This window comes from Saccopteryx bilineata, chromosome 2 (assembly GCF_036850765.1).
Source record: "Saccopteryx bilineata isolate mSacBil1 chromosome 2, mSacBil1_pri_phased_curated, whole genome shotgun sequence".
Lineage (NCBI taxonomy): Eukaryota > Metazoa > Chordata > Mammalia > Chiroptera > Emballonuridae > Saccopteryx > Saccopteryx bilineata.
In genome coordinates this window covers 357,700,002-357,841,812 of record NC_089491.1, presented here as the reverse complement: position 1 = coordinate 357,841,812, position 141,811 = coordinate 357,700,002, and the positions used below count along the sequence as shown (strand labels likewise).

The window sequence follows — 141,811 nt, the reverse complement described above, 5'->3', positions numbered from 1 at the left end:
TGTTATAGATGTGAGCTCTGAGCAACTTTGCTTGTGTGAATGCACAGATAGGAATAGAAGATTTTTAAGGAATAGAGTTCCTTAATTCTATAAACTTTCCCCAAGTTGCACCAAATTTATCAAAAATCACATAATGACCTATCATAGAAAATTGTTTTTGGCCCTGGCTGGTTGGCTCAGTGGTAGAGCATCAGCCTGGCGTGTCGAAGTCTTGGGTTAGATTCCCAGTCAGGGCACACAGGAGAAGCAACCATTTGCTTTTTCACCCTTCCCCTCCCATTCTCTCTCTCTCTCTCTCTCTCTCTCTCTCTCTCTCTCTCTCTCCCTCTTAAAGTCATGGTTCAAAATGAGTTGGTCCTGCAAGCGCTGAGGATGGCTCCACAGCCTCCAACCCAGACGTTAAAAAAAAATAGTGCAGCAGAACAATGGCTCCAGATGGCAGAGCATGGCCAAGTAGTGGGCTTGAGGGGCGGATCCCTGTCAGGGAACATGTGGGAGTCTGTTCTTGCCTTCTCTGCTCTCACTTAATAAAATAAAAAAAAGAAAAGAAAAAGAAAACTGTTTTTGTTGTCGTATCTGTTGACAGCTTGATTGGGTTCTCACTCAATATTGTTAACAGCAAAAAATTAGAAATCACCTGACTCAGGAAAACATTTCTTGCTGAAACATTTTTGGTTATTTTCCTGTTCATCTTTCCAGAAGTGTGCAAAAATGCCTACATTAGGATTTTCAAATAATAATATCTTTTTCATGTAAAGGAATTATTTAAGACTCAATATACTCAGAAAGATTTGGGAAAATGAAAATATTGTTAATTTCAATACATCTTATGATTTCAGTACAAATAGAAAATTATTTTCTGTTATTGTGTCCATTAATTACATTTGTGTCAAAACACTGGAGGTACAAATTTAGCTCAGTTGGCTTATGGGAAACATCCTCTATATAATAACTTAATTAGCAAAGAGATCTTTAAAATTTTTTTAATTTTTTGGGATAATATTCGTATATGTACCCTTCTGTTCATTGCATCATTATTCACAATAGCCAGGACATGGAAATCACATAAATATCCTCTGATGGATGATTGGATAAGGATGATGTATAGATTTTTTACAATAGGATACTACTCAGCTATAATAAGATGAAATACTGCTATTGTGACAACATAGATGAATCTTGAGAGTATTCATCCATGTTGTCACAACTGTGCTAAATGAAATAAGTCAGAGGTATGATATCACTCATATGTGGAGTATAAAACAAAAAGCAAGAAATGAACAAACGAGCCAAGTCAGTCTTTATTGTCAAGTATAACATCCAAATCAGATTTATTTTCTGTTTGAAAAAGTCTGCTTTCAATTTTCCAATTTGAATAGCTATATTAACTTGCAATTCCTGTAACAACCATCTCGCTTCTGAATTTGTAAAATTCAAGTACATGAGCTCATATAACTCACATAAGTTGACCCTGTTGCCACACACATGACTTTTAAAAGATATAAATATAATTCTCTGAACTTTTTTTTTTCTGAAGCTGGAAACGGGGAGAGACCATCAGACAAGACTCCCGCATGCACCCGACTGGGATCCACCCAGCACGCCCACCAGGGGGCGACACTCTGCCCACCAGGGGGCGATGCTCTGCCCCTCCTGGGCGTCGCTCTGTTGTGACCAGAGCCACTCTAGTGCCTGGGGCAGAGGCCAAAAAGCCATCCCCAGCCCCCCCGGGCCATCTTTGCTCCAATGGAACCTTGGCTGTGGGAGAGGAAGAGAGAGACAGAGAGGAGGAGAGGAGGAGGGGTGGAGAAGCAGATGGATGCTTCTCCTGTGTGCCCTGGCCGGGAATAGAACCCGGAACTTCTGCACGCCAGGCCGATGCTCTACCACTGAGCCAACCGGCCAGGGCCTAATTCTCTGAACTTAATAATACTTATTATGCGTGGTAGTGTTAGGTAGGACAAGGGTCTCAGGGTCTGGGAAGTTCTAAATGTTATTTCTTGCTAAATGTTTAAAATATAGCCCAGTATTTTGTAAATGCAGCTGTAAACAGGATGAGCTGACATGAACTCAACTCCATGAAAGTAGCCAACTGCAGAGAAGAAATCAACATGCACTTGCTCAAATATGTATAGTATATACAAGCAATGGCTAAGCCTCCCTTTAGGGAGGCAGAACTCTAGATGTGAATCCCCTGGATCCTTTACTTGCTGTGAGTAAAGAATAAATAAATAAAACTACTTTGCCACTACTATGTCTTGTTTTTTGACTGGAGCGCTCCCAAGTGGCAAACACCTTGGGCTCCGTAAGAGTAAGTCATATTATTTGTGTACAATTATTGATTTCCTCCCCATCTTTGCAATCTGTCCTTGTGGGCAGAGTACATTTCCCTACCCCATTGACTTTGGACTTGACCATGGGACTTGCTTTGACTAGCAGAAGGTGAGAGATGTGAAGCAGGCTGTATCTGAGCCGAAGCTTTAAAGTTGCCTCAAGGTCCCAGCAGTCCTCTTGCTCCTGCTTTCCAGAAGGAGAACATTGGTGCCTGAAGGCGTCTTCTTTCCCATCAGGCTCTTGGAATACAAGAACATGTGAAGCAGATCCAAAAGACCTGAATGAGAAGAGTGTGGAGCTGCCCACAGTCTACCCACAGCCAGGAGCAGAGTTGCAAAACCACAGACTCCCAGTGGACTTGCAGCTGGGAGTAAATATTTATTGTTGCAAGCCTAACTTAGTGAAAGCTGACCAGTACTCTCTTTGAATGACAACATCCAATACTATGAACAAATCAAGCCCTGATTTTTTAGCAGCCAAAGCTTGTTTATAAATAAAACAATGTTACCAAGTTAAAGTGTAGAAACAAGTAACACCAGTCTTGTGACCAGTGGTCAGAGCAAACCTTTCCATAGAAATACTGATGCCTCCTGCCCAAATATGCACAAAGAGACTAAAAGTCTAAGAAATCTATTCTCGGCCCTGGCTGGTTGGCTCAGTGGTAGAGCGTTAGCCCAGTGTGTGGATGTCTGGGTTCAATTTCTGGTCAGGGCATACAAGAAAAGCGACCTTCTGCTTCTCTATCCCTCCCCCTCCTCTCTTTCTCTTCTCCTCCCACAGCCATGGCTTGATTGGTTGGAGCACATCGGCCCCAGGTGCAGAGGATGGCTCCATGGAGCCTCCATGTCAGGCACTAAAAATAGCTCGGTTGTGAGCAGGGCCCCAGATGGGCAGAGCATCAGCTCCAGACTGGGGTTGCTGGGTGGATCCTGGTTGGGGCGCATGTTGAAGTCTGTCTCTCTATCTCCCCTCCTCTCACTTGGAAAAGAAGAAGAAAAATCTGTTCTCAGCTGCATTCTTAGTCATGCCTTATGCATGTCACAATTTCATCAGTAATACCATTTTCTTTGCTATGATATCAGCCATAAAAAATAAACCAGGCGGGACTGGATTCATCAGTCTAAAGTATATATTTTATTTACTGCAATTTAAAAAAATGTTTTAAATTTTAGTATAGTCTGATTTATAAGGAGTTGCAAAAAAATAGTAGAGAATTCCCATATGCCCATTCTCCAAATAGCTCCAATACAGCATTTCTTATAACCATAGGGAATTATTAAAAACTGGAAATTGACATTTATACAATATACCAAATCAACTACAGACTTTATTTGGATTTAATTAATAAGTTTTTCATGCACAATTTGTGTGTATATGTATATCTATAATTCTATGAAATGTTATCATGCAATATACATATATATAATATGTATTATATATACATTAGTGAATCTCTCACCACAATTAGGGTGTAAAATTGCTTATCACTTTTTTTTAAAGGAGTGAGAGAGAGAAAGGGAGGGAGAGAGACAGACAGGGACAGACAGACAGGAAGGGAGAGAGATGAGAAGCATCAACTTGTAGTTGTGGCTCCTTAGTTATTCATTGATTGCTTTCTCAGATGTGCCTTGACTGGAGGACTCCAGCCGAACCAGTGACCCCTTGCTCAAGCCAGAGACCTTGGACTCAAGTCAGCAACCTTGGGCTTCAAGCCAGCAACCATGGGGTCATGTCTATGATCTCAGCTCAAGCCAGCGACCCTGTGCTCAAGTTGGTAAGCTCAGCGTGCAAGCCAGCGACCTCAGTGTTTTGGATGTGGGTCCTCAGCTCTATCCACTGTGCTGCTGCCTGGTCAGACTCAATCACTTTGTTATAGTCACATCCTCTCCTAACTCCAAACCTCGGCAGCGATCACTCTGTTCTGCCTCTTTCTAATTTTTCACTTGCAAAATGTTACAGAAATGAAATAATGCCATAAGAAACCATTTCAGATTTTTTTTCTCACTCAGTATAATGTCCATGAGATCCATCCAAGTATGTTCTTTTTTTACTGCTGAGTATTTTTCCATTGTCTATCTACTTACCTGTTGAAGGACATGTGAATTGTTTCTAGCCTGGGGTTAGTATAAATAAAATTGCTATGAACATTTACATACAGGTTTTAGTGAACATAATAAGTTTTTATTTCTATAAGGTAAATATCCAGGAGTATGAAGATGGGTTTTAATGGTAAATGTTAAGTTTAAGTTTATAAGAAACTGTCAAACTGATTTTCAGAGTGTCTGTATTACTTTGAATCCCCACCAGCAATGTATGAGAGAGCCAGTTGCAACTCCTCAGTATTGGTCAGTGTTTTTCATTTTAGCCATTTTAGCAGGTGTGCATATATATTGCAATTTATGGTAAAGTTTGCTGAACAATGTCTTCCCCCTTTTCATTCCCTCTTCGGAATGCCATGGTGTTTGCTACAAAATAGATCTAATCGAAAAAATGTACTTGACATTCTACATCTAGTCAGCATCAACAGTGTATCAGCTATGAATATTTTTAAGAGTAATCTATGATTTCTTAGTTTTTGCATTATTTTGTATAAGTTTTCCAAAGTTAACTGATGAACATATGAAAATGTTAAGCTTACTTAACATTGTTATTAATATTCTCAGCTTTTTTCATAAAAAACTAATGGGTGTGGCCCTGGCCGGTTGGCTCAGTAGTAGAGCGTCGGCCTGGCATGCAGAAGTCCCAGGTTCTATTCCCGGCCAGGGCACACAAGAGAAGCAGCCATCTGCTTCTCCACCCTTCCCCCTCTCCTTCCTCTCTGTCTCTCACTTCCCCTCCTGCAGCTGAGGCTCCATTGGAGCAAAGTTGGCCCGGGCGCTGAGGATGGCTCCTTGGCCTCTGCCCCAGGCACTAGAGTGGCTCTGGTCGCAACGGAGCGAAGCCCCGGAGGGGCAGAGCATCGCCCCCTGGTGGGCAGAGCGTCACCCCTGGTGGGCGTACCAGGTGGATCCCGGTCGGGCGCATGCGGGAGTCTGTCTGACTGTCTCTCCCCATTTCCAGCTTCCGAAAAAAAAAACAAAAAAACCCCAAAAAACTAATGGATGTAAGCAATCTTGAGAAAGAAGAACAAAGCTAGGGGTATTATGTTCCTTGATTTCAAACATATTACAAATCTATAGTAATCAAAACAGTATGGTATTATCATAAAAACAGACACAGACCAATGGAACAGAATAGAGAGTCCAGAAATAAACCCATGCATTGTGGTTAGTTAATAAAAAGAAGAAAGAACATACAATGAGGGGAGGGAGAAAGAATAGTCTCTTCAATAAGTGGTGTTGGGAAAACTGAACAGCCACATGCAGAAGAATGAAATTGGACTACTATCTTACACCATACACAAAAATTAACTCAAAATGGATTAAAGCAGCGATTTTCAACTGGTGTGCTGTGGCAGGCACATAGATATGCCAAGAGAATTTTTAAAACATGCAATACCTGACTGTTTAGTTAGAGACACTGACTTCTTTTCCTTTAGATTGTCAATAGCTAACACAACAATAGCTCTCTGGTGTGAATGAATCAAAATTATACTTATTTTTTGTCAGATTGGCAAAAAAATATATTTTTTGGTGTGCCACAGAATTTTAGTAATTAAGTTATGTGTGTCATGAGATGAAAAAGGTTGAAAATCTCTGGATTAAAGACTTGAACATAAGACCCAAAACCATAAAAGTTCAGAAGAAAACATAGGTGGTAAGCTCCCTGACACTGACTGATCTTGGCAATGATTTTTTTTGGCTCTGACTCCAAAGGCAAGGGCAACAACAGCAAAAATAAACAAAATGGGACTACATCAAACTAAAAGTTTCTGAACAGCAAAGGAAAACATCAAGTGAAAAGGCAACCAACTGAATGGGAGAAGATATTTGCAAATCATTTATCTGATAAATTAATATCCACAATATAAAAAGAACTCATATAACTCAATAACAATAACAATAAAATTCCTCAAACAATCCAGTTTAAAAATGGGCAGACGATCTGAATAGACATTTTTTTTTGTTTGTTTGGGTTTTTTTTTTGTATTTTTCTAAAGCTGGAAACGGGGAGAGACAGTCAGACAGACTCCCGCATGCGCCCGACCGGGATCCACCCGGCACGCCCACCAGGGGCGAAGCTCTGCCCCTCCAGGGGGTCGCACTGCCGCAACCAGAGCCACTCTAGCGCCTGGGCAGAGGCCAAGGAGCCATCCCCAGCGCCCGGGCCATCTTTGCTCCAATGGAGCCTCAGCTGAGGAAGGGGAAGAGAGAGACAGAGAGGAAGGAGGGGTGGGGGGGGGGGGAGAAGCAAATGGGCGCTTCTCCTATGTGCCCTGGCCGGGAATTGAACCCAGGTCCCCCGCACGCCAGGCTGACGCTTTACCGCTGAGCCAACCGGCCAGGGCCTGAATAGACATTTAAAAAAAAAAGGCAATATAGATGGCCAACAGGCACATGAAAAGATGCTCAACATCATTAACCATCTGGCAAACGCAAATCAAAACCACAATTGAGACTTTTCCTGGACTTCTCCTTGTGACAGCTCCTAACAGACTGAACTGGGGGTTGGGTTGCATTTTTCAGGGATTTGGCATGGTGTTGGGGCCAACTTGGACTTGGTGAACATGTTAAGGACACTACTCTTTTATGGATTCTTGCTGTATTGGCCAAGAGTTTGCTTAAAGGCTTTAATCACTGTAAAAAAAAAAAATAGAAGACTGGATAAAGAAGATGTGGCACATATACACCATGGTATATTACTCAGCCATAAGAAATGATGACATCGGATCATTTACAGCAAAATGGTGTGATCTTGATAACATTATACGGAGTGAAATAAGTAAATCAGAAAAAACCAAGAACTGCAGGATTCCATACATTGGTGGGACATAAAAACGAGACAAAGAGTCATAGACAAGAGTGTGGTGGTTATGGGGGGGAGGGGCGGGGGGAGGGAAGGAGGGAAAGGGGGAGGGCGAGGGGGAGGGGCACAAAGAAAACTAGATAGAAGGTGACGGAGAACAATCTGACTTTGGGTGATGGGTATGCAACAGAATTGAATGACAAGATAACCTGGACATGTTTTCTTTGAATATATGTACCCTGATTTATTGATGTCATCTCATTAAAATTAATAAAAATTAAAACAAAAACAAAAAACAAACAAACAAACAAAAAACCACAATTGAGATACCTCGGCTCTGGACGGTTGGCTCAGTGATAGAGTGTCGGCCTAACATGTAGACATCCTGGGTTTGATTTCTAGTCAGGGCACACAGAAGAAGCAACCACCTGCTTCTCCACTGCTCCTCCCCCTCCCCCATCTCTCTCTCTCTTTTCTCCTCCCAGAGCTGTGTCTCCAATGGTTTGAGCAAAGTTGGTCCTGGGCACTGAGGATGGCTCCATGGCCTCCGCCTCAGGTACAAAATAGCTCAGTTGCCTAGCAACAGAACTGTGGCCCAGCTGGGCAGAGCATTGCCTGGTAGGGGCTTGCTAGGTGGATCCCAGTCAGGGTGCATGTGGGAGTCTATCTCTGCCTCCCCACCTCTCACTTAAAAAAAAAAAAAGAGATATCATTTCACAACCGTCAGAGTGACTATTATCACAAAACAAGAAAAAAGAAGTGTTAGAAAAAATGTCAGAAAAGGGTACGTTTGTGCACTGTTGGTAGAAATATGTAAAAATTGGTGCAGCCACTAGCTTTCTCAGAAAACTAAAAATAAAACTACAGTATTATATAAACCAGCAATTTCACTTTTATGTATTTATCTGAAGAAAATGAAAACACTAATTTATTTATTTATGGCTAAAAATCTTTTTTATTTTAAATTTTTTTGTATTTTTCTTTTTTAAATTTTTATTAGTTTTACTAGGGTGACATCAATAAATCAGGGTACATATGTTCAAAGAAAACATGTCCAGTTTATCTTGTCGATCAGTTCTGTTGCATACCCATCACCCAAAGTCAGATTGTCCTCTGTCACCTTCTATCTAGTTTTCTTTGTGCCCCTCTCCCTCCCCTTCCCCTTTCCCTCCCCCCACAACCACCACACTCTTGTAAATGTCTCTTAGTCTCGTTTTTATGTCCCACCTACGTATGCAATAATGCAATTCTTGTTTTTTTCTGATTTACTTATTTCACTCCGTATAATGTTATCAAGATCCCACCATTTTGCTGTAAATGATCCGATGTCATCATTTTTTATGGCTGAATAGTATACACTATGGAGTGTATATGTGCCACATCTTCTTTTTTTTTTTTTTTTTTGTATTTTTCTGAAGCTGGAAACGGGGAGAGATAGACAGACTCCCGCATGCGCCCGACCGGGATCCACCCGGCACACCTACCAGGGGCGATGCTTTGCCCACCAGGGGGCGATGCTCTGCCCCTCTGGGGGGCTGCGACCAGAGCCACTCTAGCGCCTGGGGCAGAGGCCAAGGAGCCATCCCCAGCGCCCGGGCCATCTTTGCTCCAATGGAGCCTTGGCTGCGGGAGAGGAAGGAGGGGGTGGGGGTGGAGAAGCAAATGGGCGCTTCTCCTGTGTGCCCTGGTCGGGAATCGAACCCGGGTCCCCCACACGCCAGGCCGACGCTCTACCGCTGAGCAAACCGGCCAGGGCTGTGCCACATCTTCTTTATCCAGTCTTCTATTGAAGGGCTTTTTGGTTGTTTCCATGTCTTAGCCATTGTGAACAATGCTGCAATGAACATGGGGCTGCATGTGTCTTTATGTATCAATGAAAAACACTAATTTAAATACACACACACACACACATACATACGCGCGCCTGCACACACACCTTTAGGTTCGTTGCAGCGTTATTTACAATAGGTAAGATATGGAAACAACCTAAGTGTCCATCAATGGATAAATGGATAAAGAACGAAATCTTGTCATTTGGGACAACATGGATGGACCTTGAGGGTATTATGCTAAGTGAAATAAGTCACACCTTCTAGAAGAAGACAAGTACTATATGATCTCACTTACATGTGGAATAGAGAAAAGAGAACTCATAGATAATGACAATAGATTAATGGTTGCTAGAGACAGGAGTGGGAACATGAGTGAAATGGGTGAAGGGGGTCAAAGTTACCTCCAATAATAAAATAAATAAATCAAGAGGATATAATATGCAGCATGGTGATTATTGTAAATAATTCTAAATTGTATATTTGAAAGTTGTTAAGAGAGTTGATTGTATAAATTCTCATCACAAGAAAAAAATTTTGTAACTCTGTATAGCAATGGATGCTAACTAAACTTACTGCTGATCATTTTGCAACATACACAAATATGGAATCACTATATTGTGCACTGGAAATCAATATAATGTTATATGCTGATTATATCTCAATAGAAATTAATGGGTGTATTTTTAGAAGCTAAATTTTATAAATTGATGCTTTTGTTTAATGAATGGTTTTGTAAATCAATGACTTTGCTAGAGAAATGGCATATGAAACTCAGCATGGCATCAAAATTTAAAGGTTTGTTTTAAATTCTGATTTGGTCATACTTGGATTTTGTGACACTAAAAAAGTTTCCTATAGTTGTTTTATGTTTGGAGTCTGTTTTGCTGAAAAATAGCATCTGCCACTTTACTGTATCCACGAAAATTCTCATCTCTATTTTTTCTGACACCCTCATTTTCTATTGATTAGAAATGCATCTGTAGGAGAGCAAATTTTCAAAAATTTAAATTGTACACAACGCTAATGAATTCTGACCAGAAAGTAACAACTGCCTATTGAAGCTGAGATCAAATTGATAAAACACACCTAATTTGAAAATTTTATACTACCCACCCTGTGGTGATGCAGTGGTTAAAACATCGACCTGGAATGCTGAGGTCACCAGTTCAAAACCCAGACTTGCCCACTCAAGGCACATATGGGAAGCAACTACTATGAGTTGATACTTCCTGCTCCTACCCCTTTTTTTCTTTCTGTCCTCTCTCTAAAATCAATAAATAAAATCTTTGAAAAAATCTTATACCAAAACTAGACTTTTACTACTTCAAGTTTTAAGATAAAAATTCTATTAAATTATTCATATGGGGTTAAAAATTACATCACACAATTATATTACATCATTATAACTAATTATTGCAAAATAATTTTGATTTTATGTATGGCCCTATATTTAGTTAAAGAATTATTTATTTTTAAGTTCAAGAAATGCATTCTAGTGTTTGGGTTCATATTCTTTAAAATTTTATTTCTTGATTTTAGAGAGTGGAAGGGAGAGAGAGAAAGAGACAAAAACATCAATCTATTTTTGTATGTGCCCTGACCGGGGATCCAACTGGCAACCTTTGCTTCTCAGGATGATTCTCCAACCAACAGAGCTATCCAGCCAAGCAATAAAATATAGAACACATCCTGATGATATGTTACTAAAAGCAGCCATGTCAAGATAAAATGATTGATACCTAATTAATCCACTTTATGATAAGTTAATGCAAGATATAAATCGACATACTCTTTTTCATTATTCCATGTTATCATCCAAAATTAAAAGCAATCCCCTTAAGATCAGGAACAAGGCAGGGGTGCCCCCTTTCACCACTCTTATTCGACATAGTTCTGGAAGTCCTAGCCACAGCAATCAGACAAGAAAAAGAAATATGTACTATGTGGCTAAAATGATAAGTTATTTGTGAAGTAGGAGTATGGCAAAAGCCAAAAATTTCTTTGGCAAACAAACTTGCACTCACAAATTGAACTTTCAGCTATTGAGAATAATTAAACGACTCATGAATTTAAAAAGCAGAAGTAAATTTATTAATTTAAAAATGTCTCCACTGCTAAAAACTAATTGGTCTAACAGCTGCCAGTAGGCAGTCTCTCTCTTGTATATCAAGTTTCCATGTAAGCATGGGTCTATTTCTAGGCTCTTTATTCTATACTACTGATTTATTTTTCTATCCTCATCCCAATATTTAATAATTACATTAGTTACTATAACTTTGTGAATCTTGAGTTCTAATAAGCAATCTCCCCCCACTTCTCTAGAAATGTCTTAACTATTTCTGGCTCCTCCCAAAAGTTAGAAATTTAGATTTAGCTTGTATAATAAAAAATTATTTGGGGACTTTTTTTTTTTTTTTTTACAGAGGCAGAGATAGACAGGGACAGACAGACAGGAACGGAGAGAAATGAGAAGCATCAATCATCAGTTTCTCGTTGCGCGTTGCGACTTCTTAGTTGTTCATTGATTGCTTTCTCACATGTGCCTTGACCGCGGGCCTTCAGCAGATCGAGTAACCCCCTGCTGGAGCCAGCCACCTTGGGTCTAAGCTGGTGAGCTCTTTGCTCAAACCAGATGAGCCCGCGCTCAAGCTGGCAACCTCGGGGTCTCGAACCTGGGTCCTTCCGCATCCCAGTCCGACGCTCTATCCACTGCGCCACCACCTGGTCAGGCTATTTGGGGACTTTAATTGGAAATGAAATGAATTTATAGATTAATTTGAGAGGAATAAAAATCTTTCCAATGTTTAGTCTTCCTATCCATGAACATAACACAATCTCTCCATTTATTTAGATTTTTGTTGTTGTTGTGCTTCAGTCTCCAGTATTCCTAAATTACTTTGATAGTTTATTTTTTATTTTTGTATTTTTCTGAAGTTAGAAGTGGGAAGACAGACTCCCACATGTGCCTGGCCAGGAACCACCCAGCACGCCCACCAGGGGTCAATGCTCTGCCCATCTGGGGCGTTGCTCCATTGCGGCCAGAGCCATTCTAGTGCCTGAAGTGGTGGCCATAGAGCCATCCTCAGCTCCCAGGCCAACTTTACTCCAATGGAGCTTGGGCTGCAGGAGAGGAAGAGAGAGACAGAGAGGAAGGAGAGGGGGAGGGGTGGAGAAGCAGATGGGCGCTTCTCCTATGTGCCCTGACCAAGAATCGAACACAGGACTTCCACACGCTGGGCCAACACTCTACCACTGAGCCAACCGTCCAGGGCACTTTGATAGTTTTTTCTCAACAGTATTAATACTTTCTTATTCATTGGTGATTTTGACAAGCTTTCACTGCTGCCTGGCAAATTTTCACTTAGCCTTGATCTCAGTTCAAACGCCATCTCCTGGGTGAAGGCTTCCTCCATTTCTCCTGCCACTCAGAGTATTTTGCATGTAACTGCAAAAGGAAATATTTACTGACTGCTTACTATATGCCAGAATATTGTGTTAAGCACTCTCCGAACATTAACTCATATAATCTACAAAGCAATCTTTTGAAATCCAAGTGGGTGTTATTACCTCCATTTATGGAAAAATAAACCTAGGAAGGGCAACTTGTCTAAAGCACAGAGCCAGGATGAGATAGGGCCCGGATACGGAGACCACGCCCTAACTACGTTATACGCCCTAATACGTTACACTCCCTTTCAAGCAGTGTGTTATTGTACTGAAACGGTTGACATGCATTCATTCATGCATCCTAGAGAAAATGTTTTGAGGGCACACACTGGATCAGGTACTGTGAAAGGTGCTGGTGGAACATATGTTGTTGAATAAAACATTAAATAAAAATTACACCAAGAAATATATAGGCACAAACAGTGCTAAGTGCCCTGGAATGGGGGTGGGGGGAAACCCAGGGTTAGATGAGAGAATTACAAAGGGACAGGGCATAAGGCTGGCAGATGCAGGAAGGGTCTTGGAGAATATGTGTTCTTAGGTAGAGGTCACAGGAAGAGAGAATCAGGAACGTGATTTAGGTGGGATATATTGATTTTAGGGCCTGGGCCCCAAACAGGCTGGAAAAGGTTGAAAATATAGAGAACTCGGACTCCCGCATCATGGCTAAATTGAAGACAGAGGGTGGTAATTAACCAAGGAGTAAGCTATGATTGAACCTCAAGGAAGGTAGGACTCTCCAAAAGAAAGCTTCAGAATGAGATAAGCAGACGGAAGAGGAGAAGGAAGGACAGAAGACAGTGATAGAAGAGGTGGCGGTGTCTGCATCCTTGTATCTCCAGCACCCAAATAGGGCTTAGTCCAGAATAGACCTTCAGTACTGGTTGGCAGGTGGTTAGATGAATGAGCGACTCTTTCAGTGTCGTCCTGGTTAAGTCCTTTCCTTGCTGGACCCATTTCCCTTCGTAAAATGGCAGTAGCAACTTTGGTCAGGAGGGCAGCGGCGGCTGTTGGGGCTCAGTCCTCCGCCCAACGGGAGCGCGCATCATTCTGATGCCCACCAAACTCATTGCGCACCTCGGCGGGCTGCGCGGGTGTCCGCCGAAAGGCCGAAGGCGCTCAGGCTGTGGAAGACAGCGGACTCGCCTCGGCGATCGCCGGAAAGTGCCGGGATGCGCGGAGTGGGAGAGGGCGCGCGCCGGGGAAGAGGTCCGGTTGACCCCCGGAGCAGCAAGAACGCGTCGGGGAAGCTATGGGAGACGCGGTGAGGGGAGCCCTGCGGTGTTGGGAGGCCCGCGGTGCGGAGGGCGCAGGGCGCCGTCATCCCCTCTGCTAGAGACACCTCGGAGAGGTGGGCGCGAGCGGTGGAAGGAGTGAGGTGAGAAGGAGCGGGAGATCGGGAAGAGAGGTCTGAGACACACCAAGGCATGTGGACATTTTCACCTGGGACCCCTGCAGGGCCCGGGAAGGGCAGGTGTGGACGCAGAAAGGGGGCTGCACGCCCAAGCTGGCAGAACGAAGGACCGATCACATCGCCTTTGGCAGTCCCGGGGCGCGCCTCCGTCCAGGGCAGCGCCGGCAAGGCTGGGAGAGCGCCCCGGCCCGGGCCGCTCCTGGAGGGCGGGTCCGCTGCGCTGGAGTCCGCAGGAGCCTCCTGCCGCCGCCGGGTGGCAGAGCTGGGGGCAGGCGGGCCCCACCGACCCGCGGGGTGGCCCCGCCCCGGGGCCTCGCGGAGGCCCCACGGTGGAGGGCGGAGTTGCCGCCGCCCCCCTCCATCCCCGGGGACTGTGGCCCCTTCTTAAGCCCGCGGAGGCTCTGCTGCCCCTCACTCGCATCTCCCGCCCGTCACCCTCCAGCACCATGGCTTCGGCACTGAGCTATGTCTGCAAGTTCAAGTCCTTCGTGATCTTGTTCGTCACCCCGATACTGCTGCTTCCACTCATCATTCTGATGCCTGCCAAGGTCAGTTGCATCTCCCGGCAGCCCTGCGGACTCCAGGCGCCCGGTCCCAGCAGCGGGCTCCGAACGCGGGGCACTGAGTTGGAGCGCATGGATTCCCCGGGCAGGCACTGCTCCCCTGGGTCTCTCGAACTTGGGAGCTCTGGGTGCCAGATGGGAGGTGTGCTGTAAAAAGAATTCTGAGGGGCACAACAATTGTGGGGTTTACAGGTCCCAGGACACAAGAACCGTCCCAACAAGCACAGAAACCTAGAATTTATCACAGATCTTGGCCACACAGCCCATCTACGGGCTTAGCCAGGGGCGCAGAATCACCCAGAGTGCATGACCTCAATCCCCCCTTATACCCCCCACCATCCACTCCCAATGCCAAAGGTGCTGATAGGGAGCCTGGGCGCTTGTCATTCCCACCTTCTCTCTCCTCTTCCCTTAGCGAATGGAGACTTCCCAGCTGTAGGTGGCTTCCAAGCTCAGTCAAGGTCCTATGTGGATACTGAGTACTGTCTTTGCCAGTCTCTGGCTTCTCCTTTGAGCCTCAGTGTCTCTATCTATGGAACACATTCCTTTCCACCTCTGAACCCCTAGAAGCCATAGCTGAGCAAAAATCCTCCCCGCTGAAAGGCAGGTGAGGGTTGGTCTGCTTTGCTTGTCTGCCGTGGCTGTGGCAGGGGCAGGAGGCGGACATGTTCCCAGAGCTCACCACGACTTGGGTGGCACGACCAAGGGTTGCAGAGGAGCTGTGTCCCATGCCCTGGACTCCTGGTGCTCTGGGAGGGAGGCAGTGAATGAATGGCCTTGGCCACAGGCTGAGGGCGGTGCTGGGAGCCCTGGCCCGCGCTGCTGGGCTGTGCTCAGCCTGTCTGGCGGAGGCCCAAGTCCTTTGAAGCCATTTGTGGCTGCTGGCTGCTCCTTCCTCATTCCCTCTTTTAGCCCTTTCACTCTCAGCCCAGGAAGGAAACCCCCGGCTCCCTGTCCTTCCCAGGCAGGGTTGGGAAACAGAGGAGTTCTTGAGGGGATACCCTGGGGGGCGATCCTGGGGGACTGGAGGGCTGTACTGGGCTATCAGGAAGACACCTCTGCAAGAGAACCAGACTTCCTCCGTACACTCTTCCTCGGGATTTTAGAGAAGCCCCTTCGTTTTCTGGGCTTTGGTGTTCTTGTGTATACAATGGGGAAAGGTGGTTTAGTTCTGACACGTTCTGGCTTTGGGTGCCTAAAGGGATCGTGCTGATTCCTAGGATGGGGGTGGGGAGGCTGAAAGGAGCCCTTGAGAGGGCTGAGCACAGGTCCTGGATAGGTCGTGGACAGCAGGTCCAACTGTGATAGCTCTTCAGTTGCCATACCAACCGTGAGCAGCCATATTTCCCCCGTAGAAAGAGATTTATTTGGGCCTGTTACCATCCATGGGAGGGAGCCAGGCAGCAGAGCTGTGATTTTAGATCTTTAATGCTGGAGTGGGGATGGGACATAGCGTTCCCTGGAATAATTATACATCTTGGCTGACCTTCCTGTTCTAGGAGAGTGTGACTGAGACCCACTCCCAGCTACGCGCACACGCACACACACACACACACTCACACACACTCACACACACGGGCCTGAACTGAGACCCCCAACTCAGAGTGTGTATGAATGTCATTAATGTCATTAACCTGCCTTGGGAGTGAGGATCAGTGAGGGAAGAAGAGACATCTGTGAAAGTTTTTCCAAAGGCTGCCTTCACATGCTCTCCCGCTCAGTGGGACAGGTGACTGGGAGTCTGGACTCCTGTCTTGGTGTTTTCTCCCTTGTGCCTCTGTTTTAGTTATCATTGAAGAGCTCCCTGCCCCTGGCCCTCACAGCCACACCATTGTGCAAGGAGACCTGGAGATACTGGCACAGAACAGAGCTGCTGGGAAGCCAGTGAGAACTTGGCAGCCTGGTGGGCACGCCACCCCCTGGCCGGTGCCCAGCTTCTCTCCTGCAAGCTTCCTTCTTTTTCCCCTCCACCTGCTTCCTGCCTGGTTTCATCTCTGCTCTACTTTTCCTGCCTTTTCTCTGGGTCCTTTTATTATTATTATTATTATTATTTTTTTAAGCTTGTAAAGTATAAAGTAAAAATGAAAATAGCCTTAAACCCCATAACTTACTAATATTTTGATGGCTGTTTTTCTAGAAATCAATCTCTTTTCTCTCTCTCTCTCTCTACACACACACACACAGAACTTGTTCTTTTACCTACATTTTTTTTATTAAGCAATATGTCACAGGCAGTCCTATTTGTTAATAATTATACATGGTTATAGTGAGTTGTGCATTTAACATGTATTTATTGAGCCTCACTGTGCGAGACACTGTGTTGGGTGCTGACTTTTAAGTCCCAGTGTCCACATTTCTCTTGGTTTTAAGTGCTTTTCCAGATACATTCCAGCTGCGGGGAGGTGCTCTGAACTTACACACAGGGGAGCCGGGCTCCTGTCCCCAGGTGGAATCCCATCTTCCTCTCCATGGTAACCACCCCTTCCTCAGACTGGTCTATCTTCGCCATCCTATGCTGCTCTCTCTACTGACCCTGTGGGAACATTCTAGATGAGGAAGGTCAAGTTGGCTTCAGGGATGGGGTATCTCTTGGGCCTCTTGATAGTGGTGTGGAGGTAAGAGGCCAGAGCCTTGTGTCTTTTCTGTTGGTTATATTTGGTGCCTCCAGGAATTGTGCTGTGAAAATTGGTTACACGTGCCACCTGCTGCTTCTAAGTTTAGAAAATAAAATCCACCGAGCACTTTCTGTGCACCACATAATCAAAAACGAGTACTCCTAATTCCTCAATTTACAGGTCAGGACATGAAACAAGCAGGGAGAGTGGCCAGGATTCGGAGTGAGATGAGTGTTTTATCAGTGGCATTGTTGAGTGACTGCTGGAAGCCAGACAATGGCAGACAGTGGAGGCCTGGTGTCAGAGCCAGTGCTTCTAACCACACCGCTGTCCTGCTTTGAGTCTTCAATCAGCATTGATACCTGCAACCTCCCAAGCAGGGGGCATGTAGCAAAGCCTGGAGACATTTTTGTTGTCACAACTGGAGAGAGTGTTACTAGCATCTAGTGCATGGAGGCCAAGGACACTGCTAAACATTTTATAATGCACGAAACACTCACTTCTCAAAGAATCATCCCGCCCCTGGCCAGCAGGCTCAGCAGTAGAGTGTCGGCCCGATGTGTGGAAGTCCCGGGTTCAATTCCTGGTCAGGGCACACAGAAGAAGTCACCATCTGCTTCCCCACGCCCCCTCTCTTCTCCTCCTACAGCCATGGCTTGAATGAGCAAGTTGGCCCTGGGCACTGAGGATGGCTCCATGGCCTTGCCTCAGGTGCTAAAACAGCTTGGTTGCTGAGCAACAAAACAGTGGCACCAGATGGGAAGAACATCAGCCCCAGACGGGGGTTTGCTGAATAGATCCCGGTAGGGGCGCATGTGGGAGTCTGTCTTTCCACCTCCCTGCCTCTCACTTGATTAAAAAAAAAGAATCATGCAGCCAAAATGTCCATATGGAAAGGCCAAAAAATCTTGCTTTAGACAGGAGGGAAGTGTTCTGAAGTTCTCATGGGATGCTGAAGAAAAAGTTATTTTTATGAGGATAACACAATCCAGACCAAGAATGTCTAAGTCTTCATGCACTATCTCCTGCACGTGGTAGTGCTCTCTGGGGTGGTGGTGAACAGTGAGAGTGAACAGGTGTGTCTTTTTGGCATTGCTGTCGCAGCTCATGCTCTGCTAGTCCAGTCCTCTAATAGGGGGGCCGGGTTCCCCTGTTAGAAGATGCTGAGCATCTCCTGAGTGTCAGACCTGTGCTGGGTGCTGAGGACAGAGTGCATCCACGAACACTGGCTCTGCCCTCAAGCTGCTCACTCCTGGGTGGTGATGGGGAGACAGTTGAGAAAACCAACAATGGCAATGCCATGTGCGAATTGCTGGCACTGGTGGAGAAGACAGAGGCAGGACCCAGACCCAGACCGGGGGTGAGGGCGAGGCACCCGAGGAGAACTGCTGAGCTGAGTGAGCACTCGCTGTGCCACGGGGCTGGGCTGTGTGAGAGAGCTGGCTCCGTTAACGGCCCGCGCTCTGGGGCAGCTGGAACTCGAGGTGTGATGGGCAAGGAGATGGGGCTGGAGGGGCCTGCAGGCCTTGCTCTATCACAGAGGGTGTCCTAGGTCATGCTAAAGCATTAAGGGTTTGTCCTGATGGTAAGAGAAGGCTTTTAAATAGGGGTGAAATGATCAGATTGGCAAAAGAGAAAGAGGGAGCCACAGGGTGGAGTGGTACAAGTAGGAAGGTCGAGTAGAAGATAGTTGCAGCCATCCAGGCAGGAGGAAATACGGCCTGAACAGGGGCAGTGTCCATGGGGTGAAGGTAGGAGGCGAGGCCGGAGAACAGGGGACTAAAAGCTGTGTAGGTCCTGGTGGTGGACAGAATTGGCTGGTTTGGAATGAGGGTGAGGGCAGAGTCTAGGTGGTCGAAAAGGATAATAATAAAAGTGCCGATGCAGTATTAAACAACCTAGGGTAGTAGGTATTATCACTCACATTTAATCCGTGGTGGTGGTGAGACCGAGGGCGGCAGCGGCAGGCCGAGGCCTCAGGGCTGTCTCTTCAGTTTGTCAGGTGTGCCTACGTCATCATCCTCATGGCCGTTTACTGGTGCACAGAAGTCATTCCTCTGGCTGTCACCTCCCTCATGCCCGCCTTGCTTTTCCCACTCTTCAGGATTCTGGACTCCAAGCAGGTGAGCAGACCCCGGGAATCCTGGTGGCTTCCTGCTTCTCCCACAGGCTCCTTCTCCAAGCCCCGCTTTGAGCTGCCTGAGCCCTGGGGGACCAGATCAGTCCATTACGGATTCTTTCGGGCCGGGGAACAGACCACTTGACCTTCCATCCACATCAAACTGTCCCTGAAGTCGGCATCTGGTCTGCTTGCCTGTCTCTGGGGACTTGGGTGGCCCTGGGCCCAAGCATTGTGTGGCCAGGAGGCAACCCTGATGGGATCTCTGTGCTACCACCTTTCAGGTGTGTGTCCAGTACATGAAGGACACCAATATGCTGTTCCTGGGTGGCCTTATCGTGGCTGTGGCCGTGGAGCGCTGGAACCTACACAAGAGGATCGCCCTGCGCACGCTCCTCTGGGTGGGGGCCAAGCCCGCACAGTAATTACGCTTCCTCTTTCTTGCCACGGGGCTCCCTGTGGGCCCCCGGGCTGAGGAGGAGCTGTAGCACAGACCAGATCGCGCACAGGCGAGGGCTGCCCGTGGGCTTACCCGGGCTGGGCAGGCAGGTGGACATGTGACCCATGTGATCATCTTAGCTGGGGACTCCAGACGCATGGGTTATGGTAGGGTTCCGTGGTGAGCAGCAGTGGGTAAGGGTTCTCTGAATCCAGAGGAGACGGGTCAGCAAAGGTCCCCGCATATTCAGAGGACTTCCTGGAAGGGGGGATGCTGAGTTAGTTCCACAGGGAACAAGGTGAGTGGAGGTTGGATCAAGCCATGCCTGATCGATTCCCATTTGTGGGGAAAGCAGGCCAGACAGAGGTGGCTACACCACCCCACTCAGGAGGAAACAGGTTATCCTTCCAAAGCGGGCACATCTCTTCCCTCTGTAAAGAAGCTTCTTGGCCCTGGCCAGTTGGCTCAGTGGTAGAGCGTCGGCCTAGCGTGCGGAGGACCCGGGTTCGATTCCCGGCCAGGGCACACAGGAGAAGCGCCCATTTGCTTCTCCACCCCTCCGCCGCGCCTTCCTCTCTGTCTCTCTCTTCCCCTCCCGCAGCCGAGGCTCCATTGGAGCAAAGATGGCCCGGGCGCTGGGGATGGCTCTGTGGCCTCTGCCTCAGGCACTAGAGTGGCTCTGGTCGTAACATGGCGACGCCCAGGATGGGCAAAGCATCGCCCCCTGGTGGGCAGAGCATTGCCCCTGGTGGGCGTGCTGGGTGGATCCCAGTCGGGCACATGCGGGAGTCTGTCTGACTGTCTCTCCCTGTTTCCAGCTTCAGAAAAATGCAAAAAAAATAAATAAATAAAAAAAAAATGCAAAAAAAAAAAAAAAAAGAAGAAGCTTCTTACCTCACATTCCCCCACACCACTTAGAACCTCAGCTTCTCCCCTCTCTCCAAGATCTCCCCCACCTGTCACAGGCAATTTCCAACCAACCCATAGAGTTGATATAATCAGAATCACCTGGGTACATTGAGCATCTGCAATGTTCCAGGCCTGACACTGGGGACTTATTTATCACCTCATTTAACTTTCACCACAACTCTGAGAGTTAGGTATTCTTATCATCCACGTTCTACAGACTAGGAATTTGAGACAGAGAGGTTATAGGCTGTCTGATGAGGCTTGCCTCCTTTTGTGGAGAAGTAAGCACACACCTTTCTTTTGAGGAAACGTGCTCCCTAAAGGAAGGTGTGCCCCATCTCAGTCCTGGGAAGGCAGCGTCACTGGTTAGTTCACAGCAAATGCCCCCTGAGACGTCCATGTGTCCAGGACTGTGCTGGGCCTGGTCCACCCCCCAGGAGAGGATGCCTCACTCTCTTGACACCGCAGGCTCCCCTGAGCAGAAGGCTTTGTGACTTTGATCTCTTTTACCCTTCATGGCATCGATCCCTTCCAGCGATTGGTTTGCAGGGTCAAATCAAAAGCCATTGCATTTTCTAGAAATGCGAGACCTCAGCGGCCTCCGAATTCTTGCTCTCAGGATCCTTTTTGAGTGGCTAGCTTTTCTCCATCAGCAGGTAGACTTCATTCTGAGAGTGCTGAAGAACTTTTGTTCCCAAACGCAGGAAGTTCACACATGCCTCTTCGTTCCTTCCTGTCACTGGCGTCTCCTCCGAGCTTGGCTTCCAGCTGTCCATGGCACAGCCTGCCTGCCCTGGGGGTGACCATTCTGTTGAGGCCCACTCGGTACCTTGAAATATCATGTCGAAACCTCATTCAGGAAAACTCTGATCCTCCCTCCAGCCTGGGTCCCAGCCTGTGTTTTTATGGGTCCGTGAAGTCAACCTACATGGACACCAGCTTGAATCTTTTTTTTTTTTTTTTCCTGAAGCTGGAAACGGGAAGAGACAGTCAGACAGACTCCCGCATGCGCCTGACCGGGATCCACCCGGCACGCCCACCAGGGGCGGCGCTCTGCCCACCAGGGGGTGATGCTCTGCCCCTCCGGGGCGTTGCTCTGCCGCGACCAGAGCCACTCTAGCGCCTGGGGCAGAGGCCAAGGAGCCATCCCCAGCGCCCGGGCCATCTTTGCTCCAATGGAGCCTTGGCTGCGGGAGGGGAAGAGAGAGACAGAGAGGAAGGGGGGAGGGTGGAGAAGCAGATGGGCGCTTCTCCTATGTGCCCTGGCCGGGAATCGAACCCGGGTCCCCCGCACGCCAGGCTGACGCTCTACCACTGAGCCAACCGGCCAGGGCCCACCAGCTTGAATCTTGGTGCAGTGCAGTGCCCACATCCCTTCTTCAGGAGAATTAGTGGCCCTATGGAGACACCTGACTGCAGATGGGCGTGCAGACCAAGAGTAGTTTTGTTCCATTTAACCAGCTCTCTCTGAGTGCCTTCAGTTCCTGGCCTTGTGCCAGGGTGCATGGAAGTCATGGGGGAGAATCAGACCCTTCCCCTGCTCACCATCCAAGGAAAGAGCAGATGTGGAAACGGGTCCTCTGAGCCTGGCCAGGGATGAGTGTGGGAGGCGGATGGAGAAGGGTGTGTTCACTCCTGCCTGGTGAGCACTGGAGGGAGGATACAGAAGGAGGGACATTGTGCCACAGGTTTTTGAAGGACTTGAGGATTGTTCTAGGCAGATGGCAGGGGTAGAAGATGGGTGTTATAAATGAAGGGAACGTGTGTGATCTGGGTCCATTGCAGAGAGGATGCAAAGTGTGTGTGCAGAGAGAGGCGGTGTGGGGTGGGGGGTCGGCCACGAGGGAGGTCCTGCTTTCCCAGGCTCACCCTAACCCTGAAGGCTAACTCAGAGCAGCTCTTCTGAACTCATGAGGGAAGAGGCAGGGTCTGGGGTGGGTGGGAAGTGGGATGTTGGGGCTACCCACACATAGAGCTGCTCCAGCATACCCTTGGGACATACTAGGACCAACTCTCCACACTGGGTTGGCACTGTCTGCATGCCTATAATGCCCCCACTGGACAGAAGCTCCTTAGGACCTTGGCTGAGTCTGAGAAAGGCCTCTTGGTAGCCCCTGTTGCTAGCAGACTAGACTTTAGTAATGCTTGTGGGAGAGAGATGGGAGGGAGAAAAGAAGGAAGGAAGGGCCAGGGAAAGGGGAGGAACAAGAGAGAAAGGGGGGGGGGGGAAGAAGGATGGAGGGAGAGAGGGAAGGAAGGACTAAAACTACAACCCTCTCCTGGCTCACCAGTCTTGAACTGGCCTCAGCACTTGGGCCTTGACGCCTGTCATCCCTGCAGGGGAACTCAGCCCCTGGGGGTCCCCAAAGGCTTGGGGCAGTGGGGGTGGGGATTCTCTGGCTGCCCTCCTTGCTCCTCCTCTGCAGGCTGATGCTGGGCTTCATGGGCGTCACAGCCTTCCTCTCCATGTGGATCAGCAACACGGCCACCACAGCCATGATGGTGCCCATCGTGGAGGCCGTGCTGCAGCAGATGGAGGCCACGAGCGCCGTCACCGAGGCCAGCCTGGGGGCCCTGGAGCTCGTGGACAAGGGCAAGACCAGCGAGCTGCCAGGTGAGCCCCTGGCCGGGGGACTGCTGAGGTCCACGGTGGCAGGCTTCCCCTCTGTTGCCCAAAGTTTTGACCACTTCCCTGACTCCCGGAGCCTGCTTTTTAACAGGTGTAGAGATATACTTTTAAAAATGCTGTTTTTGTAAGTTTTAAGAATGTAGTTTTTGCATAAAAGTTAAATCTTTTAGTATTGCTTATAGCAAGTTTCAACCTCCCCGTTTCCTGCCCGTCACAGAAATCAATAGGTGTTCATTTAATTATTCACTGGAGAATCTTTTGAGCATCTACTACGTGCTGCTCACCCTTTGTTTTTCCTACTTACCCTCAGGGAGGCCTCCCCTGAACAGGTCAAAGCTCTGATCTGCTCTCTGCTCCCACAGGTATTGGGGTGGGTGTCCCATGAAGCTTCCCTGCTAGGTGCTGAGCTCAAGGAAGTCAGATGGCACCTCTTCCACTCTCTGTCTCGTTCGTGCCCCATCCCCAGGGCCCAGCACAGGGGCTCTCACGGCCCATTCTGATGGCCTGATGGCCATGCCCGGCCAGGTATCGGGACTGCTGGAGTGCAGCAGGCGTACCCATACTTTGGACTCGAGGGGCCCAGTGGAGTAGGGTAACAAGGCCCCTCACATAGTTCCTCTGACTTGGCGTAAGGAACTCAGACAAGGGAGAGGCCTTGCTGGGAGGGCAGGGCATCTCAGATGGATCTGGACACCCCCCTGGAGGGAGGGACCTGCTGGAGCAGCAGCAAGAGTCAGAAAAGAAAGGCACCCATCTGAAGTTGCTGAATTTGCACTGGGCGTGGAGGAGGGGGGGGAGCTGTGGGAAGTGACTGCAGGAAGGCAGATAGAGCCCGACTTCAGCGCTGGGCTGGAGGCTGAGAAACCTGAGAACAGAGCTGGTGGGTGGGGTTGGGGGGGTGGGCAGCGTGTCCCCACCCTCAGGTCAGCAGCAGAGTTAGCAGCTGGAGCTAAGCAGGCGGCCCCCAGGATGGGCTCTGCTTACCGGGGTGTGTCACTACAGGGAGCCAAGTGATTTTTGAGGGCCCTGCGATGGGGCAGCGGGAGAACTGCAACAGGAAAAGCATGTGCAAGGCCATGACCCTGAGCGTGTGCTACGCGGCCAGCATCGGAGGCACCGCCACCTTGACCGGGACAGGACCCAACGTGGTGCTCCTGGGCCAGATGCATGAGTGAGTCATTGGCCATGCCTTCCGGGGACAAGGACAGTCCTGTGGGGTTGGAGGGACTCAGTCTCCTCTCCTTCCTCTTCAGCTGGGCCCTGGAGCTGGGGCCTGGAGGGGTGGAAGGATGTGCCCCCATCTGCCTCTGCTGCATCTATCTGCTCAGGACTCCTTGGGGTGGGAGCTGATGACAGTCCCCAGACCTGGTAGCTTTCTGTCCTGGGTCGAGTTCCACTTTTCTTTCCAGGGCTCAGTATTTTCACTCAGACAAGTCATGTGGTTGGGCTCTGAGCTAAAGTTGTGGGAACTGACAACGTAGTCCCAGAGACCAGGTCCTTGTTTAAAATTTGCAGAAAATAGACACCCTTACAGCTGCTCTCCTCGAAACTGGCTCACCAACCTTGGCTGTGAAGGGTGGTGGCCTTCTGATGTTGCGGGTCTACAGAAAGGGGAGTTGGGTCACTCGTGGCCTCACCAGCTCATTCGCTACAGTTCTTCTAATGGCCCTATGGTGACTGGTGCCCTGGTGAGGCTGCAGGTGGACCCTGGTGGTGATGCTCTGGAACTTTCCTTGGCCACAAAGAGACACAGGCCTTGAGGACCCTGTTCTGTGCCTGGCCTTGTGCTCGGTGGGGCTGGAATCACAGAACTGGAGGAAACCTGGGCCCTGTCTGTGGGATACTCACCGTCCGCTGAGGGTAGCAGATGCCTGGAGAGTTCTGGGCGGGCCGTGTAATTGCATTAATGAAGGAAAGTACAAACTGCAGTGAGCATGGAGGGAAGTATGATGGTGCTCGTCCGGTGAAGACGAGTCCTGGGAAGGTGGGGAGGACAGGTCTGGAGCCTGGCTGAGCAGACACTTGAGATCCAACAAGCAGACTAGTCTGACCCTGTGAGTGTTTTCTGTAATGATAGCCTTGGCTTCTCCCTGGAGCTCCCAGCTGAGTGCAGAAAGCTCTGTGTCAACTTTGACACCCTTGGGCTTAGTGAGCAATGCCTGGGGGCAGGCAGAGCCTGGAATGAAAGTGACCCCCTCCAGCCTCAGAACTGTCTTCTGGTCCCACCCTGGGAAAGCTTTCCTGAGGTATCTGTGGACCTCCTGATGCTGTTGGTCAAATTATGTGTGTACAAAGGGGAGGGATATGACTTTCATAAAATTCTCAACAGAGTATGGACCCCAAGAAGGTCATTTGGTCACTCTTGAGGCTTGTATTGTACATGGTGGTGCTTGGGGGTCCCTTCTGGTTGGGGTAACACTGAGCGGTGGACGTGGATGGCTCAGACCATCTCTCAGCATCCGGCTGCCGCTCAGCCTGTACCTGCAGGGCCTAACCTGCTTGCTGACTGCAGCTCAGCATCTGGCAGAGATGTGGACTGGTGTTTCTCCCTTCAGATTGTTTCCTGACAGCAAAGACATTGTGAACTTCGCTTCTTGGTTTGGATTTGCCTTCCCCAACATGCTGATAATGCTCCTGCTTGCCTGGCTGTGGCTCCAGTGTACTTTTATGGGATTCAAGTAAGTTTAAACTGTTTCCGGTATAGTCTAACCCTGCCATGTCCCTGCAGGAGAACCGGTAGGCGAGTCCACAAAGTTCTTCCTGTCGGCCCTGACTATTTCTCCCCCATCAACCATCTGCCAGCCTGCCCTCCCATTTCGGCCAACTCAGCCTGCCCACCGTGCCTTTGTATGTTTGTCTTCCTGGACTGCCATTTCTACCTTTCAAAGTCCTCAACCTTCAAGGCCAGTTCAAATGCTGCTTCCTTAAGGACACCTTCCCTGACTTCCCCCACCCCTGTTCCATCAGGGAAGAATCCCTTGCTTGCTCCTTTGGACACCACATAGCCCTTTCCCTTAGTACCTGCAGTCACCTTTCAGTGCTGCCCCTGACCCCTGACCCCTGACCCGAGCTGCTCTGGTGCCTGTGGTAAGTCCTCTATGTCCCCTGTACCCAACCTGGCTCCCAGCCCAGGGAGAAAGAGCAGGTGTGCCATCAACGTGACTCAAAACAATTCAAGGGAATCTTGTCCCTGAGAGCAAATCGATACTGCTGGACAGACTTCCACTTGGCTGTATGTGTCCCTTAGGTCACGTCACAGCACACCACCTGATAACATCCAAACAATCTGAACCCAGAATCTTACTGGACGCCTACAATGTTCCCAGCGGCGTGCAGGTTCCAGAAAGTTGACCTTCCTCTTCCCAGCACACTGGCAGGTTCACCAAGAGTCAACCTGGACAGTAGGCAGACTTTGGACAGAAACCATGTTATGTGGCTAACAAATACTTAGGAAAAGCTGTTGTGATTTTTAAAAGACACCAATTTATCTCTGGAGCAAAGGTGACCTTTCATCCTGGTATGGCGAGTACTTAGGTGTGAGCCACATGCTCTGTGCCTTAAATCACAGGCAACTAGAACCAAAAAACGGGCCTGTGTGGCCAGAGGGAGGAAATGTTAGAGCCAAGAGGCAAAAATGCCCACAAAATCCTGTGGGTTAACCAAGGAAAAAGGGGCGTTTTTGTAAGTTTTCTTCTGAAGGAGGAACTGTTTTTGAAAATTGCTATTTATTTATTTATTTATTTATTTATTTATTTTGTATTTTTCTGAAGCTGGAAACGGGGAGAGACAGTCAGACAGACTCCCGCATGCGCCCGACCGGGATCCACCCGGCACGCCCACTAGGGGCGGCGCTCTGCCCACCAGGGGGCGATGCTCTGCCCCTCCGGGGCGTCACTCTGTCGTGACCAGAGCCACTCTAGCGCCTGGGGCAGAGGCCAAGGAGCTATCCCCAGCGCCCGGGCCATCTTTGCTCCAATGGAGCCTTGGCTGCGGGAGGGGAAGAGAGAGACAGAGAGGAAGGAGGGGGGAGGTGGAGAAGCAAATGGGCGCTTCTCCTGTGTGCCCTGGCTGGGAATCGAACCCGAGTCCCCCGCACATCAGGACAACGCTCTACTGCTGAGCCAACCGGCCAGGGCCAGAAAATTGCTGTTTAAAAAAAAAAATCTCTATACGTAATTAAAGTAGTCATAGCAATGACATAATAGTAGTAGGCATCCCTCATGCCACTCCCACGAGAGGGCAGTGGCTCCCATGGGCACTTGGGGCACAGCTTGGTTTTGGGTGGCGCTCTTTGCCCTCCTTGTCACACCTGCTTCAGGACCAAAGTCTTCATGTCCGTCCAGCAGGCCTTGGGAGGCCTGCCCCAAACCTGTGACGGGCTGTAGGTGGCATCTCTGTCTCCACTGGGGCAGCAGGAGCAACAACCAGCCTCTGCTGAGGTGGTCAGCAACTAGGTGTCAAGCACAATTTTAATCGCTCTACATATATTAGTTAATCTTCACATCAACCTGTGAGCTACATACTCTTATTATTCCCAATCTACCGATAAGGCAACTGAGGCATGGAGAGGGGAAGTGGCCTATGCAGGGCTATGTGATTTGGAAGTCATAGGACTGAGACTTGAACTCAGGCACTTTGGCTTCAGAGCCCATGCTCCCTACCCTACATCCCTGTCTCAGTCAGCTTGGGCTGCCATGACAGCGTGCCACAGACCGGGTGGCTCAACCACAGACGTTTATTTCCCACAGTTCTAGAGGCCGCAAGTTCAAGATTAAGGTGCCAGCTGATTTGGTTCCTGGAGAGAAACCTCTTCCTGGCTTATAGGAAGGACCTTCTCACTGTGTCCTCATATGATGGGGAGGGAGGGGGAGAATGCACACTATGGTTCCTTCCTCTTATAAAGGCACCGATCTACCCTCCTGACCTCATCTAAACCTATTTCCCTTCAAAGGCCCACCTCCTATTATCATCACATTAGGGGGTAGGGCTTTAACATAAGAATTTAGAGGGATACAATTCAGTACCAAGGCCCCTTTTGGGGATGCTGAGGGTTGCTGCCCTTGACTGCCTCGAAGCCTAGTATAGCCAGGTGTCAGGGGCACCAGTTTTGGCTTCCAATCGGCCTGGGGTGGGGGAGGGCCTGAAGCCCTGACTCCTACCAAGTTCCCTGGCAAAGCAAGCAGAAGGGCCGGGCCCCAAGACCACAAGGGTACCACCAGCTTCTAAAGGTGGACACCAGGCCCCTGAGAACACACAGCTAAGGACCTGCGCAGCGGTTCCCCCAGTCTGGCACGGCCTCTATCAGCTCTTGACCAGCAGGGAGCCTGGAGATTTGTGGCGTCTGCCTGTAGCTGGGCTCAGGGCTGCTGCTCGTCCCACCCCTTTCCGGCATGCTGCTCCAGCGTGGGCCCTTACCAGCCAGACTTGAAGTGTGGTGGGTGGGTGGGGGTTGCTCACAGGAAGCCTTGTTTAGACAGCTTGATCAACAGGACAGCAGATGTCCTCCGGCCCAGGCTGTACCCTGCCGTGCACCAGGACTTGGTCATCCCTGCCTCCGTGCCTCCTGGGATCACCTGACCTGCGGCGAGGCAGCACCTGTCTAGACTGTGTGAAGCATCTCTACTGCGCCTTCACTTGACTCTCTCATCTGGGATGGGCGTGGAGAGCAATATCAGGGCCATTGCCTTTGGTCTAATTCAGAAAAACTATCTCCTCGGCCACCTGCAACCGAGTGGGCCACAGAACCTTCAGGACTACCCAGCACTAATGGGATCTTACTGCTGGCTTACCCCCAACATTCCTACCCGGGCTGACTCCTGGATTAGGAGTAAGGGCTTCTCCGGACTCCTGCCACAGCACACGCTCAGGGACAGAGGGGTCTCTTCACCTCTCCTTGACTGTACCAGTTCATCCACATCGTTCTGAAGGCCATTCTACCACAGAAGGACACTCTGCACCTATCCTATGCCATGTCCTCCCGCAGGCAAACTGGCTCCACTGACCGGTATCTCATGCCAGCCAGTGGTCACCAGAAAGAATCAACCCAGAGATGAAGGTGAAACTGCTTAGCATATGAGGGTCCTGAAGGCTTGGTGGCACCACTGTGGGGGGCCAGCATTGAACAAGACCTTGCGCGGTGCAGTCCTAGTCACATGCTTCCGGGACATGTCACCAGCCTCAGACACGGGCTGGGCCGCTTGGAGTACCAGAGTCAGCCCTTATCCTGGAATCCTGAAGCCTCTGGCCCAGACCTAGAGTCACAAGAATGACAGTTGGCTACAGACAGTTGGCTTGGTCAGAACAGACTCTCCCAGGGGGCGAGAGGCTACCTCCCACACCAGCAGAGTCATTCCCATACTGGAGGACCTAAAGGATGTCTCTGGCAGGTGACTCTCAGGACACACAGCCTTGCCCCCAGACAGACATTCCGGCAGGCTGTGCAGATGTGAGACCGCATCACTGCCTCTTCCTTTCCTAATTCCTGAGCATCCGTGTCCTGACCTCCCTCCGTCCTGTGCTCCAGGCCGTGCCCCTCACCAGTGTGGCCCTCAGAAGCAGTTCACATCTGGCATTAGCTTTACACACTGCATCTCAGCACCAGTTCTCTGTCCTCCTATGAAGTCTGTGTTGGGGCCCCAGGAAGGACGGCCCTGGGGTGCTCTGTGGGGCCATCTCTCTTGGCCGGGCCGCCACCCTCAGGCTGACAGGCTGGAACGCGTGCGTGGGTTCCTCAGAGAGTTCCTCCAGGCCTGGGTCCCAGTTGCCCCAGTTAGCCCCTCCCCGCAGCGCAGGTACCCTTTGCACCCCTTCCAAGAATTTCTCCTCCTTCCTGCCCCCTCATGCTGGCACCCCCTAAGGACAGTCCTGCAGGGCATCCTGGACAGGCCATGTTGGCGGTGGGCAGTGGCCCCTAAGGAACCCACCCAAGAGCAGGGTTGGGGCTGGCTTCCTTCCTGCCATAGCTTTGCCTGCTGCTAGCCCCGGTCTCCTGGGTCCCGAATCCCATACCTCCAGCTTCCCGAACGCAAGCACCCACCCGGCTCCTGCCTGGCCCAATCTGCTTGTTCTTTGTGTCCTCTTGAGCCACTTTGATGATGGGGGCTGGCATCCTGGCCCCACCGAAGACCAGCTCCAGGACAGTGGGAGGAGAGAGACTTAGGGAGCATGTGATGGAGTCCCGGATCCACCTCGAGACAGCTCTGGAATGTCTCGTGTCCTTTTCCCAGAGGACAGATGATAGGAACAGCTGGCCCCCCTTGCCAGTGGAAACCTCAGTTCTGGTTATTTCTGCCTCTGGTGCTCCTTCCACCTCATCCCCACCCCCGTTCTGCTCCGCCTCCCAACCTCTTGACCATCCTCACCTTTCCTGCCTCCCTTGACCATGAAACCTGGTCCGGATCGGCTGTCCCGCCTGTGCCATCTCAGGTGTCCTCTGGGAGCATCCTCCAGCTCTGGGGTGCTCTGGGGCATGTGTGGGCACACATAACAGAGACTTTCCCCACCAGGTACGGTCGACAACAGACAGAAACAGGGAGCAGGGCTGGGGTGTGGGGAAGAAACTTGCTCAAGCCCACCCACCCCACCCACCCCACCCCAGGTGGTAGGCAGCAGCTTAGGACTTTCTGCATGTTCTGCTGCCTGATATTCAGGCTTCCATCTGGTCAGCCCCTGGGGGCAACCAACTCGCCCTCTGTTCTCTTGTCTTTGCATCCTCTAGTTTTAAAAAGTCCTGGGGCTGCGGGCTGGAGAGAAGGAATAACGAGAAGGCTGCCTATGAGGTGCTGCAGGAGGAGTACAGGAAGCTGGGGCCCTTCTCCTTCGCAGAGATCAGCGTCCTGCTCTGTTTCCTCCTGCTGGTCAGCCTGTGGTTCTCCCGGGACCCCGGCTTCATGCCCGGCTGGGGCTCGGTCGCCTGGGCAGATAGCGAGACAAAGTAAGTCCTTCGTTCTGTAGTACCCTCCACGGAACCCCTGGTTCTGTAGTTAAGTTCTGGAGCATTCTGTTGATTTCCTGGTGCATTGTTTTCTCATAATCTTCAGTACAAGCCACAGATATGTTCCTGTGGCCCCTCCTTCCCCAACAGGCTGGAGGCCAGAGCTGTGATTGACGGAGATTTGTCGGGCTAGGACGGGGCTCCCAGAGCTCTGGTTCCCAAATCTCTGCTCCGTCATCTTTTCTTTTTCCCTTATCTTTCTTTAGATCTGGGCAAGTCTACCTGAAGACACAGATCCTGAGGTCCAGAATCTTCTTTAGGCAGAGAGTTGGCAAAAAAAGGGTGTATGTAGTTTCTCTCCTGGCTAAGACATTATGTGGTCAGATGGAAGAAACACTGAGAAATGCAAATCCTAGAGAAGGCAGGAGATGTGGATGGGGGATAGCTGCCCGTTACTGCTTACTCCATCTTCAAGGTCTGCTTGGGGTCACCTGGGAAAGCCCGGATTCTAAAGAATCTGGCCAATAAGAGGTCACAATGTGCACCCCTGGAGTAACATAGGATGTGAGAGGGAAGTGAGCTGCTCAGGGTCACCCAGTGTTGGTGGCAGAGCCAGGCCAAGAGTGAGGGCGTCTTGGTTTCCAGGCAGGATTCAGTCTACCGCACTGCTCCTGAACTTGGCCTCCGGGGTTCCGGTTTTCATACCCAGCAGAGCCTGTTTCTTCACAGAGGCGCATTTAGACGCAGTACATGTTTTTTTGCATGAGTTTTGCTGCAGTTGAGTTGGCTCATCCTACCTGCTCTTCCCCACCTAGGTATGCTTCTGACGCTACTGTGGCCATTTTTGTGGCCATGTTGCTATTCATTGTCCCTTCACAGAAGCCCAAGTTCAACTTCTGCAGCCAGACAGAGGAAGGTAAGGCTCCTATCCTGGACTCCCATTCATCAGGGTTGAGGCCCTGGCAGCAAAGCTCTCCATGGGAGGCCCTGGGCTCAGGAGGGAGAAAAGCCCACTCTATTGAAGAAGACTGGCGAGATTACAAAATCTGGACAAAGGGGGTTTTTCAAGCCTTCCTTGTGTATTGTTTAGTGCAAAATCGCTTCTCTTGCTTTTTAAACATTTTAAATCTTGTTAATATTACAACAGAAACAAAAATATTTTGGATTTTCTATAATGCCATCAGTAAGTTGGGTTTCTCTCTCCCTCCCAGTCTTTATTAGTAAGCATGTGTATTATATGACTATAATCAAAACACACAATTTGAATCCTGTTGCTCTGTCTTCGTGTTTTTGCTTGGGGTTGCTTTGGTAAACATTTCTTGCTGTTGTCACAGTCCTCGAATTTATTTTTTCTAATAACAGCATTATATTGCCTCAAGGACTGTAACCATTCTCCTGTTATGGAATGTTCTGGCTGTATTGAATTTTTTATTATTAGAAATTAGTGCATTCATGTATATAGCTTTTGCTTTGAGGGTGTTTCTTCTTTAGGATAAATTTCTAGGAGTGATGTTGCTGGGGTAGATATGTCTTAATGGCTCTTAAATGTATCACCAAATTGCTTTTCAGAAATATTGTGCCAATTTATAATGCTACTGGAAGTGTGCAATTAGTTTTGCCATATTTTCACCAGCGATGGGTATAGTAATTATTGTGAATTTTAGCTAAATTATAGATATGACATGGTGCTCATTGTTCTTAAGGGTTTTTATTCCCCTTGATTAGATACTTTTTGCTTCATAAGGCTGCTCTGGGTTGTGTATATGTGTGTGTGTGTGTGTTTTTGTTTCTTCTCAGAAAGGAAAGCTCCATTTTACCCCCCTGCACTGCTGAACTGGAAGGTGACCCAAGAGAAAGTTCCCTGGGGCATTGTGCTGCTCCTGGGGGGCGGATTCGCTCTGGCTAAAGGATGCGAGGTAACTTCTCTAGCCGTGGGCTGCCCAGGGCCCCCTTCTTCCGCCAAGAGGATGGCCAACGACCCCCTACATCCCTCCACCCCTGCACCCTGGGCTGGGTCTGTCTCAGTGCCCTCTACTGACTGCACAGTTCTTGAGGACAGGGACTCGGTCATGTCACCTGGGAACTCTGTACCCTGATAGTGTCTGAACTAGAGATAGTACTCTTTGAGTGAGTGCAGAAATGAGAGAATTTAGGTGACCCTGCATTAGCCAAGAGAAGCAGAAGGTGCTGTGAGTCTCCTTTGGGATTTGGTAATACAACTCTTTACTCTGATTTATTCTTTCAAGTCCTTGGATACATTTCCACCGTTGTCTTTGGTTCTTCTACTAGCTGAACTCTGTTGATATGGTTGTCGTTTAAAATTTTTCTTTCTCTAGTTAAATAAGTAGCAGTGTAGAAGGAGAGGAACGGTTTTTGGGAAAAACACCCCAAAAATATAACTATGTTACCTGTCCCCTTCCCTGATAGGGAAGAAATGAGCCAGAGGGAAGGGTGACCAGCTTAGTGCTGCTGTCCTCCATGCATCCATGAATTCATGCATCCATGCATCTGTCCATCTGTCCATTTTTCCAGGTATAGACTGTATTAGGTAGAATGGGTCTATCTCATTATTCTGGTTCCTCAGCATCTAGAACAGTGCCTGGTGCATGGCAGGTGCATAAATACTAGTTTGGATGACCAAATCCATCCATCTAGTCACTTCTCTATCAGTCATCCATACATTCATCAAACATTTATATGATGTCCCTGTTAGCCCAGGCATGGGGATTACAGAGAAGATTAGAATATGTTCCTTATTCTTGAAGGCTTCACAGACTAGAGGGGGATCGGTCATATCTGGAAGAGCATTTCAGGAAGAAGTGACATATCAGTAATGGAATAAGTGTGTGGTGCCTAGATGAAGGAGGGAAGTTGAGGCCAGTGAGGCTAGCAGAAGCTACTTCGCAAGAATCTTGAATTCAAGATAGGGAATATGGACATAATGCTGCAGGAATTGGGCAGCCACCGAAGGACTGAGGCCAGAGAGTGACTTCGTCAGACCTGCACTCGGGGAAAGTCACTCTGATGTCTGGAGTGGGGGCCTGGTCGGGGCTGGGGTTGAGGGAGACCCAGGAGACGCCCTCTAACTTTTATCCAACTCAGTATCAGAACACTGGACCATTCTCTCCTTCTTGGAACTCCTTCCTCCTTTGGCCCTCAAGATACCATTCTCTCCTGGTTTTCTTCTATCTCTGCTCAGCCTTCTTTGCTGCCTTTTCCTCTGTTTCCCTTACATTTGAATGCTCCTCCAGGCTCTGTCCTTGGCCTCTTCTCTGTTCACTTTTCATTTTTTCCCCTGGACAATTTCTTCTCAGCCCAAAGCACCAATCCAGATCCCTAATTTCTGCCTTAAATTTCTCTCTTGACTTTCAAGAACTGTAGGTGACCGAGAGGAGACAATGGACATGAGATGTTTTGGGTGACTTGGTGACTGATCGGGTGGAAAAGGGGAGGGAGACAGTGATTCCCCAATGACTCCTGCTCTTCTAGGTTGATGGTGATGGTGAGTCTATTCACCAAGCTGGGGAGCCCAGGATGAGCAGTAGACTCTGTGCTAGAGTGGATGAATGCAGGTTGGGGATATGTTGAGTCACATGCTCACCGGACATCTGGGTATAAATTCTAGGATTATTATGGGTGTTTATGTCTAGAGAGTAAATTTCCAGGTGGGTAGAAACACAGATTTTGGAGACAGCAGAATGAGGATGGAGATTGAAAATGTGGGCATGAATGAGATCCCCTATGGGATGTATGCAGAGAGAATAAGAAAGAGGGGGTGGGCTGAGCTCCCTAGAGAAAGCTGAGGGTCTCTCCTGACCCTGGAGGAACTGTAAGCCAGTAGCCCTTCAGTGACTTCGCTCCTGGTGCTTCCCAGGTCTCAGGGCTGTCCGAATGGGTGGGAAAGCAGATGGAGCCCTTGCACGCCGTGCCCCCGGCAGCCATCACCTTGATCCTGTCCTTGCTCGTGGCTGTATTCACTGAATGCACAAGCAATGTGGCCACTACCACCCTGTTCCTGCCTATCTTTGCCTCCATGGTAAGTAACCCTCCTGGGGAAGGGGGACCCTTAGCCATCATTTCATAAAAAGCTATCAACCTATGACTATGTCCTAAGTCCCTAGAGAGGAAGTGAAATCAGGGGCCAGAACCCAGTTGGGCTTTCAAGATGTGGCTCTGGCCCTGGCTCTGAAAGGACTTGTGTGCCCTTGATGACCCTGGGACTGCCACTGTGCTTTGCTGGTTATTTTTCATATCCGCATGGGTTTGCCCAAAGTACTAAGCATAAACCAGTGCTCAAAATTGATTTAAATGTAACTAACTATTTCTCAAGATGGGGAGACAGGATTTGCGCCAAGGAAGAGTGGACCACTGCCATGAGGGATGCTAGAGGGACTCTGGGAAGGTAGCACAGGTGTGCAAGAGTACAGCAGACACCACTGGCTGGGAAGAGGTCTTGGGGAAGGTAGGGCTTGAGAATGGTTGAAGGGAGAGGACGTTCTGGGAAGAGGGAGAGCCCACGTAAAAGAAATGGTGTGCATGAGTGAAGACTCCCAGAAGCCTTGCATGGAAAGCCCAGGGATCAGGGATCCATGCTCTGTGGGAAAACATGTTGTTGAGTTGGGACTTAGAAGAAAGCAGAGCTTATAGGAAAATCAGCTGTGATCTTCTCTTGTGTTTTTTTTCTGTTGCTCATGGCAATACCGACCTCAAGGTGGTACAGGAAGAGCCCTGAGCTTGGAGTCAGAGACCCGAATTCAAGTTGTGAGACCCTTGAACATGTCACTTAAGTTCTTTCCTCCTACACGTGTGCTGAGAGCTGTGAGATGAGGGCTATGAAAAAACAAGCCAGGGAGAGGCTGTGGTTGCTATTCGGAGTTGGGATACAGACTACAAAAACCTGAACACAGAAATGCAGTTGGCAAATTTCCATTTGGCTGCTAAGGTGTCCGTGTGAATGAAAAGCAAACCCAAGTGGGTTTCTCCTTTCAATCCAAGTAAAGAAGAAAGTGTTAGAAATAGCAAGGTGGCCCCATCTTTCCTTCCCTTAAGCAGGCTGCCCAGCCATAAGCCAAGGAGCTGGGCATGGGATGGGGAGGCCTCCCTTCCTCTAGCAAAGGTTTGGCTTTGTCCTCCAGCCCCAGCAGTGAGCCCCAAGAGCCCCAAGCCAGGCAAATGGAGGTCTTAACCCGATGGGCTGGCCAGGTTGTTCCAAAACCAGTGTTTCTATAACTGGAATCCCTAAATAAGATTCCCCACAGCTACCATCAAGCCCACTCATACTCCAGCATCAAGACCCAGCTTTGAGAAAGGGAAAGATGTTGACCTTCCCAGCTAGCTCACAGAGCCACATGGGGTGCATACACTGTGTGTACCCAAGTCCAGGACAGACACCCCTATCTAGGGGGCAGGAAATGGACTGGCCCCTGCGTGGGACCTCAGGCACTCCCAGAAGGAGTTCACGGTGCAGCCTTTACAGAGACCTGTTTATCCATGGGAACCACAACCTGAACCTGCTCACACACTCTGACTCAGCAATTCATGGCTGGGAATATGTCTTAGGAAATCATCAGAGATGTTTATAAGCATATACAGTTGACTGTTGAATAATGCAAGGGTTAGGGACCCCGACCTCCTGCAGAGTTGAAAATCCATATATAACTTTTGACTCCCCCAGAACTTAGTACAGTCCTTCAGTATCCACAGGGAATTGGTTCCAGGATCTCCCTCAGATACCAACATCTGCAGATGCTGAAGTCTCTTATATAAAATGGCATAGAGCAGTGCATACAGTTGGCCCTCCACATCTGCAGGGCCAGCCTGAGTCGCAATTGGTTGACTCTGCAGATGGAAAACCTGGAGATACAGAGGGCTAACTGTACATTTATTGAAAAAAATCTATGTGTAAGTAAAACCACACAGTGCAAACCCAGGTTGTTCAAGGGCAAACTGTTTTATAAAGATGCACATCATAGAATTATTTATTATTAAAATATTTCCATAATAGTAAGGGATTGATGAAAAAAGTTATATAGTCATACAATTATGAAACCAATTTTTAAAAATCAGAGTTTTGAAGGGCATTTAATAAAATAGTAACATGCATAACTTTTTAAAATTGAAAATGTAATATATGTACATGGCTTACAAATGTCAAATAATACCAAAGTGTATAGGCCTTAACCCTCTAGCCTCCTCCTAGTAACAATTTCTGTTAAATTTCTTAGGTATCTTTCTGGATGTATTACACACACGCTCTCTCTCTTTTATTTAAGTGAGAGGAGTGGAGATAGACAGACTCCTGCATGTGCCCCCAACAAGGATCCACCCAGTGACCCACATCTGGGGCCAATGCTCTGCCCATCTGGGGCCATGCTCACAACCAAGCTATTTTTAGTGTCTGAGGTGAAGGCTCCATGGAGCCATTTTCAGCACCCAGGGCCAATGTGCTCAAACCAATCAAGCCATGTGGGGGGAGGGTAGAGAGAAGGGGGGAAGAAGGGGTGGAGAAGCTGATGGTTACTTCTCCTGTATGTCCTGACTGGGGATCAAACCCAGGACTTCCACATGCTAGGTCAACACTCTACCACTGAGCCAGCCAGCCAGGGCCACACTCTTTCATTTTTAAACAAATGGTATTATTCTATGGTCCTGTTCTACACCTTAAATTTTCAAAACTCTAACTGCCGCTGGTAGAGGTCTTTCCATGCTAGTACATACAACCTGCTCAGTGCTTCTTTACAGCTGCAGACTGTTCAATGTTTGTGATCATTTTATGATCCTGTTTCCTGTGTGTTTGCTGTTTATAATGTTGCAACGAACATCTTTGCATATGTGTCTACCCTCATGTACATGTAAATATGCATGCTACATTATTAATTTGGATAGTTTGAATTAGACTATGATAACATTCATGCATTCAACAAATATTTTTACCGTCCATCTCCTCTGTGCTAGGTGCTGTTACATGTGGCTGAATTTTAAGCTGTAGAATAAAAAAATATGGATACCAAATTCCATATTCAAATGACCCCAAATGAGTACAAAAACACATGCATACATTGATGTATCTGTAGATGAGAAGGTGTGGTCCCTGCCCTCGAGGCTCTCTCGATCTGCGGCAGGATGGAAACGTGCACATGTGGGTTGCAGGAACATGTCAAGATCCAGTGCAGTCTCAGTGGCCGGCATGGCCTTTGGCACATAGTAGGTGACTAAGAAATATCTGTTGAATGAATTGAGGGGGTTTGGAGAGACTTCCCAAGGAGATGGCTCTGAGCTCAGCCTTTGGGGTCCGGCAGAGTTTCACCCAGAGACATGGCAAAGGGTAGGGGACCCAGGACAAAGGCACCGAGATGGGAACACGCACAGTACATGAAGGGGATGCTTTTCAGAGTGGTGGTCCCGGGAGCTTTCCTTTCTGTATCTGTGACACTGCAGTGCTGTGTTTCCCCCCAGTCACGTTCCATTGGCCTCAACCCGCTGTACGTCATGCTCCCCTGTACCCTGAGTGCGTCCTTTGCCTTCATGTTGCCCGTGGCCACCCCACCTAACGCCATCGTGTTTGCCTACGGACACCTCAAGGTTTCTGACATGGTAATGCAGCTGCTTTTATTTACTCCAATCAGCTCTATGCTTTTGCCGTGAGGGGCGCCCTGTTTGTTTGTTTTTTTCTTTTTTCTTTTTTTTTTTTTTTTTTTTTGTATTTTTCTGAAGCTGGAAACGGGGAGGCAGTCAGACAGATTCCCACATGCGCCCGACCAGGATCCACCCGGCACGCCCATCAGGGGGCGATGCTCTGCCCATCCGGGGCATCGCTCTGTCATGACCAGAGCCACTCTAGTGCCTGGGGCAGAGGCCAAGGAGCCATCCCCAGTGCCCGGGCAGTCTTTTGCTCCAATGGAGCCTCGGCTGCGGGAGGGGAAGAGAGAGACAGAGAGGAAGAAGAGGGGGAGGAGTGGAGAAGCAGATGGGCGCTTCTCCTGTGTGCCCTGGCTGGGAATCAAACCTGGGACTTGCACACCAGACCGACGCTCTACCACTGAGCCAACCAGCCAGGGCCCACCCTGTTTTATTAATAATGTGTTATGTCGTATGACTTGGGAATACCACCAAAAGTCCAGATCTATCCTCATTATTTGCATTTATATGCGGCTTTTCCTCTTTTTTTGAAATGACCTCACATTTCATACTGTTCTGTCTCCCAAAGCTGAGAGGTGGGTTATAGAATCTCCCACCTGGAGGTGCCCAAGCAGCCAGCAGGGAAACCCTCGCTGATCCCTTGGAAGGGGTGAGGGTGGGAGTCCCACGTGGCCAAGGTGGATGTGACAAACTAGCAAGACCTGTGAGGACAGTCAGGAAGGACAGGTGGAGATGGGGAGGGTGTGAATACTAATGACAGCCAAAGATATTGACAGAGGTGTTTGAAGATGCAGAAGCAGGACAGGAAGAGAGAGACCTCTGCCCAGGAGCAGATGGTGCCAGAGCTGGGCTCTCTTCAGTTCCGCTTTGGCTTAATGGCCTCTGACAGTGGGAGCAGCGGGAGGGCAGCTCTGAGAAGGGGACAGGCCAGAAAGGGAGCATTCTTTTATTATTATTATTATTCATATTTAGAGAGACAGGAGAGAGGTGGGGGAGGAGCAGGAAGCATCAACTCCCATATGTGCCTTGACCAGGCAAGCCCAGGGTTTTGAACCGGCAACCTCAGCATTCCAGGTTGATGCTTTCTCTACTGTGCCACCACAGGTCAGGCCTGTGGTGCATTCTTAAAAAGAGGATGTGTAGTCCAGAAACCATGGACTACAAACTCAACTGCAATCCCCAGTGGAAAATTTACAACAGGGCGGGAAAGCAGTGGTTAATGAGCATGAAGAAAAGACCAGCCTTAGAAAGAGCCGTGGGAGGTTCTTGGGAAGCCAGCAGGTGCTTGTGGGACAGTGAAGGTGCTCTGGTCAGCACAGGAGCTAGAATCAGACCTGGGCTCCTCCAATAAGTCTCCGCGTCTTGGGAAGCCAGCAGGTGCTTGTGGGACAGTGAAGGTGCTCTGGTCAGCACAGGAGCTAGAATCAGACCTGGGCTCCTCCAATAAGTCTCCGCGTAGCCTGAGTGTTGCCTCATGTCACCTCCCTGAGGCCCAGTTTTCCAAATATTCAGGTAGGCAGGAAACCTGCCATCAAGCCTGTTTCCCAGGGATGCTCTGAGCACCAAAGGTACTTACTGGATAGGAAATTGCTTTGTCTGGGCGTGGGGTGAGCACAGAGCATGGCCCAGGGACAGGAAGCCCCACAAACCAGCTGTCCCCTTCTCCAAGAGCACTAGTTCCCAGTGTCCTATTCACCTCTGTTCTGGCATCCGAGGGGAGCTGACTCTGACCCTGTTTTTTTTTGTTGTTTTTTTTCCAGGTAAAGACAGGACTAATGATGAACATAATTGGAGTCTTCTGTGTATTTCTGGCGGTCAACACCTGGGGACGGGCCATATTTGACCTGGATCGTTTCCCTGATTGGGCTAATGTGACACATATCGAGACTTAGGAAGAGCCACGAGATTGCAACACAGGCCCCACCCTCCTGAGGACTCCTGAACCTTCTGGCATTCCTTGCAGCAGAGCTTGGGGTTTATACCCCAAAGTGACCCAACGATGCTCACACCCCACAGAGACCCAGGCCTGGGTCATAGGTGGGGACAGGTGGCGGAAGGGCAGGTTCGAAAGTGGAGGGAGCCTCCCCACAGGTAGCTGGCGTCCATCTTCCTTGGGTGCCTGCCATCACCCCTGGGACAGGCAGGCTGGACAGGGACCAGGACACCGGCTCCTGTCCCAACTCAGCCTTGAGCTGGCTTCACGCTGGGCTCTGATATCCACTTGCTTAGTCCCAGGGTCATCTAAATGGGAATCAGATCCCAGCTTAGGAGGTGGAAAAACTACCTTCCACAGTGCACGCCTGTTGCTGCTGACCTTGGGCTGCCTGGGATCACTCCTGTCACTCGGAAGGGACAACCTAGCCCAGGGACAACACATCGGGTCCTGGGAAGCTTTCTACCAGTGGAGCGAGAGTGGGAATCCGAGCCTCCTGGGACCACCAGGAGTATAGTGCCACCACCAAAGGATGAGGAGTTCTAGTTGATAACTTCTGGACCACAGCACCCCTGCTACACCTTTGGCAAACCAGCTCGCCTCCTTACCTCGCTCCATTATAACTGACAGTTTGGACCTCTTTCCCAGCTCCTAGGTCCCTTCGTTTTCTGAGCCAATGTTCACTGGGATCCCCTGGCTGCCACCCTCCAGCTCCCCCTATTTTCTCAGGTCAGTTTGGCTCTTCTGGGAGACACTCTTCCCGCCACCCCACACAGCCGGGATCACACTCCAAGTATGGGCAGTTATGGCTTCTTTGGGGTCATAGTCAGGTATCTAGGTCTTCCCTCACCTGCAGGCCCAGAGCAGACAGAGCTGTTAATTGCCAAGAGCAGAGTCCCTCTGCCCTGCCAGAGTTTCCCCTGGGGAAAGTCTTCCCTTTGCGGACTGGTCTTCACAGCGACTCCTGGCGGTGATGGAGCTGAGAATGAACCGTGCTTGATGGTCCCTGAGCAGACGGGTCTGCCTGTGAGTGAATCTACTTGAAGTTGCTGGAGCCAAGACCCCAGAATGACTGTGGCAATCCTCAGAACCCCTGTGAGAGAGACATGAGAGATACCCTCTTGTCCAACGACCCCATTTTCTTTCCTTTATGTGCTGCTCTGGAGGAGAGGCAGTGGCAGATATAGAAGGTCCACTAATGCCAGTTTTTAGGGCAGGACAAAGTATGGGAACCCAGGGAAATCCCCTCAAGGACCAAGCATGTCCCCAGTTCCTTGGGTGGGAGGATTCTTGACTACTCCATCTGTCTCCCATGGAAAGGGGCAATGCGCTGTCTTTGGTTTTCTGCTATGTGGGGGGTGGGCAGGGGCAGGTGGATCAATGGACACTTATAAACTGCCCACCTCCTGTGTGCCAGGCCTCCCTGTACCTGGTGCATTCGCTACATATCTCATTTGACCTTTGCAGCAGCCCTGTCAGGTGGGCAGGTGCTACTTGTTTATCTTTCAGGAATACTGAGGCTCAGAGAAACCAAGCAAGTCAGCCATTCAAGTTACAAGCACTTAGGGTTCTAATCCAGAACTTCAGCCTTCATATCCACTTCTCCCTCCTCTTAAGGGCCTTAGCCTTATAAGGCCTACAGGGAAAAGTGGGTGGCCGATAGCAAGTCCACCCCATGGCCCTGTCTGCTCAGCGAAGATCATCGAACAAGAGCCCCCTTTCTGCTGCCTCCTCTGAGACGGGCTCAGGACAGTGCTGGAGCAGACAGCGCTGATCTTTGCCTGAAGAAGCTAGTCATTTGGTTGGAGAGAGCAATATGAAAGTGGCTACCTGCTCCTCCTACCAACATAAAACGGATGCACCCCTCTACCACTGTTCTCTACACTGCTGCTGCGGGTGTGTCTGCCACACCAGCCTGAGACCCCTACCCCCCCAGACTTACACTGCCTCCTGGGTCCAGTGCCAGCACTCTGACCCACAGCAGCCCACCATAAGTGTGATTGGTAAATAAACAAGTGATCAGTGTTGTTAATGAGATGCACACTTGTGGTCATGGGCAAGGTCAGTGAAGGTCATCCCAGGTGGGAAATGAAAGATGAGTAGGCTGGTCAGGCTGATGAGGGAGGAAGTGGTGGGGGGTTGGTGGAGAACTCTATCAGAGTCCATCTACTTGGTGGGGGCTTGAGGAGAGCAGATCCCCCTCCCCCGCCCCCAGCTGAGGAGGCTGACTAATGGCTGTTTCTATACAACTTCTCTTGAAGTAGGTTGGAGCTACGCTAATAGTCATGGCCAGTGCCAATCAGGATTGTTTTTGGTTACAAGTAAGAGAAAAACCCAGCTAGCCGTAGCTAAACCATAAGGACACTTACTGCCTACTTAGCACGAAGTCTGGAGGGAGACAGCTGCTGCCGATGGCCCAGCAGCTCACTCAGGCCACCAAGGACTTGGACTCTACCATCCGCTCTGCCATCTTAAGGGTTTCGTGCCTTTTTTCATTCTCTTGCCTGACCGTCCCGCTGCATACACATCTGTACTGAAGGCAGGAAGAAAGAGGCGTGGGTGGGGGCATGGCAATGCCTGCTTCATCTTTCCCTTTTACTAGGGAAGCAAAAGCAGAAGCTCCTACAGATTTCCTTTTATGTCTTATTGGCCAGAACTAGGTCACATGTCCACCTGTTGGCCAATAATTGACAAAGGGTAATTGGAATACCATGAGACCAATTAGGACCTATCTCTTGGGCTTGGAGATATGTTTCCTATAATGAAAAGATTTCTACCTACTCCCTATCATCTCTCGAACACTAACAAAAATAATGGATAGTGAGGCTTTTGCTCTGGATTCCAACCAAGAAATCATGTCAGTAGCACAGAGTCCAATTCTCCAAATTCCACAGACATTCTTGGGGAATGCCCCTGATGGCATCTTTTGGTTTGTGAACATAAAGATAAAATGCTGATTGATTAAAAACTATACCTTGCAGTCCTCTTAGGTCAGGACTCTTTCTTCCAGATCCCATAGCCTCCTAAAAGCTTGTCTCCCAACTCACCAGGGAAGCTTCTTTCCACATTAAAAACAAACAAACAAACTAACAACAATAAAAAAAAATCAAGAAGAATCTTCCACACTGGGGGATAGGTTTGTACATTCGTTAACAGAAAGCTTATCATGTTAGGCTGGAATCCTGGCAGTCAGATATTCCGTTTATTTCCCCCGGCACCCTGAACCTGGGCTCCTGTTCTCACTTCCTGCCCAAGGAAGCTTCTGGGATCTGCTGGTCCACACACCCACTCCGCCTCAGTTTCAGAGCAGCATTTATGTCCCTGCTCCCAGTGACTGAGCATAGAGTAACACTAAAATTCAGTCTCGGGACATGAGACTGATGCCATGTCCTATTAGCCAATCAAGAGATGCCAAATAATTTTTATATTTAAAAAAATATGAACACAGTAAAAGAAATTTCAACAGGACAAAAAAATTGCAACATGTCCCTCCCGCTTCAGACCCGAGGCTTCCGCCCCCTCCAGGAAGGCAGGTGCTATCAACAGCTCCTTACATGCCTTTCCCGAGCTGTTACATCCATACGAGCTTATGGAGTCGATAGCTATCCTCTATGTTACATATGGGAGCATAGTCTACGCCTTTTCTTGTTTCCACCCCCACCCTATTCCCTACCCGCAACCCTGCTAAACTCCTTTGGAGGTCATTCCATTCTGGCACATATTAAGTTTGACTAGTGTGGTTTTTTAATTCAATAAATTTTTTTTTTAATTGAGGCAAAATTAAATTCAGTGACTAGCACAGATCTTAGTGTACAATTCAATGATTTGGACAACTATACACATCATGTCAGCAACATTCCATTTCCATCTCCCTCTCCTCTGAGGGTTCTCCTGCCCCTTCCAGCAATCTGCACCTTCTCTAGGCAACCGCTGTACTCATTTCTGTTACCTGGGCTACCTGCTTGTTAAACTTCATATAAGTGGAATCCTACAGTACATACTCTTTTGTGTCTGATGTATTTTGTTTAACAAAATGCTTTTGAGATTAATACCTGTTGTTGTGTGTATCCATTCGTTCTTTTTCTTATTGTTGCTAAGGAGTGGTCCATTGTATGAATATACCACACTTTGTTTATTCTACGCTGATGGTTGTTCCCATTTGGGGCTATTATGAATAAAGCTGTTATTAAGTTTTCTGAACAAGTCCCTTCTGGACGTATGTTTTCGTCTCTCTTGGATGTATGACTATGAGTGACTATGAGTAAGCTTTAGTCTTATGTAAGAGCTGCGTTGCATTCCATTGTAAGTGTGTATCATATAAAACAAATCCCCTACTGATGGACATTTGGGTTGCTTCCAGTCTTTTGCTAATACTGTAATAAACACTTCTGTATTTGCATATTTGTGTACTACTGTGAGGAGAATACTTTCCTAGAATGAAGTGCTGGGTCAAGGAGTATGGGTATTTAAATATGGGACAGATATTGCCAAATTATTTTTCAAAGAGGTAATGCCAATATATATTCTCAAGAATGTTCATGAGACCTATTCACCACATCGTTAGCAACTCTTTGCATAATTGAACTTCTCAAGCTTTGCTAATCTGGTAGTTGAAAAGGCTATGTCATGATTTTCATTTTAATCACTTTAAATTGCAAGTAACACTGAACATTTTTCATATATTTAAATCCATTTGTGTGTCTTTTTTTGTAGAATCCCTGTCTTTTTCTCATTTTTTGAGTTTTTTAAAGGCCTTTTCTTAGTCATTTGTAAGAGCTCTTTATATATTAAGGAAATTAATAATTTGCCTGTCATTTGAATTTATAGTATATGTTAAGATCTGGTGTATCTAATTCCTTTTTATTCTTTTTAATTTATTCCCCCTAGCTATTCTCACATATTTCTCCATAAGAATTTCTTAGTCAGCTTCTCTAGTTCCAAAAATAACCTGCTTGGCATTTACCCCTCTGGCTATCTCTCCTACTACTGTTTTCTTCTCTTTCCAGAGTTTCTTGAGCTCAGCACTCTTGTCATTTGGACCAAATCATCCTTTTTTTGTAGGGAACAGTTCTGTGCACTGTGGGGCATTTGGCAGCATCTTGGTTTCTATTCACCAGATACCAATAGCAGTCCTGCACCCTTCCACCCCTAGATGTGACAAAGAATAATGTCTGCAAATGTCTGAGACTGACTCACTCTGACCTAGCCACACTGCCCTTCTTAATGCTCCTAGAACATGAAAAGGACTCTCCTGCTCCCACACCTCTTGTAAATCTCTGCTCAAATGTTACTTCCCAACCTATGTTAAACTCTGATTTTTCTTTATTGCACCTTTCATTTTCTAATGTAATAATGTAATGTATAATTTACTCCTTCAGCTCTTTTTTTTGGTATTTTTCTTAAGTGAGAAGTGATGAGGCAGTCAGACAGACTCCTGCATGTGCCTGACTGAGATCCACCTGTCTTGCCCACTAGGGGGCGATGCTCTACCCATCTGGGGCATTGCTCCATTGCAACTAGAGCCACTTTAGCACCTGAGGCGAAGATCATGGAGCTGTCCTCAGCACCTGGGCCAACTTGCTCCAGTGGAGCTTTGGCTGCGGGAGGGGAAGAGAGAGATAGAGAGAAGGGAGAGAAGGAAGAGTGGAGGAGCAGATGGATGCTTTTCCTGTGTGCCCTGACTGGGAATCAAACCCAGGACATCGACAGGCCGACCCAACGCTTTACCACTGAGCCAACCAGCCAGGGCTAACTCCTTCAGGTCTTTATTTTGTTTGTCTCTTCCCCACCTTTAAGAGTTTAAGTCCCATGAGGGCAGGGGTTTTTATGTTTTGTTCTCTTTTGTATCCCCTATACCTAGAACACACCTGGCATGTAGAAGGTGTTCAATAAGTATTAAATGAATGACTGAATTAAAAGACTATATTTGTAAATTTTCTTAGGTGAGAGATGACATCTTGACAATATTGATTTCTCCTACACAATAATGTGGTGTTTTTCCATAATTTAAAGCTTTATGTCCTCCTGCACAGTTTTAAAGTCTCTTACAAAAAAGAAATTCTACATGTTTTTTGTGGTAAACATTTGCCCAACATGCCTTTTTTTTTTCCTCCTTAGGTGAGAGGAGGGGAGGTAGTGAGGCAGACTCCCACATGCTCTCCAACCAGGGTCCACCTGGTAACCCCTGTCTTGAGCTGACTGTGCTCAGACCAACTGAGCTTGAACCAGCCAAGCTATCCTCAGCGCCCAGGGTCAACGTTCAAGCCAAATCAAGTCACTGGCCAAGGGAGAGGAAGAGGAAGAGAAGAGGGAGAGGGAGGGAAAGGGAAGCAGATGGTCGCTTCTCCTGTGTGCCGCGGCCAGGAATCAAACCTCGGACATCCGTATGCCAGGCCTATGCTCTATCCACTGAGCAACCGGCCAGGGCCCCAGCCTGCTTCTTATTTTTCTTGTTAGTGGACTTGGGAAGTGGAACAGCCTGACTTACGTGGGTGGGGAACAGGCTCCCGGCAGGGTGCCCAGCCCCAGTGACTTCCATGTCAGGGTGACCCCGGGACCCGCAGGGACGTCCAGAGGCCCCTCGGTTCCCATCGGCTGGCCCAGAGCTCTCCCTCACAGTCTCCTGGCAGGGCCTCTGCCTCGGCTGACGTGACTTCCCAATGAGACATTGCTCAGGACAGGTCCGCTGAGTGGGCCTCCGCAGAGAACCAAGAGCTCCCCTCTGCGCTCTCCTGCAGGGCAGGTGATCCCAGCGAAGGGTGACCTTACCTTTCCTGGCCAGTACCCTAGTCTGATAGGAGGGGCCTGTGAGAGGGGACAGTTTGTTCAGTGGAGTAGGACATTGAAGGAGAGATCTTTTCTTGGCAGGCTCTGAGAGGACAGAGAGTGGGGGGCCTTCCTTTCCTGCCGCTGTGTCCCCAGACCCTGGCAGATGGGCCCCTGCTCCCTACATCACACTCTATTCCCGCCCAGGCCTGCACGGTGGGAGTGATGGGGAGACCCAAGGCGCAGGCGAGCTCGGGAGCCTCCTCCCTGGGTCCTTGCCTGTGAAACCAGCACAGTATACCTTCGGAGGTGCTGAGAGCTCTGGGCTGGGCACACACTGGACACTTTGTGAAGGAGGATGCTCTTATTCCATCAGCCATGGGTGCCACCACCCGGGGTCTCCTTTTCAGCAGTACCTATGAGGATGCCTGTCAGAACTACACGAGCCCTGGGTCTACCCCAAGATCACCCTGACTGTGCCTGGGGTAGCCTCTAGAGGATCTGAAACTGCGATTTAGAGCCACCCAGGGCAGGAATAAGACCTTTAGAAGCATTGAGCTCCAAAAATATTATGCACCCCCTCCTCCTGGGTAAGTCAACATAAAACAAGGTATGCCTTTGAAGCGAGAACGGAGGTGCTGACTGCTGGTGTATCAAGTGTTGTGGAGTGTCCTGCCTTACACAACACTTGGGACCTCCATTGGGGGCTCCCAGTGGTCCTGCTCAGAGCCCAGAGTTGGGAGACCCAGCAGGCAGGAGCAGGCTGTTTCAGAGGCTTGGCCGGGGCCTGCAGCTTGCAGGGAGGCTGGGAGGCAGGCTCCATGGGGCTGTGGCAGTGTCCCGTGGTTCACCACTTCACATTTATAGCTACAGAGCCTCTCAGTTTACTGTCCTTGCGGTGGGAGGCCTGGCTCTCTGGAAACCACAGCTGTGGGCAGTTGGGTGCCTGCCTGAGTGCTGAGCTGTGAGGGAGGCTCAGAAGTTTCCCAGGATGCTGGGGCCCAGCCCCGCCTCGGATTTACCCGGGTCTCTTCCCAGAGCCGTTTCAGGCTGGAGGGAGCTGCCAGATATGGGGGAGGGGTCCCCTGGTACCCGTGTCCCAGTCGGCTTCCACGAGGAGCAGGAAACTTGCCAGAGCGCTGGGTGCTCCTTCAGGCCCCAGGGGTCTCTGGGACGAGGGAGCTGATGGAGTCGGGGAGGGGGAGCTGTGGATAAGAGGAGGGGCTTACAGAACCAGGGCTGGGGTGCCTGGAGCTTGTCCCTTGATAAACACACAGGAAACAAGGAGCTGCGGCTCCCTGACTGAATTCCCGAATGCCTTACCCTGCGGCTGTCACAGGCAGTCCCATCGCCAGGGGGGCTGGGCCTGTGCCTTCCTGGACTCACAGGGGGCTTTCAGCAGACTGCACCGCAGCTGTGCCTCGGCTTGGCCAAGGAGGGGGCCGAGGCTGGGAGAGATTAGGGAAGTGGGTGAGTCGTCCGGAGCTGGCAGCCTCGGTGGAGCCAGGACCAGAAGAACCATCAGCTTGACTCCAAAGCCCTGTTCTCTTCATTGTGCCCAGTGGACCCCAACTTATGTCTGAACTAGGGAGTGGGGTCCAGCTGGGTTGCCAGTGACCTGGTGAAAGCAAGGCCTGGCTCCTGCGCACCCAGCCCGAATGAATCTGCCCTGCTTTGGCTCAGTTAAGGGGCAGCCCTGTTACAGACTGACTCCCTGTCCTGCCCTCCCCCACCTGGGCCCATGGGCCCTGGCTCTGGCCGGCTCTTTGGGAACTCTGGGATGAGTAGGGCAGGTCTGGGAAGGAGGGAGGGAGTCCGAGGCCAGGCCCGAGACAGGCTTCTGGGGCATCTGGAAGCCCGCACCCTGCAATCGAGGGAAACCCCAGAGAGCAAACAGGGGAGGGGATGGGAGCAGGTAAGCCATGATTACTGGGTGGGGTATATACGGGACCCATGGGAGGGCTGGGCTGGGCCCACCTTGGGGAGGTGAGGCAGGAGGGCAGATACCTAAAAATGAAGCTGATTTTCATATAAATAGAATACCTATTGGGTGTGTTTCTTTTTTAAAGTTAGGATTTATTTCTGCGTTCCCTTCCTCAGCAAACAGCCCTGGCTTGCCAGTGCGTGGTGGTTTGCAGCCTGTTGACACAGGCTGTGGACCGCTTCAGGTCACGGCCCTGATTCTGAGTCTCTGAAGCAAAGAGCAGTTCAGTTCTGCATTTACTGACCGCTGCTGGCTGCCTCTTCTGTGCAGGGAGATGGGGTCACGGGAAGTGGGTCCTGCCCTTGTCCTCAAGGGTGTGCACAATGCACCTACAGACTGGGTAGAAAGGGACAGAGTTAATGCAGTCTGTGTCAGTCAAGAAAGCCTTCCAGGAGCTATTCCAAGCAGAGTTTTAAAGGGTGAATATGAGTTTTTCAGCCTCTCCTTTTTTCTTGCAACCATCAGTAAGCACCTACTATGTGCTGGGTGTCAAACTAGTAATAGAGACACAGATCCCTGCCCTGAGAAGTTTAGGAGAGTCATGTGAGTGGTGACAACAATGTCTTAAATGTTCAGATAGAAGTATGTGTAAGATGCATCAGAGGCCTGCGGAGGGAAGCATCTGTTCTTTTGTGGGGACATAAGAGCAAGGGTCTGCACAGGGTGCTGTCTGGCTGGCTTATCCTGGGCTCAGCTGGGGCAAGGGGAACCACGTAAGCAGGAAAGTTGCGCTAAGGATTAGGTACTGGGATTGGGCTCTCTTAGGCCCAAGGGCTTACTGAGTTGCCCAGGGGTATGGGACTACTGTGCAGCATCCAGGAGCAAGACTGATGGTTTCAGGCCAGTTGTCTGTGGATGAGATGTGTACTTTGGAGACCTTTGGACAACTGGGTTCCAGCTCCCACTCCTTTATGAGCTGGGTGGCCTTGAGCCCCAGACTTCACCTCTCTGATCTCCATTTGCACATGCCTAAAGCAGAAATCCCACCCACTGGCAGGGATGACGTGAGTCAATGAGATGATGCGTGTATAAGGTCTGCCGCCATTTATTGATAAAGAGGAGCTGTTCTGTCTCCTGCACAGGGCTACTGGGGGGCGGGACTGGCTGTGGGAGGGCCACGTGGAGCAAGGGGCCCTGGTGGTCCAGGTCTGTGAGCCGGGACCCAATCCCACTCTTGCTCTGGCAGGGGCGTCTTTGTGGGGCTGAGAGGAAGTGTTTTCTGGTGCAGCCCAGGACAGGAAGGGGTGCAGCTCGCTGGGAAGGGTGTCTGTATTGGCACAGGCTGTCTGTGACAACTGTGCCCAACGGCCCGGGCGTGGCTCATCTACCCCAGGACCCCGGCTGGCTGGGGAGAGCAGCATTCACCCTCTAGAGCAGGGGTCCCCAAACTTTTTACACAGGGGGCCAGTTCACTGTCCCTCAGACCGTTGGAGGGCCGGACTATAAAAAAAAACTATGAACAAATCCCTATGCACACTGCACATATCTTAAAGTAAAAAAACAAAATGGGAACAATACAATATTTAAAATAAAGAACAAGTAAATTTAAATCAACAAACTGACCAGTATTTCAATGGCCTGCTTTTGGCTAATGAGATGGCCAATGTGCTCCTCTCACTGACCACCAATGAAAGAGGTGCCCCTTCCGGAAATGTTGGGGGGGGGCAGATAAATGGCCTCAAGGGGCCGCATGCGGCCTGCGGGCCGTAGTTTGGGGACCCCTGCTCTAGAGTGCAGAGGCTCTGAGACAGGCCTGACCAAGGGAGGCTGGCCTGCTCTGAGGACGGCGCTTCCCTCAGCTCTCCAGGCCCTGCTCAGGCCCCTGGCTCGGGGCTGTAGCACCCCAACTGTTCCCAAGTGTCAGTGGTCTCAGAAGCCCAGTGCTGACTTGGCCTTTATGCAGGCCACCTCAGGAGGGGCTCCAGTAAGATGGGCCTCGTGAAAGGCCCGTTACCTGCCAGTGCTCGGCATCCAAAATAGAATATTGAGCTGCAAAGCCTTTAATTCAATGTGTCCCAACAGCAGGTCGGTGTGGGGATAACTATGATCTGACTGGTCTTGAGCTATAATTATGGAGTCAGAATAAAAAATTACAGGCATTGTGTGGGCTTGTTTTAAATATAACGTAATCCATACCGTCCTCTCTCTTATTTGCTAGATTTGAGGTGGAATCTTTGGCGGTTGGCACAGGTTTTGCCTGACGTGTAGCAGATAAAAATGGCCCTTGCCAAATGAAAAGGACACAGCAGGGGGCCTCCCTGGATCCTGGCTGCTCCTGACAGCGCATGACCCACAGCCCACACGCATCTGGGCAGTCCTCTTTGTTCATATTACCTGCATGTCGCTTCTCCCCAACCCAACTCCGTCTCCAGTCTCCCCCACCAGTCCACCAGAAACATCTCTGCAAAACAGTCTTGATGCCTAAGAACCCATGAATGATGCCCCTCTGTCTACAGGGTAAATCCAAACACCAAGTTCCTTCATCTCTTGGCCCCAAATCACCTTTCAACACCTTTCTGGGAATCGCAGCTTTAGAACAGGGGTGAAGTACAAGGGCCCCGGGGTCCACTGCATGGGGTCACCCTCAGGCTGCACGGTTTATGCGCTGCCTGTGAGTCTGGGCACGTGACCTCCGCTACATGCTTGCGCTCCTCCACTACTATCGCAGGTCCTTGTACGGATGGAATGAGGTAACACGCTCCTAGAGTGACCCAAGGCATGTCCCTTTCCTCACCATGTCTCAGGTCATCTATTAAAAGGAATCAGTAGTCTTATTGCCTTTCAAATCAATAAATGTTTTTAAAATGGCATTTCTTGGTGTAGCTGTGTGGTAAGGTGGGAATGCATTAGTTCAACCTTCTGGAAAGCAAAACAGAAAGACACAAAGTCTTAAAACATGTTTGTACTCTAGGAGTAGGAATCTAATCTAAGGGGAAAATCAAATTGTGGACAAAGATTTATATTTGGAAGATGCTTACTTTAATGGATTTTAATGCTCTTGAAAAACTCAAAATATGAAATGCCCAACATTTAGGTAACAGTACATGCTTATGGTGTGTGCACTCAAAACACTCATGCAGTCATTAGAAGTATTTATGAAGAACATTTTATGTTGAAATTAAAATTTTTATTTTAAGTGAGTAAAGCAGATACAAATTACACTGTATGATCTCAACGATAATAAAAATATATACAACCACAGAAAAAAAAGTTGAGATGAAAATATCACAGCAGTTATCTTTGGTGAACTTATAGGATTATATTTTCTTTGCAATTGTTTTCTGTATTTTCCAAATATTTTAGAATAGGCATGCACTACCTCATAATTTTTAAAAGAGCTGAATGTTAAAAATGGTATAACTAAAATGAGGGGATAAAAGAAAAACTTGACGTCTCAGTTTCCATCTGGCTTTAACGCCCTCTAATTGTACGGTGCTGGGACTGTCCACAGGAGAGGTGACAGCGGAGACTGCCCACCTCAGTGACGAGCAGCACCAGGGCCAGTGCCTGGAGTCAGCAGTCTGCCAACCACAGGGCTGCCCAAGTGCATCTGCACAGACTGCTCTTGAGGCCAGCTGCCTCTCTGAAGTCTTCCTGAAACCTTCCTAAGTGCTAAACACCTCCGATGCCGCCCTGGCTCAGTGGTAGAGCATCAGCCTGGCATGCAGAAGTCCCGGGTTCGATTCCCGGCCAGGGCACACAGGAGAGGCGCCCATCTGCTTCTCCACCCCTCCCCCTCTCCTTCCTCTCTGTCTCTCTCTTCCCCTCCTGCAGCGAGGCTCCATTGGAGCAAGGATGGCCCGGGCGCTGAGGATGGCTCCTTGGCCTCTGCCCCAGGTGCTAGAGTGGCTCTGGTCGCGACAGAGCGATGCCCCGGAGGGGCAGAGCATTGCCCCCTGGTGGGCAGAGCGTCGCCCCCTGGTGGGCGTGCCGGGTGGATCCTGGTCGGGCGCATGCAGGAGTCTGTCTGACTGTCTCTCCCAGTTTCCAGCTTCAGAAAAATACAAAAAAAAAAAAAGGAAAAAACCTCCGATGCCAACGGAAGTGGGGCAGTGCACCAGCCCTGCTCCGTCCCTGCCACACCATGGGTGCTGGGGGCCCCCTGTCGAGGCGGGTCAAGCGGCTTTATAGCCTGAGAGGTGAGCTCCTCCCACCTCAGGCAAGGGGCTTGCTGGAGCAGGAAGAGAGGCTGAACTGCTGTCATCACGTGGGCTGCTCTGTTTCACACATCTGGACTTTGGGGACCCACGTCCCCAACTGCCAGGACATGCAGGTCCATCTGTCTGAGGGTGGAGGGCCTGGAACACTTCATTGGGGGGTCACTCCCAGTCATTTCTCAGGAGATCAGCCCAGATGAGGTCACCTGGAGAGATAAAAAGCATTGTTGGGTTTAGAGAGAGAGAGAGAGAGAGAGGAGGGGGAAGGGGCAGGAAGCACTAACTCCCATATGGGCCTTGACTGGGCAAGCCCAGGATTTCAAACTAGCAACCTCGGAGTTTCAGGTTGATGCTTTATCCACTGTGCCAACACAGGTCAGGCTTTTTTTTTTTTTTTTTTTAATTGATTTGAGGGAGGAAGGGAGGGAGACAGAGAAGCATCGATTTGTTGCTCCACTTGTCTATGCATGTTCATTGGTTCATTCTTGTAAGTGCCCTGACCGGGGATTGAACTTGTAATCTTGGAGTATCAGATAGATGTTCTAACCAACTGTACTACCATAAGAAATGGGTTCTTGAAGAACTCCTGGTAGAAGGAAGGGCCTATATGAGTTCAATGGGGGAGCAAGGCCTTCGAGGCCACTGGCCCGAGTGTCCAGGTGTAGTCAGCAGCTTGTCAGGGTCTGTACAAGATCTCCACAAACCAGCCACATGCCTGCCCAGTTAGAAACCAGAGAAAGTCAGCAATCAGAAGCTGAAAGATTACAACAAACAGACAGGCTTAGAGAGAGAGCAGGGAGGACAGACAGCAAGAGGCAGGTGGAGAGAGAGACAGACAGAGCCCCAGGCTGCAGGGCAGGGAGCTGTCACCAGGCGTGGGCTCCAAGGAGCAAGTCAGCACCGAGCAAGAGCATGTGCACATCCTGGCTGTAATCAGGAAAGTGCACATTAGAGGAGCCTGATGTGCCGCTGTACACCTACTAAATTAGCACACATTAACACAGCGATGACATCTGTTGCTGCTGGGGTGTGGTCAAGCCAGTTTAAACACACTGCCAATGGCTCTGTGAATTAGCACAGCAAGAAACTGTGCAATACCGCGCCGGTGCTATTCAAATGTTCATCTCTTCTTATGTGGCAATGCCACTGCAGGGAACGTGTGGCGAGGAAATAATTCACAGACAATGACAGGTTGTATATAAAAGATGACGAAGGTGGTGCTATGTTATGTCCAATATGCTACAGCATAGCACTGAATTTTTTTCACATCTCCCTTGTGTCTGTTAACAGGCCTCGGACAGACCCCACAGCAGAGATGAGATTCCAACAAAACGGCTTTGTCAGGCCCACCAAGGATCTCTGGTGCAGCAAGAACGCTTACTCCCTCAGAGGCCACCTGGGCTTCCTTACCCCAGGCTGAGATAACAGCTTTCTGGCACCATAAAAGCACAGCCATCCAGTACCAGGGGCCCCCAAACTTTTAACACAGGGGGCCAGTTCACTGTCCCTCAGACTGTTGGAGGGCCGCCACATCAGTGCTCCTCTCACTGACCACCAATGAAAGAGGTGCCCCTTCTGGAAGTGCGGCGGGGGCTGGATAAATGGCCTGAGGGGGCTGCATGTGGCCCGCTGAGTAGAAGGTCCCTGTGGCCCGCAAATATTTATTAAAATAGGGATTCTGAAGACCAAATAATAACATATAAGGATCCTTAAGATATGTGAAAATAAGCAAACAAGAAAACTCTCTGTATGAAAATTAACAATTACATTAAGTAGCTGCCTGGATGCCTGGGCAGCCCCACCCTTGCTGGTGAACGGTGCATCTTGAGTCCCGGCTGGCCTTATAGACACTCCTGTCTCCCCAAGGGACCTGCCCCGATGCTCCCTGTCTGAGGCTCTCTAACCAAGAAGCCTAACCCACAGACCTCAGACTGGTGGGGAGACAGCCTCAGCTGAGCCTGCTCACCTAAACCGCTCATGTTGGTGGCCCTTGGGAGTCTGGGTGACGCCTGCTGGGTCACTCCGATGTCACGCTGCAAGGAGACAAGGCAAGACAGTTATGGCAGAGTTGGGTCCTCCTTTAAGAAAAGTGATTTTCCAGGCTTAGAAATGTCCTGCTTTCTGCCAGCACAGCAATCCGGTAAGGCAGCTGAAGTCTGAATGCGCAGCTGGAGCATGACGGGGTGAAGGCAATTCAGAACAGACGGAAGGCAAAGGAAGAGGGCTGTGGGGTCACCCCGCCTGGCCTGCCCAACAGTGGCACAGATCTGGTTCTGAACTCAAGTCATCCAGCTCTACGTTTTCCCCTCACTCTTCATGGCCGCCACAGAAGTGGGCAGTGAGTGAGAACTCAGTGGATTACGGGTGAAAGGAAAGAAAGGGGAAAGGCCATGGAGCACATGAATGAGCACGTGTCACCAAACAGTTCCATCCTTATTCAAAGCCCATCTGGCTTTCCAGATGTGCCCTTAATGGTGCTCCAGAGAAACTACATCCCTTGTGCCTGCCCTGCCTTACAGGGGCTGAGAACACTGAGTGACCGGGCCTGGGTACAGTCCACACATAGCTGCTGGACACAAAGAGGCTTCATCACAGTCCCTGCCCTTGGTGTGCTTTCAGTCTCATGGGAGAGGCAGGTGTAAAGAAGAAAGAATAACTCAGGGAGCAATCATCTGCTCTGTGCTAGGTACTATTACACATTTTGGGGGACAAACAAATCAATGTCTGTGCCCTTCCAGCGGGGAATATAGGCAACAAATGCCAAATAAAATAACTTCACACTGGAGAAATATAAGGGTTAGGGGCTAAGAGTGAGGAAGGTGGGGGAGAAGGAGGACGTATTTAATCAGTAAAATCAGTATCTTGTTTAACACCTAAATAACATAAAGAGGCAAACCATTAAAAAAATATCTGGGGTACAACATTCTCGGCAGCATTCATGGAAAGTGAAAAGGCCCTAAGGCAGGATGAAACCTCCCATGTGTAAGACGCACCTTAATTTGGGGGCCTGAAATTTGAAAAAAAGAAAGTATTACATAAAGTTATTAAACTCAAGTTTTATTCATCATAAAATTCATACAACTCCCCATCACTGTCAAAACTCCCATCCATTAGTTTGTCCTCATCTGTATCTGATGATGAATCACTATCCTCATATATTGCCTCGTCCTCAGTTCCATCTATGGCATTTGAAATGCCACAACCACTGTATAAGATGCACCCAGTTTTTAGACCCCAAATTTTTCCAAAAAGGGCGTGTCTTATACATGGGGAAACACGGTATTTAGGGTTAACATGAAGGGCCAGCAAGGTAGAAAAGGAATCGAGGTGGGGTGGGATGGGAGAGTAACAGGAGATGAGATCAGAGAGGTGGTGGGAAGCTTCAGGAAATGACAACATGTCTTCAAAGCCAGGCTCAGAAGCCCTGGCCGGTTGGCTCAGCGGTAGAGCGTCGGCCTAGCGTGCGGAGGACCCGGGTTCGATTCCCGGCCAGGGCACACAGGAGAAGCACCCATTTGCTTCTCCACCCCTCCGCCGCGCTTTCCTCTCTGTCTCTCTCTTCCCCTTCCGCAGCCAGGGCTCCATTGGAGCAAAGATAGCCCGGGTGCTGGGGATGGCTCTGTGGCCTCTGCCTCAGGCGCTAGAGTGGCTCTGGTCGCAACATGGCGACGCCCAGGATGGGCAGAGCATCGCCCCCTGGTGGGCAGAGCATCGCCCCATGGTGGGCGTGCCGAGTGGATCCCGGTCGGGCGCATGCGGGAGTCTGTCTGACTGTCTCTCCCTGTTTCCAGCTTCAGAAAAATGAAAAAAAAAAAAAAAGCCAGGCTCAGGACTGGACCCAGGCCCAGCACACTGATGTGCTTGACTGGGTGCTGGTACGTGCCACACCCTCATCAGGGGGCCCGTGGGTCACACAAGGACAATGGACAAGCCGTCCTCACAGAACACCAGATCCTACGGCTTCTTTGGTTCCACTGACTCCATTCCTATTCTCTCCTCCTCCTGTTCCCTGAGCTAGTATGTCAGTAAACACACACACACACACACACACACACACACACACACACACGGAATGATGCTGGAGCACCAGCACAGCTGGAAACCAGGCCACAGAAAGTGTGCTGTTCCAGAGCGAGCACAAGTAGGATGTGGCTTGAGCACTGAGTGCCTAGACCAGGGGTCCCCAAACTTTTTACACAGGGGGCCAGTTCACTGTCCCTCAGACCATTAGAGGGCCAGACTATAAAAAAAACTATGAACAAATACCTATGCACACTGCACATATCTTATTTTAAAGTGAAAAAACAAAACGGGAACAAATACAATATTTAAAATAAGAAACAAGTAAATTTAAATCAACAAACTGACCAGTATTTCAATGGGAACTATGGGCCTGCTTTTGGCTAATGAGATGGCCAATGTGCTCCTCTCACTGACCACCAATGAAAGAGGTGCCCCTTCCGGAAGTGCAGCGGGGGCCAGATAAATGGCCTTGGGGGCCGCATGCGGCCCACGGGCCGTAGTTTGGGGACCCCTGGCCTAGAGGGATAAATATAAGGTGACGAAAATGATTTGGCGTTAGGTGATGGATATACAACATAACTGACTAATCAAATGATGTGGAGATGTTTGCCTGAAATCTATGTATACTTATTGATCAACGTCACCTGTTAAAATTAATTTTCTAAATAAATAAATAAATAAATAAATAAATAAATAAATAAGTAGATAGATCTAGGCCATTGAGGAGAAGGTGTCCAGGCCGTGAGGTCTGATGCTCAGGAGAGAGAGCAGCTGGCACTGTGAGTGCTAGGGTAGGGTGCAGAGTGAGAAAGGAAGGCTGGGAAAGCATTCTGGGGCTGCTGACATTTGCGGGGTTAGGGGTGGCGAGGGGACACAGTGAAAGGAGAGTGGGCCACAGAGTGCAGGCTCACGGAAACCAACGGAGGAGAAAATTTCAAAGAGGGCATAGTTCCCAGTTTCAAACGCTGCAGAAGGGTCACAGGGGACGAAGACTGAGAAGGAGCCACTGGGTTTAACACTGGGAATAGCAGGAAGAGACCTTGGGAAGGGCAGATCTGGTGCAGCCAGGCCACGAGGGTATAGAAAGACTCAGGATAGGGATGTTTAAGCAGTAAGTGCAGACAGCTCTTTGAGGAAATCTGGGAGAGAATAAAGTATGATGCACTACTGCTTAGAGGTGGGGGGGAAGTCCAGCTCGGGGACAAGGGAGATGTAACATTTTTGTTGTCTCTGGCAAGGGAGCAGGGGAGGGAGGGGTGCCCCATGGATTCCTCACTTCTCTTCCTTCCCCTCTGCCAACCTCAGGCATCCTGGGGCCTTCTGCACCCTCCTGCCTAACAGGCGCCCTTCCCAAGTGGTTGTCTGACCCCATCTGTCTTGCTTAGGCACAGTGTTCACTGCTGTGTGGCAGGCCAGCCGCCAGGCAGCCTAGTCCATCACGGGGCTGGCTTCACTGTTAGAAAAGCTTTTCTTGGAGATCAGACACAGATGTGGCATAGTGCTGGGATTTTAATGGGGTTGGGTTTTCTATGTTTGTCTACAGATCTTATAATAAACGTTTACAATTCTTCCTTCTGTTGAGCCCAAATACATCTCTTTGTAGCTTTATACCCTTTGATTCTTGTTCTGGTCTTGAGGCTTCCTTTGACAAAGACAGCCCTTTTGACAGCAGAAGGAAGTGCGCCCACCTGTTTCCTGCTCTTCTGATGGTCTCCAGGACTTCTCCTGAGCACACTGCAGCCTCACTATCCTTTGAAATAGATACATTATTAGAGAAATTGGTATCTATTCCTCTCCTACCAGCAGAAGCTAGTGGTTAAGAGCACGAGTGGTTAAGAGCCAGCCTGGGTTTGAATCCTGGCTTTGCATCTTCCTAGCTGGTAACCTGGTTAAGTCATTTAACGTCTCTCTGCCACAAGGTCCTGACCTACCTCCTCAAGCTGTGAGGAATGCATGAGTTAGAACATAGGGAGTACTTCAAACAGTGACAAGAGGAAAGTTGGTGCTCATGCATGTTTACTGCTCTCAGATATTAAAGCTCCCTTTGGATGGGAATATGAAACACAGGAGTCCTCGCTAAATCACATGTCACATGAAGATGCTTTGATTTTCCAAGATGAACATGGCTACTGCCCAATCCTGAATCACGGGGCCTTTGTCTGAGAAAAACAAGACACCCGAAGCATTCCCAGGGTGTTTTGAAAGTCCAGAGAGCAGAATCCAATCTGGGGATGGAGAATGGAAAGGGACTACAGCAAAGCCATCTAGAGTGCCTCTCAGAGCTGTACTCCTGCAGGCAAATGAGCCAGATCTTCTGTCAACAACTGTCACCGCAGGCCTCTGTCCTGCTTGGCAGTTGGTCTAGGTTTCTGCTCATCCAAGGATCAGCCTTTGCTGCCTGGTAAGAATTGTCTGACCTCTGCTGTCCACTGTCTGTCATGACACAAACTTACAAGATGGCCACTGACTCGGGACACTGTAGTGGGAAGAGACCTCAGAGATGCACTTTTTCCCAACTTTTTTGACAGTCACTCCCAATATTAATATATACTGCTCAAAAAAATTAGGGGATATTCCAAAATGAATATGAAGCAATAACAAAAGGAAGCATTAAAATTTTTTATTAAACAGAACATTAGAAAAGCAAACGACAAGTCAAAGAAAGTTGTTCGATTATATAAATGAGATGGAAAACCATCTCATTTCATTGGTGAAAATGCACTGTACAAAAGGCTGAAAGTACTGGAGTGTCTGCATGTTCCCTGAGCCCCTAATTGTTGTGAGCAGTGTATTTTACACTGTGAATATACACAAAAATTTCACAAAGCAATTTTTACCTTTAATATGTGTGAGCATAGCCCTGGCCGGTTGGCTCAGCGGTAGAGCGTTGGCCTAGCGTGCAGAGGACCCGGGTTCGATTCCGGCCAGGGCACACAGGAGAAGCACCCATTTGCTTCTCCACCCCTCCGCCGCGCTTTCCCTCTCTGTCTCTCTCTTCCCCTCCCGCAGCCAAGGCTCCGTTGGAGCAGGGATGGCCCGGGCGCTGGGGATGGCTCTGTGGCCTCTGCCCCAGGCGCTGGAGTGGCTCTGGTCGCAACATGGCGACGCCCAGGATGGGCAGAGCATCGCCCCCTGGTGGGCAGAGCATCGCCCCATGGTGGGCGTGCCGGGTGGATCCCGGTCGGGCGCATGCGGGAGTCTGTCTGGCTGTCTCTCCCTGTTTCCAGCTTTGGAAAAAAATGAAAAAAAAAAAATATGTGTGAGCATAGCCCCATATAATTTTCAAACCATTGGACACATTAAATCAATTCACTGAAACATTTTTAAATACTCACTATAACTTAAGTAAAATATTGGTGAAATTACAAGTTTGAGAGATGGCTGTATTTCCCCCCAAAAAAACACACTGAATAAACATTTAACTATCAAAATAAAATATATTTCCATACCTCCTATAACCACCTTTCATACCAGCAGTGCCTGCATTCCTCACTTTGGGAATCACAGATCATTAGTTCCAAACTTCTCCTTTTATGGTGAAGGCAGTGAGGCCCAGACAGGCAAATTTATCACCAGCAAACAGGCCCTGGAAGAAATAATTAAGCAAGTTTTTTAAGCAGAAGGTAAACGTCACTAAATGAAAATCTGTATCTACACAAAGAAATGAAGAGCACCAAAACTGATAACTATGTGAATAAATATCAGCTGCTTAAAGCAAATACGTTAACAGTGTACTGTAGAGTTTATAGCATATGACTAAGTAAAATTATGACAATAGCACAATGACAAGGAAAAACGGGACGTATACTCTCGTAAGGTTCTTACACTATGTATGTCAAGTAGTATAACATCATGTGAGGGTAGAATATGGTAAGTTAGAAATGTATACTATAAACCCTAATGAAACTACTAAAATAAAATGATAGAGTAAATAAGCCAACAAAGGGGGTGAAATAAACAATTAAAGATACTAAATTAATACAAAAGAAAAAAGGGAACAATGACCATAGGAAACAAATAAAAAACAAACAGCTGGTTGATAGATTTAAGCTCAACATATCAATAATTACAGAAAATATAAATTGCCTAAACATTCCCATATTAGAAAAATTATTAGGTTGGACTAAAAAAACATCGAGATCCAATTATATAATCAACAAATCCATTTTAGATATAAAGACATAAATAGGTTGAAAGTAGAAGGGTGAGGAAAGGTATACCACCCTAACAATAATGAAAAGAAACTTGCAGTGGCTATATTTGTATCAAATAAAATAGATCTCAGAGCAAAGACTATTACTGGGGAGTAAAAAAAGTCATTTCATTATGATAAAGGGGTCAGTTTATCAAGCAGACCTGATGATGTTAAATGTTTATGCACCCAATAATAGAGCTTCCAAATCGTAATGAGATGTTTTGAGCCTGACAGGAATGACAGTGTGCTGTAGAATCCCATATAAATGTTACCTCTTTATTTCTTCCCTCTCTATTTTTAGTATTATCTATTATGCTCACTGCAAATTAAATTGAAGGACACTATACCTATATTTATTTGGCTGTCAAAAGAAACCATCCTAGGAGGTAGTAAATATGGTTCCAAGTTAAACATGGTGGCAAGTTATTTTCACTTCTATGGACTTCAGTTTTTTTATTCTGTACCATGAAGGTCAACTGTTTTGAAAAATTTTTTTTCTTTAAAAAATAAATTCTTTTTCCACGTGTGGAAACCATATATACATGTGAAGCCATAGAGGCAGTGATGGGATTCAAATAATTTAACAACCAGTTCTCTGCCCTAATGACCCATTTTAAGTATAAAAAAATTATATACCGAAAGGTAGTTTATTATTCCATGCATTTAATACTTAAATAAGAACAATAAAAGATGTATACAAAACCAGATAAGAAAGTTTTAAAATATTAAATAATATCTGACAAAAAACAATAAAACTGTTATTTAAGATATTTCCATATTGCTTGATTAGCATCCTCATTTGCAATTTTTTTCACCTATGGACTCAATGAACATTACTATGGGAGCTTAGGATACACAGTTGCACAGATGAACCTTAGAAAAGAGTAAGGGATATAAATTTGTGATTTCCACATTGGGCGGCTGCCCAGGAGTCCACTTTAAAGAGGACCGATTACACGTGTCATTTTAACAACTGGTTCGCTGAACACAACAAAAGCTAGGTATCAGTTCTGCTGAACTGGTACGAACTGGCTAAATCCCACCACTGCATAGAGGTGAGATCAAGCATCTGGCATCTGGACTTGGGTACTTGCACTAGCCATACTGGATGGGAGACACAGCAAGAATAGAAGACCAGGAATCCTGGGAGATCTAAATGGGAACTTGTGCCAAATACCTTGCTAGTTGGGCTCATAATTCTCCTCCTGGCTTGTGTGATCTGGGGAAAGAGTATTCTATTAATGGCACTCTTTCATCAAGTATTTTCAACAAGTGACAGCAAATATATATGAATTTTGTAGGCTGCCCTCAGCTTATATATGCATGAATGAATTATGAGAAGAATGACAGGTGCTGACTTGTACTTATTTTTCAAACTAACTTGACTGGCAACAACTGAAGGCAAGTCACAGCCACTTCCTAGCTCAACAAATGCAAGGGATTAGAAGATGGAGCTGTTAAGAGATTTTCTTGGCTGGCAATGGAGGGGACGGCATTGCTCTTTGCTCTTTTTTTTTTTTTTTTTTTTTTTTTTTTACAGGGACAGAGAGAGAGTCAGATAGAGGGATAGATAGGGACAGACAGACAGGAACGGAGAGAGATGAGAAGCATCAATCATCAGTTTTTCGTTGAGACACTGTAGTTGTTCATTAATTGCTTTCTCATATGTGCCATGACTGCGGGCCTTCAGCAGACTGAGTAACCCCTTGCTCGAGCCAGTAACCTTGGGATCATGCTAGCGAGCTTTTTGCTCAAGCCAGATGAGCCCGCGCTCAAGCTGGCAACCCCTGGGTCTCGAACCTGGGTTCTTCCGCATCCCAGTCTGACGCTCTATCCACTGCGCCACCGCCTGGTCAGGCGCTCTTTGCTCTTTATTGTACACATGTGCTCAGCATTATCTACCATGTCACAGATACAAGAGCACCTGTGCTACCTTTGGAGCTTCCAAGAGTGGAAAATGTGGGGAGGATACTCACATACAATAAGCATGCACACTCTTATAATGTACAGGAGCAGCTATATTGAAAAATATGACAGATACAAGCTTTTTTAATATACAGGATCATTTTAAACCGTGAAATCTGATGTATAAAACAGTATGGATTGCAAATATCTTGTCAACATCCTTTTCTTCATGTCTGTTATCTTTCTTGCTCTGTGTGTACCACTTTGGATTTCAGCTTTGAAACATGGATAATATTAGGAGGAAGAAATCTAAGTAAAACCTTCTTATGAAACAAGGATAACAAAAGAAAGAAGGTGTCACAATTCCGTGTCCTTCCAAGAGAATCGGTCATCAAGAAATCAGTGTTTGGCTTTTCACAACAGCCTTCCAACCAGTCTTACAGGTACTACTAAAAAGGGAGACCAAAGCAATTAATACAGAAAAGTCTAGAAGGATATACTCCAAGTCGCTGACATTATTTTCAAAGGATGAAAATAAATGATGAAAAATTATTAAATTGTTCTTTACACATCTTCAAGTTATTTCATTTGTTCTATTACGCACGTATCACTTTTATAATAGGCGTTAATAAAGAACATTGATAAGAAAAACAACTACCCTACCATTTTAAAAAACACTGATTAAGAGTGTTTGTATGTAATGTACGTGGTCTGTCATGTTAAAAAGAATTAGTAAGCTCACCAAAGACTAAAATTCCAAAGTCTAATTATTAGTTTATAGCAGAAGTTTGATGAGGCAGAAGCATGAGGGTAGGCTTTGGGGTTTATAACATTCCTCTGGCCTGAGCCCTGATTCTACTGGGGAGCCCAGTGCCCTTCCATGTAATTAAATGAAGTAATGTGGGTAATGACTTAGCAAAGTGTCTAGAAACAGCAAGTACTCTACCTCAGAAAAAGGTTCCACGGAGTCATGGTCATATGCATCCTATTAGATGGGACCAGTTTTCCTCCTGGGTTATATATCACATAAATTATTAAAAGCAGAGATAAGGTCTCCTCAAGAAACAATATACCCTGCTCCTCTGAGGGCTCCTGCCCTGACATTTGATGTAGGCCACTGTCTCTAAACCTCTCCCGTAGCATAATCCTATGATGAGTGGGGTGCTTCTTCCAATGGAGCACGCTTTAGCTTTCTAAGCTGCTAGAATCTTCTGGGTTTTGCATTATTGACATTTTGGACCCGGTGACGCTTTGTGGTAAGGGACTGGTAGGGAATAACCTGTGCATTGCAGGATGTTTAGTGGTATGCACCATACACCAAACTGCTCAAGCCAAAACTTTACCCACTAGATGCCGGTAGTATCCAACCCCCACAGCTGTGGCAAACATACCTCCAGACATTGCCAAATGTTCTTCCGTGTGGGGCAAAATGACCCCCAGTTTAGAACCACTGTTATAGATCAATTCAGTTGTTCTTCAGCCATCCCATAAGAACCTGGGCCTAGGACTACACATTAATATCCATGTTCCCCCACCCCATACCACCACCACCAAAACAAAACAAAAATCTGAACTTTTGAACTTTGTTTTAGGACCTTCTTCCCAGGAGCAATGTTACATTACCTGTGAAAGTCAGGTTTTCTGAAATAGTTGTCTAAGATTTTAGTGCAAATTTTCTCACTTATTGGTGGCTGCCAGAGTACTAGATGCAAGGAAAAATTAGGTGGGCCAGGCCAGGCCAGGCCCTGTGGGGATGAAAGAGAGAGATGAGCTAGCTGGTGCTCCCAAAAACAAGATCTCAAATTCATTCACACAGCATAACATGAGTGAGACAGCCTGGCAGATATTAGTTACTTAGCTGTATAGCTTTATTTATTTATTTATTTATTATCATTATTATTATTATTATTAGTGAGAGAGACAGACAGACAGACAGACAGACAGGAAGGGAGAAGGATGAGAAGTATCAACTCATAGTTGTGGCACTTTAGTTGTTTATTGATTTATTTTCTCATATATGCCTTGACCAGGAGGCTCCAGCTGAACCAGTGACCCCTTGCTCAAGCCAGTGAGCCTTCACTCAAGCTGGTGACCTCTGGGTTTCGAACCTGGGTCCTCAGTGTCCCAGGTCGACGCTGTATCCACTGTGCCACCGCCTGGTCAGATTTAGTCGTATAGCTTTAAATACCATCTGTGTACTGATGAACCCACATTTTTAATATTTCCAATCCTCACCTCCCTCAGGATAGCTGGCTTCTGGCATTCAGCTGCCACACAGTGTCTCCATTTAGGTACTGCACAGGAATTTCAAGTTCCTCATGGCCAAAACTAACTGATCCCCCCTCAAACAAACCTGATCTTACCTTAGTACAGGGGTTACTTACCTTAGTACTTGGGTTATGACACAGTTCCGTTCCTATGACAGAGATGTAACCTCAATTTTGGTATAAGTCGAAACACACGCTAGCCTAAGTCACTTACCTATCCTAACACAGTTGTAAAATATTTATAATTCTCTAGAACATAAAAACACAACTAAGCCACAGAAAAAGAATACTGTGTATTCTTCCACCACGCAGCCAAACTAGTTCACCCATGTAGTCCGTAAGTACCATGCTAATGGTAAGCCAAAATACTCATGTCTCAATATTTTAAGTTTTTATGGGCCCTGGTTGGTTGGCTCAGCAGTAGAGCGCTGGCCTGGCATGTGGAAGTCCCAGGTTTGATTCCCAGTCAGGGCACACAGGAGAAGTGACCACCTGCTTCTCCACCCCACCCCACCCCACCCCATCTCTCTCTCTCTCTCTCTCTTCTCCTCCCGCAGCCATGGCTCAAATGAGCAAAGTTGGCACCGGTGCTGAGGATGGCTCCATGGCCTCCATCTCAGGTGATGAAACAGCTCAGTTGCCAAGTAATGGAGCTGTGGCCCAACTGGGCAGAGTATCGCCTTGGTAGGGGCTTGCCAGGTAGATCCCGGTCAGGGCGCATGCGAAAGTCTGTCTCTGCATACCCGCCTCCCACTTAATAAAATAGTTTTTATGGGAGTGAGCGTTGTAAACTCAAAATGTCATATGTCAAGACTGTAGTAAACTGAGGAAACCCTGTATTTGTCATAAATGGCCATACTACCATACATCAAATTGCTCAAGTGAGAACTTAGAAATCATCCTTGAATCTTCTAGTCTTCTTTCCCTCACCTCCATATCCAGTGGTCATGTAAACTCTACCTCCAAACCCATCCCTAATCTGCCTTCTTTTCTCTAGCTCCACTTCTGCCACCCTAGTTTAAGCTACTATGGTTTCTTTCTAGACCATGGCATTAGCTTCCTAACTGGTTCTTGTTTCATTGCTTGTCCCTACACCAGGTTTTCTCAATATCACACTATTGACATTTTGATCTAAGTAATTCTTTGTTTGGTGTGTGCGGTGGGGAGGGACGGCCTTGTGAACTGTATGACATTCAGCAGCATCCCTTGTCTCCAACTACCAGATGCCATTAGCAAAACTTCCGCACCCTCAAATTGTGACAAATAAAAATGTCTGTAGACATTGCCAGGGGACAGCATCACCTCCAGCTGAGACCACTGTCTTACATCCTATACATAGAAGCTGGGGTATTTCTAAAATATAAACTGTAGAAAAAGAAAAAATATATACATTGCATCATGTCACTCTCCTGCTGAAAACCCTCCAATGTCTTCCCATTGACCTTAGAATAAAACTCAAGCTCTCTGCCCCAGCTTACAAGACCTCTAGAAACTGCTCCTGCCTAGTTCTTCACACCCTCTCCTCCACCATGGTTCTCCCTCACTAGACTCCAGCCACACTAGTCTTCTTTCTGTTCCATACATTCCGGTTTGCCTCCATCCACTCTTCCATTTGCTGTTTCCTCTGACTAGAATGCTCTCTTTCCAGATCTTTGCAGGGCTGTTAACCTACACAAATCTCAGCTCAAATGATGCTTTGTCAGCAAGACCACGCCTGACCACGCTATTTAAAGAAACCCCTAACCTGCATTCTCTATCACATCACCCATTTATTTCCTTCATAGAGCTAATAACAGTAGAAAAACTGTCTTGTTTTGTCATCTGTTGTCTGCCTCTTCACCAGGATACACAGGACTCTAAGAGTCAGGCCCTGCCTCTCCTGTTCCCTGCTATAGTCAAAGTGCTAGAATGCTGTTCAGGAATAGAGTACTCAAAAATTCCTACTCTCCACCTCCTCAAATCTCAGGCCTGGTTTTCCTAAGATTATTCTTCATTGTTGAAGTTGATCTTCATTTTTAACTACATTTTTACATATGTTTAAAAGTGTGTGAGTGGGGGTACCACGTACAAGGCTTAGTATAAATATAACTAAAAAGCCCGGAGGTCATACGAAATGACCGCTGTTCTAGATATTATAAATTGTAATTAAAATGATTTGTGCAAAGGTGTCTGCTAATTCAAACTGAATTACCCAGGGCAGGCGGCGAGGACGCCCCTTTGCTTAGTACCCCACGGGGTTTCCCTCTTCTACTTGCTTAATTGCTTAAAGTAGAGTGCAATGAAGGAAACCACTGGCGGTACATTTCTTAAGAGCCACCCCTAGCTCAATAAATAAAGGTGATTTAAATAATAAAATGTTAATTCACATGTCAAAGATCTCTTTGTACACAACATTTCTTGTGTAGATCTTTCCATCATTTTTAAGCTCGCCTTGCAGAGGACCATCAATTATTTTTAATTTTACGTCCGTTCTTTCATGAACTCTTGAACAGGCAATATAAAGTTGACCGTGTCCAAATGCAGGCTCAGGTAAAAAAATGCTAACATGCTTAAGCGTTTGGCCCTGAGACTTATTGATGGTCATAGCAAAGGCAAGTTTTACAGGAAATTGTCTACGACTCAATTGAAACAGCAACCCTGTTTGAGATGGAGCCAAATCAATTCTTGGAATGACATGTATTTCACCTTTAGAGGAGCCAAAGACATTATTTTTCAATTGGAGAACCTCTAGTCTTGTATCATTGCAAAGACCCCTTCTGGTGTTAAGATTTCTTAACAGCATAATAATTGCTCCAATCTTTAACCTCAATTTGTGAGGTGGCATGCCAAAAGGCGACAGACTATTTAAAAATTCCGTTGGAAAGTTGTTGGCACTCGCTTTATTATCAGCTACAACGGAATCAACACTTAAATATGTCGTGTCGTTCCCTTCTATGATATTTAAGACATCATCATATAGTTTGTCTACATCAGAATTTTTAGGACACAATATTGCCCTTTCACTAATTTCACTGATGTTTCCAGGCTGGATTTTATTACCAAAAACCCAATCCACTAAACTATCTTTGCATATTATTGACAAAGGAATCTCGACAACGTCTTCACTCAATCCATTATCATCAGAAAGAGTTCCATTTCCAAGTTTTCAAAGCCACTCACTATATTTGGGGTCATTTGACCTCATGTTCATTGTCAGTGGGAGTTTCTTAAATAAATCCCATGATTTTGCAAATTTTATGCTATTTTGTATTATTGCGGCTTGTGGAGCATGAGGCAATACTGATAGACATTGTCTAAAGTCACCTCCAAGAAGTAAAACTTTTCCTCCAAATGGATAATCACTTTCATGATTTCTTTTAACAACCTGTCAGTTGTATCCAAAGCATGGTTTGAAGCCATGGTATATTCGTCAATTATTATGAGCTTTGCTTCTCTTAAAAGCTTTGCTTTGTCAGTATTTAATTTAATATTAGATACTGAAGTTTCATTTAATGGAATTGGCTATCCAAAAAGACTGTGTATTGTCTTTCCAAGCCTTGTCTTTCTCTGCTCAGTGGTTTCTTTTTGTCGAGAAAGCCGTTTTTGTGCAGCTGTAGCTCCTTTTCTCTCCTCTTCAGTGCTGTATTTTCTAGGAGGCATTCTTAAAAGAAATGCCGTTAAGACGTAGTTTTTATGTAAAACAGATGATTACCAATGCAAACAAATGTTCACCTTCCCCCTTAAATGCTCAATTTGCGTTCAGCCTTAAATTGTTTCAAAAGCAGATGATTGCTAAGGCAAACAAATGTTCACCTTCCCCCTGACCCGCTCAATTTGCGTTCAGCCGTGGCAATTTCACCCCATTGGCTAGTACAGTTACGCAAGCAACCAATAAGCTATCGGCGACAAACAGACACTCAAGCCGCATATAATAAAGACAACTGCTTATTTTGAAACATAAATAAAGGCCAATTAATTAATAAAAGCCTGTTCTTTGCCCCTCAGGTTTTTTAGCATGCATATAATCATTCATTCTACTGGTTATCATTTCAGTTTGGTCCCTGTCCCTAAACAGCGAAGGGACTACGAACTTCAAACTTACCTGGTTCAGAGTTTCAGACTCTGTCCATCAATTCAACTTACACAGTATAATGGACCTGAAAACCTTTTACTCTGGATTCAAGTTAAAATAGCTGCCTGGGTCAAAGGCAGGATGGTCCAACACGCAGCATGGTCGGTCAATATTAGCAGAGTCCAGAAACCGTACCTTGGATGTTCCTCACAGTGATTTATGGGCTGTTTCCAGGAAATCAAAGATAATTGGTCCACCTGGCAGCTCGGTGGCTGCAAACTGGAGGCAATGTTGTCCTGGCTGAGGACCATGGCCTTTTCGTGGCTTTTGGGAAGCATTTCATCTGGCCATTTTTACATTCTGACCTTTTGCTGGCTTGTCCCTCCTGGGAGGGCTCTCCACGTGGTGCAGAGATGTCTCCACCCGAAGGGACGACGCCCTGACGTGGCGCGAGGACGTTTCTGTGCGCTGCGAGGAGGTTTCCACGTGCTGGGAAGACACCTCGAGGACACGAGGGAGCCACTTCCCAGAGGGAGATTGGGAGGACCCCTCACTGCTGCGCTGGGAGGTTTCCACCTGCCGGGAAGATGTGCGCACCACCCGCGAGGAGGTCTCCACTCTGTGGGACGAGGTCTCTACGCGAAGGGTTGACGTCTCCTTGCTGCGGGTGGTCTCTACCTGGGGCGAAACAGGCTTTCCCCGAAGGGATGAGGCCATTTTAGGGTGGAACTGGGCCTAGAGGGCTCGGGATGCCCCACAGCCCAACACTCCCCGAGAGTGCACAGGGAAAGGGATGATGTCACAACTGCGTGTTATATCACCGCAGACACAAGGGTGAACGAGAGTGCCCCGACACGAGGACCTGCAGACACGGGGACCCCGTGAGGGGCTTTTCTCTCCCTTGCAAATAATGGGCCCTCTCCCCAAGGTCTCCTTGCTTCCAGCACATCATCGGCTTTTCGAAGCGTGAGGCCGCAGAGCGCCAGCCGGCGGAGCGCGGACTGAGCCTGGGCGGGGCCTGGATGGGCCGAACCTCCCGCCCGACTCCAGGCTGTGCCCGCATCCCACACTGCCCCGCGACAGGAAGGCGGAGCTGTGGCTTCCGGAACCTCCTCCGCCGCTCCCGGCAGTTGCTGTGTCTGTCTGGTGGCGGCTTAGCTTCTTTGCTTGTGATGGCCGCTGCTGTCGCTATGGAGACAGGTCAGTAGCGCTCGGAGCCGGGAGTGTCGGCAAACAGGCCTATCTAGGGCCCAGATACCTCCTCCCGCTTCCCCCACGGGACTACTTGCAGGCCTGATTCTTGGCGCTATTAGAGTTCAGACTGGGAGGCGCGAGGGCTCTTGAAGCAAAGGTAGTTCTGCCTTTTCAGTCTGATTTGGTCGCCGACTCACTTGGTTCTTTCCTCACTTGCTAGTTCAACACCGATCCCATGGCTTCCTGGCTGGACACTAACGGAGGGGAGTTCGGTTTGTTTTCTCAGATGAACTTGCATTAATTTGAAATACCGCCGACACACTTGTGTATTTTTCTGCCAGTGATGCTTCTCACGTATGCTCACACTCCCTGATCTTGTACACACTCGTTTCTTTTTCAGCATGAATTCTAAACGGTTTTTTTTCGCATTGATTTAGCATTCACTTAGGTTTGCTTAACTTAATCACATCAGCATTTTAACGCATTATTAAAATAGGGGAAGGCACAGTTATTACCACTTACCCCAGTGATCACTGTTAAAATCCCTCAACAGTCGTTCACAAGTGATACATACCCTGCCCTATTGTGTTCCTATTTTCTTTGATGAGTTCTCTCCAACTTTAGAGAAGCTTTAATTTATAATCATTTTAACCAGGGCTTTGCTTTTCTTACCCTTGTATGGAAGGTTTATCTCCTCTCACACCCAATTTAGAAAAACCATCACCAGCCCTTTATGTAGAAATGTCAGCATTAGTCAGATTTCTTTACTGCGGTTTGCGTTCAACAAATCAACATTATATAAGGTAACCTTTATTTTGGGTGATTTTCATTATCTTCTCTCCTAGATGATGCTGGAAATCGACTTCGGTTTCAGTTGGAGTTGGAATTTGTGCAGTGTTTAGCTAACCCAAATTACCTTAATTGTAAGTTTTTGGGCACCTCCTTGAATTGAGTTAATGATTTCTGACAGACCAGTTGCAATTCATAATAGTGTCTACTTTTATACATTCTCAATTGAGCAGAATTACCGCTACACATATATTGATATATATATAATTGAGCAAACTGGGACTTGATTTTGAATTCAATGTGTGTTGGTGGTGGGGATGTTATGCAAGTAAATTCTTTATGTTAGGAGTCACCAATCAGTATTTCAAGGATTGGTTTGTTCTACAGATGTATTTTTTTTTTTATGCCTTTCAGTTCTTGCCCAAAGAGGTTACTTCAAAGACAAAACTTTTGTTAATTACCTTAAGTACTTGCTTTACTGGAAAGAACCAGAATATGCGAAGTATCTAAAGTAAGTTTATTTTTCTAGTCCTAAATATGTATATACTTTATTATATTCCAAAACACTGATATTTCACAGACTTCTTAGTTTCACATTGGAAAAAATATATTTTGAATCTTTCCACTACTTTTAGTTGCCACCACCTCGCAAGACATACTCATCCCTAATTTGGATTATTAAACAGTCAACTACTCACTGGTCATCTCTGCTTCCACTCTTGCCTTTTTCCCACCCCCAGCCAAACAGAGCAAAATGATTCTTTACACAGAAGCCAAATTGATCTCTTAAAAATGTAAATCACAACATGTAACTTTCTTGCTTAGAAACTTTCAGTGACTCCCCACTGCATGGAGAATAAATTGCGGTCTCTTTTCTTGAGCTAAAGTTGTAGATGATCAGGCTCTGTCTTATCTGATGTTATCTTGAACCACTTGCCCCATCTCACTGGTTTTCTGATCCTGAGGAACCCACAGTCTATAAATGCGGGGACATAGCCGTAGGCTGAAAATGTAAGAACACAGAAAGGGTGCTTTGTAAGGAAGGTTTTCTTGGGACCTGAGTCTTCATAGCTTGTGTCTTTTTCAGGGCCTTCTTTGTTCCAAGTACTGTGCTCATTAAAAAAAAATGCTCACACACATACATACACACATATAATTTAGGTTGTGCAAAAGTTGCTGTCCCCTGGCCGGTTCACTCAGCAGTAGAGTGTCGGCCTGGTGTATAGAAGTCTTGGTTCGATTCCCCAGGAGAAGTGACCATTTGCTTCTCCATCCCTCCATTCCCCACTCTCTCTCTTTCTCTTTTGCTCTCTCTCTTCCCCTCCTGCAGCCATGGCTAGATTGGCTCAAGCCAGTTGGCCCTGGGTGCTGAGGATGGCTCCATGGCCTCCACCTCAGGCACTAAAAAATGGCTCCGGCTGCAACAGAGCAACACCCCCAAATGGGCAGAGCATCGCGCCCCCTAGTGGGCTTGCCGGGTGGATCCTTGTTGGGGCATGTGTGAGATTCTGTCCCCTCCTCTAAAAAAAGAAAAAAAAGTTGCTGTCATTTTATGGGCTACTAAATTACAAGAGGCATATTATAGTCACTAACCTATTCCTTTTTAATGGTAAAAAATAAACTTTGAATTTACACCTCTGCTTTGTCTTAAACTGGGTAGTCAAAAAGCAATAATGAACCTTTTCTAAACAGACACAAATTTGAGAGGGAAATGTTTTAAACATGTACTTTATCCAAGTCACTTTTTTTTTTTTTGTATTTTTCTGAAGTTGGAAACCAGGAGGCAGTCAGACAGACTCCTGCATGCCCCCAACCGGGATCCACCCGGCATGCCCACCAGGGGGCGATGCTCTGCCCATCTGGGGCGTTGCTCTGTTGCAACCAGAGCCATCCCAGCGCCTGAGGCAGAGGCCACAGAGCCATCCTCAGCGCCCAGGCCAACTTTGCTCCAATGGAGCCTTGGCTGTGGGAGGGGAAGAGAGAGACAGAGGGGAAGGAGAGGGGGAGGGGTGGAGAAGCAGATGGGCGCTTCTCCTGTGTGCCCTGGCCGGGAATTGAACCTGGGACTCCCGCACGCCAGGCTGATGCTCTACCACTGAGCCAACCGGCCAGGGCCCCAAGTCACTTTTTAATCTATGTCTAAGAGCTGATTCATAAAGCTGCCTGCAGAACCCTTTGCACCCTTATTGGCTCTTTATAAACAACCACTTACTCATTTAATAATCCAGAGAAAATACTTTTTTTATTAGATTGCAACATGTATGTATGTAGACTTAGAGAATCAGTTATGGACGCTGTCTTGGAAACCAAGTTCAATTTTCCCACAATATTGCTCATCTACACTATGCCTGGAGGTTTCCATTGAGCCAATACTGCTGTCTGGGGACAGCCAATTCCATTGTTAACTATATAGATGCTACAAAGTTCTTCTTTATATTGTGATATTATATACCTCCATGTAACTTCAATCCATATTCCCAGTTTTGTCCCTGAATTAATCTAGAACCAGTCTATGCCCTATTAAGGCAAGGGCCCTTCAGATACTTAAATTCAAGAGAGGTTGCATATTAATCCCTGTGGGCATATCATTCAGTCTGTAGTTTTTGTTATTCTAGACACTTTCTACCATTTGACCTGCTTTACTAACAGCCAGTACCTGCAACTAGGTCTCTTTTACATTTATTTTTCTCAACTACCCTCAGCCGTTTCTCCTATGTCTCCTTTGGATATTTTGCAATTCTGCCTTACCTTATTCAGGCAAGAACTAAACACAGACCTTCAGATGTAAGGGTACAGTGAATCAAACAGCACTTTTTTTTCCATATGTATATTATACTACTATTAATTCAACTCAAATTTACATTACCTTTGCGTGGAGGTGGGAGCTGACTTTCTGGAAGCTTTATGTCAACTAAAATCCTTCAGTTCTTATTTTCATTAATGCTATTGAGTTCTTCATTTATGTCATTTCCTTTTTCACAGTTTAAATCAGGGGTCCCCAAACTATGGCCCGCAGGCCGCATGCGGCCCCCTGAGGCCATTTATCCGGCCCCCACCGCACTTCCGGAAGGGGTACTTCTTTCATTGGTGGTCAGTGAGAGGAGCACATTGACCATCTCATTAGCCAAAAGTAGGCCCATAGTTCCCATTGAAATACTGGTCAGTTTGTTGATTTAAATTTACTTGTTCTTTATTTTAAATATTGTATTTGTTCCTGTTTTTTTACTTTAAAATAAGATATGTGCAGTGTGCATAGGGATTTGTTCATAGTTTTTTTATAGTACAGCCCTCCAACGGTCTGAGGGACAGTGAACTGGCCCCCTGTGTAAAAAGTTTGGGGACCCCTGGTTTAAATGCTTAACTTTACTTTTGTACCTGTCAAAATATTTAAAATTCCTGTCATTTAATGTATTCTGAGCATTGTCTTCTACAAGTTTGATAAATGATGACTTTGTGTCTAAATTCCAGTTACTGACTTTCAAATGCTACTTGAGACCATTCTCTTGGTTGTCACATTATTTTAAATATGAGGAAACTAAGCCTTAAGACAGATTAAGTAACTTGTTCAAGGCCACCCAGCTGGTGAATTGCAGAGCTGGTATATAGACAGAGGTAATTTTAAGTACCGGTGCCTTCGAGAAAAAGAAATAGCTAGGGTGGGTGGGAGTATGGCATTCTAGGCTCGTCTACTAACAATTACAAGCAACTGTATCTCTGGAGTGTAGATAGCAAACCTTTAATATCTTGGAAGGACAGTATGGTATTGGACCCTCCCACTTAATATGGTCCTCAGACCAACAGTGTTGGTATCACTTGGGAGTTTTTTAGAAATGCAGAGTTTAGGCCCCACCCCAGATTCTGATATAGAATCTGTGTTTCAAGGAGTGATTCATGTGCATATTAAAATTGGGAAGCACTGCTGTAGTACACTGTCTTCCAAACTTGAGTCATTTGTGCCACTTGTACAATTCTGGCTTTTTCTACTTCCTATATGATTTAATGTTTTTTAATTTACTCATTTAAATTTTAAGTCTTTTCTATTTGAAATAGTTTGACTTATAAAACAACTTGGGAAGTAGTAAAGAGAATTCCTGTACAGTTTTCACCCATATAAGCTAAATGATACTATCTTATATAACCACAGTATAATGATCAATCAGAACATTAATATACTATATATAACCTTATTATGTAATATGTAGACTTCAAATTTTGCAGGCTGTCTTACTAATGTCCTGTCTGGTACAATATCCAGTGTAGGCTCATATACTGCATTTTGTCATCATGTCTTCTTAGTCTCCTTTGATCTGAGTTTGTTTTCTTTTCCTCATGACTGTGACACAGAAGTGACATATCCTTCTAGGTATTTCAGGAGTCAGGAGGTCGATTTACTGACCACTGGTGATGTTAGTTTTGATCATTCGGTTGAGGTGGTGGCTGCCAGTTTTTTCCATATCAAGTTACTATTTTTTTTATATTTAATAAATATCTTGTGAGGAAATCATCGTTTCATATCATACTTTTACCCACTAATTTTAGTATCTATTGGAGATACTTGCCTCAAAGAATTTTTACTGTGATTTTCTAATTCCAATATTCTCTCTAGTTATTAGTTGTAAGGAACAATCTCTTGTTCCCAATTTACTTATTCATTTAAAAAAGTTACATTGGCATGGACTCTTGGAATCTTTTTATTTTGTGGATTATAATTATGTATTTTCTCACTCTAGTGATTCCAGATATGGTCATAAGGAGCCCCTTCAAATTGTCTCCTGAGTACTTTTGACATAGCCGCATAATTTTTTGGGCACTTTTCTTTGGCATTATATAATATTCCAGGCTCATCTTGTATTTTTCCCTCCTGAGCCCTGGAATCAGCCATTTCTGCAAGGAACCCTATAAAATGCTACTTAAAACTCATGAATTGGGCACTAAGTATGCTTTTTGGTACCAAAGTGTCATTGCTCCTAGGCTTTCTCAGCACACAAACTAGGAACACATATCTATTGTCTATTTCTGTGTGTCTATATAAGAAGTCATGAATTCATACTGATGTTTTCATTTCCAGCTCAGTAACAGGGTACATTCTTGCTTTCCCTTCCTTGATCTCTCTTTTTATGATAGCCAGAAATTTGGCTCTTTAACCACAGTATATATACTTATGACTTTGCACAGTCTTAATGTATACATAATCTCAGAATTCCATATCCCATGGGAAACAGTATAATTGTACATACATAGTTCTTTCTGAAGTTGAATCACTTTAAAAAATTATTATTGATGGAAAACCAATAGTTATCAATTAAACACATAATTATTTAAAATTAAAAGTGTTCCTATTCCTCGCCTTAGAAATCATCAATGAAATAGTATGATTCGCCCACAAATGGGGACTCTGCTTACTAGTTATTGTGTGGTCTTGGGCAAGTTATTTAATCTTTCTGAACTTAAGTTTTCTTACTTTTGAAAATTTTGCTTAATGCTGATTTTTGATCACTAGCTTCTTTGCCTAAGCAGGAAAAAAAAAAAAAGAACTTGCTACCAGTGTACTAAATTAATGTTACTGAAATTATAGGCTTCAGATCATTTTTAAGTGAGAAACTGAGTTAGAGCTTGGCGTTATTGACTTAAATTGTGCCAATCATTAATTTATAAACTTATACCCAGGTACCCTCAGTGTTTACACATGTTAGAACTACTCCAATACGAACACTTCCGCAAGGAGCTGGTGAATGCTCAGTGTGCAAAATTTATTGATGAGCAACAAATTCTGCACTGGCAGCACTATTCCCGGAAGCGGATGCGCCTTCAGCAAGCCCTGGCAGAGCAGCAACAGCAGAATAACACAGCAGGAAAATGAAAAGCTGGATCCAGACCAGGCTCCTAAGACTGTATATATTGCTTTTGTACAGTGAAGACAGAAAAGACTCATCCTACCTTTTATTGTGGTAGCACCTAGTACCTTTAGTGTGCTATTTAATCCAACTTTTTATTGTTAATAGATTATTTCTGTTAAACCAAAACTGTTCTTTGATTTCCCTCTGGATTTGTAAGTTTTTGTTAGTATTTAACTCAATCAACTGAGTAAGAACAGAAACATTTGGTGCTTTAGACCAATTTAATGAGATAGTAGGGATGGGGCAAGGGAAGGGCCATCAAATATCCCCAGCACAGCTTGGCTCTGTTCCTGATGTACAGTGGGGCCTGGGGCAAGTCCATCTTGTGGAACCTTACTGTCCTTCAGATCACATACCCTACCCTTCTTATCTACATGTGGAATAGTCAGTGACCTCTTTAAATCACAGATTAGGAATGACATAAAGTTTCTTAAATTGTGCAGGAAAGGAGGACATACCTGTATCACTACTTGCTGTGCAAGAGAGCCTTTATGGAAGAACCACACATCGCTGACCTAGTGATGACAGGGAGATTGGGTAGTTAACTGTTGGACTCTTGACCTTAGGCTAGAGCAAAGTGAGGAACCTCAAATACTTGTGCTCATTTTGTCAAGCCAACATTTATTAACACAAACCAGGCACTGTGCTAAGTGCTCATTTGCATTTTATTCTCAGAACAATCTTTGTTCAAAAGGAGACCGATGTTTAGACAGGCTAAGTAACTTGAATATGGTTACACAGTAAGTGGTACTCAGTATAACTGACTCAGGTTGGAGTCCTTCACACAGGAAGTGGTCCTCAGTGTAACTGACTCAGGTTGGAGTCCTTCCTACTGTTATACAGGTTCTGACCTCTCTGGCACTGCCTTATCCCAAGTAGTTGGGATGTAAATTCAGTTGTGAAACAAAACTGCATGTTAAGGAGGGCTGGGTTAGATTTACTGCACTTTCTTTCAGTGGTTAGGTTAAGTTCTAAATTATAAAGCCAAAGAAGGTGTTTTAGGAATAACAGATTTGGAAGTTGTCTGCTAACTATTAGGGGCTTTCAGGTATTTCTATTACCTCCAAGAATACATTCCTTTGTGTTATTACTACCACTCCTGCATTCTTATTTTACCTATATTTTAAAGATATTCATATATTACAAACAGAGGATTCATGAGCATTTTAATACACCCCAATTTCTTGTCATTATTTATTTATGGTTAACATGAATTCAAAGCCAAGTATGGAATTTCTATTATACTAGAGCAAATCAAGAAATCAAGACACAATTTTCATCATCAAATCTTAATCTTCAGAGAACAACATCTCCACGAGGTTGGCCTGAAGACATTCGGATTCTACTAGTTTCTGAGGCTGTTAAGAGAAGAATAGTCATATCTTAACCCATAGCTACAAAATGTTATTAGGAAGGGATAGAAGAGTTAGTTGTTCAGCCTTGAATGGCACAAAACTTGGAACAGAGAAAGTATGCCATTCAGAAACTATTGTATCAACTAGTTGTAACAAATTTTATGAGTTGATTCGTACTTGCTTTAAAGGTGAATCATTAAAATTACTGGGCCCTAAACTTAGACTAAAACAGGAGACAGCAAGCCCAATGCCACTCCCTCCTGCCCCTCAATTCTTAGAATTCCAGGGCCATGACTAAACTAGAGGAGCTAGGTGCCCTTTCTTTTCAATCAGAATTATGGGTTAAATGGAAAACAAACATTGATGCCAGTGTTTAAGAAATTGTGTAGAAAAAAAAAAAATCATGTGCAGGCCAACTTTCTTGAGCAGTGTTTACAGAATTTTAAATTAATAGCTTTTAAAAATCATGAAAAAGATGTACTATTTAGATATTTACGTTATTAATAGTTAATTGGGATTGGCCATAGGGCATGGACAAATGCACTCTGAATAGCCATGTGATGTTTAGGATGAAGTGGCAAGATCTTTCCACATTTGAATCCAGAACAAGTTAAAGGGGTTTTGACAGTGTGAATTATAGCCCCAATATAGTTGAAGAGAGATACTCACTGTTCCATATTTAAGTAGTGTAGGCACTGCAGTTATTTTCAAGTTTTTTCTGAAGTCATTATTTGGATCCTTCCAACTATTGAAAAGAAAAGGTCATCATAAAAAACATTTACTTGGATTCTGACATTTTGTTTAATATTTGATATATTCCTACATCTAGTCTTTTAGCAATTATTGTTTTTGTTATAAACATTAAAAAAACCTGAGGACTGTGACTTACCTATATCCCTGTGAAAAAGTTTTTATTTAAAATGTGACTAAGATATATAATAAATGTAAAGGGCCCTGGCCGGTTGGCTCAGCGGTAGAGCGTCGGCCTAGCGTGCGGAGGACCCAGGTTCGATTCCCGGCCAGGGCACATAGGAGAAGCGCCCATTTGCTTCTCCACCCCTCCGCCGCGCCTTCCTCTCTGTCTCTCTCTTCCCCTCCCGCAGCCAAGGCTCCATTGGAGCAAAGATGGCCCGGGCGCTGGGGATGGCTCTGTGGCCTCTGCCCCAGGCGCTAGAGTGGCTCTGGTCGCAACATGGCGACACCCAGGAGGGTTGCAACATGGCGACGCCCAGGATGGGCAGAGCATCGCCCCCTGGTGGGCAGAGCGTCACCCCCTGGTGGGCGTGCCGGGTGGATCCCGGTCGGGCGCATGCGGGAGTCTGTCTGACTGTCTCTCCCTGTTTCCAGCTTCAGAAAAAAAAATAAGAAATAAAAAAAAATAAATGTAAAGAATTAAGTTCTGATCTAATACCAGGCCAACTTCATTGAATTAGCCTTATCTTTAATACAAGTGGCTGAACATTCAAAATTTTAATTTGTATTTTAATGTCTTCTAATTGCTTGACTTATCCGACTATACCTTGAGTCCTGAGGCCCTTCTCTCCCAGGTTTGCAAGTCTAGTGCATGTCTAGGAAATAGAGCATATATGGCCACTTACTAAGGTTTTTCTCCTACTTGGCAGTAGATGAACACACTTCCCTCGCAAATATGCTTCAGCCCCTCTCGTACGACTGGTTCAGCTTTAAAAAAAAAAAGTTGTTATAAAATAATCACACATCAACTCTACAATCAGGCACTGGTAAACAGTGCCCCCCTCCCCCCAGTGTTGCTAAGAACTCAGACTTTAACCCGCAGTTAACTGAGGAGGTTAACGTTAAGTAAGGTGTTATCTGATTTGAGGGTCACTTTAAGGGTAACTAAGTCCCAGTACTGATTTGTCCCCACGCCCCAGCACCCAGAAGAATGATAGACATAAAATATTTGCTAACATACTCAAAGGAGATCAACTCACGTCTCCAGTAAGACACTAATCATACCAGTGAAGTGAAAAGTTTTAAAGAACTAGATTTTAAGATTATATGGGTTGAAAGGTAGAAAGAACATTCTTGGGGCGGGGATGGACTGAGAAGGACATAGGGCAGGGCAGGAAAAGGAGACAAGATGAGAGCTCAGATAGCTCTGCGGGTTTCCAGGGGTAAGAAGACCCCTTCCTCTGCCCAGAGCCGGCCTTCCTGCCACTTCCTCTAGGCAGTAGCATCCAAATCACGGCCTCACCCTGCACGCAGTCGGGGCACCAGCTTTTCCCTTCGGCGTCCTTAGAACCGGTAAAGTAGGCGAAAATGGTCTTGCCTTTGTGCTGCTCCACAGCCCGGCTGAAGTCCTCGAACCCGCACACACTCACCTCCTCGTAATAGGCCATGGGGAAAGCGCACTGCGCTCTGCAGGAAGACTCTTTGGACCGCCTAGAGGCAGAGCCCCACGTGGGCGGGGCGGGCCTGTTTCCGGGTGGGCGAAGAGCACTGTGCTGTCTGAGTAAACCCGCAAGGCTTGGGGTGCTACGGAGGCCTCTGAGGGTCATAGCTCATCCGCATCGCCTTTCTGCCTTTGCTTCTCCGATCTTTCCGTTCTGGCTCCACTTTGAAACCAAGGCTTCTGCCTCAGCTGATCTCCGCCCAGTCCCTTGTACAATGACTGCAAAATCTGCCGCCGTTCAGCCGTTGGGCCCTTAAGTGGTTCGCGAGTATTAACGGCTCCCAAGCCTCCCTGCGCCTGTTGCTATAGCGACTGGGCGAGCGGCCGGAAATGAGGCCTAATTGAGGTCTCCTGCTCCGCTCCGCCCCGCCCCTCCTGATCTCCAGTATTCGCGCTTGGCTGCCCCAGGCTGGGTGGGCTCCGGTAGAGTTGGGGGGGATTCTGGGGAGCTGCGTTAGGAGTCATGGACCTGGGGGAGAGGAGACCTTGACCGGGGGCAGATCCTGCTGCTCGTCGTCCCTAATTATCTATTCTCCAGCCTAGGCTTTAGGGTGGGGCCAGGGCTGGGGGGAGGTGTGCGGGACTGGGCTGGGGTGGTGGTGGTGGGGTCTGGGAAGGAGTAAGGTTTCGTGGTTGGAGCTGGGTGTGTGAGTGCATGTGTGGAGCAGTCTTGAAGCGAGGTGCCCTGGGCCTGTGTTGGGGAAGAAGGGAATTGTCCTCGAGCTATGAGCTGGGCGACCGGCCGTGGGGCCGTGCCCAGGCTGCGCAGGGGCGAGCGAGCCGCAGAGGTGCCGGGCCGCTGTGTGGGGCCCAGCAGGTCCGGGCGCGGAGTTCGGCGGCCCAGGGGGAAGAGATGGGTTGCAGGGACGTGTCGAGGCCGGGAAGTGAGGCGCCGGGCGAGGTCTTTAGTGTGGTGGACGCGCTATGTGAGTGCAGAAAGGCTGCAGGGCTGTCAGCAGCCTAGGCGGAGAAGACAAGCAGCGGCGACAGCCGGGGCTGCAGGGGCGAACGAGGCTTGGAGGATAGCTGGCACTACAGGCTCGATTGAGGTTGCAAGGGACCCTAGAGTTGTGTGGGTGAATGGGTCTGTGGGGGAACCCCAAGTGGTGGGGCCTATCGGGTCTGTGTGGGTGACTGGCACTGGGGGGGAGGAGCAGCCAGTTTACAGGAGTCCCCGGGGCTATGAGAGAAAAGGTCGTCCGGGATCTATGGGGCATGAGAGCATTCTGGAGCTGTGGCTGAAGGTGCAGGCTATGAGGGCGGCTTCAGGATGTGGGGAAGGAAGCAGAGTTGAGCTCCATACTGTACCTGCAGGAGAGGGGCTAGTTGAAAGGGGTGTACCTGGCCGAGCTTCATGGGTCGAGACCAGCCATGGTGGTCTCACAGGACCCTGGGTGGAAGGGCAGGTAAGGGCAGTCCCCCAGGCCTTAGGAATATCTACAATTACTGGCCTGGGGGCAGGTTGTGAGAGGTGCTCAGGCTCCTGTGGGCTGGGACAGGCTGTAAGGGTGCCTGGGACTGTGGAAACCAGTTCTGAGGTTGCCCCACACCTATTGGGGGGATTACAAGCTATGGGGATGCCTGGGACTGTGGAGGCAATAGACTATGATGTCGGCCCAGGCCCTTGGGGAAAAGGACTGACCATGGGGTGGCTGGAAACTTTGGAGTTACCCGGGGGTATGTCAGGTCTGTGGGAGAGAGGGCAGTCAGTACAGCCTGGGGCTGTAGTACAAGGGGTAGTTTGTGGAGATACACCAGGCTTATGGGGAAGGGAGCAGGCTTTGGGGGTACCCAGAGCTGTAGAGGAGGAAACTGCCTCTGTGGGTGCTCCAGGCTTATGGCAGAGGAGATGTGCTCTGGAGGAGATGGGCCCTAGGGGTGTCCCTGACCTGCAAGGCACCAGACAGCCTGTAGGGGTACCTTGTGTTATCGAAAAGGAAACTAGATGTGGTGGTGACCCAGGATTCAGGGAAAGGGGACAAGCTGTGTGGGTAGAGACAGGCTCTGCAGGTGACACAGGGTCATGGGAAGCTGCCCAGACTGGTGAAGTATCTGGTCCTGAGGAGCAGGAGGCAGGTGCCAGGGGTGCTCTAGGCCGTTGGAGTGTAGGACAGGCTATGGGAGTCCCTAGGGCTTTGGGGAAGGAGATAAGCTGTGGGAGAGTCCCTGGTCTGTGGGGAACAGACCAACCTGTGGCTGTGTCCCAGGCCGAGGTGGTACCAGGAGCCATAGGAGAGCAGGCACGTTATATTGGTGTCCCAGGGTTTGTTGGGGAGGAGACATGCTGTGAGAATGTCCCAAGTCTGTGGGAAAGGAGGCAGGCTGTGGGCAAGCAAGAGGCTCTGGTGCCTACAGCTTTAGTGGTACCCAGGTCTGTGGATCAAGAGACTGGGTATAGGAGTGTTTTATGCCTCTGCAGAAGGAGACAGGCTAGGGACTTGTCTGAAACAGTAGGGATGTCGCAGGCATCAGGCATGCCCAAGCACAGGTGTGCCCCAGCAGAGGCACCCTCAGCTACAGGTGTTTCTGGGTCTGGAAGGGTGCCTCTCGCTGTCTGCGTGTCTGGCCTTGTGTATCCAGAAATGAGTTCTCGAGATGTCTTGAACCTGTCGGAGAGAATTCACACTACTAGAATACCCATGGCTTCAGAGGTACCTGAGCTTTCTGAGGGACTGGTATCTGTGAGAGAGAATGCTGGTTCTTCAGCCTTCCCAGGATTATGGGGAAGGAGACAGGTTTTCGCGGTTCCCCTGACTGACAGGGTTACTGTAGCTCCTGAGGAACCTGGGCTTGTTGGGGAGGAGACTGGCTCTGGGGGTGTCCCAAGATGTTGGGCAAGGAGACAGAGTGCCAGGGTTCCCGTGGCTGCTGCGGTGCCCACCACTCCTAAGGTGCCTTTTCCTCTGGGGGTGGAGACTGGCCCAGGGAGGGTCTCCCTCTTGCCAGGAAGGAGACAGACTGCAGGAGTACCTGTGACTGCAGGGGTGGCTACAGCTGGTGGGGTGCCTGTGACACCCAGGGCACCCAGGCCTGTGCTGGAGGAGTTGGGTTCTGAAAGTGTCTCAGGCTTGTGGGAAGAGAGAGAGACAGTGCGAAGGCCTACAGATGCCAAGGGTCCCACAAGGATGGCGATGCCCACCACTGTCAGGATGTCTGGGCCCATAGGGGAAAAGATGGGCTCAGGGAGCACCTCAGGCTTATCAGGAGGGAGACAGACTGCAGGGTTATCCATGGCTGTGGGGCTCTGCCCAGGCCCCACGGTGCCTGGGCCTGCAGGGGAGGAGACGCTCTCTGGGGGTCTCTTGGGCTTAGCAGGTAGAAGACAGACTGCTGAGATGCCTGTGGCTGCTAGAGTTCCCGTAGCTGTGGGACTGCCCATAGCCGCTGGGGTTTCTAGGCCGATGGTAGGGGATACTAGCTCTGGGGATGTCTCAAGTGTATGGGGAAGGAGGCCTGCAACGGAGAGGCCCGCCACTGCCAGGGCCCCAGGACCTGTGGACAGTGGGACTGGCTCTGAAGGTATCTCAGGCCTGTGGAGAAGGAGACCCAGTGGAACAGTCCCTGAGGCTGTGAGGGTACCTCTGTCTTTGGGAGTGCTTGCTGCTGTAGGAGTTCCTAGGGTGGCGAGCGCCCCTGCTGCGGGTCGGGTGACCGGGTCTACAGGAGAAGCGAATGCTGCTGTCTCAGGCCGCACAGTGGGGAGGAGCCTGTCTGTAGAGCGACCTGGGGTTTCAGGGGAGGAGATAGAAGGTGGAAGTATCCTTGGGTTGGCAGGGAGGAGCCAGGCACCGGGGGTGTCTTACACCCATGGGCATGGGACCAGGTTGTGGGGCTGCCTGGGGTCTGTGGGGGAAGAAACAGACTATGAAAATGTTCCAGGAGTGTCAGGGACAAGAACGATTGTGGAGGAGAATGAAGCTATGGAAGTGTCGGCAGTTTCAAGAGAGGAAAGAGGCATTGGCTGTTTCAGAGATCACCCACAGCAGGGAAGGGGGAGACAGACCGGAGGAGTGTGTGGCATCAGAGTGAGGGGGGACGATTTGGGAGAAAATTGTGTGCGGGAGGACAGGTTGAGAGAGGCATTTCAGTAGTATGTGTAGGTAACAAGTTGGGGGATCCTGGGACTCTGGGAGGGAACAGTTTGGGGGGAGATTTGTTCAGGCTTGTGGATGAAAGCACAGGCTATTGGGGTGTCTCAGGATGGGAAGAGAGATACTTTAGTGGGAATCCCATGAGCTGGGGTAGCAAATTGGGAGGTTTCCTGAAGCAGTTGGAAAGGGACAGGTTGCAAAGAGAAGTGTCCCAGGACCTTGTACAGGGGAAGAGTTTGGGGTTGGTGTCCCCAGAAAATGTGTGTGTGTGTGTGTGTTTATGTGTATGTGTATGTATGCATGCATGTATGTAGCATCACTCAAGGTATTCTGGAAACATGGGCATCACCTAGCTTTCCTGGTAGAGAATGCATTATCAGGCCTTTGGCATCCTGGGGGCAAGTGTTGACCATGTAAAAGTAGTTGCCCTGGCCCCAGCCCTGCAGACTCCTTCATTCTGCAGCTCCAGCCCCTGAACTGCGGTGATACCAGGCCACTTAGGATGTGTCTCCTCCTATCATCAGTTTTGGTCATGTATCTACAGCTTCAGAAATGAGGAATCTTGGACAGCTGCCTTTATAATCTTTCACCTGTATCTGTCTTTAAGCAAATCCAGTCTACAAATGTTGGGTTTATTCAGGAGCTTAATTTAGAGATTTTTTTTAAATCCTGAATTTCACAGTTCTTTTACTATCGGATTCCTTGAGAGACCAAATTCCTGAGTATGTTTAACACTAGTCAGTTACTGGAAAATCAGCTTAATTCAACAAATGTTGAGTTTGTCTACTATGCGCAAAGCACTGTTGTGGGAAGTATCAGAGAAGAGCAAGACAAGGCCCTTACCCTCAAGGAGCCTTATCTAGCTGGGAAGATGAGACATGTACCTGTGGAATAGGTAAATAATTGGAGATGAGTGTGTGATAAGCATGTGATGAGTACAGGGATGATAAAGTTACTCTAAGGAGGCTTTCAGAATAGGGAGAGGCAATGATAATGGAGCCCGTCACAGCTAACAAAACACTCATATTTCTCTCCATTGTGTGTATCTAGGTGGGGGGAAGGTGGGGGGAATTGAAGATTTGGAGGTCATTCAGTTAGTGGCAGATCCTGGCATAATTTGCTGACCCTGCAAGGTTACTTAGAGTCATTCAGTTAGGTCCTTTTGAGCTACCTAGTAAAGCATAACTACTTTTTTGACTGGTGGTTAGGATTTATTAATGTCGTTGTATGTTCATAAAATTTCTTGCTGCGAAGTGTTTGTTGACCATAGTAGAGCTCTGTTTTTGAGAAAATGTTTTACTGGAGACCCTTGAGATTTAAAATTTGGAATGAAAAGGGCTGGAGAGATTGTCATTAAAATAGTATGACCCCCTCTTCTTTTCTAAAGTAGAAGTCCAAAAGTGTACCTGCTTTTGTAAATGGAAGAAACTATCATAATACCTATCATTAAGCATTCACTCTTTAGTATGAGGTTGCTCTGGACCACTTCTAGAATATTGTTATATGAGCATGGTATTGTGTTTTACCTATTCTTCCCTTTGTTTGAAGACTCTTGGTCTGAATGTAGCTTTCTTTCATTTTAGGCTATGGTTTTGGGGAAGAACTGTTGGCTGACAACTAGGTTTTCGCTGTTGTTCTGCACTATCCGACATAATGGGACCAGACAGACCAGCTTCAACCTGTGTTAATCTAGCATCTAGTGTCCAACTAGATGGGAGGAGTGACCCCTGGAGACTTCAGACCCAGGTAGTTATTTTTTCTTCATATTCTTATTAAACATTTTAAGCATAAAAGTTGAAAGAAAAGGCCACACCTTTTTAGTCCCCTTCTAGTTTCAACAGTTGTAACAATTTGTTCTGTTTCTATCTACCCATCTCTCTAAATTTGTTGCAGAACCATTTCAAAATAAGTTGCAGATCTCATGGCACTTCACTTCCAAGTATTTTAGAATACTGATCCTAAAAATAAGCTCTTCTACTTTACATATACCTAAGAAATGGACAAAAATTTTTTCCTAATATTATCTAATAACCAGACTTTATTGAACTTTACCTTTGGTCTTTACCTCCAACATTGCATTAAGAATATCTTCAAACATACAGTGAAGTTGGATTTCACAGTGAACACCTAGACTGTATTACTATTTCACTGTATTTGTTTAATTGCATATTTGTTCTTTAGTCCATCCCTCTAGAATCCATTCATTTGTCCATCTTATTTTTTGACATGTATCAAAGGAAATTTCAGACACAAGACTCTATTTCAGCATGCATATCATATATTAGAATTCATTCTTACCATTTTTTCTTTTCTTTTTATTCAGTGAGAGAAGGGGAGGCAGAGACAGGCTCATGCATGTGCCCAGATCAGGATCCACCTGGCAGGCCCACTAGGGGGCGATGCTTTGCCTATCTGGGATGTTGCTCTGTTGCTTAGTAATTGAGCTCTTCTTGGTGTCTGAGGTGGAGGCCATGGAGCTTCTCCTGTGCCCAGGGCCAACTTGCTCCAATTGAGCCATGGCTATAGGAGGAGAGGGGAAGAGAGAGAGAGAGAGAGAGAGAGAGAGAGAAGTGAGGGGGGAGGGATGGAGAAACAGGTGGGTGCTTCTCCTGTGTGCCCTGACCATGAATTGAACCTGGGACATCCACATGCTGGGCAGACATGCTAACACTGAGCCAACCAGCCAGAGCCTCATTTTTTCTTTTGATGTAAATTTTACATCTGAAACATACACATCTTACCACATTTGCTGAGCTTTGACAGATGTACACACATGGTAACCGATACCTCTTTCAAGATACAGATTGTTTCCATTAACCCGGAAAGTTCTTTTATGCCCTGTTCTAGTCAGTCCCTGCCCTACCCTCCAGAGGCCACCACTCTTCTGATTTTTCCCACTGCAGATTAATTTTGCCTATTCTACAACTTCATATAATGGAGTCACATGCTATGTACTCTTCTGTGTAAGGCCTTTTTTCACTGGGTATATGTTAAGATTCATCTATGTGTTGCATATATCAGTAGTTTGTTCCTTTTTTAATATGGAGTAGTATTCCATAACAGGAGTGTACCACAGTTTATCGATTCTGCAATTGAGGGGCACATGGGCTGTTTCTTGTACAAATCTCTTCGTAAACATGTTTTTACTTCTCTTGGGTGAATAGCTGGGAATGAAATCTCTGGATCATAGAGTAGGTATATATATATTCTTTTAACAAGCCAACAGACCTTTTTCCAAAGTGGTTTTACTATTTTACATTCCTACCAACCATGAATGAGAGCTCCTCAGTTGTTCCACATCTTTGCTAGCATTTGGTGTTCTTTTTTTAATTATTGCTGTTCTGATGGGTGTGTAGTAATATTTGATTGTGGTTTACAAAGAAAAATTTCTAAATTTTGACAAAATTTTAGACTGACAGAAGAGTTGTAAGAATGGTACACAGAATTCCTACATTGTCTTCTTCCAGATTCCCCAGATATTAACATTTTGTGACATTTTCCCTTTCTTCCTCCCTGTCTTTCTCTCCTCCCCCCAAATTATTTCTAAACTGAGTAAGTTGCAGACATGATGCCCTCTTACTTCTAAGTTCTTGCATGTGTGTTTTCTAAGAACGTCTTCTCTTATATAGTAAATATAGTACAGGGGTCAAATTCAGTAAATTAACATAAAAATAATACTAACCTGACTGAAATTTTGTTAGTTGTTCCAATAATGTCCTTCATAGCAAAAGAAAATCCAAGATCACAAGTTGCATTAGTTGTCATGTTTCTTTAGTTTCCTTCCTTACCCCCTTCCTCCCTTTCTTCCTTCCTTCCTTCCTTCCTTCCTTCCTTCCTTCCTTCCTTCCTTCCTTCCTTCCTTCCTTCCTTCCTTCCTTCCTTCCTTCCTTTTTATTTTGTGACAGAGACAGACAGAGAGAGGGACAGATAGGAACAGACAGACAGGAAGGGAGAGAGATAAGAAGCATCAATTCTTTGTTGCGACACCTTAGTTGTTCATTGATTGCTTTCTCATATGTGCCTTGACCGGGGGCTACAGCAGACCGAGCAACCCCTTGCTCAAGCCAGCGACCTTGGGCTCAAGCCGGTGAGCCTTGCTCAAATCAGATGAGCCCGCACTCAAGCTGGTAACCTCAGGGTTTCGAACCTGGGTCCTCCACGTCCCAGTCGGATGCTCTATCCACTGTGCCACCACCTGGTCAGGCTTTTTAGTTTCCTTTAATCTGAGCAATTTTTGAATCTATCATTGTACTTCATGACATTTATGTTTTTGAAAAATACCTGCCAGTTATTTGAAAATTTTCTCTCAATTTGGTCTTGTCTGACATTTTCTCCTAATTAAACTCGGGGTTTGCACTTGTGGCAGGAAAACCACTGAGGTGATGCTGAATGCATCATTTCAGGAGGTGCTTGCTGTCAGTTTGGTCCCATTGCTGGCACTGCTTACTTTAATCATTTGATTAAGGCGGTTTCTGCCAAATATTCCATAGTCAAGTTACTCTTTTACCTTTTGTAATTGAAAGTATCTGCCTTTGAGACTATGTTATAATATCTTTTTACTCCCCAACCTTCTATCCATTAGTTGTATTCATTGATGACTTTTGCCTGAATCAGTTTTTGTTATGATGGTTGGTAAATGTTGATTTCCTTCCTTCCTTCACTCTTTCTTTCCTTCCCTTCCTCATTCTTCCCTCCCTCCCTCCCTTCCTTTCTGTGAGAGTAGACTCAGTTTTAATTCAATAGGTTATAATCTTTTACTATCATTATTTATTTTGATGTTCAAATGTATATATTTTGATGTTCATATGGTTTGTGACCAGGCCTATGAGAACCACTTCAAGCAGATTCCAGTGTCCTTTTCATGTTTTCATCAATCTTTGACCACTTTTTGTCATAAAAAGATGATATTTCAGGCTTAGACTATCTTTTTCTTTCCCAGTTCCTGTAATCATCCATTTATTCAAGGAACCTTTGTCCCTTTAGTGGAGAATGGAATTCAGAAATCAATATCTGGGTGCTAGATATGCTCATTGATTCTTGGGTGTCACTGATTCTAGGCCCTCTCAGGGGACATAACTGGGAAATAGATCTATGTACTTGTGTGTCCATACATACATACATTCATACATTCATGTCAACACACTCATCTGTCTCCCTCTCTCTCCTTTCCTTTCTTCTTTTTTTCCATTCTTCCCTCTCTTTCTATGTATCTGTCTGCTTGCTGGTCTATATTAAAACCTATGAGTTCACACATATCTCTAATTCCAATTCAACAGTTCCATATTTTTAATTCCCTTATTCAGCAGTGTGAAACCTCGCTCTAGTGCCCCACAGTATGTTATTTGCTCCATTCTAGAATGTTCAATATTTCAGAATTTTAATACATACTTCTGCAAAAAGAGAAGCCTACAAATTAAAATTTCAGTATTTTAGAGTACTTTTTATTTTTAACCTGAGGTTATATGACCTAAATGCTATCTATGTTCATAAGCTAATTGGGTTAATTTTTTTTAATCCTCACTTTTTAGTGTGGTTATGTTATTCATTGGAAATTCAGTTTGGTTTATTGGTTAGTATTTCTTTTTAGGGTTTTCCTTAATCCTTATTAATTTATTATCTCTCTCCTTCCCTCCCTTCTTCTCTTCCTTTCTTCATATCTCTCTAGTATATGTGAAACCTTAACATTCTCCCAAATATACTCGTGCAAAAAAGGATATTCAGAGAAGTGTTATTTCCTCTCTATTTCCTGTCCTTTCTCCCCATTCCTACCCATACCCTTCAGATACCTCATCTTAATAATCTCTGATTTTTCTCTTCTGTCTTTCTTTTTGTCCAAATGATCAGATGCATGTATATTTTCTTACGAAATCTTTCTCCCCTTTTTTGAAGACATTACAAGTACTTTTATTGTACTTTGCTGTTTTTTTTTTTAATCTTTTTTTTTCTTTTTTTTCTTTATTCATTTTTAAAGAGGAGAGAGAGAGAGAGACAGAGAGAGAGAAGGGGGGAGGAGCTGGAAGCATCAACTCCCATATGTGCCTTGACCAGGCAAGCCCAGGGTTTCGAACCGGCGACCTCAGCATTTCCAGGTCGATGCGTTATCCACTGCGCCACCACAGGTCAGGCTGTACTTTGCTGTTTTTACTGAACAATACAGTATATCTGAGCAGTTCCTCCACATCCATTCATAGAGATCTTCCTTATTCTTTTTTACATTTTTATAGTACTCCTTTGTGTGGATATACCGTAATTTCTTTAGCCATCTTCTACATGGGCATTTAGGTTGATTCCAAAACTTTGCAATTACAAACAATACAGCAGTGAGTAATTCTTTGCATACGTATTGAGGATGTCTCTGTAGGATACATTCTTTTAAGTGAGACTGCTGGGTCAAAAAATAAACATATACATAATTTTGTTAGATATTGCCAGATTCCTCTTAAGTATTGTACCAATTTGCATTCCCACCAGCAGTCTATGAGAGTGGGATTTTTCCCACAGCCTCACCAACAGCATGTGTCGTCATACCTATTTTTAAAAAATATTTATTTATTTTTCCCTTTTAATTTTTGCTGATAGGGTTGCTATTTCAGTGGGGTTTTTTTTTTTTTTTTTTTGCTTTTTTTTAAAATTTGTATTTTTATGAGATTGACCAATTTTTTATATGTTTAAGGGCCATTTTTATATATATTTATATAAATTGTCTCTGAATGTTTTTCTCATTTTCTGTTGAGTTTTGATTTATCTTAAACTTCAGTATTTAAGACTTCCTTATATTCTGGGAGCCCTTTATATTTACAAATACTTTTCTCCTAGTTTTTTAGTTCTTTTTGAGTTTGGTTATGGGAGCCTGACCAGGCGGTGGCGCAGTGGATGGAGCATCGGACTGGGATGTGGAGGACCCAGGTTCGAGACCCCGAGGTCGCCAGCTTGAGCGTGGGCTCGTCTGGTTTGAGCAAAAACTCACCAGCTTGGACTCAAGGTCGCTGGCTTGAGCAGGGGGTTGCTTGGTCTGCTGTGGCCCCAAGGTCAGGGCGTGTGTGAGAGGGCGGTCGGTGAACAACTAGGGTGTCACAATGAAGGGCTGTGGTTGATGCTTCTCATCTCTCTTTGTTCCTGTTTGTCTGTCCCTGTCTGTCCCTCTCTCTGACTCTCTCTCTGTCTCTGTGAAAAAAGAAAAAAAACAACAGGTGGAAGTTGTTTTTAAAATTTTTATTTTAATGTAGTAAAATTTATCACTCTTTCCTTTTAATGCATGTGGATTTTGATTTAGAAAGTCTTTCCCTGCCCCCAGGTTAAAGAGGGATTCACCTGTTTTTTTCTAGTACTTACATTAACTCCCCCAGGCATTTTAGATCATGCTACTTTTGGGGCAAGACTTCCTCCATATTAAGGCTACAGGCGGCCAGTACTGTTTATCACTGTGTGCGCCCTTTGGAGAGTAACCAGTTTATTTTTCTCTCATAACTTCTAAGAAGGTTTACAACCTTCTTAGTATTTTGTTCCCAAAATACTTTCCTGAGGCTTGATCACAATGGGTTTGTTTTAAACTGACTCTTAACACCCGTGGTTATATAAACACACTTTCTGGTGAGAGGGGGGGAGATCACCCCCAGCATGAAGCACTGCAGCACAGGCTTGAGGGGGTTTGTTGTTGATAGGTCCAGAGCTGTGGAACTGTTTGCTGCCTTGACCTAGTAATCCCAGAATAGATCATTTATCCTAAGGAAATAGCTAGAAGAGAGGAAAAGAATTAAATGCACAGGAAAACTAGAACTATCTAGACGAGATCGGGCGCATTCAGGGTGGTATGGCCGTAGACAAACTAGAACTATCTAAATGATTAATAATAAAGTTTTTGTTAGGCTAATTGAATTTTTGGAAATTCAAACATGAAAAATAATGAAAACCGGGAATATGGAAACATAACTATGTTAAGTGAAAAACAAAACAAACTATTTCTATTGTGATTAAAACTGACAAAAAACTTGTGCTTCCATAAGAAGGTATAAGTGCACTGTTAGAGTAAGATGAATTTAGGAGGTGCAGAATAAAAAATATGGTCCAACTACCAGATGGAAATCGCAGGACGACCTGAAGGGATTATGTCAAATGGTTTAGGTCCTATGTGGCTGTGTGGTGTGTCTGGGAGCAATTTTTGGGAATGCTTATAGTCGATTGTATTGGTCACTTGCTGGAACCTGATATTTTGAAACAGGACAGAAGTCCATAACTAGGGACTTGAGGAACTTACTGGTTGCTACATGAACCTTTCTGGGTTGATATTTAGAAGAGGATCCCAGTACACTGTCAGTAAGCAGAAGGATAATGCTGTGGATCTAAGTGATTGCAGAGTAGAACTGGCGGTGTGTGATGAATTCAGGGTGTATGAGAGTGGCTAAATCTGTCAGTACAAAAGAAAATACTTTTTAGCACTAATAATCATGTGAGTAAAATTTTAGCAACTTGATTATAGATATATACCAACTATGCAATATGCTATTTTTCTAATGAGTGCTTACTTTTATTCATTTATTTATTTTTGAAAAGAACCAGCTGCAGTTTAATAAGAATGTTCCTGCACATTCAAGCAACCTGGCAATTCGGTATTCTCACCCACATGCAATTAAAATTGAGAAACTGAAAAACTCGTACAGTGAGTCATACCATTGTAAAGATTTGGACCGTAGAGATGGTCTTGACCTAAGCAGTTCTGTTTCGTTTTCTGTCGTATCGGAAGAGAGACTTAGCTATGCTGTCCACCTAGCCAAAAGAGATATGAAACGGAGACAATTTGAAGAACATGTAAAAGAACATCTCAGAAGTCAGCCCCAAGTCTCTCGGCAATGCCAATACACCAAGAATAAAATGCCTGACCTTGGGGTGGAAAGGAAGGAATTGAAGAATCAAGATGTTTTCCACTGTAGCCACCAGCGATCCAAAGTAGAAATTTCCAGCTCAGGTGCCAAAGTATACGTATACACATCTCATCCAGGACAGTCTGATCTGACCGTGCCAAATTCGCTACCCACCCACGATCCAGGACTGCAGCCACATCCCAGGGTAGGTGACCACAAAAGCCTATGTGAACATAGAAGCCTGCTAGAAGTTCAGCGACTCCAGAAAATATTGAGCAACTGTATCCATAAAATTGAAGAAGTAGCTAAAAAAGGTGAGCAAAATTGGTGAGAATGGGCTAGTGCAAGCAAATTTATTCATTCCTTCAGGACCCCCACCCCCATCAAATTCCACCCCTTCTGTCACTGGAGCAAGCACTCATGAGCAGACAGGTGGGCTTTGAGTTTGAACAGTGTCTTTTTCTTCTGAAGAGTTTCCCCTGCCCCAGCCCCCCCTTCCAGCAGAGATAACTAATATAGCTCCTTTGCTGCAAGCCAGGGTCCCTGCTGTCTGACTTTAGGTCTTCTGGTTCAGTGCAAATTATCCTGTAATGTTTTACTTCTTTACCCAGAAGTCTTTCTGACAAAATTATTTTTAATTTGTTAAAAAAAGAGCATAGTATATATACATTGTAGATTAAACCAGTTTTAAGTTAGACAATGTTCAGATGCATGTACAGCACTGTCAAGAGAAGTGGTGTGTGTATATGTAAAATATCAGACCACAGGGTAGAAAGGAAGGTATATAATCCCTGTATACAGGTTTCTACACTTCTTCAGTGTTCTTGATGCCCTTATGTTCCCTGGGGAGTAGAGCATTGATTCCATGTGCAGAATTTAGGGTTACCTTAGCCAACAAGTAGGAGAATCAAGTCTGGCTCAGACTGCAAGGAGTCTAAGCATCACATAGACCTACTGTGTTAGGATAGTACATCGTCTATGATGATCTTTGGCATTTTAAAATTAATGTATATGTGCATATATGCACATTACAGGAGGAAATTTAAACTGACGAAAGTACCTGTGGTTGAACAAGATAGACTACATATGTAAATGAGGGGATTATGGCACAGCACAAAACAAGGAAAGGAGAAATAAGATACATTACAAATGGGTTGCAGATTTGTTTCTGTGCTTCCCAGCAGCCAGCTAAAGAGGAAAGTGATCAATTGCAAAATTTACAGAGTCTAAAACAAACAATTAAAAAAAAGTTGTGTAAGGAAAATAATTACTGCACATATTGAGGTGAGAAAAAGATTTCTCTGTGGGCCTTCATAATGAGTATGTTGTGTAATATGAATAATTAAAAACATTCCTATATCAAGATAACAGAAGTATTAAAATTTATTTCTTATAACAGTCCTCAGTGTCAGTCTGTGGCACAATCCCGTGGCACACTCTGGTAGAAGCCATGCTCCCAGGGGAAAAACCACGAGACCCACTGCTCTGATGATGTGCCTTAATACAGGGGGACCTTTACAACTGCTGTATTCTCATCTTTAGAGCTTCTCTTTGTGGGAAAGGACTGAGTTGGGTGTTTTTTGTTTTGTGTTTGTCTTTATGGTGCTTCCCAAGTGTTGTTCTATAAACTGGTTGCATATGAATCATCTGCAAGATTATCAGCTAAAAACCCCGCCCGAGCCAGTCACCATTGATATATAGTATATGAATCCAGAGTTTCTCCACGCTTTGCAGCCCTACAAGAGATGGAAACAATTTGGCTTTTAGGCCCAAATAATTTCATTAGTTGAAAATTTTTAAAATTGATTTTAGAGAGAGAGAGAGAGAGGGAAACATTGATTTGTTGTTCCACCTATTTATGCATTAATTGGTTGACTCTTGTATGTGCCCAGACCAGTGATCAAACTCGCAACCTTGTATCAGGCTGACACGCTAACCAACTGAGCTACCTGGCCAGGGCCATTAGTTAACTTTTTAATGAGTAAATATTAAATATTTGAATTTATAAAGTATACTTATGAAGCACTGCTTTTATCTGACTTGTTTAGTGGAGTTTTGCATGAGAGTTTGTGTTGTGGAAACAGCTGAGAACCACTGACTGGAGGGAATGGATGGGCTGCACATTCTTCAGGCAATCTTTGGAAATGATTTCTTTGAACTAACCTTTTGAAAATGTGGACCACCAGTGCAAACAAAAAGAAAATGTAAAAAAAGTCTTGCTAAACATAAAAATAGGCCAATAAAGGGTTTTTGAAAAAAAACATAGCATTACAGATTTTGGCTCAATATAAAGAATTTTAAAATAATAAGAGTTTGCCTGAGCAGGCGGTGTCACAGTGGATAGAGAGTTGACCTGGAAGCTGAGGACCCAGGTTCAAAACTCCAAGGTTGCCGGCTTAAGTGTGGGATCAGAGACATGACCCTATGATTGCTTAAAGCTCAAAGGTTGCTGGCTTGAAGCCCAAGGTTGCTGGCTTGAGCAAGGGGTCACTTGGTGTGCTGTAGCCTCCTGGTCAAGGCACGTATGAGAAAGCAATCAATGAACAACTAGGTGCCACAAGTTGATGCTTCTCAATTCTTCCTTCCTGAATATCTGTTCCTGCCTGTCCCTCTGTCTCTCTCTCTCGCTAAAAATAGAGTAGAGTAGAGTAGAGTAGAGTAGAGTAGAGTAGAGTAGAATAGAATAGAATAGAATAGAATAGAATAGAATAGAATAGAATAGAATAGAATAGAATAGAATAGAATAGAATAGAATAGAATAGAAACAGGTATCTCACAGTCGAGCAGGCTGTGTCTAGTGGAGTTAGGTTTAGGAATTTCCTGCATGGAGGGGAGCTTGACCTAGTTAATGGCATGGCTCTTCCAGCTCTGAGTCAGTACACAGGCCTCCTGACTCCTGATTTCTTGGCAGATGAAAAATGACATTTGTTGTTATGACAGCCTCACTTTTCTTTTAAAATAGAGATCTTCAACTTTATTATCTGAATAATTAAAAATTTTATAAGTTTTTATATTTGGTTTGTAATCCACTTGAGGGGTATTTTCAGATAAAATGGAAGAAGCCTTGGATCCAGATGAAGAGCAGCGAGTCCGCATCAGGAAGCAGGAGCACGCGGCTCGCTCCGCCCGGACGCTCTACGTCCTCCAGCAGCAGGTGTGAAAGCGGGGAGGAGTGGGACGTTCACCCTGTGTGTCCCCTCTAGGAGAATTTGTTTTCCTTTTGTCTCAGAAATATTAGCACCATGGTATCCTCTGAATTCTGACACATTTGTGAGAATTACCCGAACATGTGGACAAAATAATTATTTTTATTTTGTTGTCTGCCTTTATGTGTGTTTGTGTATTATGTATATATAAACAAACTCTTTAAATAGTAGTATTTTACTTTTTGGTGTCATAGACTCTTGAAAATATACTAAAAGCCATAGGTCTTTTTCCCAGAAAAAAAAATCTCACGCAGCACATTTTTGCTGATGAAGTCAAGGGGATTAAAACCCTTTGTCCCAGTTACGAATCCTACTCTTAGAAGAAAGGGACTGTTTTAGTTTCCCATCTGTTTCATGTTTATAATGTACTAGAAGTTTAGTAATAGCAAATAATTTGATTGTCTTTTTTGAATAGTGAGGAAAGAAGACCATGTTAAGTGTCTTTCAGGACAAATTTAGTAGTTGGTAAATGGGTATTTACATTATTTATGGGTGGATTTTTAAAAATGTTTTAACTTGAAGGCCTTACTTATTAATAAGTTTTTAACTCATTTCTGGTCACTTATGTCAGTGGTCCCCAACCTTTTTTGGGCTACGGACCGGTTTATTGTCAGAAAATATTTTCACAGACTGGCCTTTAGGGTGGGACGGATAAATGTATCACGTGACCGAGACAAGCGTCAAGAGTGAGTCTTAGATGAATGTAACAGAGGGAATCTGGTCATTTTTTAAAAATAAAACATTGTTCAGACTTAAATATAAATAAAACGGAAATAATGTAAGTTATTTATTTTTTCTCTGCAGACTGGTACCAAATGGCATACGGACCGGTACCGGTTCGCGGCCTGGGGGTTGGGGACCACTGATTTATGTTACATTACGTTACATGTTGACTTTATTGCTTTAATCAAAAATTGGATGTTTTTATTTAAAAGAATATGAGTTAGATTTTGTCCCATATTCTTTTTGGGTTCTATTTCAGTCCTTACTCCACATTGCTACCGTAGAGATTGTTTTAAAACGTGAATCTTAATGCTGTTAGACCTCTGCTTAAAAGATTTCAATGGGCCTGACCAGGTGGTGGTGCAGTGGATAGAGCATCAAACTGGGATGCAGAGGACCCAGGTTCAAGACCCCAAGGTCGCCAGCTTGAGCGCGGGCTCATCTGGTTTGAGCAAAAGAAAGGTCACCAGCTTGGACCCAAGGTTGTTGGCTCGAGTAAGAGCAAGGGGTTACTTGGTTGGCTGAAGGCCCGATGGTCAAGGCACATATGAGAAAGCAATCAATGAACAACTAAGGTGTCGCAATGAAAAAAACTGATGATTGATGCTTCTAATCTCTCTACATTCCTGTCTGTCTGTCCCTATCTATCCCTCTCTCTGACTCTCTCTCTGTTGCTGAAAAAAAAAAAAAAAAAGACTTCAATGGCTTTCTCTAATATAGAGGATGAAAGTGAAATTTTCTAGAATGGCTCTGGAGACGGGACGGAGCTGGCCCTCCTACTTTTCCAGAGTCTCCCCCCCCCCCCCGCCTGTACTCCTTCATGTTTAGTACCTATTACATTGAGGATCAAAGGAAGGGAGGCGAGCACTGCTCTATTCACCATCTTGACTTGGAAACCAATATTTTGGGGGTGCATTAGTGAAGAACCTTGTCTCATTTTCAAGTGACTTGAATTAACAATGATTATATTTGGACAAGGCAAGCTGTGTCCTTTTCTACAAAAAAGATCAATGGAAAGGTATGAAGTTTTCATTTTTTTCCCTTTACAAAACAGGTTAAAGAAATCCAGGAAGAATTGGATAAATTGAGTCCACATAAAATTAAACACACGAAGAAGGTATGATGCAATTCAATTATGATTAATACTTAATTATAAATTAGATTTCCAAAGTTTTGTTAGTATCTTGTGTGTTCTCTGCACTCATACTATTTTCAGTGCTTGCAGAAACCTATTAGTGAGGACATGAGCACCTTGAATATTCTGAATTTGAGGTTGTCTTCCAAGGACCAGATTCTGAAAATAGATTTTTGTTGTTGCTACTGTTGTAAGAAACTGAATATAGGAAGGAAAAAACTTTGTCATTAGAAAATCTTTAAATTTTACAATTCTCTTTACTCTGAAAATGTTTTCACAATAGAAATGTTCAATATAGAAGATAGATTATAAAATTCTTAAGGGTGGGGTTAATGTCAAGAAGTTCTGAACAATGAAATAACTTCTCCCATTTCATTTATTGTCAGTCATGGGCAATGTCCAGGCTCTCAGCTGCCCAGCGAGGAGCCATTCGAGCCTTACAGATGTTTGTCACTCAGTTTACTGACCGAGGGGAGCACCCAGTGCCTGCTCAGTGTAGGGAGCTGGGCAGTCTTATTCGCCAGCTTTCACTCTGTTCTGCCAAGCTGGAGGCCGATTCTTCTGTTGCTGACGTGGTTATAGATATCCTGCAACAAATCGAGGTATGAGATTAACTTTCATTTTTGTTAAAAGTGCATTGTTTCTAAACAGGGAAATAATACATACTGTCTCCAAGTTTCACTGAGGTTTATGGAGACTATAAGACAAAGCTGCTACACCTATTTTAGGGCTTTGCTGAGGGCCAAAAATGGTCTTCATTTTTATTTTATTGCTTTTGTAGTCTAATCTATAATATTGATTTCTTTTGTTTGAGAATTGGTGGCTTGAGTCTAGAACATACAGTGACTCTTAACCAGGGCCATTAATTAAAAAGAATTTTCCATTTACTGATTGTGCCATTTAATAAAGAATATAGTAGCATAGAAGAGAAAAACAGTAAAGCACTCTTAGAATTAGTGCTTTAATTAGAGAGATTTTTGGAAAGAAGAGACATTTTATGATATATGGAAGCAGAGCCTCAAGTCTTGTGATACGGCTCGAGACTTCTGGAAGTCCCTGCTGGCATGTACCAGTCAGGAATGAATAGTGTTCTTTGTTCTTACTGATGACAAAGACAACAGGACAACATGACCTTAAATCTTGCTAGTTCTCTGAAGTTTGCAGAGTGCTATCACATAATTTTGCCATTTTATTTTTACTGCAGTGCTATGATTTGCAGTCGGTTTTATTCCTACTATTTTACAGGTAAAAATTTTTTAAAAGCAAAAGTCAGAAAGATGACAAAATTACTTCTCTTGAGAGCTTGGAATCAAATTTCTATCTTCTGATGCCCATGCCCTGTTATTTCCTCTACACTACGTATTTTCATCCACAGATAAAATGATGTACCTGTATGTTAATGTGGCGTAGTAAGCTGATGGCTGTAGAGCAAAGGTGCTGTAATGGAGAGAATCATGGACTGATTGACATACCAGTTTTACCATTAACTAGCCTTTGGTGGGCTTTAAGTAACTTTTTACCTTTACATTTTCGTTTTACAGCAAACATGTTTGTGAATGCATTGGTTACATTTGTGTGTATAGAACTCTATCAGGAATGTTATTGTCAAATGTAAACCTTTAGATAGCATATCAAGTCATGATACTTTTTCAGCTTATCCATAAGGAACATTTTTTTGTTCAAAATGATTTCATTTAGAGGACATATCTTTATAATCCTAGAAAAGATCTCAAGAGATTACCTAGTCCCTTTCTTAAATTTTGAGCAAGAACATAATGGTTCTGAAATGTAGTGTTTATCTCTCTTACTATTGGAAGTATTCAGTAGTGCAAGCAATTTATTCCTTTCTTGTTGATATGCTGCACCATCCCATAGCTTATGTTTTTATTACCTTACTGTCATCTGAACTAAATCTCTCTGGCTCTGTTTAGTTGTCCTTAATTTGTAGTGACTAGATGGAGACAAGGCCCTCCCTGCCTGGTAATGAGTGAGCGGGTACTTTATTAGAGGATGTGCCTCTTTGAGAAAGGGGGACACATCTCCTACCATTGTGGCGGATGAGTGAGCAAAGCCACTGGACACACAGTTTCCTTTACTTTAGGAAAATGTATATTAAATATAGTTGGTTTGCCCACTTAAAATATTATTTGAATTTATGAGGTTTTTATTGAGAACTAAAATGCTTTTCTAAAGTGGTGATCCTTAATTTTAGGATTTGGATGACTTTAAAAGTTCTCATATTCTTTACCTTTTTGCTATTTGTTTCATTGAATTTAACCTATAAAAGAACATGTAGAATTCCTTTTTATTAACTTGATGCCCTAAATAATAAAGTGTTAAAATTAAGTTAAACAACATTTCCTTAATCTTTAGAGATAGCCACTTAATAACACATTTCTCTGGAGTCCTCCTTTTCAGATGTGATTAAAAGTCAGACTTTTTAATCACTAAAAGATAAACTAAGAGAACAATTGACTGTTTCATGGCAGGCTTTGGAATCCCTCTTGGAAAAGAAACTGTCACCAAAAATGGTGAAGAGTTTCACTGAAGTTAGAAGCAAATTTCCTATCGGTAGCCAGCGGTCTTCAGAGAGATGGCAAAGCACATTGCCCAGGAGCGAGAGGAGACCCTTCAGAGCAAAGAAGATACTTCCACAGGAAGCAAGACAGCCTTCTGTGGCACAGAAGGTTCTTGCTGGTATGTGTCCTAAAGTGTTCATTGAAAGGTATTTTATTCTTTGGATTTGTCTAGACCAGGGGTCTCAAACTCGCAGCCCGCCCACCAATTTTGTGCGGCCGGCAGACTGGCCCGCAGACTAATCCACAAAGTTTGATTAGTCTGCGGGCCGCACAAAATTGGTGGGCGGGCCGCGAGTTTGAGACCCCTGGTCTAGACTGTCACAGTTCCTACACTGAGGAGAAAGTAAAGATTTAAAACCTAGTCCACAACAGCTACTCTTGAAATAGGACAAGTGAATTGCAACCAAGATTCTTCATCAAGCCTGAGGCTGAAGTATTTATTCTTCCATGGAGGAGGGTGGAAAAGTAAAGTACCCTTTTCCTACGTCACAGTGTTTGGGCTACCCAAAGTCAATTCCTACAGAGCTGGAAGTTAGAGCCCTGCTTATAATTTTCACTTTAATAGTAGGTAGGTAGGTAGGTAGGTAGGTAGGTAGATAGATGGATGCATATACATATGCACATTATATCTATATCTGTCTTTTTACATGGGTTATAAATTCTTGTTATTCCAAGTGGAATTGCTAGAGTATGTAGTGTACACAGTTAGACTATACTGTTAACTTGTCCTTGAAAATGGGTATACAATTATATTTTGACTAGCAGTGATCATCAGTATCCTTCTCAAGTACTTTATATAATGAAATTTACAATTTTTTCAGTCTCTCAGTGGAAAATGGTACCTTATTGTTTTAATTGAATCTCCCTGACTCCTTTAGGAAGATTATTGTTTCTTTTTTTTTTTTTTTTTTTTTTCATTTTTCCGAAGCTGGAAACAGGGAGGCAGTCAGACAGACTCCCGCATGCGCCCAACCGGGATCCACCCAGCATGCCCACCAGGGGGCAATGTTCTGCCCATCTGGGGCATCGCTCTGTTGCATCCAGAGCCATTCTAGCGCCTGAGGCAGAGGCCACAGAGCCATCCCCAGCGCCCGGGCCATCTTTGCTCCAATGGAGCCTCAGCTGCGGGAGGGGAAGAGAGAGACAGAGAGGAAGGAGTGGGGGAGGGGTGGAGAAGCAGATGGGCGTTTCTCCTGTGTGCCCTGGCCGGGAATTGAACCCAGGACTCCTGCAAGCCAGGCCGACGCTCTACTGCTGAGCCAACCAGCCAGGGCCTATTGTTTCTTTCATGTGTTCCTTAGCCATGTTTATTTCCTCTTCTGTGATTTGTCTGTTCATATGCTTTGCCATCTCCCTGCTGGGTTCTATGACTTTTGCTTATGGGTGTATAGAAGTTCTTTATATATTCTAGATCTTAATCCTTTTTTAGTGTACATATATCACATGTCTTTTAGTCACTTGCTTTTGAAAAAAAAGTTTTATAGTGTCTTTTCTGATTCAGGAAATTTTACCTTTGTAGTCAGAATAAACATTCTTACATATTTTAGTATTTCATGAGGCAGTTCTTCCCTCTTTGTTCTTTTGTAAAATTTTGCTGATGGTAAATGCTTATCTTTAGAGGAATTTTAAATGAGCTTATCAAGTTCCATGAAAAATTCTCTCTGGATTTTGATTGGTATTGCATTGAGTTCATAGATTACTTAGGGGAGAAATGACATCTTTACAATATGAAGTTGGCCCATCAATTTATTCATATCCTTTTCCATCCCTTCAGTTGAATTTTATAATTTTCTGCCTATAAGAATTCCTAACAAAGGAATATATATAAATGCCTAAATTCCTTGTTAGATTTATTTCTGGTTACTCTTGTTATTGTGAATGGGATCTTCTTTCCTACGATGTGTTGAAATTGGTTATTGCTACTAATGGAAGAATTGTTGGATTTGTATATTATTCTTATATTGGGCACCTGGCTGAAATCTGTAATTTGCTGTGGTAAGGTATACATTGGAACATATCTGAAATTGGGATACATTCTTAATTTGACGGTATCTTTCAATTTATTGGCAATATTTTAAAATTTGTGATTGGTACATGAAATAATGATTTCTTATACTCAGTGTTTTAGATTTGATGAAATATGACATTTTGTTAGTCCTTTTCTAATTTTCTAGATAGATGAGATAATCTACAAATAAGTAAAGTTTTGCCTTTATCTTTGCAATTTTTATATCTTTTTTTCTCTGCTTTATTAAATGGGTTTTTATTCAGGATAAAACTGAATTATGGTGGACTTCATCTCTGTCTCTCAAATCAGTGGGAAAATTAATAATAATAATAAAAAAGAAGAAGTGATGCAGAGGGAATCTGAATCTGACTTGACATACTGCTATTAAAGTAGTTCAAATGAAATTTTCCTTTTATTATGAACTCTTAATTTTTTATTTTATTTGATTTTTTTTTTTAGAAAGAGAGAAAGAAACATTGATTTGTATTCTACTTATTTATGTATTCATTGGTTGTGTCTTGTATGTTCACTGACTGAGGCTTGAACCTTCAACCTTGTGGCATATTGGGCTGACACTCTAACCAACTGAGCTACCCAGCCAGGGTATTATGAATTATTTTTAAAATATAGAAAAAGAGTGAAAATAGTAAACAGCTATGTATCCACTACCCGGATTTTAACAAATTTGAACATTTTTGCTTGATTTGGTTCAGAATTTGTTTTTTAAGAAAAAAAAATATGGTGTGCCTGAGCTGTGGTGGCACAGTGGATCAACCTGGGACACTGAGGTCGCCGGTTCGAAACCCTGGGCTTGCCCGGTCAAGGCACATATGGGAGTTGATGCTTCCTGCTCCCCCCTTCTCTTTCTCTCTTTCTCTCTCCCTCTCTCCTCTCTAAAAATGAATTAAAAAAAGAAAGAAAATATGACAGGTACAGCTGTTTCTTTTATTTATTTATTATTATTAATTTTAATGGGATGACATTGATAAATCAGACTACATATGTTTAGAGAAAACATCTCCAGGTTATTTTGACATTTGATTATGTTGCATATCCATCACCCAAAGTCAAATTGTCTTCCGTCACCTTGTATCTGGTTTTCTTTGTGCCCCCTCCTCCCATAACCACCACACTCTTGTCCATGTCTCTGAGTCTCATTTTTATGTCCCATCTATGTATGGAATCATATAGTTCTTAGTTTTTTTTTATTTACTTATTTCACTCAGTATGTTATCAAGGTCCATCCATGTTGTTGTAAATGATCCGATGTCCTCATTTCTTATGGCTGAGTAGTATTCCATAGAATATATGTACCAAAGTACAGCTGTTTCTTTCATATTTCTTCTTTCTAGTCCCCTCCCTTCCTCACCAGAGGTTACTCTTATTATTATAATATGGACATGTCCTGTTTTTAAACTTGTTCTGCTTTTGCATCTATCCATAAGCAATACAAAGTATATTGCTCACAAAAATTAGGAGATATTTTATAGCTTCGTATTCATTTTGAAATATCCCCTAATTTTTGTGAGCAGTATATTTCACCTATTATATATTCCATGTAAATGATATAGTAAGCATCATTCTACAGTTGCTTTTCCACCACCTATGTGTAAGATATTTATATTGTGCATGAATTCTGTTTTGTTAATCTAGCTGTTGTATAGGTTTCCCTTGTATGAATAAACCATAGTTTATTTTTAGCTCTTTGGGTTGTTTCAAATGTTTTGCTTTTATTATAAACAATAATAAAGTGTATATTCTTGCTCCTGTCTTCCCTTGTACACATGTGCGAGTTCCTCTGGGCTGTATGTACCTGGAAGTGAAACTGCTGGGTTGCAGTTGTAGGCGAAGCCTTTGTTTCTCTGTTGAATTGTTTTTTTCTTACAGATTTGTGGGTGTTCTTTATATAGTCTGCATATTCTATGTTAATTATTTACATTACAGAACTCTACTTTCAGACTGTGACTTGTCTGTTGACTTATGGAGTCTTTTTGTCAAAAGGAGATTGTAGTTTAGTATAATTAAATTTAAATATATTGGGTTTAAGAAAGCCTTTTCTGTCCTGATGTCGTAATCATGTTCTTCCTGTATTTTCCTCTAAAAGCTTTAAAGTGTTTCTTTCACATGTAGGTCTTTGTTCTATTTAGAATTTAAGTGCTATTTGGTGTGAGGTAAGGACCCTGCTGTATTTCATTACCTAGGGATATGAATAGTCTCAGCTCTATTGAGCAGTCCAGTTTATACTCCCTGGTTTTCATGCCGCCTGTGTCATATCCATTTTGCTTCATTGGTTTCTGCCTGTTCCTGCTTCCCTCCCACACTGCCTCTATTATTATAGCTTTATCCCGAACACTGTATCGCTGGTAGAAAAAGACTCCTGCCCTCGGCCCACTCCACACTTTGTTCTTCACAATTATTTGGGCTATCTTGGTATTTTACTCTTCATGAGAATATAGGGGTCAGCCCACTTAGATCTATAAAAAAATCTGTTGGGATTTTAATTGAATTTGCATTGAAAATTATAGATTACTTAGGGAGAATTGACATCTTTATAGTATTCTTCTCATTCATGAAAATAGTGCATTCATATTTTCTTTTTTTCATGCCTTTTAAAAATACCTTTGAATTTTTTCTGTAAAAGTCTTGTATATCTTTCATTAGATTTTTTCCTAAGTGCCTTATATAGGGTAGTTTTTGTTGGCAACATTTATAGGATTTTTTTCTGTTATATTTTCTCTAATTATTTTGATATGTGGGGATGACACTTTTTGTATGTTTTCTTTTATCCAAAAACTTTGCTGAACTCTCCTCTTAGTTGTAATTGTTTACAGATTCTCTTGATTTTCTGTACAGAAAGTGTTACCTCATTTCTAAAAGGGCAGTTTTAATTTTTTTCCCATTTGCAGGTTGAGTGTCGTGTATGGAGTTCAGACTCTATTCTATATCAAATCAGGAGGTTTTGAGAAGTGACAATTAAATATGTACATTTTAGAAAAAGCAGTTTTGGTAGCCAGGTGAAGGTTTGATGAAGATAAGGAAGGAGTCGGTTAGGACAGTGGTCCCCAACCTTTTTTGGGCCACAGACCGGTTTAATGTCAGAAAATATTTTCACGGACCAGCCTTTAGGGTGGGACAGATGTATCACGTGACCAAGACAAGCATCAAGAGTGAGTCTTGGGGCCCTGGCTGGTTGGCTCAGCGGTAGCGTTGGCCTGGCGTGCGGGGGACCTGGGTTCGATTCCCGGCCAGGGCACATAGGAGAAGCGCCCATCTGCTTCTCCACCCCCACCCCCTCCTTCCTCTCTGTCTCTCTCTTCCCCTCCCGCAGCCAAGGCTCCATTGGAGCAAAGATGGCCCGGGCACTGGGGATGGCTCCTTGGCCTCTGCCCCAGGCGCTAGAGTGGCTCTGGTCGAGGCAGAGCGATGCCCCGGAGGGGCAGAGCATCGCCCCCTGGTTGGCAGAGTGTCGCTCCTGGTGGGCATGCTGGGTGGATCCCGGTCGGGCGCATGCGGGAATCTGTCTGGCTGTCTCTCCCCGTTTCCAGCTTCAGAAAAATACACACACAAAAAAAATAAAAATTAAAAAATTAAAAAAAAAAAAAAAGAGTGAGTCTTAGATGTAACAGAGGGAATCTGGTCATTTTTTTTTAAATAAAACATCGTTCAGACTTAAATATAAATAAAACGGAAATAATGTAAGTTATTTATTCTTTCTCTGCAGACCGGTACCAAATGGCCCATGGACCAATAGTGGTCTGCAGCCTGGGGGTTGGGGACCACTGGGTTAGGAGATTCTGTTAATACAGTCACAAGGTATTGCAAGGCTGACCTCGGGTAGTCGGAAGGGAAGGGAGGCAGAGATAATAAGTACAAGAGATAGTTTAGAATTAGGGTAAAAGGGACCAGGTGAAGGAGTAAATGTGAGAGGTGAGATTCAGAGAGTTGACCATGACACTTGGGTTCCTGCTTGTGGAAGTGCCCTGCGAGTCATAGGATGAAGGAGTAACTTTGGCAACAAAACACCTTAGTTTTTACCAGGGCTAGAATAGCTGTTTGCCGCTTATCTGCCTATAGATAGTCATTCTCTCTCATTTGATTTGAATAGCATTTCCCTCAGTTTGTCCTTTTGAAATTTCCATATAGATGAACATCAACCCGATATAGAGCTTCCGGTGACTCAGAGATTGGAGAATGAGCTCGATGTATTAGATGCGGATATCCTTCCAGAAGAAGCTCCATCTATTCTTGACCAAAACTCAGGCTTCAGAGAAGAGTCGTTAGCCTTGGCCAAAACGAGAGTGCCGAGGAGAAAACCTGTTGCTGAAAATGTGCCATTGAGGAAGAAAGGTGCTCTGGCCACGGCAAGGCTACAGCAAGTAAGAAATCACTCCTTTCTTTGGCCCATTTGTGTTAGCCTGACATTGTCTAGCATCACGTAGGCTACTCAGAGGTAGAGCCAAGATTTGAGTTCTCAGACCTTTGACTGCCAGAGCCCTTGAGTCCAGCTATCTAAATTAAGATGACTGAGTTTAGCTTTAGGTCGTTCCATATTTTAACAAAAATTGTCATTTTAAATATTGTTGCTAGGACAGTGCATTATCTCTTGTCTTGGTTTGCTACCATCCTAATCAGGCAGATTATTTTTAAATTCAGGTTTATTCTGCTTTTAATTTGGAAGTATGAAATTTAGGGGTTCCAAATAAGGTTTGGTTCCTGCTAAAGATAAATATTGATAAATTGTAACTACTCAATGTTAAAAGGCAACCTAGAGTGAATACTTTCTAATATGGGTTTGGAAGCCAGCTGGCTTGAAACTATATTATATTTTAAGTTTCTATTTAAATTTTAACTTAGGCCCTACCAGTGGAGAACTGGCCAGAGGAGCCCCTCCCACTCTAAATACCATTGGTAACTGCCTTTTACTGGTGTTGTCTAGAGGCTTCTGTGGCAAACCTACATGTTATCAGGTGACCCAGGAAAAGGAATTAGCAGTTATCACCAGTTACTTATAGATCATGGACTTAGATCAAGCCTTCATTTCTGTCCGAGTCAGAATTGAGCTCTGTGAACTCAGCTTGGCATTGTTCAAAGAGCCCGTTTTCTGTAGCGTGTTAGCGTAGCCCGAGCGTTCTGTTCAGATGCGTGGGCCTTCCTACCTTCATCGCTGTGTTCTTCCTATATTAGCCCATTTCATCTTTAGAAACTTCTGAAGAAATGATCTCTCATTTTACAGATGAGAAACCTGAGGCTCAGAGAAGTATTTTAACTAAGAATGTTTTACAGTTTAACCATTTTTTGGTTTGTTTAACTAGAAAAACCTATAAATATATATTTTACATATAATATATATATCAGAGGATGGCAGAGCTGGGGATTCAATTTTACACCTCCTCTGGCCTGCCCCCCCAGCACTGTTCACATACTTTGGAGCTCCCCCAGATGTCCACCACAGTGCTTTCCAGCTAGGTTTTTACCGAATGGGTGCGTGAGTAGCAGAGGGGCACTTGAAGCATCAGTAAGACAGTTTCTGTGATATCCATTTGGCCTCGTAATTCATATTTATCTCTTACAGGAACTTCACAAAGCTGAACAAAGTAGACCAACCCAATCTCACAGCAGAAGCAGGTTGCAACAGACAACAGTTTCATCCAGGTTAAAAATGAACCAGCAGCCTGTGAAAGACTCCAGGGCTCCTTGGATACCTCCCAACCCCACGTCCCCACCAGCATCTCCTAAATGGTACGTAAAGAGGGGACGATTTGGGGGTGTGATTTTATTTTTTCTACACAGGTCAAAAGTTGACGGATTATTTAGCGCAAATAAAGCAGGGATTTTAGTTCTCATTGAGAAGAAAAGTTTATGATTAATACATGAGAAGTTTTTGTCTATAAGCCTGTTGATTCCTTTTTTCTACCTCACTGTGGGTAGCATAACCTCCATGGGCCACCCGACACCTTGTGGACATGTGTCATTGTATGGAGGGTCATAAGCTTTCCTCACGTGTCTCTTCATCCAATAGGTTCTAGTTTCTTGGGGCCCAGAACTGTGCCTTCTCTATGTCTGAATGTTTAAGGCCTGGCACAGTGCTTGGCACTTAGTAAATCTTAGTAGGCATTCAATAAATCTTTGCTGAATGAATTAATAAAATAATTCTAATTCAAGATAATCATGAATTTTAAAATCATACAAATCTTACACAGTGTTCTGACTTTAGGGGACTGTTAGGATAATGCTGACATTATTGCTGTGTCACCTTCGTTCATAGGGCTTAGGAGAGGAGGGGCCAGCATTCCACAGAGCTAGAGAGAAGTTACTGTCCCTCTGGGGCATTGGGGTCCAGTTAGGTGAAAACAGTCTTTGGGGAATTGGTTAAAGAGGAGCTTGTTTACCATGGGAGAGTAGTTCTTGGAAGCACAATGGGAAGGACCAGAAGGTAGGACAGCAAAAGAAGGTGGCTAAAAGCAGTAATGTGGGGAACAAACGAGTGTGAAGTTAGGTGCCTTGAGGGGTCCGCCTTGGGAGGTGGCTGAAGACAGGGTAAGAAGCCTGGTAGGATGGAGTCCTCCTAAGACTGAATGATTCTGAATGAATGCTTCTGCTCAGCCGTCCGCCCTCACTTTAACGTTGAAGAAACAGTGTCCAGAGAATTTAATGTCTCCTTTAATCTGAGCCTGGATCCTGGAGGCTGTCCCTCTTCTGTACATTCAGCTCCCCTCTAGGGCCCGTGCTGGAAGTCGCTGTTTATTTGATGCTTCCGTCTTCCCTGAGCTGCACCTTACAATGTGCCATTGGGTGTGGAGTGAACGATTACAAACATACACTTTTCCATTTCTTGCAGTGCTGCATGGGTAAAAGCGAAAAGTAGCCCCAAAGACGCCACAAAAGAGCAGTGTGTCCAGCAGGAAGGTGCTCAGGAGGAAAGTCCACTGAGTGCTGTTGAGCACGAAGCAGTTAGGTTGGTACTGGTGTTTTTCAAATCTTTGAAAATGTGAGAGCTCCTTTTGCATAGATTTGAAAATGACCTTTCTCCTCTTCTCTGGATATAAAGTTGCTTATTTAAAATGTAAATTATTAACATTTTCTGTCAAACTATGCAGCTTAGCTTAGATCGTGACATTCAAAAATATGTGTCAAGTGCTTTACATGTATTAACTCTCTTAATCATTATAATTTTATAAAGTAGTTAATGTTGTTATCACCCCCATTTTTCAAATGAAGCAACTGAAGCAAGAGATATTAAATAATTTACTCTTGGTCACCCTGTTAGTAAGTGACCAGTACTGGGATTTGAACCCAGGCAGTCTGCCCCTTGATGGTACATCATTCTGATTCTAAGCACAGCAGGTAGTTTCAGATCTAGGATGGAAGTTGAAGGATGAAAGATGAGGAGGGTAGATTTGGGAGTCATCTTTGAGGCAGTGTTTGAATTAGTCATGCCGGTAGGTGAGATTTTTAAGGGAGTAAGTATGAGACAGAATTTAGTTGTGGGTCAAGGATTGAGCTTTGAGTTAGCTCCCCAGGGAGCAGGGGTAGGAAGAGGAAGCAACAGAAGAGCATCAAACAGGAAGGAAAAGCAGAACAACATACTGTGAGTAAGGCAGGCAGGAGAGGGCTCTGTGGGGACTTCAGGTTTGCTGAGTGACTGGGTAGGCTTATTTGTGTCCTGGACTTCTTTGGCAGTTTGATGGCACCTTTGGACTTTGTCCAACAATAATATTTATAAATGCATAAATAACACATATAATAATGAAAAAATTAAAAAAAAATTATATGTGTTCCCATTGTCTACCAGTTGCTTGTTTTGTGTATGGTACAGTTGTGAACACTATGGAGGCTATAAAAAAAAGGGCAAATAAAGACAGAATCCCGCCTGACCAGGTGTGGCGCAGTGGATAGAGCGTCGGACTGGGATGCGAAAGGACCCAGGTTCGAGACCCCGAGGTCGCCAGCTTGAGCGCGGGCTCATCTGGCTTGAGCAAAGAGCTCACCAGCATGGACCCAAGGTCGCTGGCTCCAGCAGGAGGTTACTCGGTCTGCTGAAGGCCCACGGTCAAGGCACATGTGAGAAAGCAATCAATGAACAACTAAGAAGTCGCAACGCGCAACGAGAAACTGATGATTGATGCTTCTCATCTCTCTCCGTTCCTGTCTGTCTGTCCCTGTCTATCTCTGCCCCTGTTTAAAAAAAAAAAAAAGACAGAATCCCAGCCCCTGCTTAGTTATAGTCAGTAGGGAGGACGTGAAATTAGCTGTAATTTAAGATAGAACATGGTATGTACCATAACGACTAAAGGGTTAAGTTTGGAAGAGGGACAGGACAGTTCTTGCTGCAGAGATACAGCCTTCAGGGAGGCAGATGGAAAATACGTAAGAACTTAAAGAACAGGCCTTCAATAGGGGGTGATAAGGCTAGACCAGTCTATGAGACAACAGCGGTGAAAACAGGTCTTTCTGCATTTGTTTTACTGAAGTTGTTCTTGAAGTTTTGGGGAAGCAAAATGAATATAGGCCATGAAATAAACTGATAATATTTGTGTATCTTATGCTGGAAGACTCAAAGGCCGTCCGCATACAGTAGAGTTGTTCAGAGTTAGCTTTTTCTTTCTCTTCTTGACTTCACTGAGCCTTTAGGGCTCTCCTGGCAGTCCATTTCTTTGTCTAAATTTGTAGTTACAGCTCTACTTTATAGTTGAACAAGAACTCCTAAGTTCAGAAGTGGCTAGTTTTCTTGAAGATATTTGTGGTCAGTGTTTTTGTTGCTCTGCACACACTAGCTAAGAGGGCTTTTGCCCAGCGGTGTCTTTACATGGACGTTCCGTGGAGAGCTGTACAGGTGCAAGGAGGCTCCTGAGTCCGCGGAGCCAGGGGCGGAGCTCTGGAGGCTCCCGAGTCCCAGCTGGTTTCTGTGGTATCGACACCCTGCAGGCCAAGGCGGAATTGGTCTGATCGACACCCTGCAGGTCAAGGCGGAATTGGTTTGACTCTTTTCTGTACTGTCTGCTAGACTCGCTTGGCTTGATGCAGAAACTTCCAAAAGATTGAAGGAACTTGAAGATTTAAAAGCTGAAGAAATTGACAAAATGCAAAATCAGAGGTAAATATCTATTTGTGAGGTAGAGGAAGATAAAGCAGGCCAGTTCTATATCATCTATCTATTTTAACAACTAATTGAAATTGTTTAAAGGTGTATTCACACTTTTTATGTTTATTGGCTGTCTGCCTGCTTGAAAGATTTTGTAATCACCTAAGAAGTCTACAGTTGAACCAGTACTGGAGACCAGGGGAGTCTTGGCTGCATTGAGCAGAGTGAGAGGGACTGTCTTGTACTGTCCTCTAAGCTCTGTTGGCTTGATGCTGAAAGGATTATTAAATTCAAGCTTTACTCTAGCGTCATCTGGGTGGTTGTTTGCTAAGGGTCCTCATGTTGCTCTTTAGGTCTCTCCTTTTGGGGGTCAGACTGTCCAGAGAAGAATCTTATGATTTTCTGCCTGAAGGGTGATGCCAGTGTCCTAGGAACTGAGTTGGGGAGGAGGGTTGTAAGTCTTACCACCTGGCATGCAGCATCCATATATGATCCCCTCTTTTCGGTAGGGTACCTACAGCCTCAGCTGTGATTGGACTCCCTTAGTCAAGAGATGCTTCCAGAGAATGAGCAACCAGGTCTAACTGCTCAAATATCATAACATCATTTGATTCTTGTTTTCATATTTAAGCTACCCCTCCTTGCCCACCCCAGGCCTGGACATGCCTGGTACTACCAGTCTTGCACCTGTGTAAGTCAATAGTGCAGAATGAGTGGGCTTTCCATTTTCACCATTACTGGCTAAGAATTCAGCCTTCTCAGGTCAGCTAAGGTAGTTATTGCCTTTGGCCTTCTGCCTTCCAGCAACTTTTTTCCCCCTTTTTGTGTATTTATGTCTCACTCTATTATTGTGGAGTTTTGGGAGGGAGCAAAATTAGTTTTATTTGTTCAGTCTTCTACTCTCTTTCGTTGGTTAAAGGGAGCCATTATTCTTTTTAAATGTTCTGAGAGCCTGATGCACTTTAGATGTTTAGATCCGGGTCCAGCAGTGTTGCATCCACCCAGGAGCTTGTGGAAATGCAGCATCTCAGGCCACAGTCAGAGCAACTGAACCAGGTCTGGGTTTCAGCAAGACCCTAGACAGTGGTCGGCCAACTCATTAGTCAGCAGAGCCAAATGTCAACAGTACAACGATCGACATTTCTTTTGAGAGACAAATTTTTTAAACTTAAACTATATGGGTAGGTACATTCCTTATCGAGGTAGCGCCCGCACGTGGTATTTTGTGGAAGAGCCACACTCAAGGGGCCAAAGAGCTGCATGTGGCTCGCGAGCTGCAGTTTGCTGACCAGAGCCCTAGGGGACTCATATGGTCATTAAAATTAGAGAAGCATTGTGTGTTTATAATCATTTGATTCTTCTTCACCTGCAGTGGTAAATATGCTAAATAGGATATTTTCATGCTTTTGATTTTAATTTTCTATTTTATTTCTAAATAGTGTTTCTGCTACCCAGTTAGCAGACAAGGTAGAAAAGGCAGTTCTGGAACGTCTGAAGCCTCTGCTGGTCAAGGCCCAGGTAATCCAGTTCACAGCATTTACGTGCTTTTTGAAAGGTTGTTCGAAAATAAAAAGTTGCTCCAGAGGTCACGCTGACCCTGTGTGGGCTCAGTGTTCGGCAGCTGGATACTACGGTGCTGAGCTGTGCTGTACACTGTGGGCACAGTGCCCCGAGGGCCCCTGGGGCACCCACACACTGCTGCGCCCTATTGTGTCTTCCATTGTGGGGTAGGGATACAGACAAGAGGAAGAGAAAGTCTCACTTTTGAGAAAGGTGAGATTTTAGTTTGGGGAATGAATTTAGATGGCTATTTCCATCCTTAACTACATCTATTGGTGATATGTTTAATTAAGTGCCTCTGCTCTGGTCCTGTGCTCATTCACTTCACTGGTTTAAAATGATTGACTTTTTCCAAGGGACAAAGCCATTAGGACAGCTTCTGTGCACAAACCTGGCCTTTTCCGAGGATGAAATGACATGCAGCATCACCAGCAGGTTGTGCCATCCTCCTCTAGGCAGTAAGCTGAATGTTATGGCCAGACCCTGTAGATCCACCCTGTCAATAGGAACAATCTGTTTGTATGAATAGATGAGGCCCCAGGAGAATATTATCATCTTAAGTGGAACAAATGGCATTTCAGGTCCCTGAAAAGGTCACTGAATTTCTGTAGCTCTAGTTTAAGCAATATTGAATTATTATTAGGGTCCATGGAAATCTCTGGAATATAGAACAGGGGAGGCCCTTAGAGACCAAATCATCCAACCTCCTCATTTTATCAATGAGGAAACTGTGGAACAGAGAAATGGAGTAAGTGCATAAAAACACACAGCTACTCTGACAATGTTTGCAAAGTCCAGGGAGGAAAAGGGGCAGAAAGCCAAGATCAACACATAGCATTCATTTTTATGAGGACAGAGTTCTTTGAATAGCTGCAAAATGCCTAATGTCTCTAAAGCTGATGAATAGTTCCACACAAGTTACTCAGTTTCAGAATTCATTTGTACTAATATGGGTTATAAATTTTTATAATTCATGAACGTGCTCATCTGTTTTAATAGAGAGTCAATTCTTCTGTGGAAGCAGATACTCATTTGAAGGATCGTCCATCAGTAAGCACAGCGACAGCCCAGCCCGCAGAGGAGGTATGTGGTGTTATTACATGATAATGTCTCCGATTTAAGGAAACTGATGTGCAGACTACTTGGCAAACACTAGATTATCCTACTCAAGAAGTGGATTTTTCATATTTGGCATGTTCATTCTTATAGTGTATATTTATTTGGCATTATGAGTTAGATCAGCCTTGCAAACAGCTCATAGAAATCTCTAGAGCCACAGGTTTTTGTTAGTGGCTCTTTTCCTCTCCTCCTGGTGACAGAGTGTGGGTGCACTGCATGACCCTGAATACTGATGGCCTTTGGCAGAAGAATGGCTGTCCTTATTTCCTTTTATTCAGCCTCGTTTTGTTCATTATTGGCCTAATTTCCTTTATACTTAGGGCCTGCTATGTATTGTTAGGCCTATCATGTTTTGAGTGTCCAGAAATGACCTGTTCTGGCATAGCAAAGAGAAAAGAGAGCCCAAGAAAAAATGAAAACATGTAAAGAAAAAAACAACATTTGTGGTCATCCAACCTCTGGAGGGCTTGAGGGAAGGAATGTTCCTCCCTGCATGGGGCTGTGAATGGAAGGTGCCGATTGCACTCACTGACTCTGTGGAGGTTGGAAAGAAGTTATTGCTTTATGTGCTCAGAACAAATGAAGGTGTCAATTAGAAGGAAGTTGTAATGAAGCTCCACCAGTCCAGTGACCTTAGGAACAGGAAGGAAGAAAGTAGATTTCGAGACTGTATCTCTATTATAATGATTGACCAGTATTTTAGCTGCAGCATATTTTCATAATCTTTGTGATTATAAGTTTATTGTGCCAGTATTTTGTGACAGAGTCTCATGTGAGGTAAGAGTTCCAAGACTGGAAACTAAGGCCTACATTTAGCTCTTGGCAGATCGGGTCTGCAATGGCTTAGTGTTTCTTTCTGTGTAGCATAGCCACCAAATGATAACTTTTTATCCTAGCAAGATAATGAGACTAGCATCTAATCTAGGGAGACAACTCCATATGGCATTTTAATAAGAGAGAAACATGAAGTGATTATAAATGCTGCCAGTGAAGGGGACACGTTTGAATATTATTAAGAATAGTTAGCCTTCTCTGTAAGAATTATACTATAGGCATTAAATGGTCTTTACCACAACTTATTGAAAAATAAAAGTAATTCTATCACTATTTAGTATTCTGGACTACTATTAAACATCAGGATTGTTGTGAAGAGTTTCCCAGATAGCACCATCCAGAGTCAATGTTTATAAATAACTGAATAAAAACAAACAAAAACCTCATTGAAGTTGGCATGATGAAGTAGAAAGAATTATTTTGCTGTGTTAACGTATAACAGGGCTGTGGGACCTTGAACACAAATTTTCAGGATTCTCATTTCTGAAATGGAAACGATATTTGGGGCACTTTACAAGTAAAATACAATTCTCAGTAGATTTACTTATAGACAAGACAATCTCCAATATGATGACAAAGCTCATGGAAGGGCACCATTATAACATATTTGTCTATTGCTGCTGCTGTTGCCATTCACTGGACTTAGACATGAACTATAATTTTCTAAAATGTATGAGTTTATTTATTTTTTAAATTTAAAGTAAGTTATATATGCACATGGCTAAAAATTCAATCAATTCAGAAAGTATAAAATGTTAAACCTCCCCACAAAGGGATACCATATGCTGGGTCTGTACCCAGCTTTTTTATAATATAGTTTGGTGATCTTTCCATATCAGCACAGAGACCATTTTTACCTGCTTTAGTGGCACATAGTATTCCTTTTTTTTAATTTAGAAAATTGAGTTTAACCGGGTGACATTGATCAACAAGGGAATATAGATTTCAGGCAAACGTCTCCACATCATTTGAAAAGTCAATTGTGTTGTGTACCCATCATCCAAAGTCAGTTCATCTTCCGTCACCTTATGTTTGTCCCTCTTTACACCCCTTTCCCTCCCCCACATCCTCCTCCCACTGGTAACCACTGCACTCTTACCAATGTCTATGAGTCTCAGTTTTATATCCTACCTGTGTGTGAAATCATACAGTTTTTAGCTTTTTCTGATTTACTTATTTCACTCATGATAATATTCTCAGGTCCATCCATGTTGTCGTAAATGATACTATATTTCTTATGTCTGAGTAGTATTCCATTGTATATATGTACCACATCTTCTTTATCCAGTCCTCTATCAAGGGGCACTTGGGTTGTTTCCATGTCTTGGCCACTGTGAACAATGCTGTGATGAACATGGGGTGCATGTGTCTTTACGTACCAATGTTTTCGAGTTTTGGGAGCATATACCCAGTAGAGGGATTGCTGGGTCATATGTTCTATTCTTAATTTTTTAAGGAATCACCATGCTTTCTTCCATAATGGTTGTACTAATTTGCATTTCTACCAGCAGCAAAAAAAATCAATTTTTTTTTATTCAGTGAGAGGAGGAGAGGCAGAGAGACAGACTCCTGCATGTGCCCTGAACAGGATCCACCTGGCAAGCCCACTAGGGAATGATGCTCTGCCCATCTGGGGCATTACTCTGTTGCTCAGCAACCAAGCTCTTCTTAGCGCCTGAGGCAGAGGCCATGGAGCCATTCTTAGTGCCCAGGGCCAACTTGCTCCAGTTGAGCCATGGCTGCAGGAGGGGGAAGAGAGAGAGAGAAGCAAGAGGGGGTGGTGGGGAAGCAGATGAGTGCTTCTCCTGTGGTCCCTGACTGGGAATCGAACCCAGGACATCCACACAGTAGGTCGATGGTCTACTACTGAGCCAACCAGCCAGGGCCTAAAAAATTTAAAACTAATGATAAGTAGAAAAGAAAAACTACAGAAAACAAAAAGAACCAAGAAAAAAAAGGAAACAAATAAAATAAAAAACAAACAAAATACCACAAAAAAAGAGTAAAAATATAAAAGTTTATGGAAAAATGAAATTCATATGAGAAAAAGATAAAAAAGAAAAAGGGAAGAAAGATAAAAGAATAAAAGAAGACATCAAAAATAGGAATAAAAAATATAAAAATTAAGGATAATAAAGTTCAAATGGGAAAAAGAGAAGAAAAAAGAAAGAAGAAAAAACTTTAGAAAAAGAAAAAATTTATTTTTCAGTTTTAAAAGGTTACTTTTTTTTCCCAGTTGATGTTTCTGTACTATAAGTTTTGGCTCTGCAAAATTTTTGGGCAGAACTTTGCTGAGACATTGCTGTCATAATGCTATAGGTAGGGCCAAAGTCACATTGGTGGGTGGGATGTGTTATGAGGGCTTTACAGCTTCAGCTTTAGGGCTTTGTGGCTTTATAGCTCTATAGTTTTATGCTCTAGCAATGGCAGTTAAAGGTCTTTGGGTGTTCCTCCCCACAGCTCTCCAGACCAGGGGATCAGATGCCAAACACCTCCACCTCTCAGGGCAGAGATTGGCCCCAGAGAGTCAGCTGTGGTGGAGTCTGCCACTGCCACTCTTGATACTGGGAAGTGAGGGAGGCAGGACTTGGGAGGCTGGGGCAGGCGCACTTTGATCTTCTCTGACACTGTGTGTGTGGGCTGCGGATAGAACATGGGCTGTGGGCAGAACATGGGCTGTGGGCTGAGAGCGTTTGAGTGCCACGTGAGCCAAACTCGATGGGCTAAACATGCACGCAAATCAAGTGAATGTTGTAGGCTGAGTGCCCACTGATTGCAAGTCTAGTGATGCAGGCAGTCCAGTGGGAACTGGGCCCATGACCCTGTGCTCAGTTGCACCTACCTTAGTTTAGCACCTTTCTTTTTTTTTTTTTTTTTTTTTGTATTTTTCCGAAGCTGGAAACGGGGAGAGATAGTCAGACTCCTGCATGCGCCCGACCGGGATCCACCCAGCACGCCCACCAGGGGGCAACGCTCTGCCCACCAGGGGGCGATGCTCCGCCCCTCTGGGGCGTCGCCCTGTCGCGACCAGAGCCACTCTAGCGCCTGGGGCAGAGGCCAAGGAGCCATCCCCAGCGCCCGGGCCATCTTTGCTCCAATGGAGCCTCGGCTGTGGGAGGGGAAGAGAGAGACAGAGAGGAAGGAGAGGGGGAGGGGTGGAGAAGCAGATGGGCGCTTCTCCTGTGTGCCCTGGTCGGGAATCGAACCTGGGACCCCTTGCACGCCAGGCCAACGCTCTACCACTGAGCCAGCCGGCCAGGGCCAGTTTAGCACCTTTCTGTCTGTCACTCAATCTCTCTGCCTCTCCTGGCTCAAAATAAAACAACCCAAATTAGCCTCCCTCCCTCAGTCCAGCAAGGAAAAAGAAAACTCTGGTTCTCTGGCTTTTCTCTTTTCCAAAGTCCACTGTGTAAGTGTTTTATTTAGTCCTTGTTTTCAACCTGTCCCACCTTCAGTCCATTCTGTGTGTGGGTCTTTCAGGCAGGGCTGTGAGCCCAGCTGGGGTTTCTTTGCTGCGTTATAGCTGTTCAATTTGTGGAAATTTTGAGGGAACAGATCAGGAGTATCTCTCACGCCACCATTACTCTGAGGTCACTCCGGCACATAGTATTCTTAATGTTCCATTCTTTATCGATGAAATACATTACACATACAAACATATACATTTCAATTAACTAGACCTGTATTGTTAGTTTAGCTGTTTCCAGATTCTTTGTAATTTTATTGTATTGGTTATTCAACTAATTTTTATTTCTTTTACTTTGATTACGATTGTATACTTATTTATATTTTTATTGGCTGTTAATAATATATTTTCTTCTGTGAATGAACTGTTAAAAGTTTTTTTAAATTGGCTATGGCATCCTTTGAATATCTTACTTTGTGTCAGCCACTGTGCTGTGCCCCAAAGTGCAAGTGCTCATGTAATTCTTACAATTCTGACATATAAGATTCTTGGCTCCATGTTACAAGTGAGAGGGTTGAGGCCCAGAGAGGTTACATAAACTTGCCCATAGTTGCAGGCATATCAGTGAACAGAAGCAGAATTTAGCCTCAGAAATAACTCATTCCAAAGCCTGATAACAATCATTTCACCAGCAGACATATTTGCAAAGCCTTTTCCAGAATGGATTATAGACAGAATCATATATAGACATATATTAGAATAAAAAATATATAGTGCATGTAAAAATGCTTGCCAAATTGTAAAGTGCTTTATGAATGTTAAGAATATAAGAAAGGCTGGTCAAGCTTGCTGGGGTTGTAGGTAGAAATTCTCAAGCAAAGGAAAGAATCATGAACTTGGTGGGGTTCTGAACCAAAAGAGAATAGTTACATTCTCTGGAGTATGTGATGTTAAAATACTGGATACTCTTCTGAATATAGCACAAGGAAGGTACTTGCTTTACCAACTGGCAGAACAGGCAACAATGTTAATTTACACAGACAGTAATAGTATTACTTGGCTAACGCTGTTTAAGTGACTGGTAAAAACTGTACTGATGCTACTGATTTTGATATGTACTACCTTAGGAGAGGTTTGATTTAGCACAGAAACTCTGCTGGTTGGATCACCACGTGGTTGGTTTATTATGATCTGCATTAACCTTTAAGTTCCTCTTGCCTTCCCATCCCCCTCCCTTGTTTCGTAGGCTACTCCTGGTGATTGTAAACCCAACAGTTGTCAGCTGGATGGTATTTTGGAAGATACTACTCATGAACTCTGGGCTATGACCCATTCTGAGATCTTGGAGCCTGGTGCCTTAGCTACCTCGGGGGACAGTTCGTATCTGGAGACCATGATGCTCCGAATGGAGGAAATAGAAGTAAGGTCTGGGGTTGCAGCTCGGGCTGGCCTCTGGGGCTGGCCTCTGAGCACAGGGCCTCTTCGCGGTTCTGTAGCTTAGTCCTTTAGAATCACACCGCTGGTGTTAGATTCTTGCTCAACTGCCAACCAAGTGTATGACCTTGAGAAAGTCACTTACCCTTTCTAATAAGTAGGCTGTTTTTAAAGGTAAAATAAGGCATAAAGTGCCATCATGCCTCTAGGAGCTTACTATCTGACACATAACTCAAGAAGCCATCATTATCAGTTTTCCCTGAAGTCACTGATATGATTCATAAAGCATTAAGACCATGGACTTTCTCTTCCCTCAGCATGTAAATGCTTGTTCATTTGCCCTGCTACTCTGCTAGCATGTGATCCTGACACATCACAGAGAAGTTCACATTCTTTAATTTCCACAATACTACTATAGAATGCTTTTCTCAGAATTTCAATCTCAGACATTATCCAACCCAACCCCAGGATTGTTCAGAGCAAGACACTGAGACACAATAAGGGTGCAAGAGATGTGGCTTAGGTCACAGAAAGTTCCTGCCAGAGCGAGGGTGAGAGTTTCTCTGGGTCTCCTCACAGCCAGATCAGCGTTTTCTTTATAACTACACCATGATTAAAGCTCTTTTTGGCTTTACTACTAAATAGAAACATAGAGAAGAAAAGTTTTTCTTGCTTTTTGAAAATTTGAAGATGTGTCGTTTATCCTAGTCTTGTAACTAGCTTCCCAGTCTTGGGGATAAGTCTCTAGACCTGGAGTGTCCAGTGTGTGGTAGTCTCTAGCCAAATGTGGCTATCTAAATGTAAGCTATATAATTAAGATTAAACACACTAGTCATATTTCAAGTGTTCCGTCCAAGTGGTCAGTAGTTTGTGGTTGCTTTATTGGGCACAGCAACAACAGAACATTTCCATCATCACAGCAAGCTGCAGTGGGCAGCGCTGGTCTAGATTAGATTAATTAAATCAGTTGCTTCATTTTATTTTGACTTCGCCTCATAAACTAACCACTTGCTGGCCTGGCAGTGCTCGTTGCTGGCAATGTGTCTATATCATATGTGTCTGCTGAACTATGACATTCTTACCAGCTCCAGTTTTTAATGAAACTAATTTATTCTCATAAATCACATTTTTTTTAAAGAAATACCAAGAGACAGTTCGCCAAAGATACAATAAAATTGTGTATACCGATCCTCATCTTTGGATGCAGGAAGGAAAAAATGGTGAGTGTTTCCCCCACTTTCTTTCCCCAACATTGTTGCTGAAAATTTTCAAATATACAGAAAAGTTGAAAAACTTCTACAGTGAAACCCATATACCCACCTTATAGATTCTTCAATTAACATGTTGCTATATTTGCTTTATTTATTTATCCATTTATCCATCCATCAATTCCTCTTATATATGGATGCATTTCAAAGTAAATTGTGGACATCAGTACACGTCATCCTAAACATTTCAACAGGTATGTCAGTAATTGGAGTTTAACATTTATGGCTCTTTTTCTTTTGGAGATAAAATTTAAATATAAGGAAGTGCACAGATCTTAACTGTGTCATACCATGGGTTTTGATAAATGAATGCACCTTTGTTATTTAAATGCCTTTTAAAATACAGACTATCATCACTGCAGGAAGTTCCCATCTGCTCCTTCCTACTCAGTTCCCCAACACCCAGGCCTCCATTGTGCTTTCTTTCACTGCAGATGTTTTTGCCTGTTCTGGAGGCCTGTATAAATGGAATCATAATAAATGTATTCTAAGGTTGCTGGCTTTCCTTGGCTTATGACCATACTACTCCAGACTATTTCTGTTGTCACATTGCCTTCTCTTCCATAGTCAAATCTTCCTGTGACTGCCTGTTGTAAGAACACCTTGATTACATTTAGAGCAGACCCCCAGTAATCTAGAATGCTCTCCCCATCTCAAGATCCTTAGGGTCCCTCTTGCCCTACAGGGGAACATTCGCAGGTTCCAGGGATTAGAATGTGGACACCTGGTGAGGCTGTTGTTCAGCCCACCACACGTAGATCAGTACTTCTTTCCTTTCGCTGCTGAGCATCATTCCATTTTGTGCGTGTACCACCTCTAATTTATCCGTTTGCTGTGGGTCCGCATTTGGTTGTTTCTAGTTTTGAGCTATTAGAAATAAATTTACTACGAATATACTATACTGCTCACAAAAATTAGGGGATATTTCAAAATGAATATGAAGCTATAAAAAAAATCCCCTAATCTTTGTGAGCAGTGTATATTTGTGTATAGTCTGTGTGGACATACGTTTTTATTTTTCCTGGATAAACCCCTAACAGGAGACTTGCCAGGTCATGGGATATGTGTATGCTTAACTTTATAAAAAACTTGCAGACCTTTCCCTAAAGTGGTTCTACCATTTTACACCCCATCTGCATTGAGTTCCTGTTGCTAGATATCCTTGTTAACATTTGACGTTGTCAGTCTTTGAATGTAACCATGCCAGTGGGTGTGTAGAGATATCTCATTGTGGTTTAAATTTCATTTCCATGATGAATAGTGAGGTTTAGAACATTTTCAAGTGATTTATTAGCCATTTATATAATCTTCCCTTGTGAGTGTTCAGATCTTTTGTATATTTTTTAATGTTTTTTTTTCTTTTAGTAGTAAGAATTCTTTATGCATTCTGGGGACATTTTTTGTCATATAGTTTTTTTTTAAATAAAAGCTTTATTAAGATATAATTAACATACTATAACATTCACCCTTTTATGCTGTACAGTTTAGTCATTTTTAGGGTATTTATGGAGTTGTGCAACCATCATTGCTATCTAATTCTAGAACTTCCTTATCACCCTATACAAAGCCCTGTGTCCACGGCAGTTGCTCCTAACTGTGTCCCTCACCCAGCAGTCACAGATCTTGGAATGTTTGCAAATATTTTCCCCATCTGTGGCTCACTTATTTATTTTCTCAAATGTGTTTTATTACAGGCATTTTTAATTTTGATAAAGTTGAACTTTCTATTTTTCTTGTGTCATTTTTGTTTTCTTTAAGAAACCTTTGCCTATTCCCAATTTGAGAAGAGAGCCTCTTGTTTTCTTCTAGAAACTTAAAGGTTTTAGCTTTTATGTATAGGTCTGTGATTCATTTAGAATAAAAGTATGGCTGTGGTTTGAAGGAGAGGTTGTGGCTCCTCTTTCCCTCTGAATGGATAGCCATTGTTCTCATACCACTTGTTGAAAAGACTCCCACTTTTCTCTCCGCTTGTAAAAATTCATACCTACACATTTTGGCTGCAGTTGCTAGGCTGCTATCACAATTTCGGCTGAGTGTTACTCAAATTCTGTTTGACTCAGGCTTATCAGTTACCACCTTCCTTAATGAAAGGAGGTGAATAAAATGTAGTTAAACATTACCTCTGAAGGAATTTAAGTACGATGAGCACTAGGGATGTAAGGGAAACTGTGGGTATAGACGATTTACAACAGTAGCGTATGTCACATATAAAAATGAGGGTGTGAGGTATCATCTTATAAAAAGTGTTCTCCATGTCAAATTTTGACAAAAGGATGAGCCATCTAAACACAATATTTATTTGTTCCTTTTATGTTTTCTGGAATTTTCAAGTACTCTATTATTCTTTGCTCATATTGTTCTCTCTTCCCCTCTACCCTAATCTCACTCCAATTTTCATCCTCATAAACCAGCTGAAGCCATTCTTCAAGGCCCGGCTCTCATGGTCTGTGTGTACAGAGCTTGCATTGCTTTCCCTGGTGTTCCTGTCCTGGGACCTGGCTCCCCTCCTCGCCTGTGAACTCCTGTGGACTTCAGGCGTGTCCTCCCTGGGCAGAGCTGTGTGCAGGGAGGTCTCCTCTCTCCTTGTGAGGCCAGAGAGTTCGTCATGTTCCGTTGTGTTTGGCACTGAAGCTAGCATGGGCCTGGCCCAGGGAGGACCCTTCTAATCATGGCTTAGTGACTCAAATTTTGTCAAAATTTGACATGGAGAACACTTTTTATAAGATGATACCTCACACCCTCATTTTAGCACCTTTTTGTATGGAAGCGGAGGAAAGGGGAATGTTGAAGGGCAGTTTGTTTCACTGGTGGTTTGGCCATTGGCCATAAGTTACGTTGCATCATGCAAAAGACAGTGTCTTGCCTAGGACTCAGTGTTCTCTTTTCCCAAGGGCAATTTGAATTGTTAGTCACGATCCATGACTCTGCATAAAGTCTAGGTGTACACTGAAGAGGAACTCTCAGATCACTAAGAACTGAAATGAATTTTTGGACACTTTAATTCCAGAATCATGAAATCATAATAAAATCTCTGTGTTCAGTTGTTCAAATGGTATGTTCAGTTGTATCACAAAACCAAATTTAAAGTGATTTTTGAATTGTGCAGGGTCTAATCTGTACAGCCTCTCTTTCCATGAACAATTGAAAATTGATTATACTCAGCAATATTTTACAAATACTGACTTATGCAGTAATTCCGTCAGTAAGAAATCATAGGCATATAAATGAGTTAGAGGAAGTTATTCGACTTAGAGACTCTCCTTACCTAAGAGAAGGACAAATCTTCCTACACTTGAAATGCATTTAAAATTATAAATATTCCAGAACTTCATTCAGAGCACTGTCAGGCCTTCGAGGTGCAGCTAATAAGTTCATGTTTGGACTGTCATGCAGATTTGCCAGCAGTGCCTGTGGACAAATTAAATCAGCTAATTAAGTGCTCAGGTATAAGTGGTTTCTTCTCCTTTATCAAACCAATTAAATGTTAAAAACAAACCCAACTGCTTAAGACTCCTTGACTGGGTGGCTGGATCCTGGTGGAACTTGTGTAGCCTGAGGCTTTGCCCAGACTTCTTCAAGGAATCTTCCTCAGAGCTGGCAGAGGCGAAAAAGGGAGTTTGTTATTTCTTAAAAGTGACTCCTCATTGACTGTCTTTGTAACTTTTAAATATACCTTTCATTTAAAACAAGAACATTTTTTATTCATTGCCCTTCTCACTAAACCGATTATGTTTAAGAGGTGCGCCTGTGACTCCCTCACAGGTGATTGGCCACTGGGACAGCTCTGATTTGTGCAGTAACTTTTCTTTACTTGCAGTCATTTTCTGTCTCTCCTTTTCTAGACCAGAAAGTCCCAGCAGTAAGTGGAAGGCCCCTTGCTCCTCATCCAATCAGGATCACAAAGACAGTAGCTAGCAAAGACCCACACGTGAACATCCTGTTAGAAAGGCCCAGGAATGACAAGTAAGTGGTAACGAGATTGATTTCGTTGTAGTTGGTTGCTTTTGATGTCATATGCCTTCAATTCCCACAAGGCAAAGAGAAATTCCTCTTTTGAGCAAGAACGTGCCAACTCCAAGATGGTTCAGTAAGACCGCCTGTTTATAGATGGGCACAGCCTGTATTGCATTGTAAGGAGCCCGATTTTTACTGTTGAGAGCATCACAATGGCACATGTGGTTATACTGATAATTACCTCATGGTTTTTAAGAATTCTTTTGTCTATGGGACAGGAACTGCTACCGTGTGGAAAGTTAGGCCAGTGAAAAGGGGAAACAATGAGTGGTGCTAAGATGTTGAGTTTTGCTCATTATTAATAGAGAAGTGAATGTTAAGCCTTTGGTTAGCAAGCCAGCAGGGTGAATGAGCAGTGTACCCTTGCTTACAGATGATTTTGAATGTTGTCATAATTTTTATTTGCTCTCAGTTCCCTGGATGAAAGTGTGGGAACAGAGGAGAAATCGGGGGAAAGAGAGGCTCCCCTTCTCTCCCTTTCAGAAGATTCTGAACAGAGAAAGGGTCGAACTGCCCTCTTTGTCCCACCTGGTATGCGACGCAGCATTGGTGACTACTGCAGCCGTTACGAGCAGTACCTCCGGATGATATCTCATGAGGCTGTGGACTCCTTCAATCCATGGCTGATCGCCGAAAGGTCAGTAAAATGTTAGAGCCTCTGTTTAGAAACCAAATGCCAGATGTTAACTGACAGAAAGGCTGGAGAAAGCAACGGCACAGGTCTCACGCTGTGCTTTCGGACTTGGAGTTCCAGTGGTTGCTTTGGGGCTGGTCCCAGGTCTCTCTGCCAGCCGCCTTTTCTCAGGTAGAAAAATCTGTAAAGCAGCCTGGGCAGAGTCCACCCACGGGGCATTCTGCAGCTTCCCTCCTGACACAGGAGCACACTGTTCAAGTCAGGGAGGACTTCCTGTTGCTGTCAGTGAGAGCTACGTCCATCAAAGAACACAAAATATTACTGGTAAGGGACAGTTACGACCATGAAGTCTTCATGGTCGGGACAAACTTGCACATAGGAGCAGGCCTTTGGACTTTCTACGTTTTCTTTAACCCTTCTTTTTCTGAGGGTCACCTACCCTGAGAAAGGTGGTTTTGTGGAGTCTTAAAACAGTCTTGCTACTAAGTTTTTGAAGAATGGGTAACCTTTTATATGTAAGTAGTTAATTAAAAGATATGTGTAAATTCATTCTTTTAAAATTGGGCCCAAGTTTAAATTTCTGAGTGGGTACCACTTTATTACAAACATGCAAATATGTCTTCATCATTGAGCCGAGTAGTGAACTGTGATTTCATTTCTTCTTTGAATAAGTGTTAAACATATTCCAGGTTAATAATAGCCTCTTTTTTATTTGCTTATTCTTATATATATTTATTAACCTTCCCCACACAGCAACCAACATCACAGCCATGAGATGTGTCAGTTAATCTGTTTGTTGTCTCCACCCCCAGTCCTTCTCCTCAGACCCTCTCTCCTGCTACCTCAGCCTGGCTTGGCTACTCCCTGAACCCGCCATGTGGCTCTTGCTCTGGGACTTCCTCCTTCTCCACCCTGAGTGTTAGCTACCCTCCTCCTACATGAGGGTCTGTTTTCTGGTGCCCTCATCTCCCTCTTTCTTGGTTTACTCTCTTATTTTTATTTATTATTTTTTATTTGAGAGGAGGGGAGATAGATTCCTGCATTTGCCCCAACTGGGATCTACCCAGCATCCTTTGTTTGGGGCCCATACGCTGCCCATCTGGGGCCATGATTGCAACTGAGCTATTTTTAGCACCTGAGGTAAAGGATCAGATCCATCCTCGGTACCTGGGGCCAATGTACAGAATCAATCAAGCCATGGCTGTGGGAATAGGAAAGAGAGGGGGGTTGGGAGGGTGAGAGGGGAGGGAAGGAGAAGCAAATGGTTGCTTCTTCTGTGTGCCATGACCAGGAATCGAACCCAGGACTTTCACATGCCAGGTCAACGTTCTACCACTGAGCCAACCAGCCAGGGCTACTCTTATTTTTATGGAGCATGTCCTGCTTTCTGTATTGTAGAAAATTTCTTGAGATTGCATGTTTGAAAGTGTAATTATTCTGTCATCATACTTGATTGATGATTTGGCTGAGTTTAAAATTATGGGCTTATTTTTTCCAAAGAATATACACCTTCCTTCATCTGTGGGGGTGAAGGAGGGATTGTCATGGAGCTGCAAGGAGTGGGGCTGTCAATCTAGCTGCTCATTCTGCTGATGCTCACTCGTGCCCTCATTTTCTGCCTCACACCTCACTCCACCTCCGTGACTCTCAGTACCCTTACTTCCCGAGTCCTTGTTTTTGTGACACGGATGAGCTTGCTCTTCCTGGGCATCTCCCTTAACAGACTCCTAGGTCTCAGTCTCCTCTGCTCTTCCTCTGTACGCCAAACCAGCTATGGGTCTTCTGTGTGCGTTTTATTTCTGAAAATCTTGGACATTTCTCATCTACTGTTGTCTTATTGTTCCCCTTGTAGACTGATGTATTTTATTTATTTCCTTTTATTTTAGTGGAGTTGTGGGTGGGATGGGAGATAATCACTTATGTTCCATCCCTCAGATTTAACCTGAAATCCTAAAACTTCTCCTTATAGTGCCCTTCAGAGTCTATGAGACCTTTTGTCATGGTAGAGATGCACATTTACACTGTGGGAGAGGACAGTGGGTAAACCTGACTTACTTCTCTGTGTGCACACAGTCCTCCATGCGTCCCACACAGGAAGAGCAAAGAACCTATCTGGATTAGAACCTGTCTGGATGGTTAGATTCACTGGTATATTGGGAAATCGAAAAACAAGCCAAGGAAGATAAGCTGTTCCTTGTATGTTCTTATCTCTTGATAAATGATACACTTTGTTTGTGGTTGTTTTGTTGATGTAGGGAAAGCTTTCTCAGCCTGTAAGGAGTAATAGGTTAAAATGTAGAAGACAAGTCTATTAAAATATGCCTGGGTTTTACAGATGTTCTCCTCCTCTGCTATACTGTGGCCCTCATGTGACCGAGCACCTGCATCTTCTAGCTGTTTCTGATCTCTTGTTTTTGTTTCTGATCTGAGTGTTACAAAGTGAGAGTTGTATTGATCAGATCTTGAAAAGTTAGCCTAAGACAGTTGACTTCACTTAGTAGTCTCTATGTGAGGGAGAACTTAGATTTTTTTTTCTTTAATGTCTCCATTTCTCCTTACCCCTGAAGAAAGGCACTGCTTTAGTGACCAGAGGGAGCAGATGCTATAGCCTGGATGTGAATAAAAGAATGATTGTGGAAGGAAAGGCTTAAGAGATGCTTTTGAAGAAAGCAAACTTGTCAGGACTCCTGGGTTGAAAAACAAGTCAGGAGACTTACTGAACATATGGATTTATCTTTATCCCCTGTGTCTCTACCCAACTATATGTCACTAAAAGAATAAATAAAAGTTAGCAAGAATCTATAAATTATAGCAAACAACAAATAGCAATTAAATTTTGGAAGCGGTTAGACAAATAGCAGATCACTTAGCAGACCAGAGAGAGCCAAGTGCCTGATGAGGGTGAAGCCAAGAACCAGGCTGATTTTTGCGGAACCTTGGTAAACTCAGGAGTGAGAAGCACTGGGTGCTTGTGAGGCATAGGTGCAGTTCAGGCAGAAAATAGGAGGCTGGGCTGAAACTCGCCTTCTTGAATATAGCAGATAGGTAAGATGGCCAGACATTTAGTGAAAGCCATGAAAGATACATAGACTCTTCTAACAGATAAAAAGAACTCTGAGGAAGCCAAGACAATGCAGGAAGAACAAAACATTAAAAACAAATTAAAATTTATATTCTCTGAGAAATAAATGAGGCTCTATCATCATGAAACAAGAACAGGTATTATTTTTAAAATACTTTCAAAGACTAAAACGAAAGTTCTTAGGAATTAAAAACATGCCCTGGCCGTATAGCTCAGTCAGAGCATTGTTCCAGAGCACAGAGGTTGCTGGTTTGATCCCGTCAGGGCACACACAGGAACAAACTGGTATTCCTGTCTGTCTCTCTCTCACTCTCCCTCCCTTCCTCTCTGGCTAAAAATCAAATAAAAATTAAAAATATGGCTGAATAAATTCACTAGAAGGATTTTTAAAAAGTCAGATTCCTTAGGAAGTATAATTTTTTTAAAAAAGGAATAGATAATAGGGAAGAAAATATTTTTTAAATTAGAAGATTATTCTAGGAGATCCATTATCTTAGCTCCAGCTGCCATAACACATATTATAGGCTGAGCGTCTTAAACAACAAAAATTGTTACCTTATAGTTCTGGAGGCTGGGAAGTCTAAGATCAAGGGCCTTCTTCCTGTTCTGCAGATAGCCGTTTTCTTGCTGTATTCTCACGTGATGGAGAGAGAGATCCTCTCTCCTGCCTTTCTTTCTTTCTTTTTTTTTTTTTTTCTTTTATTGAAGCTGGAAACGGGGAGAGACAGTCAGACAGACTCCTGCATGCGCCCGACCGGAATCCACCCAGCACGTCCACCAGGGGGCGAAGCTCTGCCCACCAGGGGGCGATGCTCTGCCCCTCTGGAGTGTCGCTCTGTTGCGACCAGAGCCACTCCAGCGCCTGGGGCAGAGGCTAAGGAGCCATCCCCAGCGCCCGGGCCATCTTTGCTCCAATGGAGCCCTGGCTGCGGGAGGGGAAGAGACAGAGAGGAAGGAGGGGGGGGTGGAGAAGCAAATGGGCGCTTCTCCTATGTGCCCTGGCCAGGAATCGAACCCGGGTCCCCTGCACGCCAGGCCGACGCTCTACCGCTGAACCAACCGGCCAGGTCCACTCCTGCCTTTCTTTTATAAGGACACTAATCCTATTCATGAGAGCTTTTCCCTCATGACCTAATTATTTCCCAGAGGTTCCACCTTCAAATACCATCATCACCTTGGAGATTAGGCTTTAAGATATGAATTGGGTATGTTGGGTAGACACATAGGATTTCAGTTTATAGCATCCAACATATGAATAATAGGAGTTCCAGAATGTGAGAACAGGGAACATGAGGAATGGGGAGCAGGAAATTCTCAAAGAAATACTGTAAGAAAAATTTCCAGAAGACTGTTAGTCTCTAGATTACAAGAGTCATCAGTTGTCCACTGCAAGTTAGTGAATGAGTGAATAAATAAATGAATAAACAAATAGAACAGAACACACCATGGCACATCATTTTGAAAAGGAAATTTGAACATTCAAATATAAGGAAAATATGAAAAAATGTCCCAGAGAGTTAAAATTGGGCATATTTAAATAATCAGGAATGAGAATAGCATATTGTTTTCAGTAGCAACGCTAACAATATTAGAGCATGCTTTTAAAATTTAACCTAGAATTGTGTGCTCAGCTAAATTATGAATTAAATACGAGGGTAAAATAAAGACATTTTATGTATGCAAAGTGTTGGAAAGTCTCATTCCTGTGTGCGTTCTCAGTAAGCTACTGGAGCACGCATGCCACTAGTGCCAGGAGCACGCTGAGAATGACAGGATTTAGGAAACAGTAGCACGGAACTCCCGGAAAACTGGCTGACACTGTTTCCAGAGAAGAACTTTTCAGTGAACATAGAGAGCAGCTGCTCCTGACTGGAGGAGGGGACAGAGCACTCCAGGAGGAGTGGTTCCCAGAGGGGAGGCAGGGTCAGGAAGGCTGAAAGGAGGAGAAAACAGATTGTCACTTAATGTGTTCGAATATATAAGAGATACCTTGTTGTTTCATAGTATGGTGTATTCATAATATAAAGGAATTGGTGATAGGAAAGCAAAGCAAATACAAAAACAAGGTAATTACTTAATGACGCACATGGTAATTGGGACTGCTTCTCCCACTGAGGATAACTCTTAATAGAAAAGTGAGAGTAAAAATAAAGCATGCATGCTGGAAGGCATCAGGAGGTCAACCCGGTGACGAAGGAGAACTGGGGCAGGATACTGGCAGAGACACACCGTGGAGTGTCAGTTGTGGAGGGAGATAGTGGCATTTGGGATGACTTTTTCAGATCAGAAGGAGGTGGGAATGCAGCGCTGGCTGTGGGGGGTGCCACCCTGGTGAACTTTCCTCGCTCTTACTTGTGACCCTGAAGTAAGGGTGACCTGGAGACCAGTAGGCCCTCTCTGGGTGGGACTCCACTCAGCTCCAGGTTATCCTAGTTCCTCAGACTGGATTGAAGTGATTCTAGACTATTGCCCCCCCACCCCCAACCCCACCCCCCGTGTACCAGGTAGAAGCTAACAGATTTTCTCTGAAGGCATAGAACATCACCTTAGGACTGAATTGTTTTTAGAATTTCCTAGTGCAGGGTCTGGTATGTGGTGAGAAACAACGAGGCAGCAGACAGGCACAAGAACAGAGCAGACTGACAGCAGCTCCAAATGTTAGACTTAGAGTGACACTGCAGTGACAAGACATTGAGCCATAAATTCAGGAAGCTCTAGAAGCCCCAAGCAAGAAAAATAAAAATAAATCTTATATAGGTATATCATAGTAGTGTTGAAAATTCAAAGATAAAAGAAAATCTTAAAATCAGCTGAGGAAGAAAAAAAGAGAAAGAGGAACAATGGAAGCTAGAGGCTCTAGCATATCTTTTAAAGTTCTAAAAGAAAAAAACTCCCAATCCAGAGTTCATAATTCAGCGAAATATATTTCAAGAAAGAAGGTAAGAGAGGCTTCAAACAAAGCTGAGAAAATTTGTTACTGGTAGACTTTCATGATAGGATGTATTAAGAGGATATTTTTTAGCCAGAGCAAAAACAGCCACAGATGAAAGGTAAAAAATATAGAGAGGCACGGATTTTTTAAAAGGTCAGTATGTAGCTAAGTTAATATTGACTGTATAAAACAATAAACTAATGTCTTATAGGTATATGTGTACATTTAAAACATATAGTAATGCCTGACCAGGCAGTGGCACAGTGGATAGAGCGTCGGACTGAGATGCAGAGAACCCAGGTTCGAGACCCCGAGGTCGCCAGCTTGAGCGTGGGCTCGTCTGGTTTGAGCAAAGCTCACCAGCTTGGACCCAAGGTCACTGGCTGAAGCAAAGGGTTACTCTGAAGGCCCGCGGTCAAGGCACTTATGAGAAAGCAATCAATGAACAACTAAGGTGTCGCAACGAAAAAACTAATGATTGATGCTTCTCATCTCTCCGTTCCTGTCTGTCTGTCCCTATCTGTCTCTCTCTCTGACTATCTCTATAAAATAAACAAACAAAAAAAGTACTGATTTCTTGATATAATCTAAAACCCAACTCCACATTCAGACTTTTGTCTAAACCATGTGTTCTTATAAGTTGGATCCTGCTTCAAGGCACATATGAGAAAGCAATCAATGAACAACTAAGGTATCGCAACAAAAAATTGATGATTGATGCTTCTCATCTCTCTCCATTCCTGTCTGTCTATCCCTATGTATCCCTCTCTCTGACTCACTCTCTGTCTCTATAAATAAATAAATAAAATAAAACATACGGTAACAATAGCATATTAGCCAGGGAGATCGATAGTGTTCTAAGGTTCTTGCATCTTCTGGGAAAATGGCAAGAATATCAGTTAATATTAAACTTTAAGTCAGGATTCCCACTGTAATCTAGAGTGACTGCTAGGAGGATAGGAAAGGAGTAGACTGTCCAAGTTAATAACAAGAAAATACTGAAATGAAAAATTACAAAATCCAAAAGAGGGCGAGAAAGAAGAGGGAAGAAATACAAAGTATTTAGTGTTTTAGTAGTAGAAGCTCAAATATGTCAGGATTACATTAAATGAAAGAGAACTAAAAGACGAAAGATTGTCAGTATAACCAAACAGTTGGGATGGGAATGGGGTGGAAGGAATAGGAGGAGGGGGTGAGTGACACTTACCTGCATTTACCTTTTTTATATAATTCTGACTTTTGGAACCATGTAAATGTTTCCTGTATATCCTTCCAAATCAGCATTGATGGGGGAACCCTGAATTGGAATACAAACAGAAACTGAATCTAACTGTAGGTCTAGTGAATAACTAAACCATGCTAAAGGGAGCAGGGACAGATAAGAACTAGTCTAAGTGACCTGGCCAGATAGCTCAGTTAGAGCATCGTCTCAAAGCACAAAGGTTGCTGGTTCGATCCCTGGTCAGGACACATACAGGAACAGATTGATGTCCTGTCTCTCTCTCTCTTTCCTTTCCTTTCTCTCCAAAATCAGTGAAATAAACATTAAAAAGAAGAACTAGTCTAAGTAACTATTGAACATAGTATTTTGACTCAAGGCTCTCTGACTAAAGACAAAACTGTAAACACATACTAGATTCTAGAGGATAAGTTTCTCTTACAGAGTGGCATGGGTTAACAATTCTGAAACTACTTTCTCTATATTTTCAGGTTGATCAAATAAGTAAGCATATTGTGAATAATGAGAGCTAGGTTTCTGGGGGAAGGGGACAGTAAATCTGTTGAATTGGGATTGGAGGTACCATGAATTTATAGTTTTTGATAGATGCAGAAATAATAACATGGAGCATGTGTGTCTGAGTCTCTCTGACAGTAGCACACCAGTAGCAGTGAGTACACTTGGTACCCAGACCTTGTTTCTAAATACTGTTTTCCATGAAAAGGTACCAGGGCTCCTTGGAGAAATGACTGATGCCTAGACTGGGGCTGAGAAAATGTAAGAGGAGCCTGACACCTCATGTTGAGCCAGAAAGGAAGTGTGCAGAGAATGATGGGGACGTGTCAAGGGGACCCAGGAGCCAGCTCCTACTGGCCAATCTTGGACATTTTGAATGTCAAAATAAGTAATAATAGAAATGAATTGCTAACTGTTGGTAAAGTAAGAATCTGCAAGGCCAAGCCTGTATGAATAAATGAAAGAAAGAATGAATGAATGCATGCATGCATGCTAAGGGAGAGCTCTTCAGTATAGTAGAATGCCAACTACTAAATGGAGACGGAATGATGGAATTGGAAAATCAATGTTGGCAACCCTGTAATAATTGATTCTGGTAAGTTTGATGAGAAACAAGGTATTTGCATAGTCACACAGTATCTCCCCACAGTATACGTATTAATTACAAAGGGAAAATAGTAACTTCACAAGGGAGAAACCTGGCAGGCATCACTGTAACCAAGGGATAGAAATGAATACTCAGTAGAAGCACTGAGGGGACACTATATTCTTCTGTGGCATTTGGTCCAAAATGTGTGACCTGAATTAACCATGAGGAGACATCAGACAAACCCAAATTGAGGGACATTATAGAGATATATATAAAATGCCTTTGCTCTTTGAAAAGTAAGGTCCTGAAGGACAAAAACTAAATAATGATCCCAGATTAAAGGGGAGTAAAGCGACATCACAGCCAATTAACATGGGGTCCTGGCTTGGACTCTGGACTAGAAGTATTCTTTTAAAGGACATCATTTGGACAATTGGCAAACTTTGAAAAAGGTCTGTAGATAAGGTTAGGTAATGGTATTGCATCAATTTTAATGTTGTGATTTTTATAATTATGGTTGTTTAAGAGAATGTACCTGTTTTGGGAAATGTAAACTGAAGCACTTGAAGGATATCAAGTCTGCACCTTACTCTCAGTTTGGAAAAAGAAATTTTGCCTTTGTGCGTGAGTGTGTGTATGTGTGTGTGTGTGTGTGTGTGTAAATAAAAAGAACACAACTTTGGAGTCTCCTGCCACCCATCCCATAGGGAAGGTGGGTACCCACCTCTCTAGCACGCATTTAGGCAACTGTCAATGGTGGATGTGGGTTGGAGCTGGGGTGCAGCTAGTTAGTTTCTGGTCACCTCTGGTTTCAGCCATCTCAAGGGTGAGGTCCATCCTGTCTCTAGTACAGGCCCCTCTCACTAGCCTGACTTTGGGATCTGAGTGTCATCATCTTAATATCTAGAAAAATAAGACCTCTCACCTTGTTTTTTTTGGCCGTTACAATTTTTGTTTAGCTCTTTGGAATGACTTGGTAAGTTCCCCAGCCGAGTAAGAGAATGGCGGCCATGTTTGGCCATGTGTATGTTTAGCTGTGTTCTTTGTCTTCCAGCTTCTCAGAAGAGCTGGTAGATGAAGCTCTGGGATCCGTGACTGCTGAACTTGAGGATATGTGTGAAGATTATGCGGACGCTGTGTTCACCTCAGAATTCTTAGTGGCTGCTACCGAAAGGCGCTCCGAGGCGGGGGCCCGTCAGGTCACCCTGGAGAAGTGATGGCACCACGCTTTGTTTCAGGCCACAGCAGACCTTTACTCTCAGCTGTCCATCCAGGCCTAGGAGGTGCTGCCCACTGGAAAGAGGACAGGCCAGTGAGGTCATCCTCACTACACTTTCTCATTGTCACTGCAGTGGTGCTGGTAGTTTATGTTGGAATGTGTTCTATTTATTAGTATCCAGGAAACATAAATTAATTATGACAATGCAATGTTTTCTGAATATATAATTTTCTTATTGATATATTATAGTCATCCACTGGCTCAGTTTGGTGATCAGAATGTTTTGAAAAATAATAGATTGATAGATTTCATATAGGGATTCAAGTTGCCGTTGAGGCCATGGGTGGTGTCAGTGCCAACAAAAGTGCAATTGCTATCTGGTCCCATCGCCAGGCACATGTGTCCATCTTGGGCAGTTACCCAGCTGGACCGCTGTCCCCACTGGGTACAGACTCCCGAAGCGCCCAACATTGGGTCACATTGCCAAACCTGCCTGTCGCAGCTCATTATGAACAGGAACCCACCAGTCACCAGTGCACAGCCGTAAACACACATTCTCTGATGTCTAATTCTTGGGTGGTTTTTCACATTTTGAGTTCCTCATGGTCTTCTATTGCTGTCGGTTGACATACTCTGATTTACAAAACCTTCTCTGAATTCAGAGGAGATTTGAGGACATCGGGAGTGGGCCTGGCCTTCTCTGGTGCCGGCTCGAAGGTACAGAGCCCACTCCGTCTCTGGGGAGGTCAGACCTTTCCACATTTCCAAACCGCAGAGAAGTCTCATATGGGAGAAGAGAGCTGATTTGAATAGTGTGAACACCTCTGGGTCTCCAGTGAAAGGAAGGAACTTAGAGCCATAATAGCTTAGTCCTTGAACATCTTATAAGTCATATTTTACCAAGAGGAAAACCTGTATTTTCAGACTCTGAATTCAGAAAAAGGAATGTGTATAAAAATAAGGCCACTGCCTAAGAAAAGGTACCCTCAATTTTTTTGCCTGAGGCTTGGTAAAGAAATGTGAAGAATGAGTGATGTGAGATGTACCCATGGAATAATGTGAATTTTTTTCGTGACGTATTGTGTTGTCATTTGGGAATTTTCTCTGAAGTATTCCAGGTGATCATTTAAGCTGCTTGATCCCACCTATTTGTACAAAATTGATTTTTGTTTAATGTTAATGTTTTCTTGATTAATCTTATACAACTTCAGAATTAAAAAGACTTCAAGGGAAATGCAAGGTTTTTAATTTGAAGTAAATGAGTAACTTGAATTGACAGGATTGTCTGTCATTGATAGCTTAAAGTTATTTGTGTGACTGTTTTTACTGTGCTGATTTTTTAAAATAAACTCAGTATTTTAAAGTATGTAGATGTGTGTTTGAAGTAGTTTACATCTTTTTTTTCCACAGGCAAAGTGAAATGTGATAAACAAAAACCACTGAGAATGCTTTTATATTTGATGTGAACATAATGGATTATGTGCCACTCTTAGCAGAAAGAAATAAATGATAATAAAAGCTAACATTTATTGAGCTCATACTGTGTACCAGGCATTGTTCTAAGTGCTTCCCGTGTATTAATCTATTTAATCCTCATATCTGTGTGAGGTAGATACCATTATTGGTCTTATACATTAATAAAATGAGGCATAGAAAGGGAGAGGCATGTGATCAAACAAATCCATATTCAGTGAAGCCATGATCACGGAGTCAGTCTCGTAAAGATAATTGCCACAACTTTGAGAATGCGTACAAATGCATTCCCCTGCACTTGTCCCCACTCAGCACATCCTAGACGTGGTTGTCAGGAGCAGTCCCTTTCCTAAGCACTTCCTGTCTGCTGAAGCATCAAGTCCAGGCTCCTTTGCTTTGTTTCAGGATCTTTCCAGTCTCTCCTGCTCCTCCCACCAGATGGGCCTCCCCCTCTCTGGCTCCGTGTGGGTGAGGCTTACACCTGTCTCCGTGTCTGGGTCTACTTTATAGTCCCAAAGAAGCAGGAAGTGAATCCTTCGAATATCAATATTCCTCTTTGTAGCCTTGCCGTATCTGAGACCTCTAGAGTTTTTGTTATTCATGAACTAAGGCTATGTGTGTAGGTCATTCTCTAATCCCCTTCCATTTTCTCGTGACCTATACATGATTATTTCCAGAAACAGACATGCTTGAAGGTAGCATTTCTTTGTGACTTAGGCTGCTCCAGTTTACAGAGGTGATGCAATTTATAAGTCTGCTTTTCGTACTCTACAGCCCCGGCCGTGTGGGGGTTTTTACCATGTTTACATGCTTGCCTCTAGACTGTTTAGCTCCTCAAAGGCAAGGTCTCCACCTAGCATGCACTTGGTGTTCAGTAAATTCTTTTGAGTTAGGAAGGCACACTTTCTTGGGATGGGTTTTGTACAGGGGTCTGTGATAGATCATCTACGAAAATTTGTTAACCCTTTGTGGCCCGATGTAGGATGCTACTCACAAATAGCTGCGGATTCCCTCTCTGAAGTCGTGATGCATTTGGACTTCAAGGTCAGAACCTCAGGTACTCGTCTCCCTCCTAAATAAGGGGGTCGCCTCATGGCCCTGTGCTGCTCCTGGCCCCGAGTGCCTTGGCCAGCAAACCAGTGTGGGTGCATGGGCCAGCAGGCTGGGTGGCCTGGGACTTCAGAGGACAGAGAGAGGTGCATGGGGCCACAGAAATGCTGCCCTCACAGTGCTGTGGCCCTTCTCCCTCTGCCTGGTGGTGCTGCAGGCAGGAAGCGCTGGGCGTCAGGAGAGAGATGTGACAGCAGAGGCTTTTTCTCCCTCACCTCTCTTCCTTTCTCACAGTCCGGCTGCCCTGGAGGACAGAGGAAGTGGGCAGGGTGGGGGGGCTGCCTGGAGGAGGCATGGACTGCTGCACTGGGCATTGCTGGGTCCGGAAGGCAGGAGTAAGGGTCTGAGTAAAACCCCTGGGCCAACAGGAAAGGAATGGGCTCTACACCCAGTCCGAAAGTTTCCAGTTTTCTCTGGGCCAGTCAGTGTAGGCTTCCTGAACTCGTGTATGTTTCTGAGAGGAACTCATTTAAGCAGCGTAAGAGGTTTGCGAGTTCCCAGCAAAACCTATAAATCAGGGGTATCCATACCCCACACCACCACGCTGTCACCATCGCCCTTGAAAAAGCAACAGGGGCAGAGTGGGAGGAAGGGGAGAAAATTAGGGTACAGGGGGAGGGGTAAGTGGCGATGGCCGAAAACTTGACTTGGGGTGGTGAACTCACAGTACAGATGATGTGTTGTAGAATTGAGCACCTGAAACCTCTGTCATCCCAATAAATTCAATAAAAGGGAAAAAAACAGCAGAAAGGCAGTGGCATGTCTACTCTTACCAAATACTGGCATTCATTTAGCTCCCTGTTGGTTCAGGGGCAGAGATCTGGGATCTGTTTCGACACTGGCATGCTTATTAGATGTTTGAGCCCAATAGCATGGGATACATTGGAAGGGCTTCCACTGGACATCCTGAGTACTTCCTATTAATCTTCAGTAAGGGCCTCAGGAAATCTCAGATTGGGACCCCAGGGCCTGCTGTCAGACCCAAGTGCACTTAGTCAACCGACCCACCATGCGGATCTCACTCTGATAACCAGACTACCCCAGACTGTCAAGGGTTCTGTGACCAGGTCTTCTCCCCACAGTGTGGCTCTAATGCTAGGTCCCTCTCTTGCTAGCCTGCCCAAGGCCCTGTTCTTCTAACACTAGGCCCCGCTCATTCCCACCAGTCTTCACAGGACCTGGGCTGCAGCTTCTCACCCTCAGCCTGGGATGGGGACTCCAACACTGTACCCACCCTCCTGGATGTACCCCTGTGTCTGCTGCCCTTCCTAGTGGTAACCTCACCCATCTTTCTTGAACCAAACCTGCTGCTTCTCCCTATTGTTTCTGGCAGGCTTCCATTTACTTGACCCAACTTTGCTGTGGCCTGCAGCTGGGTCCATCCATTCCTGCCACCAAGCCTGCCCCTACCCCAGCACCCCAGCACCCCAGCACCCCAGCAGGTGTGTCTGGAGATCGGCTCTGCCATCCTGAAGCCATGAAATAAGTAAGACACCTTGGTTCTCACCCTGCCCTCCATGGTGTGCCATGGGGCTGCTCCATCCCCGTTCTTCTGGGGCGCCCACGGGAGCCACTGGCCTCTCCTTGCCTCCACTCTTCCTTGTCACAGGGAGGCCTCTCCCCTTGGGAAGTCCATGCCATCTGTGTATGCCTTCCTTGCTGGTGTCCTTCATTCCCCACGAGAACCCTTGGTCTCTCTCTCTTTGCCCAGACCAACACCTTAAAATCCTTTGTAGAAAACCTTAAAAAGTCCAGTAGTTTCTGGAGGATTCGTACAGCAAAAGCTGCTTGTTTTAACTCCTCTACCTCAGCACCCAACCATAAGTGTGGCCCTGGGAGCTAATCATGACCCAGAACCTGCTGGTCCTCTCTCCTGTCACAAACATGCTTCCCCAGATGTTGTGGCCCTTTGCTTTCATTGCAACCCTCCACCGGCCCTCTTTCCCTCCCTCCCTCTGGGTCTCTTCTGACCTAGCTTTACTCCTGCCCTCCCCCAGCCCAGCCTTCCTCACTGC

General features: G+C 45.1%; 6 protein-coding genes across 13 annotated transcripts; 4 read left to right on the top strand and 2 right to left on the bottom strand.

The window, feature by feature from the left end:
- Window positions 1–14,320: 14,320 nt before the first annotated feature.
- Window positions 14,321–44,913, top strand: SLC13A5 (solute carrier family 13 member 5). The gene is made up of 12 exons (XM_066262956.1): window positions 14,321–14,480; window positions 19,105–19,233; window positions 19,514–19,650; window positions 23,004–23,191; window positions 24,209–24,377; window positions 25,762–25,884; window positions 30,924–31,139; window positions 31,955–32,055; window positions 32,937–33,055; window positions 35,014–35,175; window positions 38,595–38,732; window positions 40,538–44,913. Exons 1-12 carry the CDS (start codon window positions 14,379–14,381, stop codon window positions 40,667–40,669), a joined length of 1,716 nt encoding a protein of 571 aa, XP_066119053.1. The 5' UTR covers window positions 14,321–14,378; the 3' UTR covers window positions 40,670–44,913.
- A 7,673-nt stretch (window positions 44,914–52,586) lies between these two features.
- On the bottom strand, window positions 52,587–71,080 carry C2H17orf100 (chromosome 2 C17orf100 homolog). Of its 3 annotated transcripts, XM_066262954.1 has the most exons (4): window positions 70,088–71,080; window positions 65,363–65,484; window positions 61,089–61,225; window positions 52,587–53,822 (listed from the first exon to the last, which is right to left on the bottom strand). In XM_066262954.1, the coding sequence occupies exon 1, from the start codon at window positions 70,772–70,774 to the stop codon at window positions 70,397–70,399; it is 378 nt and encodes a 125-aa protein (XP_066119051.1). In that variant the 5' UTR covers window positions 70,775–71,080; the 3' UTR covers window positions 52,587–53,822; window positions 61,089–61,225; window positions 65,363–65,484; window positions 70,088–70,396. The 3 variants fall into 3 exon arrangements, 2 of the variants coding, with proteins under 2 accessions (XP_066119051.1, XP_066119052.1); XR_010729499.1 differs by lacking the exon at window positions 65,363–65,484 and having other exon boundaries at window positions 70,088–70,399; XM_066262955.1 differs by lacking the exons at window positions 52,587–53,822; window positions 61,089–61,225; window positions 65,363–65,484 and adding an exon at window positions 69,584–69,646.
- A 39-nt stretch (window positions 71,081–71,119) lies between these two features.
- On the top strand, window positions 71,120–78,074 carry MED31 (mediator complex subunit 31). The gene is made up of 4 exons (XM_066262953.1): window positions 71,120–71,257; window positions 72,097–72,174; window positions 72,455–72,551; window positions 77,708–78,074. Exons 1-4 carry the CDS (start codon window positions 71,230–71,232, stop codon window positions 77,898–77,900), a joined length of 396 nt encoding a protein of 131 aa, XP_066119050.1. The 5' UTR covers window positions 71,120–71,229; the 3' UTR covers window positions 77,901–78,074.
- Window positions 72,587–81,956, bottom strand: TXNDC17 (thioredoxin domain containing 17). 2 transcript variants are annotated; one of them, XM_066262949.1, is made up of 5 exons: window positions 81,508–81,956; window positions 80,891–80,972; window positions 79,962–80,037; window positions 78,396–78,452; window positions 72,587–73,043 (listed from the first exon to the last, which is right to left on the bottom strand). In XM_066262949.1, the coding sequence occupies exons 1-5, from the start codon at window positions 81,809–81,811 to the stop codon at window positions 73,017–73,019; spliced, it is 546 nt and encodes a 181-aa protein (XP_066119046.1). In that variant the 5' UTR covers window positions 81,812–81,956; the 3' UTR covers window positions 72,587–73,016. The 2 variants fall into 2 exon arrangements, with proteins under 2 accessions (XP_066119046.1, XP_066119047.1); XM_066262950.1 differs by lacking the exons at window positions 72,587–73,043; window positions 78,396–78,452 and adding an exon at window positions 78,585–79,295.
- A 74-nt stretch (window positions 81,957–82,030) lies between these two features.
- On the top strand, window positions 82,031–138,741 carry KIAA0753 (KIAA0753 ortholog). Of its 5 annotated transcripts, none has more exons than XM_066262947.1 (18): window positions 82,031–82,118; window positions 87,380–87,542; window positions 94,347–94,968; window positions 97,702–97,808; window positions 99,638–99,700; window positions 100,105–100,320; window positions 102,208–102,415; window positions 108,449–108,681; window positions 109,878–110,044; window positions 111,144–111,260; window positions 113,310–113,399; window positions 114,827–114,905; window positions 115,947–116,030; window positions 121,553–121,726; window positions 122,879–122,960; window positions 126,851–126,971; window positions 127,435–127,659; window positions 137,049–138,741. In XM_066262947.1, the coding sequence occupies exons 2-18, from the start codon at window positions 87,450–87,452 to the stop codon at window positions 137,209–137,211; spliced, it is 2,844 nt and encodes a 947-aa protein (XP_066119044.1). In that variant the 5' UTR covers window positions 82,031–82,118; window positions 87,380–87,449; the 3' UTR covers window positions 137,212–138,741. The 5 variants fall into 5 exon arrangements, with proteins under 5 accessions (XP_066119044.1, XP_066119042.1, XP_066119043.1 ...); XM_066262945.1 differs by having other exon boundaries at window positions 82,059–82,128; XM_066262946.1 differs by lacking the exon at window positions 82,031–82,118 and adding an exon at window positions 82,125–82,256.
- LOC136326662 (collagen alpha-2(I) chain) lies at window positions 82,316–85,808 on the top strand. The gene has a single exon (XM_066262943.1). The coding sequence runs from the start codon at window positions 82,431–82,433 to the stop codon at window positions 85,794–85,796; it is 3,366 nt and encodes a 1,121-aa protein (XP_066119040.1). The 5' UTR covers window positions 82,316–82,430; the 3' UTR covers window positions 85,797–85,808.
- Window positions 138,742–141,811: the final 3,070 nt, after the last annotated feature.

Bases quoted from the DNA above. Each gene is read 5' to 3' on its own strand.
- SLC13A5 (XM_066262956.1), top strand. From the start codon at position 14,379: ATGGCTTCGGCACTGAGCTATGTCTGCAAGTTCAAGTCCTTCGTGATC. The intron at 19,234-19,513 runs GTGAGCAGACCC...ACCACCTTTCAG, and splicing joins GGATTCTGGACTCCAAGCAG to GTGTGTGTCCAGTACATGAA. The intron at 19,651-23,003 runs GTAATTACGCTT...CCTCCTCTGCAG, and splicing joins GTGGGGGCCAAGCCCGCACA to GCTGATGCTGGGCTTCATGG.
- C2H17orf100 (XM_066262954.1), bottom strand. From the start codon at position 70,774: ATGGCCTCATCCCTTCGGGGAAAGCCTGTTTCGCCCCAGGTAGAGACC.
- MED31 (XM_066262953.1), top strand. From the start codon at position 71,230: ATGGCCGCTGCTGTCGCTATGGAGACAG. The intron at 72,175-72,454 runs GTAAGTTTTTGG...TATGCCTTTCAG, and splicing joins TAACCCAAATTACCTTAATT to TTCTTGCCCAAAGAGGTTAC. The intron at 72,552-77,707 runs GTAAGTTTATTT...ACTTATACCCAG, and splicing joins GAATATGCGAAGTATCTAAA to GTACCCTCAGTGTTTACACA.
- TXNDC17 (XM_066262949.1), bottom strand. From the start codon at position 81,811: ATGACCCTCAGAGGCCTCCGTAGCACCCCAAGCCTTGCGGGTTTACTC. The intron at 80,038-80,890 runs GTAAGTGGCCAT...TCTTTTCAATAG, and splicing joins CAAGTAGGAGAAAAACCTTA to TTGGAAGGATCCAAATAATG. The intron at 78,453-79,961 runs GTGAGTATCTCT...TGTCATCACTAG, and splicing joins CACTACTTAAATATGGAACA to GTCAGCGATGTGTGGTTCTT.
- LOC136326662 (XM_066262943.1), top strand. From the start codon at position 82,431: ATGAGCTGGGCGACCGGCCGTGGGGCCGTGCCCAGGCTGCGCAGGGGC.
- KIAA0753 (XM_066262947.1), top strand. From the start codon at position 87,450: ATGGGACCAGACAGACCAGCTTCAACCTGTGTTAATCTAGCATCTAGT. The intron at 110,045-111,143 runs GTACGTAAAGAG...CATTTCTTGCAG, and splicing joins CCACCAGCATCTCCTAAATG to TGCTGCATGGGTAAAAGCGA. The intron at 111,261-113,309 runs GTTGGTACTGGT...ACTGTCTGCTAG, and splicing joins GTTGAGCACGAAGCAGTTAG to ACTCGCTTGGCTTGATGCAG.